This window comes from Microcaecilia unicolor, chromosome 4, assembly GCF_901765095.1.
Source record: "Microcaecilia unicolor chromosome 4, aMicUni1.1, whole genome shotgun sequence".
Taxonomy (NCBI): Eukaryota; Metazoa; Chordata; class Amphibia; order Gymnophiona; family Siphonopidae; genus Microcaecilia; species Microcaecilia unicolor.
The window spans coordinates 140,145,563-140,289,741 of NC_044034.1; the positions used below are offsets into that span (position 1 = coordinate 140,145,563).

At 45.0% G+C, this 144,179-nt stretch overlaps 1 protein-coding gene across 1 annotated transcript; it reads left to right on the forward strand.

Moving 5' to 3' along the window:
- The first annotated feature begins 8,647 nt into the window (after window positions 1–8,647).
- CCDC73 (coiled-coil domain containing 73) lies at window positions 8,648–106,761 on the forward strand. Its single transcript, XM_030202428.1, has 9 exons — window positions 8,648–8,779; window positions 10,136–10,174; window positions 15,241–15,376; window positions 29,278–29,357; window positions 63,501–63,629; window positions 71,184–71,243; window positions 77,242–77,346; window positions 84,709–84,819; window positions 106,534–106,761. Exons 1-9 carry the CDS (start codon window positions 8,648–8,650, stop codon window positions 106,759–106,761), a joined length of 1,020 nt encoding a protein of 339 aa, XP_030058288.1.
- The last annotated feature ends 37,418 nt before the right edge of the window (window positions 106,762–144,179 follow it).

Genomic DNA, 144,179 nt, shown 5'->3' on the forward strand with positions numbered 1-144,179 from the left:
TGCTTTTTACCTGGGGATAACCTATAAGGCCGCTGACGAACCACCCTCCCTTTCTCCGTCTCAATTTCATGTACGATTAAGTGTGTCTCCCCAGGACACGCTGTGAGAACATCCTGAAACTCCAGCAACAGCGCTTGCATCTGTTCCTTCTGGGGACCCTCTAAGCTGTCTCCCACTGTCACTTCCCTAGGAATAAAGATCTCCGATATCTGCGGTCCTAAGTCCTCCTCCAATTCCTCCTCCCCTTTTGCCCAATAGGCTTTCCTTTCCTGCCAAGGCTGGAGTAAGTTCGCATGATAGGTCTGAGGCTTCCCTCGATCATTCAATACCTCATAAGTGACCGGGCCCAACCGTTTCCTCACCGTACAGGGTCCCTTCCATTTACTTAAAAATTTATGTGGATTATCTGGGACCCTAACCACCACCTTATCCCCTTCCTGAAATACTCTGACCTGCGCTCCCTGATCACAATGCGTCTTCTGATAACTTTGGGTTTTCTCTAGATTACCCCGGGAATAAGTGCCTAACCTCCATAACCGCCCTTTCAAATCATGAAGATATTCTACTACTGTCTTATCCTCCCGTTCCGGCGGTACCCACTGTTCCCGGAGAATATCCAACACTCCCCTTGGGGCCCTCCCATATAATAATTCAAAGGGGGATACTCCTAGGGAAGCCTGCACACATTCCCTAGATACATACAATGCAAAAGGCAAAAGTTGATCCCAGTTCTCATAGTGTGATCCTAACCCCTTCCTTAACAACATCTTCAAAGTTTTGTTGAACCTCTCCACTAGGCCGTTGGTTTGAGGGTGATAGGCTGAAGTACAAATGTGTTTAATGCCAAAAGCCTCCCAAACCTGTACCAGGGTGCGAGAAAGAAAATTGGTGCCTCTATCAGTTAACACCTCCCTAGGAAAACCAACCTCACAAAACAGCCGAATCAGCTCCGCAGCAATCACCTTTGCCGAGATATTTCGCAAGGGTATGGCCCAGGGGAAATGGGTAGCCATATCAACAATCACCAGAATATAAGAAAACCCTCTCCTGGATTTAAGTAGGGGACCGATAATATCCATTGCCAACCTCCCACACGGATTCTCAATTCGGGGAAGAGGGTGCAATGGAGCAGGCCTTGGCCCTTTCTCTGTCAGCTTCTGACATACCACACAGGATTTACAGTATTCCTCTACCTCTTTATATACCCCAGGCCAGTAAAACCGCCCTAGTAACTGTTTCACTGTATTCTGGATCCCTTTATGTCCTCCCAGAGGATGGTCATGCGCTAACTGTAACACCAACTTCCGGAATCCCCTAGGTACAATAAGTTGTTTAATCTCCTCCTCACTGCCCTCAGCTGGCATCACCCTAAACAGTAAACCCTTCTCTATCACAAACTTGGGTCCCTGTGTGCCCCCCACCGGCTCCCTCGCCCGTTCCCAGGCATATTTCAATGTGAGATCTGACTCCTGTTCCCTGCTAAAATAAGGGAACCTGCTCAACAACTCCTCAGGATCCTCCGGAAACTCCCCTCCCTGCTCAATCCCTTTCATTGTCTGAGTCCTGTGCCTCTGCGTTAATTTTTTTACTTGCCCTGACTCCCGCGTCTTCCCAGGTGCCCCTAGTACCTCCAAATGAAAGGGAAAAATATGTGACAAGTTTTGCTCTACTCCTTCTTGCTCTTTCCTCTGCCCCCGAGTAACGACCAACCCTTCCTTTTCTCTTAAACAGTGCACAAATGGGGGCCAATCCCTCCCCAAAATTAGTTCCTGAGGTAGCCGGGGTAATATTGCCACCCATACCCAGTGTGACCCTGAAGGACCTTTTATACTAACCCGCTTAAGGGGATATGTAGTGGTAGCCCCGTGAACACACTGAATGCTAACCTCCCGGCCCCTATTATCATTACATACTCCCCTCTTTCCCTTTATTCTTTCCCACAGGGCCCGAGACAGCATGGTCTGATCCGCCCCTGAATCTAGCAGAGCATTGACCCAGACCCCACATATCTCCACTGCTTGCCTCAATTGCTTCACCACTGGCCCTTGGGAGTACGAGGTGAACCCTAGTTTAGCAAAACAGTCCCTCCTCAGATGTCCTTTCCTTCCACACCGGTAACACATTCTCTCCTCATTCACTGAAGGTCTGGCCCCTGTTACTCTTGCCACTTTCTCCCCCATTCGTCCCCTCCCCCTTCACACCGCTGAGCCTCCAGGAAGCATTCCATGCTTTTAATGGCCTCCTCAAGTGACGTACACCCCTTCTTTATCAAATCCACCCGAAACTTTTCAGGTAGTGCCTCCAAAAATTGTTCCAGCACAAGCTCTTGCATTACCTGATTCATAGTTCTCTTTTCAGGCTCTAACCACTTTCCTGCTAAATCCAAAAGCTTTTGAGCCAACGCCCGGGGTGTTTCACTCTCCACCCAGCGTAATTCTCTGAATCGCCTTCTATATGTGTGTCGGCTCACTCCATACCTGTCCAGAATAGCTTCTTTCAATTTGGTATAGTCCGCCACCTCCAGTGTAGGCAAAGCCCTAAAGGCGGCCAAGGCCTCACCAGACAGCGCAGGGGCTAATCGAATTGTCCATTGTTCCCGGGGCCACCCTGCAGCCACCGCCACCCTTTCAAATGCCCCTAAGTAATCTTCAATATTGTCCGACTCAGTCAGCTTACCCCACGGCAGCCAGTTCACTCCGGGAAGTCCTCCTACTCCCACCGCTCCTTCTGCTCGGTCCACTCTTCCATCCGGCCCCCTGTCAGACAACCGTCCTCCACCTCGAAGCAACTCCTGAAATAAGTCCAAGAGAGGTTGCTGCTGCGCCCGGGAAGCCGCCAACGATTCCTCCAACAGCTGATGAGCCATCTCTTGCTGTTTCTGAAATTGATGCGTCAAACGCAAACAGCTCTTTGGGATCCATATCCTTCACCGGATTCCCCGCACCTGCAAAAAGACAGAAAAACAACCACCCAAGTGCGGTATCTCACAAACTCTTTTCCACTGCACAGAAACTGTGCTTCCCCAATTACTGTATCCTCCCTCGCCTCCTCCCTAGGTATCCTTTACCTGGGTAGGCGAGTAATACGCCTTTGTCAGCGTTGGCCCACACGACGGGCTTCCGAAACCTCCAGGACTCCTTCACCTCGCGCCGACTGCTCGACTGGTCTGGTCCGGAACTCACTCCACTCCTTCCAGGACACTACTCCTTCCCGTGGAGGTTCACTGTGATCCCACCACTGCCACCATAATATGTCATGCTCAGCCGCCAGATCCGCACCACTCTTTCTCAGTCTCTTCCTTTCTTTACGAAGCACGCCCTTCACTCACGAGTCGACAGTCTGCAATCAGGGTCTCCGGACAACAGGCAAATCACCAGAAGTGCTTTATTATCTCCAGAGTACATTTACTCTGCTTTAAGGCTTCACAGGCCTTTCCCTCTCCTCAGTGTAGCTCCACTTTTAAACACAGTTCATTGGAGCCCTCCTTGCAATATAGTTCAGCTCGGGCCTGCTTTCCACACAGTTCACTTTGGCCCTGCTTTCAATATGGTTTTCCCCAGCACTGCTTCTAATCCAGTACTTAGTAGCACTGCTCTTTCCCACAGTTAATGAGCACTGCTCACAATTCAGTTCAGTTAGCAATATTTTCCTCCTCAATTCAGTTTTAGCACTGCTTTCAAACACAGTTTAGTTTAGCATTGCCTTCAAACACAGTTCATCTTAGAAATGAAATTAAACAGTTCAATTCAATGGCAATATGGTGTAAGTCACTTTCTCACTCTTAGACCTAATGACCCACCTCCCTCATTTGTCAGCACAAAACCACCTGACATCCACCCACCGGGTCAATTCACCAAGGCTTCATTCACTCTCTCCAGTTCAGTTCATAACTCACTTTAAGAGCCCTCCACCAGCACTTCCATTTCCTCCTCATTCTCCCCTCCTTTCTCCTCCTCCAGTTCCATTCTCTCCTCCCCTTCCTCCCGGTCTAGGGGCTCCTCCCTTCCCCCATCTGATTCCATCTCCCAATCACACCCCGGCTCCTCCCTCCCTTCCATAGATTCTTCTCCCTTCACCTGATCTGTCTGCTGGTGCTGCACTGCCTTCTGGGGCTTGTAGTTTCTTAGCTCCTGGCTTCTCTGCCGTTGCCCTGCCTTCTGGGCTTTGTAGCTCCTTGGTTCTGAATCTCTCTGGTGCTGCACTGCCTTCTGGGGCTTATAGTTTCGTTGCTCTTCACAACATGTATACCCTGGAGGAAAGGAGGAACAGGGGTGTTATGATACAGACGTTCAAATATTTGAAAGGTATTAATCCGCAAACAAATCTTTTCCGGAGATGGGAAGGCGGTAGAACGAGAGGACATGACATGAGATTGAAGGGGGGCAGCCTCAGGAAAGATGTCAGGAAGTATTTTTTCACAGAGAGGGTGGTGGATGCTTGGAATGCCCTCCCGCGGGAGGTGGTGGAGATGAAAACGGTAACAGAATTCAAACATGCATGGGATATGGCATAAAGGAATCCATAAAGGAATCTTGTGCAGAAGGAATGGATCCTCAGAAGCCTAGCCGAAATTGGTTGGCGGAGCAGGTGGGGGGAAGAGGGGTTGGTGGTTGGGAGGCGAGGATAGTGGAGAGCAGACTTATACGGTCTGTGCCAAAGCCGGTGATGGGAGGTGGGACTGGTGGTTGGGAGGCGGGAAGTACTGCTGCGCAGACTTGTACGGTCTGTGCCCTGAATAAGGCAGGTACAAATCAAGGTACAAATCAAGGTAAGGTTTACACATATGTTGTCTTGTTGGGCAGACTGGATGGACCATGCAGGTCTTTTTCTGCCGTCATCTACTATGTTACTATGTTACCTGTTTAGATCATATCCATGCTTGGCTTTGTTCCTGAGTGTTTTACTCCTGAAGGTCTGTGCTGTGTTTCTCTGAGTCTTGTGTTTCAATGCTTTCCTTTGCTTCTGTGAGTTTGCTTTTGAATCTTGTTTCCTGAAAGCCTGGCTATAGAGCCACACCTGCCCTTGGTGTCTGTATCTGTTTGATTCTACCCTTGGTTCCCGCTTTTAGTCTAGCCCTGCTTTTGACTCTTCTGTAATTAAACTCTGTGTTTAAGCCAACCTCTGTGTTTAGCCAAGCTCTGTTTCTGTATTCCCTGTTCTGTTTCCTGTGTGTGTGGTTCTTGTCTGTTTATTCTGAGTCTGTAGAAGCCTGCATCATACCTGATTACTTCATTGCTATCCAGCTGTGGGTGCTGGTAAGCACATTGCTTCTTTGTTTGTTTGTCTTCCCAAGTACCTGAATATATGTAAACTGCTTTGAATGTAGTTGCAAAAACCTCAGAAAGGCGGTATATCAAGTCCCATTTCCCTTTCCCTCTTAGTCTGCTTAATTCTTTGCCTGCCATGTTTGCTTCCTGGCTCCTGAGCTCTGTTTCTGCCAAGTTCTGTTCCTGTGTGTGTTTGAGCCAGGTTCTGCTCCTGCTCTATGTTTGAGCTAGTTCTGTCCCAGTTCCCTGCTAAGCCAAGTCCCTTTCAGTATCCTGTTCCAGCCAAGCCAAGTCCCTTTCAGTATCCTGTTCCAGCCAAGACAAGTCCCTTTCAGTATCCTGCTCCAGCCAAGCCAAGTCCCTTTCAGTATCCAGTTCCAGCTAAGCCAAGTCCCTTTCAGTATCCGATTCCAGCCAAGCCCAGTCCAGAATCCGGTTCCAGCCAAGCCCGTTCCAGAGTCCAGTTCCAGTCAACTCAAGCTTGTTCCAGAATCCAGTTCCAGTCAAGCTACGCCAAGCCCGTTTCAGAATGCGGTTACAGTCAAGCCAAGCCCATTCCAGAATCTTGTTCCAGCCAAGCCTGTTTGAGAATCCTGAATCCTGTTTGAGAATCCTCAAGCCTGTTCCAGCCAAGCAGGGGCGTAGCCACGGGTGGGCCTGGGTGGGCCCAGGCCCACCCAGTTTTGGTTCAGGCCCACCCAGCAGTGGAGGCAGCGGAGCGGCGGGAGCAGGCTGAGCTCCGATCCCGCATCTGCCTCCCCAGCCCGCCAATGCCCCGCCGCCGCCGCCCGCCGTACCTTTAAATATTACAGTTTTGCTGGAGTCGCGGGCAGCCGGCATTGAAGACATCGGCAGGCTTACGCCGGTTCCAGCAGCCTTCCCTTCCCTCGTTGCAAGTCGGATGATGGCTCCGCCCTCTTCTGACGTATTTCCTGTTTCTACGAGGGCGGAGCCATCATCCGACTTGCAACGAGGGAAGGGAAGGCTGCTGGAACCGGCGTAAGCCTGCTGATGTCTTCAATGCCGGCTGCCCGCGACTCCAGCAAAACTATAATATTTAAAGGTACGGCGGGGGGGGGGACCGGAAGGAAACAGGGCAGACAGGAGAGGAGGGTTGCTGGACATGGTGGAAGAAGGGGAGAGGAGGGTTGCTGGATGGAGGGAAGGGGAGAGGAGGGTTGCTGGACATGGTGGAAGAAGAGGAGAGGGCAGGGGAGAGGAGGGTTGCTGGATGAAGGGAAGGGGAGAGGAGGGTTGCTGGACATGGTGGAAGAAGGGGAGAGGAGGGTTGCTGGATGGAGGGAAGGGGAGAGGAGGGTTGCTGGACATGGATGGAAGAGGGAAGGGAGAGAGAAGAAATGCTGGACATGGATGGAGGGGATGGAAGAATGAGGAAGGAGATGAGATGAGGGAAAAGGAAGAGAGGAGAAAAACTGCACATGGATGAAGAAAATAGGCAGAAGCTGGATCCACTAGACAGTCAAGTCTGCAGAGGACCCAGCTTTTACTTATGGATATAGAGCAAGAAATGAAGAAGAAAGGAGGAAAGTAAAGAAATAAATGGAAAGGAAGCCCTGGAAACGGAGTTAAGAGGACAGATAGCAGCAGAATCGGATACTGGGCCAGCATGATCAGAAAAACAGTCACCAGACAACAAAGGTAGAAAAAAATCATTTTATTTTCATTATAGTGTTTGGAATATGTCCACTTTGAGAATCAGGTGCTCAACATTAAAAGTTTATATTTATTTACTTATTTATGGCATTTTATCCCACATTAAACATGAATTAAATTGGAACCTGGGATCATTTAATTTTTTTTCCTGGAGACAGTAATGCATTGCCCTCCCCCCCCCCCCCAGGCTCTCTCCCCGGCTATAGCCAGCTCTGCAATTTTGAGGGGAGGTGGACAGGGGGGGGGGGCGCAGAGGTGGACCGGGGAGAGAGCCTGTTGTTAAACATTTACCAGCATACCACTGTCTAGTGCCCACCCATCCAACCTGTTGGCCCACCCAAAAATTGACTTCTGGCTACGCCACTGCAGCCAAGCCTGTTCGAGAATCCTCAAACTTGTTCCTGCCTTGTTTATTGTCTTGCTTTTGTTATTCTTGTTGCCTAGCTCCTACCCTGTCTTGCCTGTCTAGGTGTGCTTTGTCTTGTCTCTTTCAGTCTAGTCCTGTCTGGATCCAGTCCTTGCCTTGTCCTTGTCTTGCGCTTTTCTGGACCCAGTTTTAATCTACTTCCGTGTTTTGCCTTGTCTTACATTTCTGGGTCCCAGTCCCAGTTTTAATCCAGTTCCGAGTCATGCCTTGTCCTGTCTGGGTTCCAGTTCTGGCGCTTTGCCTTCTTTTCCTTGCCTCGTCTGGATCCGGTTCTTGTGTTGTCCATTGTGTTTGGTTACCTCTGTCCTGCCTTGTTGAGTCTGTATATCCTATTACAGTCTGTTCTGATTCCTGCCTTTGCCAGCCCCGGTGATTTGTCTGCCAAAGCTCCGGCTTTGGTCCAAGGGCTCATCATTCTTGACAGTTGTGACATCATGTCAGGAGGAGTTGCTGGTCATGTCAGCAGTGGGGGGGGGGGGGGGGGGGGAGGATGCTAGACACCAGGGAAAGTTTTTTGAAATATTTGAAGCGGGTGAGCGTGGGGTTGAGTTGGTCTGATGTAGACTGTTGGAAATTTTTTTTTAATATCACCTTTCCTATCAGTGCCTAAGCCAATTGCTGCCCAGGCATTGACAGGAAGGGTGACATTTCACAATCAGTTGCTGATTACTGCTGCATTTTTAAGCAGCAGTAATTTGCATGCTCATCACTTATTCCATAGCTAGGTATTTTTGTCTTTCTAACTTTGTGGCTAATTGTTCTGTTTTAAATGGACTAGCAAGTCCATTGCAGGCTCAATGTGGCTTACATAGTACCGTAAAGGTGTTCGCCAATTCCGGTATGAACAAATACAGTAATGTTGTGGTAGAATAAGGTTTGTGTGTACAGACACATTAGGAAATCGTACAGAGGAAGAGTTATTATATGTCCATTATATGACCTTCATAAGGAGAGTATTGTGGCTCCCTATAGATGAAATACTTCAAGACCTGTACATATCTATTTAGTCAACTCCTAATTCAGTTAGACCAACTAAATGAAATTCAGATAATAAATATTGAATGTAGGAAGTTTTAGGACATGGCAAGCAACAATTGTCTCATGTTTCTTTGATAGTCAAATCTGCAATGAGGAAGAACAAAACATCTAAAGACTATATGCCTTATTCTCCAAACAAGGACCTTAAATCTATAGACTTAATGGGTAAAAGAATGTACCAAAATTCCATGCTCACATTGCAGTGCATAATTATCATTATGTACAATATTTACATACTATTATGGATAACTTGAATCAGTTAGTGGAAGGATTATCAGAAGCTAACAAACCTTCTTTCCAGTTGATTTTAGCACATTTTGAAGATTGTTCTAAGCAGATGATTTGTGCTGCAAATGACAGCTATGATTTGGCTGTTAGAGGCTCCGTGATAGCAATATCTATCAGCTGACTCTCATGGCTCAGAGCTTCAGCATTGAAGGAAGATATTTTTGAGAGAGTAGCAGATGCCCCATTATTCTGATCCTAATCCATTTCCAAAAACAGGATAAATACTTTAACATTATCATTTGGATGTTAGTTCTACTGTTGTCTCTTTACTGTCTGGGTTGTGAGTTGTGTACCCTGAGGTGCTTCATATATAGATTTGTTTGCTATCTCTGGCCTATATTGAGTACAATTGCTAATATGAGCTGTGGTTGAAAAGTGTCAGGAAGTGTTCCCTACAGATGGGAAAATGATGTTCAGATGATCTTAGGTAGTTACCATTACCTGTGGAGATGTTTGAATGTCACCCTAGTGTTGAACTAGGGGCACAACAAGCTTATGATATCTTACTAGACCATTTGTGGAACCAACATCTTGTCTTGTACTGTGAAAGTGTCTAACCCAGAGCTGTAGATTATTACCTCTGTGGCTGTTCATATTGTTTTATATATCTCATGTGTGTTAGGATTCTAAAATAGTGTACATTTTGAAATGAAAATAAATTTCTTCAGGTGACTGTCTTCTGTGCAAGTGCTTTAGAGGTTTGTCTTGCCTTGTTCAGCCTGTGTTATAGCACAGGTGATCTATGGCATACCTCATGGTCTGCTGCACATAATACATGGGCAGAATAGAGTAGTAAAGGTTCCTCCTCTGCCCTTTCCTGAGTAACATAATGGCATTTTTGCACTAAATAATATTATGACCTATACAGAAACCACTGTATGATACTTATGGTGTCAGCTGTACAAACCTCATGAGTCCATATACTGATTTCTCTGCTGTTTTTGAGAAACAAATACGGAATTCCAGCATTAAATGACATAATCTCAGAAAGACATACACCAAGGCGATTCAGAACAAAGGTTTATTACATAGTATATAGGTTAATAAAGATTTTTGATGATGTGGAACTACAGTATATATCTGTACACAGATATAAATTATGTTTTCACCAATGTCATCTAATGAACATTTTACTGTTAATTGTGTTTCAGTGTTTGAGAACTAGATATTTGATTCATGATCTATAAATGATTTTTAAATAAATGCATTCAAAATTGGGGGTTATATCATTTTAGGGCAAAGAACTTTCTCAAGAAATATTTACTTAGCCTTTGTGTTTATAAGAATTTTGTAGATCTATTTAGCTCTGTTAATATTCAAACTAATTGATTTATCGAATTCTTGGCACATTTCTCTCTTCCATAAATATGTTCAGGTTATTTAATTTCAATTTTATTTTACAATTTTAGCTATGGTTCATATCATTTTTATTGTCTTCTAGATAGTTAAGTACAACTTAGAGAAGAAGTTATTGGAAATGGTAAGGAAATGTTCTTGAAGTCCAGCATCCAGCAAACAATGCCCTTAAGTGGTTTAACACAAGACGTGGTGTTTTTATACCGCTCAAAATGTGAGGAAATATCCGATTGCCCCTTACTCCACATTTTTTGTTAAACGTGTGGCATTATTTATTATTCTAAATTTGGTGCCATTAAGAGATTTTTTCCATTTACCCTAGATTCTATAAAGGTCACCCAAATTTAGGTGCGGATCCCAGATCTGTGTGCAAACTAATTAGTTAACAAGATGTTAATCAATTATTAACATTAATTGGCACTAATTAGTATTTACATAGGGATCTACCTATGTGCTGTTTTATAACACTGCACCTAAATTGTCTCGCATGCAACTCAAAAGGGGGCATGGCTAGGTGAAGGGCTAGAGCAGGTTAGGGGTGTCCCCAAAATTTAGGCACAGTGTTTTAGAACAGGGTTATTTACGCGCCCAACTGCCATTGGTTGCATGCCAGGTTTGGGAAATTAGTGCGTGGCCATTAATTGAGGAAATTAAAAATCAACCATTTTACAGCTGCGCATGGGGAAACCCACATGCTTGTTATTGCGCAGGTCATCTTTTAGCACAGCTTAGTAACAGGGCCCCTTAATATATAATAATATGGGGAATGTTATAGTTACTGTGTTAGCTTGGCCTACTACGGAGTATTAATATAAGTATTTCCACTTATATTAAAAATAAACTTTTTACTGTAATTTTTAGAAGCACAAGAGAGCTGTAAAAAGACTGCTAATCTTGATTGACTTTAAATGGTGAAATACTGCTGCAGCTGAACTGGAAAGAGTAAAGATAATATTGTGAGACTGTTCTAAACTGTGACTTTAATTAAGCAACTCAGAAAGTAGAGTCCGGTTTAGCTTTAAGTACCATGACATTTGTACTGAAAGTCATCTTTCACGCTACACTGGTTTTACACAAAATATGATGAAATTGAATGATGTGTCCCTTGACCTCTGAGATAAGGATACAAGTTAAAGATCAAAGGCAACATAAATAGATTTTGCTTTATTTTCACTCTTATTCTATGTTTGTTAAATATTTTTCATTTTCAGAAACGTCACATTTACAGTAAGGTTAAAATATGTTTGTTTATATCCCTATTGCTTCCCATTAGGCGTTGCTCTCCAGCAAACTCGCTGCTGGAGGCCACTTGAAATGTATGTCTGTGTGTCAGACATTTTATCCTTTTATAAATATGCATATATGTCTATAGTGAAGTAAAATAAATTGATCTCTGTATATATAATTAACAGTATTTATGTGGAGCGGAATTACAAAGGATGTTCAAGTCTTATATACATATATAAATAAATGTAAGGATCTGCTGACATTTATTTATTTGTTGCATTTGTATCCCACATTTTCCCACCAATTTGCAGGCTCAGTGTGGCTTACATTGTTCCGTTATGGCAATCACCATTTCAAAGTAAAAGATACAATTAGTATTACATAAAGAACATGGGTGACATAATAGAATTAATCAATCAGTATGAAGAGGTCACATTTGGAATAACAGATAAAGCGTATGTGTTATAGTTCTTATGATGGATTGTTGTAGTATGCTTTGTTGAAGAGATAAGTCTTCAGTGATTTACGAAAGTTGATTAGGTCGCGTATTGTTTTCACATCAAATGGTAGTGCATTCCACAACTGCAAACTCGTGTAGGAAAAGCTGGACGCATGTGTTAATTTGTACTTTAGTCCTTTGCAGCTGGGGAAGTGGAGATTCAGGAATGTGCGTACTGATCTTTTAGTATTCCTGGGTGGTAGGTCTATGAGGTCTGACATGTAGGCCGGGGCATCTCCATGAATGATTTTATGAACCAGGGTGTAGACCTTGAACATAATACGTTTTTTGAGTGGAAGCCAATGCAATTTTTCTCTTAGGAGTTTGGCACTTTCGTATTTTGTTTTACCAAATATGAGTCTGGCTGCAGTGTTTTGGGCTGTTTGAAGTTTTTTGATGATTTGTTCTTTACAACCAGCAAAGAGTGCATTGCAGTAGTCTAGGTGACTTAGTACCATTGATTGAATCAGGCTGCAAAAGATATCCCTTGGGAAGAAAAGTTTTACTCTTTTCAGTTTCCACATTGAATAGAACATTTTTTGTTGTATTCTTCACATGGCTTTCAAGTGTGAGATTTTGGTCAATGGTAACTCCCAGAATTTTCAGGCTGGCTGAAACGGGAAGGGTAAAATGCATGATAAATGGAAGTTCATGTGCTGGCTATGTTCAGCAGGAACATCTATTTTACAAACTGGAACATCTATTTTACAAACTGAAACATCCAAACTAAGAATGGGGCAAAACAAAGGACATGGATGACTGTGTGGTAGCATAAGAATGGCCCTTAGACATACTACTACTATTACTACTACTTATCATTTCTAAAGTGCTACTAGACGTACGCAGCGCTGTACACTTGAACATAAAGAGACAGTCCCTGCTCGACAGAGCTTACAATCTAATTAGGACAGACAAACAGGACAAACAAGAGATAAGGGAATATTAAAGTGAGGATGATACACATGGAAGAGTAGCCTAAGAGCAGCCAATAAAGAACCAGAGATTGCAGGTTCAAATCCCACTGTAGCTCTTTTACATTTCTTTTTTTTTAATTGTTAAAATTATCAGCCCTCCAGGGACAAAATAAATACCTTCTGTGACTTTTCTCCCTCCAGTGGAGAACTGCTCAATCAAAGCACCTTTCTGTAATCTGCACATGCCAAGTACCAGGACTAAATATGGACATCCATCTTTATGAACATGGACGTCCCTTCCCCTTCTGCAATCAGAGTTGGACATCCATCTTTTGGCCCCTCCCTAGCTCACTCCAAACACGCTTTTAGCTGCTTGACCCCCTCCCTCTGCAATTCCTTGCCTATTCACCTCAATTTGGAGATCTCCTTTGTAAAGTTTAAAGCATCCCTTAAAAGATGGATTTTTGCCCAGGCCTTCCCACGCCTGACATAATTGACATACTGCTTTTTCCCATAACCTACTTTCTTTTTGAGACATCACCCTGAATTGCCTTAACCATCTGTTATAACACTGTGTTCTTCCAGGACATCCAGGCTTGATTTACCTCCCCCTGTTTACTAAGCTGCAGTAGTGGCTGCCATGTGCTAATGCTGTACGTTTTACTAAACAGGGGGGATTCATTAGCAAATTGTGTTTATCCTGTTTCTTTCCACCTTCTGAGCTCCACATTTTTCCTTTTGGATTTGTCTTGGTAGTTATTATTGTACTATTTACTTCTCCCCTCTTTATGTCTTCTGAATGAGAATTTCTGTATTTATTTGGATACTGTAAACTACTTTGATAATTATGTTTGAAAGGCTGTCTATCAAATAAAGAGTGAATAAATTAAAATCAATATGTAGCAGCATTCTGCATATTATTAATTATGTTTTGTGTTAAACAGTAGTTTAACATTAGTATTAGAATCAGCAGGGAATGTGCATTACCTGATGATTTTATCACCTGTTAAAATATGTGATCACTGTTCCATGAATAGACCACAGCACGTTCAAAAATAAAATAACTTTGTCAATTTAACATAACAACACCAAAAAGTAAAATACACATAACCCCACCAGGGGCGTAGCCAGACAACAGATTTTGGGTGGGCCTAGGCAAGAAATGGGTGGGCACCAAGTGTTCTTCCCAACCCCCACCAGAAAAATATGTGAGCTGGTGGGAAAATGCTTCTTTCTACCTTGGCAGTCTGCAGTAGGCATGCGCTGAAAACTGAGCATGCACAGGTGCCAGTATCGTGGAGAGCAGCTTTTTAATTACTATCAGGGGGATATCTTCAGCTGGCGGAACTTGCGATCCCCACCAGCTACTGCTAAACGTGTGCTATTGTTGGGTGGGCCTGAGCCCTAAGTGGGCCCCACTGTTACCTATCTCTCACCACTAACCAAAGGCCTGAAGAAAAAGACAGGTCTTAAGAGTCTTCCTGGTGAATTTCCTTTGGCACAGTATTCCATAGGACTGGTGTACAGAAACTAACATAGATCAGTTAGTCATGGGTCTAGTTAGTTCAGTAGTATTTTTTTTTTATAACTTTTATTTAGAAAATATAACATAGCACATCATATTATAGTCCACTTTACACATATAACCATAAAAACAATTTAACGTGCAGTCATATTGGACTAGCCAACTGTAACTATCATTATTCCATTGAATACCCAAACCCTACCCAAAACCCATCCCCTACCCCCCAGAAAGAATAATCCCCACCCATTCTCCCTATATGCTCACTCAAGAAGAAGGGAGGAGTCCGGACTAGAAGACCATCTCACATAACTGTCCCAATGTTACCAAATGTCCAGTTCGCATGGCTGTCAATTTACACATCAGGTGTAACGAGTCCAAGTTCAGTAGTATTTTAATTGGATTTTGGATTTGGATTTAGCTCACAACTTCTCAGTCGTTCAAGGCAAGTTACATCCCAGTAAAGCACACCTTTTTTTTACCCCCATGCTTGGGGCCTGACTGCAGCATTCAGATATAGTAGGTATTTTCCTGTCTGTTAAGGGCTTACAATCTAAAAGATCCTTTTACTAAGGTGCGCTAATGATTAGCATGCTATAAATGCTAAGAAGCCCATAGGAATAAAATGACCTCCTTAGTATTTAGCATGCGCTAACCGTTAGTGCACCTTTGTAAAAGGAGCCCTAAGTTTGTACCTGAGGCAATGGAGGGTTAAGTGACTTTCCCAAGATCCAAGAAATTGCAGTGGGTTTTGAACTTGGCTTTCCAGGTTTTCAGTCCACTGCTCTAACAATTAGAGAACTTTAACTGCAGATCTTGGCTTTTGGGAACAGTATATCACTACATATCTTCCAAAATAAAACTACTGTTTCTCTGTTCTTTCCATTACTTGGTGGAAAAAGTAAAATCTGCTGATTTTTAATACGTAAATTTTTTTGTTACCATTTTCATGTGTCAATTAAAATTGAATTTGACTGTAGTTGCTTTTTTCATTTTGATAATTATTTCGTATTATTTTTATATAATAGGAGCAAAAGTTACAGTTACATATTCTGGCTAAAGAGGATCATCTTAAGCAACTGAATGAAGTAGAAAAATCCTATGTTTCCATAGCATATCAATTTGGACTGGTAAAAGAGGTTCATGAGAAATTAGAACAAAATGGTAACTATAATCTGAAAAGGTTATGCCTTATTTATGAGACATTTATTATATCTGTCAGGCTCATATTTTAAAAAATTGTGTCTGGGTAAGTATATAAGTACATAAGTAATGCCACACTGGGAAAAGACCAAGGGTCCATCGAGACCAGCATCCTGTCCACGACAGTGGCCAATCCAGGCCAAGGGCACCTGGCAAGCTTCCCAAACGTACAAACATTCTATACATGTTATTCCTGGAATTGTGGATTTTTCCCAAGTCCATTTAGTAGTGGTTTATGGATTTGTCCTTTAGGAAACTGTCTATCCCCTTTTTAAACTCTGGTAAGCTAACCGCCTTCACCACGTTCTCCGTCAACGAATTACAGATTTTAATTATGCGTTGGGTGAAGAAAATTTTCTCCGATTTGTTTTAAATTTACTACACTGTAGTTTCATCGCATGCCCCCTAGTCCTAGTATTTTTGGAAAGCGTGAACAGACGCTTCACATCCACCTGTTCCACTCCACTCATTATTTTATATACCTCTATCATGTCTCCACTCAGCTGTCTCTTCTCCAAGCTGAAAAGCCCTAGCCTCCTTAGTCTTTCTTCATAGGGAAGTCGTCCCATCCCCGCTATCATTTTAGTCGCCCTTCGCTGCACCTTTTCCAATTCTAATATATATCTTTCTTGAGATGCGGCGACCAGAATTGAACACAATACTGAAGTTTCGGTCGCACCATGGAGCTATACAATGGCATTATAACATCCTCACACCTGTTTTCTATACCTTTCCTAATAATACCCAACATTCTATTCGCTTTCCTAGCCGCAGCAGCACACTGAGCAGAAGGTTTCAGTGTATTATCGACGACGACACCCAGATCCCTTTCTTGGTCCGTAACTCCTAACGTGGAACCTTGCATGACGTAGCTATAATTTGGGTTCTTTTTTCCCACATGCAACACCTTGCACTTGCTCACATTAAACATCATCTGCCATTTAGCCGCCCAGTCTCCCAGTCTCGTAAGGTCCTTCTGTAATTTTTCACAATCCTGTCGCGAGTTAACGACTTTGAATAACTTTGTGTCATCAGCAAATTTAATTACCTCGCTAGTTACTCCCATCTCTAAATCATTTATAAATATATTAAAAAGCAGCGGTCCTAGCACAGACCCCTGAGGAACCCCACTAACTACCCTTCTCCATTGTGAAAACTGCCCATTTAACCCCACTCTCTGTTTCCTATCCTTCAACCAGTTTTTAATCCACAGTAGGACATTTCCTCCTATCCCATGACCCTCCAATTTCCTCTGTAGCCTTTCATGAGGTACCTTGTCAAACGCCTTTTGGAAATCAAGATACACAATATCAATCGGCTCCCCTTTGTCCACAGGTTTGTTTACTCCTTCAAAGAATTGAAGTAAATTGGTCAGGCAAGATTTCCCCACACAAAAGCCGTGCTGACTTGGCCTCAGTAATCCATGTCCTTGGATGTGCTCTGTAATTTTGTTTTTGATAATAGCCTCTACCATTTTGCCCGGCACCGACGTCAGACTCACCGGTCTATAATTTCCCGGATCTCCCATGGAACCTTTTTTAAAAATCTGCGTTACATTGGCCACCCTCCAATCTTCCGGTACCATGCTCGATTTTAAGGATAAATTGCATATCACTAACAGTAGCTCTGCCCCAACTTGTCATTTCATCCATTAGATTGTAAGCTCCTTTGAGCTGGGACTGTCCTTTTTTGTTAAACTGTACAGCGCTGCATAACCCTAGTAGTGCTCTAGAAATGTCAAGTAGTAGTAGTAGTAGTTCTATCAGTACTCTGGGATGAATACCATCCGGTTCAGGAGATTTGCTACTCTTCAGTTTGCTGAACTGCCCCATTACGTTCTCCAGGTTTACCGTGAAGTCAGTAAGTTTCTCCGACTCGTCCGCTTGAAATACAATTTCCGAATCCGGTATCCCACCCAAATCTTCCTCGGTGAAGACCGAAGCAAAGAATTCATTCAATCTCTCTGCTACGTCTTTATCTTCCTTGATTGCCCCTTTTACCCCTCGGTCATCCAGCGGCCCAACCGATTCTTTTGTCGGATTCCTGCTTTTAATATATCGAAAAAATTTTTTGCTATGTTTTTTTGCCTCTAATGCTATCTTTTTTTCGTAATCCCTTTTGGCCTTCTTTATCTGCACCTTGCATTTGCTTTGACACTCCTTATGCTGCTGCTTGTTATTTTCAGACGGTTCCTTCTTCCATTTTCTGAAGGCATTTCTTTTAGCCCTAATAGCTTCCTTCACCTCACTTTTCAACCACGCCGGCTGTCTTTTGGAGTTTCGTCTTTCTTTTCTAATTCGCGGAATATGTTTGGCCTGGGCCTCCAGGATGGTATTTTTGAACAGAGTCCATGCCTGTTGTACAATTTTTACCCTCTCAGTTGCGCCCCTAAGTTTTTTTTAAACTGTTCTTCTCATTTTATCATAGTCTCCTTTTTTAAAGTTAAACGCTAATGTATTTGACTAGAGTTACTTAGGCAGATCTTTGAAAACACCCCTTACCCCCTGCTGCTTGGATTAGCTTTTGACCAAACATTATTTAGATGCTGCTAAAGAGTTTGAGGTGGTGACATGTATAGCTGCAGTTTAGCTGAACATTGCAAATATGTGCTGTATGTTTATTTATTATGTTGAAAATTAACTTTGAGTTTGCATTTTAGGTGGTCAGCAGGTCCCTGGAGCAGTTTTAGTGGATGCAGTGCACTTCAGCCAGGCGGACCCAGGCCCATCCCCCCCACCTGTTACACTTGTGGTGGTAAATGGGAGCCCTCCAAACCCCTCCCCAAAACCCACTGTACCCACATGTAGTTGCCCCTCTTCACCCATAAGGGCTATGGTAATGGTGTAGAGTTGTGGGGTGTGGGTTTTGTGAATGATTTGGGGGGCTCAGCACATAAGGTAAGGGATGGATGCACCTGGGAGCAATTTTTGAAGTCCACTGCAGTGCCCCCTAGGGTGCCCGGTTGGTGTCCTGGCATGTCATGGGGACCAGTGCACTACAAATGCTGGCCCCTCCCACGACCAAATGCCTTGGATGTGGCCGGGTTTGAGATGGCTGGCATCGGTTTCCATTATCGGCAAAAACCGATGCTGGCCATCTCTGACATTTGGCCGGCCCGAACCGTATTATCAAAACGAAAGATGGCCGGCCATCTTTTTCGATAATACGGTTCGGGACTGGTCTTTGTGGCGCCAGCCATATAGATGGCTGGCGCCGTTTGATTATGCCCCTCCAAATAACCTTACCCCTTCTCAACCCCCATTCTACCTGAAACACATGTACCTTATCCGACCACAATATCACGTTGAATTTGTTTCTCTTCTGGACTTGGCGAATGCCTTTACGGTATTATGTAAGCCACATTGAGCCTGCAAATAGGTGGGAAAATGTGGGATACAAATGTAACAAATAAATAAATAAATTTGGCTTCCAGAACCTCTCTCCCACATTTTCCTGTGTCACTCGTACCCACATGTACCAGGACAGCCGACTCCTCCCCATCACTATCTAAAATCCTATCTAGGTGACGCGTGAGGTCCACCACCTTCGCACCAGGCAGGCAAGTCACCAGGTGATCCTCACATCCACCAGCCACCCAGCCATCTATATGCCTAATGATCGAGTCACCAACTACAATAGCTGTCCTAACCCTTTCCTCCCGGGCAGCAGTTGGAGACATATCCTCGGTGCGAGAGGATAGTACATCCCCTGGTGGGCAGGTCCTGGCTACAGGAGTACTTCCTGCTTCACCAGGGTGATGCTTTCCTTCCTCGCAGGCCTCTTCGGATGTGGTCAATTTGGAGCTGGGTACTGCCTTTCTGGCGGATGCCTTGTATGACTTGGTCCTCGCTTCTGCAAAGAACCTTGCCCTGGTGGTAGCGGAGCAAAGATTTTTGTGGCTCCAGAATTGGGCAGTGGATGTAGCTTCCAAGGTCTGTTTGAGTCAGCTCCCATTTAAAGGCAAGTTGATCTTTGAAGAGAAGTTGGTTAAGAGCCTGGGAGAGTCTAAAGGGCCTAAGCTTCCAGAGGATAGGTCAAGATCGGCTGCATGGTCGGCAGATTGAGGTCGTCTTTGGGAATTTTGGTGGTATCGACCTGGTAGAGGTACCGGATCACAGCGGGCTCATTTTTCGAATAGAGGCCAGTCTTTTCAATCCTTTCCTTACTTTCGAGGCAGTAGAAGAGGGGGCCATGAGGCCTCTTCAGGAGGTGCCGGGGGTGCCCAGTCCTCCCAGTGATATAATGGGGACCCAGCTTTCGTTGGTGCCCATAGGTGGCAGGTTGCAGCAGTTTTACCAGAGGTAGGTCCTTATCATGTCGGATGTGGGTCCTTGATATTATCTGAAACGGTTATGCCCTGGAATTTCGTTGTCCTTTTTCGGGTGCCTTCCTTCTTTCTCCTTGCAAGTCGCTGGTCAAAGCAGGAGCCATCCATCTCACCTTGCAGTGTCTTTTGACTCTTCGGGCAGAGAGAGGTCTGAAAGATTCAGTTTATTTTGTGGTGCCCAAAAAGGAGGGTTCTTGGTGCCCGATTTTGAATCTCAAGCGAGTGAATCGAGCTTTGCTTATTTCTGCTTTTCGGTTATCATGGTGGTTCAGCCAGGGGAATTTCTCACATCCCTGGATCTGTCCAAGGCGTACCTGCATATTCCGATGCTCCTGGAGCATCAGAAATATCTTCACTTTGCGGTGCTGGGGGAGCATTACCAGTTTCGGGCAATGCCCTTCGACCTAGCCACGGCACCCAGAACCTTCTCCAAGGTAATGGTGGTGGTGGCTGCTCATCTTCACCAAGAGGGCATTCTGGTGCATCCGTACTTGGATGACTGGCTGATTTGAGCAAGATCGCTTGAGGAGAGCAGGCCAGCTACAGCTCGGGTAGTGCTGCTGCTCCAGCATCTGGGCTGGATTCCCAGCCAGACGCTGGATTACCTAGGTATGAGTTTCAACACCTGGAATGGGATGGTGTCTTTTCCAGAGGCCAGGAAGCAGAAGCTTATAGCTCTGATTCTTCGTCTCCTCACCTTTTAGGCTCCGACAGCCTGGGATGATCTGCAGGTGCTAGGTTCCATGGCGGCAACCATAGAAGTGGTGCCTTGGGCATGTTCGATGCTGGCACAATGGTTGCCTTAAGCAGACCCTCTCTCTTCCCGAGTATGGCTCTGCTGAGTGGTGTTTCTCAGTCTTCGGTGGTGGATGCACCCCGGTCATCTGAGTCGGGGCATGCATCTGGATCCACCGGATTGGGTACTGGTGACAACGGATGCGAGCCTCTCTGGATGGGGAGCTCATTGTCTTGGCCAAGTGGCTCAGGGAAGCTGGTCAGAGACTGAGGTTTGATGGTCCATCAGTCTACTGGAGACTTGGGTGATATATCTCTTCCTGATGGCCTTTCACTCGCTGATATGCTTCAGAGATGTGTGAGTCCTCTTGGACAATGTAACGGCAGTAGCATACGTCAGTCAGCAGTGGGGGACAAAGAGCCCTTTTCTGGAACAAGAGTTGGCCCTTCTTATGGCCTAGGTGGAACAGAACCTTCGGTTACTGTCAGCAGTGCATGTTGCTGGGGTCGACAATTTGGACACGGATTTCCTCAGACGTCATTATCTGGATCTGGAGGAGTGGAGTTTGGTTATTCCTTGGGGGTGATTTATACCCTTTTGATCTCACACAAGAATTCCACCTCTCTGGCCTTTGTTAGGGCTTGGCGTATTTTTGAGAACTGGTGCAAGAGCATGCAGGTGCCACTCCTTTGAGCGTTGGTTGCTCAGATTTTGGAATTTCTTCAGAGTGGTTTGGAGAAGGGGTTGTCATTGTCTTCTCTTCAGGTGCAGTTGGCAGCACTTTCTTCTTTTTGGGTTCCAGTGCAGGGTGTAATGGGGGTCCGCTTCCTCCTGTTGGGTGGAGCTGGCAAGCCTGCAGGCTCCCAAGGTTCCAGGACAGAATACTGCTGATACTGGGACTCGTGCCAAAGTATTTTATTATCAAGGCAATTTCATACCAAAAATCATAATATATTCCTCAAAACAAAAGGTACAGTTCTCCTGAGATAATCCTCAAAAGAAAAAGGTACAGTCTTCATAAGATAATGTTCAAAAGAAAAAGGTACAGTCCAGGTCCCAAATCCCTCCGCAAATGTTCAGCTCCTCCCGAGTTCAGGCCCTCTACTAGGCCTTAGTTTCCCTTCTCCCCCCCCCCCCCTCCTTCAGAAGGGTTCAGTAAGAGTCCGGCCCACTTCCCATAGGGCACCATAGTTCAGAAAAACTCTTCATTGACAGTCTTTGCACCTCAAATCAATTCCCTAAATCACCTGCTTTTTTACACAGCACAGAGGGAACCCTGTCAGAAGCAGGGTTGGCAGTTTCTCCCACCTCTCAGCACCATGCCCGGTGTGGCCTCCTCCATTGCCTTCATGTGCTGGGCAGGGCAACCTATGAATTCTCCCACTCCATGGTAGCTGGCTTCTCTCCCTTGGGCAGCTCTGGTGGCAGGCTATTTCCTTCCTCCACATACTCCATGGAATCTCTCTTTCCCTTTGTCTCTCCTCCTCCCTGGTGACCGAGAGCCTCCAGGAAATCTGCTCTCCCCTTCTCACAGCTGGGGGGAATTATATACTGATGGTGAAGCCAAGGAAACTGAGCTTCATCCTTCCCTCGCCTTCTAGTGGGGAAGGGAGTAACAGGCTCACCCTGCCTCGAGCCATTGCTCCCCCTGCTGGGACTGGGAATCCATTCCATCTTTTAGGACTACTGTCCTCACTCATTCTTGCAAGGACTTCTGGGCTCAACTGCTTCACTGGGGAGTCTCTGGTGCTTGCCTTGTCAAACACCCCCTCCCTCAAGAAATTGCGACGCTCGGAAGCCCACAGCGGCTTTTCCGTCTAGTCTGCATTCACGATAGGGCATCAGCATTCCCATGGAGCCTCCCTGCCCAGTGCTGTACGGTAAATGAAAAGGCCTGTAGGGCTAGATACCACCTAGTAAGGTGGCTGTTGTGCCCCCGCATCTGCTGCAGCCATTTTAGAGGGGCATGATCTGTAATAAGGGTAAATGGACGGCCCTGCAAATAATACTTCAATGCTTCCACTGCTCATTTAACAGCTAGGCACTCCTTCTCTATTACTGCATAGTGTTGTTCTGCGGGTGTTAATTTTTTACTTAAAAACAAGACCGGGTGTTCCTCTTGCCCAAACTCCTGGGATAAGACCGCCTCCAGCCCCCTTTCAGACGCATCCGTCTGTAGGAGAAAGGTTTTCCCAAAATCTACCCCTTTCAAAACGGGTTCCTTACATAAGATATTTTGAAGAGTGTTAAAGTCCTGTTTCCCTTTCGCTCCCCATACTAAGGTAATGGGGTGGCCCTTCTTGAGCATGCCTGTCAAGGAGCTCAAAATCTCTGCAAATCTAGGGGTGGATCACCTATAATACCCTACGAGCCCTAAAAAGCTACACAATTCTTTTTGTTGGCGGGTAGGGGGAACTCCATGATACCCTGCACTTTATCGGTCAGGGGTTTGATGACCCCACCCCCCACCCGATACCCCAAGTATTTCACTTCCCTACTGGCAAATACACACTTCTTCGGGTTTAAGGTCAGCCCTGCTTTCCTCAGGGATTCTAACACCGCCCCCACCCGGGGCAAATGGGATTCCCAATCAGTGCTAAAAATCACTATGTCATCCATGTAGGCAGCGTCATAATCCTGATGCCACCGCAGAATATGGTCCACTAATCGTTGGCAGCATGCAGCCGCCCCATTCAAGCCAAAAGGCATCCTTTTGAATTGGAACAAACCCAAAGGTGTAGCAAAGGCCGTTTTCGGTTTTGCTTCTTCTGCCAAAGGAATTTGCTGGTACCCTTTAGTAAGATCAAGGGTGGTCAGATATTGGGCTCGCCCTAACTTATCCAGTAATTTGTCGATGCGGGGCATGGGTTACGCATCAAATCTAGAGATAGCATTAACCTTCCTAAAGTCAATGCAGAATCTTTGGGATCCATCTGATTTGGGCACAAGAACTACTGGGCTGGACCAGGGGCTGTTAGATTCCTCTATTACTCCTATATCCAGCATCTCCTGTACCTGTCTAATAATTTCCTGTTGCCTGGACTCAGGCACCCTGTAGGGCCTCTGACGAACAATCCTTCCTGGCTCGGTATGAATGGAGTGTGTAGTTACATGAGTTTCCCCTGGAAGGGGATTAAGGACGTCCTGAAATTCCTCCAACAGGGTCTCTACAGCTCGCCTCTGTTGGAGATTTAGGGAAGACCCAATGACTGGTGCCTCCCTCTCCTGGAGGTCACTAAGCTGGGGTCCCAGGTCCTCTTCCAAGGCAGCCACCAGTCCTTCCCGCTCTATCCACGGACACAACACATTTATATGATACGTCTGGGTTTTCCCTTTCTCATTCTTAACTCGATATGACCAGGGACCTACCTTCCCTTTTATCACAGAAGGACCCTTCCATAGAGAGGTGAACTTATGGGGGTCCGAGGGAATCATTAGTAGGATTTTATCCCCTGCCTGAAAATTCCAAACCTTTGTACCCTGGTCGTAGTATCCCTTCTGTGTCTCCTGGCACTTCCCTAGATTACTCTGTGCATAATCCAAGAGGCGGTGTAACCTAGCCTGCAACTCCTTTAAATATGTGTTTACAGTCCGGGAGTCATCTACTTTTTCCACCCACTGCGCTTGTATAATATCAAGAATTCCCCAGGGCAATCGCCCATACACTAATTCGAATGGGGACACCCCCAACGAAGCCTGAATGTTCTCCCTGCTGGCATATAGAGCGAACGGGAGTAACTGATCCCAATCCTCATATTGACGGTTCAGTCCCCTCCTTAACATGCCCTTGAGGGTCTTGTTAAACCGCTACATCATGCCATTAGACTGAGGGTGGTAAGCTGAGGTGGTAATGTGTCGAATGCCAAAGGCCTTTTTAACTGGTATGATTTCAAATTAGAACTCTGGTCTGTGAGGACCTCCCTTGGGAAGCTCATCTCACAGAATAGTTTCACTAACTCACTGGCAATCCCATTAGCTTTTGTATTATGAAGGGGCATGGCCCAGGGGAACCGCGTAGCCCTATCCATAATGACCAAAATGTATAGGAATCCTCTTGGGGTTCTAATAAGGGGACCAATGATGTCCATGGCCATGCTAGACATGGGTTCCTTTATGATGGGCAAGGTTAACAGCAGGGCCTTTGGGGGAAAACGGTCTGCAAGCTTCTGGCATTGGGGACAGCTCTGACAATAGTCCTGCACGTCCCGATGTACCCCTGGCCAATAAAAATGTTCCCGCACTTGCTTCAATGTATTTTGGGAGCCCTTACGGCCTGCTAAGGGATGATCATGGGCCCCCCTAAGGATGAGTCTCCGGAACATCTTGGGGATTACAAGCTGTTGCCTAACAGCCCCTCCCACAGGCTCCCGGACCTCTCTATACAATATCTCATTTTCCAGCCTAAAGCGTGGAAACCCCCCAGAAAGGCCTCCCACCGTTTGCTCAAAAGCCCTTTTTAGAACAGGATCCTCTCTTTGCTCTTGAGCAAAAGCGGGGAATCTTTTTAATACTTCCTCGGGGATCCAAGGCATGACTTCCCCCTTACCTATTTCCCTCATGGCCCTCGCTCGGTCCTGTCTCTCTGAAAGCCGGGTTTCTTTCGTTTTCCTCCCCCTCCCCGGTGCTCCTAACAACTCTTCATGAAAGGGAAATATTTGCCCCAGGGAGTCACCGCCTATGGGGTCGGCTTCTGCCTTGGCCTCCTGAGCCCGAGTGGTCACCCACCCATGTAATTCCTTCAGACATCGGGTAAAAGGGCCCCAGTCTCTTCCCAATATCAGGAATACCTCCCCTCACCCTCTTTAATGTTACTCCTTATCCTATTCCACAAAGACCTGGATAACATGGATTGGTTAGCCCCAGAGTGCAAAAGTGCCTTTACTGAGATTCCCTCCAGCTGGACTTCGTGGAAGAAAAAGGATTCCTGGTCCCTTCCTCTTTGACCCATGAATCCTGCTTTTTCTGTACACTCCCGAAGGAAAGACCCCCCCCCCCCCCCTTCCCACACTGGAAACACCTTCCCCCTCTTGGCTGGGGCTCCAGGGTCCTTCTTCCCTGCTGTCGCTCCTTTTCCCAGGCTGGGGAGGCTATCTGGCCCAAAGGCCCCTTGTTGCGAGTGGAAAAGGGATTAAGGGGGAGTTTCTTTGCTTCATAATACAACTCTGCCCCCCTAGTCATGTCCTCTAGGGAGCGAGTTCCTTGCCTAATAAGCAACTGTTGCGCAGAACTGGGAATAAGCGAGTTCCTTGCCTAATAAGCAACTGTTGCGCAGAACTGGGAATAGCGAAGAGGAATTGTTCCACCACTATCTCCTCTACCACCTGTTCTGCCATTTTCTTATCTGGCTCCAACCACTTGCAAGACAGATCTTTGAGTTTTTGTGCTAAGGTCCGGGGTCTCTCTTCCCCCCTTAGGGCTGTCTCCCGGAAGAGTCTCCGGTAATAATCCTTGGTTAACCCCAGCCTACTTTTAATGGCATCAAGAACCTGTCCATAGTCCAAGGTTTGGGCTGGGGACATGGCCCTATAGGCCGCTAGAGCCTCCCCAGTTAAACAGCCGGCCAGCCTCACAGCCCACTGCTCTGGCGGCCATTTTACGGCCCTTGCAATAAGCTCAAAAGTCACTATAAAGTCCTCCACAGCATCCTTTTCTCCCATCTTGCCCAAAATCATAGGTAGCAGGTCCTACCGCCATAGGAGAATACTCAGGAGTGACGGGTGCTGTGACTTTCTGTATCAAGTCCTCCATCACCTGCATCTGGGCTTGCAGGGCTTTTAAGAGGGGTCCCTGCTACTCCCTCATAGCCTCCACCACCTGGTGTAAAGCCTGCTGCGAGCCTTCCTGTTGCTTCTGAAATTGGGTTGCCATCCAATGCAGCAACTCCTTCTGCTCCATCTTCGGTGGCGAAGATCCTATAAAGCAGACAACCCCCCCCCCCCCCCCAAAGCGCAGTACTTTTTTTTTCCGCAGGGCCTCTTTAAGAATACAGCCTGGGTCCTATACCTCCTGGATTTTGCTCCCTTAGCTGCTCTCCTTATCCAGCCGTGACCCTCCCTAGGTACTGCTTACCTTGGGTGACCGCTGGTCTGCGCCTTGATAAGGGAAGCCAGGGTCCACTGCAAACGACTCTTCACCATGGTTCATGGTCTCGGTCCCATCTGGGGTGCCATTGTAATGGGGGTCCGCTTCCTCCTCTTGGGTGGAGCCGGCAAGTCTGTGGGCTCCCAGGGTTCCAGGACAGAATACTGCTGAAACTGGGAATCGGGCCAAAGTATTTTATTATCAAGGCAATTTCATACTAAAAATCATAATATATTCGTCAAAACAAAAGGTACAGTCTTCCTGAGATAATCCTCAAATGAAAAAGGTACAGTCCTCATAAGGTAATCCTCAAAAGAAAAGGTACAGTCCTCGTAAGATAATCTTCAAAAGAAAAAGGTACAGACCAGGTCCCAAATCCCTCCGCAAATGTTCAGCTCCTCCCGAGTTCAGGTCCTCTACTAGGCCTTAGTTTCCCTTCTCCCCCTCCCTCCTTCAGAAGGGTTCAGTAAGAGTCCGGCCCACTTCCCATAGGGCACCATAGTTCAGAAAAACTCTTCATTGACAGTGTTTGCACCTCAAATCAATACCCTAAATCACCTGTTTTTTTACACAGCACAGAGGGAACCCTGTCAGAAGCAGGGTTGGCAGTTTCTCCCACCTCTCAGCACCATGCCCGGTGTGGCCTCCTCCACTGCCTTCATGTGCTGGGCAGGGCAACCTTTGAATTCTCCCACTCCATGGTAGCTGGCTCCTCTCCCTTGGGCAGCTCTAGTGGCAGGCTATTTCCTTCCTCCTCATACTCCATGGAATCTCTCTCTCCCTTCGTCTCTCCTCCTCCCTGGTGACTGAGAGCCTCCAGGAAATCTGCTCTCCCCTTCTCACAGCTGGGGGGAATTATGTACTGATGGTGAAGTCAGGGAAACTGAGCTTCATCCTTCCCTCGCCCTCTAGTGGTGAAGGGAGTAACAGGCTCACCCTGCCTTGAGCCATTGCTCCCCCTGCTGGGACTGGGAATCCATTCCATCTTTTTAGGACTACTGTCCTCACTCATTCTTGCAAGGACTTCTGGGACCCATAGTTCTGGGCTCAACTGCTTCACTGGGGAGACTCTGGGGCTTGCCTTGTCACAAGGGATGTTCCCTGGCCTTGCATGCAGATGTTGCTCGTTTTTTCCAGGGGATCAAGAGATTGCAGCCTCTTATATGACCGGTGGTTCCCCCTTGGGATTTGAATTTGATATTGTCTACATTGTGTAAGGCGCCTTTTGAGCCGCTTCAGCAAGCCACTTTTAAGGATCTTTCTCTCAAAGTGGTGTTTTTAGTGGCTATGAACTCGGCATGGCGTATTTTGGAGTTGCATGGAAGTCTCATCCTTTTTACCAAACGTGCTTTCTCCTTTTCATGTCAATCAGTCAATTTCTTTGCCTTCCTGTTCATGGGAGAAGGCTTCTGCTTCTCCCTCTATACATAGGTTGGACATAGCTAGAGCTCTCAAGTGCTATGTGTGACGAACTGAGGAGTTTTGGGTCACAGATCGGCATGTTGTTTGCGGGACCAAGAAAAGGCCAGGCAGCTTCTAAGACCTCCATCACTAGATGGATTAAGGAGGCAGTTTCGTATGCTTACTTACTGAGTGGTAAGACGATGCCAGCAGTTTTGTGGGTCCATTCTACGAGGGCACAGGTCACCTCGTGGGTGGTGTACTCGCGTATTCCTCTGCAGGATATTTGCAGGGCGGCTATGTTGTCTTCTTTGCACTCTTTTGTCTGACATTACTGGTTGGATGTTCAGTCTTGGCAGGATGCTTCTTTTGGTGCTTCCATTTTGCTTTACGGACTTTCCCACCCACAGTGAGTACTGCTTTGGTACTTTCCACTCATTAGGAATGGTCTGGAGTAGACGATAAGGAAGGAGAAATGAGGGCTTAGCTGCTAATTTGCTTTCCTTGAGTCTCTCCTGACCATTCCCCAAACCCCATCCTGGAAGAATGTGTGGGTTCGCGGCTATCATGGGGGGGGGGGTCTGGGAACTGCATCGTGATTTTTAATTCTGGTGCTTATTTCCTTTCCAGATACCTATTTGATGTTCCACTATTTGTTCTTCCTCTGTTCCTGTTTCTAGTTTTTTGTTAGTCTATTTTTACTGCCTGGCTATGTGAAATACTGAGCAGGTCAGGGTTGCACAGTCCTTTATACAGGTGTCACTAGTCAGTAGTTCTCAGTCACCTTCTGTTGGTAGGAGAGCATATTACCCACTCATTGGGAGTGGTCTGGAGAGACTCAAGGAAAGCAAATTAGCAGGTAAGACCTAATTTCTCCTTTCTACTCACATTAAAACTTAAATATCTTTCAAACTTTAAAGAACAGCAATAACAACAACAACAACAAAAGAGGCATAGAAGGGTAGGCTGTACTAGACATCACTTATAATCCTAAAGACAAGGGGAGTGTGTGTGTATGTGCTGGGGGGGGGGGGGGGGGGGGTATGGTTCTTATGGAGCTGTATGTACAACCTTGGCTGCCTTTCTGGGCAGACTGGAGGAACGATGCTGATCTTTATCTGTTGTCATTTATTATATAACTATGGTATGATGTTATAATTAATAGTTAATAACTATGATGCAAATCTTGGAAGAATAGTTAGTTAATAACTATGATGCAAATCTTGGGGATGAAATAAATGTCATTGTCACATAGTTAAATGCAGATTCCATAAATGTGGCTATTTTTGTTGACAAATGTCATGTTTCTGTCAATAGTACAGGCAGTAATCCAGCTAAACCAGAAACTAACTTCTGTAGATAAAAAAAAGGAGCATGAAATAGATCATCTGAAGCAGGTATGTAGTGTTTATCAGGTATGTTTAATAGCAACTAAAAAGACTGATTTTTCATAGGTTGTCTAGGTAGGAAAAGAAAAGTCAGGATGTTCAGTTTCCATAGTTTTTGAGAAAAAGCTCACTGCACGTAGAGGCTTTTGTAAAATATCTTTAAAGCTCTGGGAGATACACATGTATTTGGTAAAATGTACAGTAGTAGCAGTTATTTTTAAAAAGGAACGTGTTGAAAAGGAGTGGAATCACTTGGGGCTTTGAACGTATAAGTGGTGACCCATGCACATGTAGGTTGCAAGTCAATTACAGAGCCAGCTACGAAATGCAAATTTTAGGATTTATGAGGTGATTTTTAATGCAAAAAAGATTAGCACAGTTGCCCCTAGTCATTCCTGCAAACTCAGGTCCAGAAGAGCAGGTAAAAATACCAGGCCTGCCCAAACGCATCACTATGAAAACTGTGCACATTGCAGACATACACATATAAGTAATAGCTTTCATTTGTATGTGTAAACGTGCTATTTACATGTGCAAATGCCATAAAACCTTTAAAATGAGTTCCATAATCTAATTACGAAGAGATCTATATATAGATAATGTAGGAATAAAGGTAATATGATTACTGTTATTAAGTCACTTAGGTGTAGAAATAAAGGACTGCAAATAAATTGTAGTAATGACTTGATTAAGCAAATATATTTTGACTATCTTTCAAGTTATGCTACCTTCTTTAGTTCCATACAACATGAGATAAGAATATTCTTAATAACAGAAGTAATTAATTAATGAAAAATATGTTGTTTGAAACAGATTTGTTAACCTTTCTGCATGCAGGAGCAAATTTGAAATGTAAAATTTAAATATGAGGAGCTTGGTACCGGTCATTATTCCATTTATTTTATGGTACTTAAGAAAGAAAAAACTTTTCAACCCATTCTGGATGTGAAGAGGGTGAATTGGGCCCTCAGGGTTCCAAGTGCTTGAATGAAGATTCTCCTCTCTGCAATTGTGGCTGTCAGACAAGGAGAGTTTTTTACCTCCCTGGATTTCACAGAGGCTTATCTGTGTATACTGATTCATCAGGGACACCAGAGATTTCTTTGCTTCGCCATTTTGGTGCAGCATTATTGGTTTTGTACATTCCCTTTTGGGTTAGCAACAGCTCCCTGCACATTTTCCAAGGTTATGGTGGGTAGTGGTCATGGCCATATGAGGGGAGGGAATCCTGGTAAACTCATATTTGGATGATTGGTTGATTCAGGCAAAATATTTGCAAGAGAGCTTCTGGATCACCATTTGGGTGGTGCAAGTGTTGGAGTCCTTGTGATGGTTGACCAATACAGCCAAGAGTCAGATGATGTTGAGCTTTTCTGCTGATAGGGCTCAGAAGTTGCAGATTCAGGTGCAGTCTCTTCTCAAGGTGAGGTGTCCTCAATCTGGGACTATCTACATGCATTAGGGTTGATGCCTGAGTCATTAGAGATGGTTCAGTGGGCTAGGGCACATATGAGACCTCTGCAGCACTCACTCTTGTCTTGTTGGCCTTCCCAGATACAGGACTAGGATGTGAGGCTACGATTAGGGGGCAGGATGTTCCACAGTTTGAGGTGGTGGCTCCACACTGTGAACCTGGACAAGGCGGTGAGTTTAGAGCCACTGGAGTGGACAATTGTGACCACAGATGGCACTCAAAGGTTGGGGCGCTCCCTGCCTCGGTCAGGTGATGCAGGGTTGCTAGTCTATAGAGGAAGCTCGATCAACAGATTGGGGACCAGGACAATTCAACTGATATTACAGTCATTTCATTGTCTGCTCAAGGGCAAGTTGGTGCATTTGCTATCCAACAATGCCACAGCAGTTGTGTATGTGAGTTGCCAAGAAGGAACAAAGAGTCAGCAGATAGCAAAAGAGATGGGCCTTCTCGTGGTCTGGATAGAGCAGCACCTGGAGGATCTGTCAGCCACCCATGTGGCAGGGGTGGACAACGTGGAATATGTATGCATGCATGTATAAAAATATCTATCTATCTATCTATCTTTAGATATAGAAACCCTTCCAAGTCAGTTATATTTTCTTGTTGATTCTTGCTATGAGAAGCCTCCTTTACCATCAGTGACACATCCTTAAGATTGCAACCCACTGTATCAATTAATCTGGCAATATAGTATAATAAATAGAAGGACACTTATCAACAATTTAGTAACCCTCCTTCTTACTCAAATGCACAGCTGCTCTACCTCTCTTAGCAGGTTATTGCATGAACAACAGCTCTCCTATAAATAAAGGTATAGCAATGGTTGAGATAGTACAGTAAGCAATAAATAACAAATTCATGGACATAAATTCCTCCATTTACCCTTCTGTAAAAGAAAGTGGCTAGTTAGTACACAGTATGCTGGAACAACAATCAGTCATGAAGGGTAAGGGTCATGTAATTCCTGCTCAGACTGGACCATTTGGGTCCATTCAACTAGAGCATTGCCTTGATCACAGCAGCATTTAGCTGACACTTTGGGACTTATATTCCCACCCTCCCACCCCACAACCCACCCACCCCAGGGTTTGCCACTCATTTATAGACAAACCAGTCCTCATTAACTTTACCCAATCATACACAGGCAGTCTTGCAGGCTATTACTCTAACATAGTACACGTGTTCATACCCATTTCAACCAATCAGGATGACTTTTATTCTCTGCAATAATTGTGATGCTTTACTTTCAAGGCCAATCATCTGGAGACTTAAAGCTTGTCCTATCTGTCTTCAGCTATCTACTTTAAGACAAGAGCTCTTTAAAGTAATGCAAGAATTAAATGCAATTAAAGCAACTTATAGGACTCTGCAGAATCATAACTTCTCACCACTGCCTCAAAGAATAAAACCACATAACAGATGGTTCACAGTAGGCTCGGGCAGACTTCATCATGTGACACAGAAGCATCCACCCGCACAAGTGTTGTCACTACAAAATTCTTTTGCTCCACTACAGCACTCTGATGTTCCTGAAAATAAAACTGAAGCGGAAAAAGAAGAAAAAGCAAGGAAGGGGGAACAAAAATATGAGAAGGTACCCAAAGAGAAAACACCCTCACAAATCACTAAAACCATAACACATACTAGGAAATGTACATGGAAAGCGATGACCACAAATGCTCGCAGTCTAAGCAATAAAATTCCTGACCTTCAAGCCCTGATTTTGGAGTCTGACTTGGACATAGTTGCAGTCACAGAGACATGGCTCAATGGTTCCCATGAATGGGATGTAAACATACCAGGCTATAATCTTTTTAGGAAGGATAGAGAGGGACGTATAGGTGGAGGAGTAGCCCTGTATGTGAGAAATGATATCCCAGCGACTGAAATGACAGGGAACTGGGGAAAGGAAGAAGCGATATGGATCACCTTAAAAAGAGAGGATAGAACATTGGTCCACGTGGGTGTTGTCTATAGACCCCCGACACAATTGGAAGAACTAGATAAAGATCTGATCGCTGATATTCAAAAGTTGGGGAAGAAAAGAGAGGTCCTGTTGTTGGGAGATTTTAATCTGCCGGATGTAGATTGGAAGGTTCCGTCTGCAAAATCGGAAAGAAGTAGAGAGATTATGGATGCTTTCCAAAGTGCTCTGCTCAGACAAATGGTGAACAAACCCACAAGGGAGGGAGCCATGTTGGATCTTGTGCTCACGAATGGGGATAGTGTGTCAAATGTCCAAGTGGCTGCGCACCTGGGAAACAGTGACCATCAAACGGTTTGTTTTGATGTAACGGCTCATGTGGACGGCGGCCACTCTAAACTTAAAGTCCTGGATTTCAAGCGAGCTGACTTTAACAAAATGGGAGAATACCTGAGGAAGGAGCTGATGGGCTGGGAGGACGTACGAGAAGTGGAAGGACAGTGGTCCAGACTAAAAGAAATAATAAACAGGGCCACAGACCTTTATGTAAGGAGAGTAAATAAAAGCAAGAGAAAAAGGAAACCAATATGGTTCTCAAAGCAAGTGGCTGAGAAAATAAAGATTAAAGAGTTAGCGTTCCAAAAATATAGAAAATCTCAAGAGGAGGAACACAGGGAGGAATACCGGATGAAACTGAAAGAAGCCAAGAGAGAGGTACGACTGGCGAAGGCGCAAGCGGAAGAACACATGGCTAGAAATGTAAGGAGGGGAGACAAAAACTTCTTCAGGTATATTAGTGAAAGGAGAAAGACTATAAAGGGAATTGTGAGACTAAAAGATACAACGAAACGCTATGTAGAAAATGATGAAGAAAAAGCCAATTTGCTAAATAGATACTTTTGTTCTGTTTTCACTGAAGAAAACCCTGGGGAAGGACCGAGAGGGACTAGCAAAAGTACACCTGAGAATGAGGTGGATAGAGCGCCGTTCACGGAAGAGAGTGTGTATCAACAACTTGGAAAGCTGAAGGTGGACAAAGCCATGGGGCCGGACGGGATCCATCCCAGAATACTGAGGGAGCTCAGAGAGGTTCTGGCAGGTCCTCTTAAAGACTTGTTTAATAAATCCTTAGAGACGGGAGAGGTTCCGAGGGATTGGAGAACGGCGGAGGTGGTCCCTCTTCACAAAAGTGGGGATAGGGAAGAAGCTGGAAACTACAGGCCGGTAAGCCTCACTTCGGTTATTGGAAAAGTAATGGAAGCGATGCTGAAGGAAAGGATAGTGAATTTCCTGGAAGCCAATAAGTTGCAAGATCCGAGACAACATGGTTTCACCAAAGGGAAATCGTGCCAAACGAATCTCATTGAATTCTTTGACTGGGTGACGGGAGAATTAAATCAAGGACGTGCTATGGACGTCATCTATTTAGATTTCAGCAAGGCTTTTGACACGGTTCCCCACAGGAGGCTCTTGAATAAACTAGACGGCCTGAAGATAGGACCCGAAGTGGTGAACTGGATTAGGAACTGGTTGACGGACAGACGCCAGAGGGTGGTGGTGAATGGAGTTCGCTCGCAGGAGGGAAAGGTGAGTAGTGGAGTGCCTCAGGGATCAGTGCTGGGGCCCCTTCTGTTCAATATATTTGTGAGTGACATTGCCGAGGGGTTACAAGGTAAGGTTTGCCTTTTTGCCGATGACACCAAGATTTCCAACAGAGTGGACACCCCGGAGGGTGTGGAAAACATGAAAAAAGATTTGAAGAAGCTAGAAGAATGGTCTAACGTTTGGCAATTAAAATTCAATGCGAAGAAATGCAAAGTGATGCACTTGGGGAGTAGCAATCCAAGGGAGACATATGTGTTAGGCGGGGAGAGTCTGATAGGCACGGACGGGGAGAGGGATCTTGGGGTGATAGTATCTGAGGACCTGAAGGCGACGAAACAGTGCGACAAGGCGGTGGCAGTAGCTAGAAGATTGCTAGGCTGTATAGAGAGAGGAGTGACCAGCAGAAGAAAGGAGGTTTTAATGCCCCTGTATAAGACGTTGGTGAGGCCCCACCTGGAGTATTGTGTTCAGTTTTGGAGGCCGCATCTTGCGAAGGATGTTAAAAAAATGGAAGCGGTGCAAAGAAAAGCTACGAGAATGGTATGGGATTTACGTTCCAAGAAGTATGAGGAGAGGCTTGCTGACCTGAACATGTACACCCTGGAGGAAAGGAGGAACAGGGGTGATATGATACAGACGTTCAAATATTTGAAAGGTATTAATCCGCAAACGAATCTTTTCCGGAGATGGGAAGGCGGTAGAACGAGAGGACATGAAATGAGATTGAAGGGGGGCAGACTCAGAAAAGATGTCAGGAAGTATTTCTTCACAGAGAGGGTGGTGGACGCTTGGAATGCCCTCCCGCGGGAGGTGGTGGAGATGAAAACGGTAACGGAGTTCAAACATGCATGGGATATGCATAGAGGAATACTGTGCAGAAGGAATGGATCCTCAGTAGCTTAGCTGAAATTGGGTGGCAGAGCAGTTGGGGGGAAGAGGGGGAGGTGGTTGGGAGGCGAGGATAGGGGAGGGCAGACTTATACGGTCTGTACCAGAGCCGCTGATGGGAGGCGGGACTGGTGGTTGGGCTGGGCAGACTTGTATGGTCTGTGCCCTGAAGGGGACAGGTACAAATTCAAGGTAAGGTATACACTTATAGGTTTCTCGTTGGGCAGACTGGATGGACCGTGCAGGTCTTTTTCTGCCGTCATCTACTATGTTACTATGTTACTTCCTTTCTGTGGTACAACCAAAACAGTTTTGATATTATGTACAGGTACTTTCTCTGTCCTTAATAGGTTCACCATCTCAATTTTGTACCTAGGGTAAAGAAGGATTAAGTGATTTGCTTAGGGTCACAAGGAACCAGAAGTGGGCATTGAACCTCATTCATTTGGTTTTCAGCGCACTGCTGTGATGTTATGGTCAGGGGTAGTGAGCTCTTGGACCACAGTCGTAGGCCTGGCTGCAGCAGACAGGTCACCTGTAAGTCCAAGGCAATGGCGAAAAAGCAGGGACTCAAAAGCTAGGTGAGACGAACACAGGACATGGAAGGCAGGTACACAGGAATTAGCAAGTCTGGAACTCTGGACAAAGCGAGGCTGGAAGTCAGGAACTAGTGAGGCTGGAAATTAGGAACTAGCAAGTTTGTAACTCTGGAACGAACAAGGCTGGAACTCAGGAACGAGCAAGGCTGGAAGTCTGGAATGAGCAAGGCTGGAACTCTGGAACAAGCAGGGTTGGAACTCAGGAACTAGCAAGATTAGAACTCTGTAAAGAGCAAGGCTAGCACTCAGGAACTAGAAAGGCTGGAACTCTGGAATGAGTAAGGCTGGAACTCAGGAATGAGCAAGAATGGAACTCAGGAACTGGCACAACTGGGACACAGGAGCTAGTGAGCCTGGAACTCAGGAAAAAGCAAGGCTGGAACTACGAGTTGCAAAGGCACTGGAAGAGGGTCTGGACTTCAGTGAAATATACCCAGACCCTTGATGTCATCATGGACATGCCTCTGGAGGTTCTCACCACTAGCTCGATAAACTAAGGGCTACAGCACATGCACACATCCTAGGAGGGCAGCAGTCAGCTGACGGTGGGGGGAGGTGTGAGCTGGTGTCCCATAGTAGCCCTGCATGGAGCAGAAGTCTCAGACAGTGGAAATCATGATAAGACTGTGACATGTACTCATTAGGCTACTTCTCCATTCCAACTTTATTGAACATTTCAAACCATCATACTACACCCTAGTATCTCAGGGTTATCCCATGGGACTATATATAATGATGACCCCACTAGCCAAGTCCTTATCCAATCTAGGCCTTAACCCTTTCATTTACTGTGGAAAGCTTAACGCAGTTGCAGACATCAGATTTCAATATCCACATTAACCCTTTTCCTTCTTCAGTGCAGCCACTGGGATCACTACTGCCATATTCTGTGGCTGGGTGATATTATTGCTGCACCTTAAAAGAAGCACAAACAGGCAAACAATATTTAAACATAGATACAGATAAGTTCTTTCTTCTCTCGGCCATCTCTGGATTCTCCTACAGTGTACCAGTTCAAATTAGGTTTCTTTACACTTTGTCCACTGGTGAGAATCCGGATCACAGAGTGATATTTCACTCTCTGTCGTGAATCAACCATCTGGACAGAGTGCTTCCTGATGATCTCTGCATTTGACAGTTTGACTCATGCTGTTATGCTGTGTGAGAAACACCATCAGCTTTACATGGGCACACATACACTCCTCTTGTTTTGAAGACACATTTAATCTTTATTCCTGATTATTGTATGTATATCGGACTGATAACATCAATATTTAAGATGGACTCCTGATGCAGACGTTTGTGCCGAAACATAGCTGTGTCAATTCCTGTGTTATGATACTGATTACTCCTTTATTTACAGAGTAGTAATGTTGCAGCTGATGTTGATGGTGCTTGATCTGTTATGTTATTTTCTTGGCGTTGTTTATCATTTAATAAAAAGATCTTTAAATAAATAAATTGATGTGACTTTTACATCTTGGACTCTTCTTTTTGTTGCTGAACTTACCTGTTAGGCTTTTGCTTCTCTTTGCTTTTGTTTTTAAATTGTCAGTTCTTAAATTGGTGTTCAGTAGTTCCGTTTATCACTAGGTTTTCTGGACTAAATACAGTGAACATAAGAGTGGCCTAGTGGTTAGGGTGGTGGACTCTAGTCTTGAGGGACTGAGTTTGATTCCCACTTCAGGCACAGGCAGCTCCTTGTGACTCTGGGCAAGTCACTTAACCCTCCATTGCCCCAGGTACAAATAAGTACCTGTATATAATATGTAAGCCACATTGAGCCTGCCATGAGTGGGAAAGTGTGGGGTACAAATGTAACAAAAAACAAAACATAAGAATCTACACACTGGGTCAGACTGAAGGTCCATCTAGCTTAGTATTTTGCTTCCAACAGTGGCCAATCCAGGACACAAGTACCTGGTAGAACCCAATCATTAGCAAGATTCCATTCTGCCAGCCCCAGAGATTAGTAATAGTTTTCTCCATGTCTACCTGAATAGCAGTTCATGGAAATTTCCTCCAGGAACTTGTCCAAACCCTTGTATAAACCCAGATATTCAAACTGCTTTTACCACATCCTCCAGCAACGAGTTCCAGAGCTTAGCTGTTCATTGAGTAAAAAATATTTTCTCCTATTTGTTTTAAAGGTATTACCATGTAACTTTATTGAGTGTCCCCTAGTCATTGTATTTTGAAAGGGTAAACAATTGAGCCTGCGATGAGCGGGAAATTGCGGGGTACAAATGTAATAAATAATAATAATTTATGTTTACCCATTCCACTCCACTCAGGATTTTGTAGATCTCTATTATTTCTCCCCTTAGCTGTCTTTTCTCCAAGATGAAGAGCCCTAACCTCTTAAGCCTTTCTCCATACGGGAGAAGTTCTGTTCCCTTAATTGTTTTGGTTGCCCTTCTTTAAACCTTTTTGAATTCCACTATCCACCTTATAATTGTAAGAGAAAAACGCCTAGATTTCGACCCAAATCGGGAGATAGACGTTTATCTCACAAAAACGAATAAATCGATATAATGGAAAGCCGATTTTGGACGTTTTCAACTGCACTCCATCGCGGAAGCGTACAAAGTTGACGGGGGCGTGTCGGAGGCGTGGCGAAGGTGGAACTGGGGCGTGGTTATCGGCCGAGGAGAGATGGGCGCCTTTCGCCGATAATGGAAAAAAAGTATGCGTTTGTAGCTAGAATTTAGGGCACTTTTCCTAAGGCCCCAAAAAGTGCCCTAAATGACCAGATTACCACCATAGGGAATCGGGGATGACCTCCCCTGACTCCCCCAGTGGTCACTAACCCCCTCCCACCACAAAAAAATGATGTTTCACAACTTTTTATTTTCACCCTCAAATGTCATACCCACCTCCCTGGCAGCAGTATGCAGGTCCCTGGAGCAGTTGTTAGGGGGTGCAGTGGACTTCAGGCAGGTGGACCCAGGCCCATCCCCCCCCTACCTGTTACAATTGTGCTGCTTAATGCTTAGTCGTCCAACCCCCCCAAACCCACTGTACCCACATGTAGGTGCCCCCCTTCACCCCTTAGGGCTATAGTAATGGTGTAGACTTGTGGGCAGTGGGTCTTGAGGGGGATTTAGGGGGCTCAACACCCAAGGGAAGGGTGCTATGCACCTGGGAGCTCTTTTACCTTTTTTTTTGTTTTTGTAAAAGTGCCCCCTAGGGTGCCCGGTTGGTGTCCTGGCATGTGAGGGGGACCAGTGCACTACGACTCCTGGCCCCTCCCACGAACAAATGCCTTGGATTTATTCGTTTTTGAGCTGGGCGCTTTCATTTTCCATTATCACTGAAAAACAAAAACGCCCAGCTCACAAATTGTCGAATAAAACATGGACGTCTATTTTTTACGAAAATACGGTTCGGTCCGTCCCTTCACGGACCCGTTCTCGGAGATAAACGCCCATGGAGATAGACGTTTTCGTTCAATTATGCCCCTCCACATCTTTTTTGAGATACAGTGAACAGAATACACACAGTATTTAGGCCTGGAAGGCAGCCTGAAATAAATAAGCTTTAAGCAATCACTTGAATACCTGAAATGATTCCTCAAGCCATAAGTTTCATTTTTTGGGGGGTTTTTTCAGTACCCTGGGGTATATATCATCTAGTCCAGGTGATTTACTGCACTTTAACATGTCAGTTTTGCTTATTAAGTCTTCTAGCTTGACTGAGATTTTTTTCAGTTGCTCCATATCGTCACCCTTAAATACCATTTCTGGCATAGATAGATCTCTTACGTCTACCTCAGAACAAAGAATTCATGTGGAGTGGCATTTTAGAAAGGACGTCCAAGTCAGTACATCACAAATGGACATCCATCGTTCTAAAATACATCTGAGATAGACATCCATATGCTGGATTTTACAAACTGAAATGTCAAAATTATGAATGGGGGAAACATGAGACATGGATGTCTGTGTGGCAGCATAGGAACAACCATCTTATAAAATGGCCACATAGCCATGCAGAGCGGGGGGGGGGGGGGGGGGGGGTAGCCCAATGGCCAGAACAGTGGACTGATAACCAGGGGACCAAGGTTCATATCACAGTTCAGCTCTTGTGGTATATTTTTTAAATTGTGAGCCCTTCAGGAACAGAGAAATACCTTCCTTACCTGAATGTATATCTGTGCAATAGCCTTCAGGCTTACATGTATCTTATATATTCAGGTACAGTAGTTATTTTTTTGCCCTGGGTGGCTCACAATTGAAAAAAAAAAGCCAAAATGGGATTTGAACCTGGATCCTCTGGTTCACACTCCACTGTGCTAACCATTAGGTTATTCCTCAGATCTGCATACTATCTTAAGAATGTCTATAATACCTGAAGCTGTCATACAGCCTGATATCAAGTGGCATAGCCAGACAAACAATTTTGGATGGGCCTGAGCCCAAAGTGGGTGGGCACAAATCTTCTCTGCCCCACCCTGTCCCCACTTCAAATTATAAATACATTAGCTAATGATCCTTAAGCTCTGAAAATGACCAGAACTCCCTTTTACCAAGCTTGGCAGGCAGCAGCAAAATCCCTAAACCACTGATGCTTGCACCCCACACATGTTTGGTTGTCAGTGGCTCAAGGATGCTGTTGCCAACTGCATAGCTTGGTAGAAGGGAGGTCTGTGTCTTTGGAGGAGGTTCTCAGCTGGGAATGTTTGGGGATCCCTACCAGCTATACAGCAAGGATCAGGACTACTACTACTACTACTATTTAGTATTTCTATAGCGATACAAGGCGTACGCAGCGCTGCACAAACATAGAAGAAAGATAGTCCCTGCTCAAAGAGCTTACAATCTAATAGGACAGGTGTTAGACATGCTAGGACCCAGATCAGAAAATAAAGGAGGGCCCCAATCCCCTCTCCTCCCTGTCTCCCCTATGATTTCCCCACCTGCCATCAGGGCCGGTCAAACCCGGTAAGCAAGGTAAGCACTGCAGGAGGGCGCCTGCCTTCAAAGGCGTCACTTTGCAAGCAATCAAGCTCTGAGGCTTTTGTTTTTATCTAATCTCTGCTGCTCATCTCAGTCTGGCTCCAAAGCTGTCAGCTCTCTGTTCTGTCCCGTCCCCTCCCCTCTCCCAAGCAGAGAAATATCCTCCTTGTGTTTGTCAGAGGACTGCTCCAACTGAATCTGGCTCTGAAATGGCTTGTGGGAGCTCAGCTAACCTCTGCCCAGAGAGGGCTCAGACAGAGACAGCACAGCAGAGCCTGGACCCTTGTTTTGGCAGAGACTGCTGTTTAGTGCTGCACCTGACCCACCCTTTTCCACCCCCACCCCCACCCCCAACACATCAACTCACAGGACAGGAGGGCTAGATGCCTGCTTTCAATTCCTAACCATCACCTATCTCTCATTCCCACTTCAGTAACTCCTGTTAGTCTGTCCAACTCAGATTGTAGAATATGTTAGTTTATGCTGATTAAGTCTGTCCTAGCTAGATCCTAAGCTGTGCTGGATGGGAAGGCTATTGTGCTGCATGCAGAGTCTAACTTCTTAGGATTTCAGGTTAATTTTTGAAGAATTTGAAGAGGGGCTATCTCTGTTCTACATGTGTGACTGCAAGGCCAAGTGTCTGAATAGGGATCTGTGTGTTAGATTCTGAAATTTTGATAACACATTGTTTTTCAGAGTTGGCAAGACTGTCTCCTAATTCCTGGTCTGTGTGCTAAGTTATTTTTCTTCTATACTGGCGTAATATTTTCAATGATGCCATGGCTGGTAAAAGGGGTGTGTCTACTGTGGGGGTGGAGCTATAGTGATCCCGCCTCTGGATGGGTAGGGGCGCCGACTAATAGACTGCAGGAGGGCGCTAGAAACCCTAGGGCCGGCCCTGCCTGCCATTACTATCACACTGACCACAAGTCAGTGAACAAGGGATCACAAATTAGAACTAAAAATATTTAGACAAAAATTGAACTGGGAACCACAAGAAGTTAAACTTAGCATGTATTTGCAACACTGGAGAAATAAAACCAGAAGTGCATTCCCTTTTCTACTGAACACAGTACAAAGATATTTGCTGTGCACATTTCCCAAAGCTAACATACTCCATTTAAAACATTAAAAATAAAATGCTTTTTTCTACCTTTGTTGTCTGAACATTTTATTTTTCCATCATGTTGGTTCCAGTTTCTCTTTTCTGCTTTCCTGACTGTCATCTGCTAATTCTCCTTCAAACAGCTGCTGTCCATTTGTTTTTTCTCCTCTCTCCTGTCTATTCCCTGACTACATGTGCCTCAGACATATAATTCCTTTTTAGCTCTTTCCTCTCTTTTCTTTTTCTTTTCTGTCAACTCAAATTTCACCCTCTCTCACCATTCTCCTCCTTTTTACTTTTCAGCTGCCTATCAAATTTCCATCTTCTCTCACACACTAGCTCTCCTATTTCCCATTTCACTCCTTCCCCAGCCCTCAATTCCCCTTCATCTTTAATCTACTCCCCATTACCATATTCTACCCTCTGTAATCACTATGCTCTCATTCATTTCCTTGATACCCCCTCCTGACCTCTCCCACACATGGTTCCACCATTCTAAGCCATTCTCTCCACCCTTCTAGCCCAGATTCTGCGCCCTCTTTCTCCCCTCCCAACTCCAGTAGCCTAACATCTCCCTGTCCCTCTCTCTTCCCTCACTCCCATTGTCCGGCATCGCTTCATCCAATCACTCCCTTCTGTTCATGGATCCAACATCTCTCTCTTTCTCCATCTTCACCTCCTGTGTATCTCTCCCTCCCTCTCATCTACCCCCATGTCCAACATCTCTCCCTCTCTCCCATTGTCCACCATTTCTCTCTCCCTCCTTTGTGCCCTGGGTCCAACATCTCTCTTCCCCTCCCTGCATGCTGCATTCTCTCCCTTCCTCCCTTTCACTGCCATGCCCAACATTTCTGCCTCTCTCCCACTGTCCATTTCTCTCTCTCCCTCTCTTTTTCCTTGGGTCCAACATTTCTCTCCCCCTCCCATGCAGCACCTTCCCCCTCCTGAGGAAAGGGGGAGTAGGAGGAGTAGGCTCTTGAACAACACTAGTAGGCGACGTAGATTAGGAACAATCTCTTTATTTAAATATACACTCGACTCAACACAGCCGTGTTTCGGCGCTACAGACGCCTTCTTCAGGAGTCTATGAAATAAAACCAAACAATGGTAATATAACAAACATGCAGAACAAAAGTAAAATAAATGTAGAATGTTAAATGTGTGATAAACATAAATTCCATGTAGAATTAAAAAATTAATAAAAACATTTTTTATAAAAAAAATTTTTTTGTAAAAAAATTATTATTAGTATTGCAGAAATGCTATAATATATATATACATACATACATATATATACAGTGGGGGAAATAAGTATTTGATCCCTTGCTGATTTTGTAAGTTTGCCCACTGACAAAGACATGAGCAGCCCATAATTGAAGGGTAGGTTATTGGTAACAGTGAGAGATAGCACATCACAAATTAAATCCGGAAAATCACATTGTGGAAAGTATATGAATTTATTTGCATTCTGCAGAGGGAAATAAGTATTTAATCCCTCTGGCAAACAAGACCTAATACTTGGTGGCAAAACCCTTGTTGGCAAGCACAGCGGTCAGACGTCTTCTGTAGTTGATGATGAGGTTTGCACACATGTCAGGAGGAATTTTGGTCCACTCCTCTTTGCAGATCATCTCTAAATCATTAAGAGTTCTGGGCTGTCGCTTGGCAACTCGCAGCTTCAGCTCCCTCCATAAGTTTTCAATGGGATTAAGGTCTGGTGACTGGCTAGGCCACTCCATGACCCTAATGTGCTTCTTCCTGAGCCACTCCTTTGTTGCCTTGGCTGTATGTTTTGGGTCATTGTCGTGCTGGAAGACCCAGCCACGACCCATTTTTAAGGCCCTGGCGGAGGGAAGGAGGTTGTCACTCAGAATTGTACGGTACATGGCCCCATCCATTCTCCCATTGATGCGGTGAAGTAGTCCTGTGCCCTTAGCAGAGAAACACCCCCAAAACATAACATTTCCACCTCCATGCTTGACAGTGGGGACGGTGTTCTTTGGGTCATAGGCAGCATTTCTCTTCCTCCAAACACGGCGAGTTGAGTTCATGCCAAAGAGCTCAATTTTTGTCTCATCTGACCACAGCACCTTCTCCCAATCACTCTCGGCATCATCCAGGTGTTCACTGGCAAACTTCAGACGGGCCGTCACATGTGCCTTCCGGAGCAGGGGGACCTTGCGGGCACTGCAGGATTGCAATCCGTTATGTCGTAATGTGTTACCAATGGTTTTCGTGGTGACAGTGGTCCCAGCTGCCTTGAGATCATTGACAAGTTCCCCCCTTGTAGTTGTAGGCTGATTTCTAACCTTCCTCATGATCAAGGATACCCCACGAGGTGAGATTTTGCGTGGAGCCCCAGATCTTTGTCGATTGACAGTCATTTTGTACTTCTTCCATTTTCTTACTATGGCACCAACAGTTGTCTCCTTCTCGCCCAGCGTCTTACTGATGGTTTTGTAGCCCATTCCAGCCTTGTGCAGGTGTATGATCTTGTCCCTGACATCCTTAGACAGCTCCTTGCTCTTGGCCATTTTGTAGAGGTTAGAGTCTGACTGATTCACTGAGTCTGTGGACAGGTGTCTTTCATACAGGTGACCATTGCCGACAGCTGTCTGTCATGCAGGTAACGAGTTGATTTGGAGCATCTACCTGGTCTGTAGGGGCCAGATCTCTTACTGGTTGGTGGGGGATCAAATACTTATTTCCCTCTGCAGAATGCAAATAAATTCATAAACTTTCCACAATGTGATTTTCCGGATTTAATTTGTGATGTGCTATCTCTCACTGTTACCAATAACCTACCCTTCAATTATGGGCTGCTCATGTCTTTGTCAGTGGGCAAACTTACAAAATCAGCAAGGGATCAAATACTTATTTCCCCCACTGTATATACATACACATATACATACACATACATATAAAATCCATACATGTAAAAATACATATACTCAAACATACATGCATATATAGTTTTCAAATATATAATAAATACTTAAATTATTAAATTATTAAAAAATATTAGATTATATATAACATACGATAAAGGTGTTGTATATTACCAATCAAAGAAGGATGACATCTAAAAATTAGCAGAAAAAACATCAAAATGAAGTATAACGAAAAAACTCAAAATACAGTGAAATAAATAAATAAAACACACTTACAACCAATTAGTAAATAATATATGATATATATGATGTAACCATATAAGTTAAGTATCATAGATAAACTGACCTTGTGATATATAAGTATATGAATATTAAGCTCAAAGAGAATGAAAGCAAGGCTTCTGCTACAATTGTAATCCTATAGATAAAGCAGAATCCTATAGATAAAGCAGAAAACGCTCCCCATGCCCCATTTCTCCCTCCCCTCCACCCTTATGTCCAACATTTCTCCCTATCTCACCCCTCTCTCCTCTCCATGCAGCATCTCTTCCTCCTCTGCACCCCATAGCAAGATTTCTCCTTTTATGGGTCCGCTCCACCCCTTTGCTGCATCTCTCCCTTCCTCCTACTCCACCCCATGTCCAACAATTCTCCCTCTCTCACCCCTTTCCAATCCCACTTGCAGCATCTCTCCTTCCCTCCTCCACCCCACCCATAACTCTCCTTATTGCTGCTCTCATTTCAATGGGTCCTTTCAGTGGCAGCGATTCCCACACACTACCTGCCACTAACCCAGAATCTTACCCTCTGCTGCGTCCCACCTAGATAGAAACCAGAAATTGTGACAGGGGGGCAGCATGTAGCAGATTGGAGGCTTCTGGATTAGCAGCAGGCAGTATGTGGGAATCACTGCCACTGCTGGGTCCTGTTGAAGTGAGAGCAACTTTAAGGGAGGGAGGCACAGGAAAGCAGGAGTCCATCTGCTCCCTCAATGCTGACGGTGGCAAGGGAATGCTGGGTGAGCCTGAGCTCAAACTGGCCCACCCATGGCTACACCCCTGCTGGTTTCACATTCAGGGGAGAGGAAGGGGGAATGCAACCACTGTGGGGATTAAGGAGGTGGTGTGCCTTAATCTCGTCAGTGGGTAGCTGCTCAATCAGATCACCTTTGTGTAACCTGGATATGCCAAGTACCAGATCTAACTACAAACACCCATCTTTTTAGACGCAAATGTCCCTTCCCCTTCTGTTGTTGAAATTGGATGTCTAAATTTTGGCCCTTCCCTAGTTCCATCCAAAACATGCCCCTTGCCATATGGATGTACTGTAGTATTAGATGTGGATGTCTATATTTTGGCCCTTCCCTAGTTCCATCCAAAACATGCCCCTTGCCATATGAATGTACTGTAGTATTAGATGTCCCTATCTTGGCTTTATATATTTGGAATTTAGACATCCTAAACAAGAATATTTATTTATTTATGGCATTTATACCCCGCTCTTTCCCGCTCGATAGCAGGCTCAGTGCGGCTTCTAAATTAACTACCATAGTCTCTGCTATGGCCTTGTCCTCCCTGAGTGCCCCTTCTATCCCTTGATTATCTATAAGTATTATAAAAACTGTTACATATCTAAATATGTACCTTTTCATTATTGTTTCTTAAGTAAGCCACATTGAGCCTGAGTCTTCCTCAGGCTAATAAATAAATAAATGTTGGTCCCACTGAATCTCTTACAGTCTCTTTAGTTCTAATAGACCTGAAAAAGATTTTACTATGAGTTTTTGACTCTACATCATGCTTCTTTTCAAATTCTCTTTTAGCCTTCCTTATCAGTGCTATGCATCTAACTTGCCAGTGCTTGTTCTGCTTCCTGTTTTCTTTGCTTAAATCCTTTTCCATTGTTTGAAAGATGTTCTTTTGGCTCTAGAAGCCTCTTTCACCTCACCTTTTAACCATGCTGACTGTAGTTTTCATTTCTTTCCACATTTTTTAATATGTGGAATACATCTGGTCTGGGCTTCCAAGATGGTATTTTTAAACAATGTCTGTGCCTAATTTGTAATTGTTAATTGTGGGGTTTTTTGTAATGACCTTGTTATTGTATATTTTACAGTTAAAAATATTATAGTATTGATAAAAGTTGTACACCATTTTGATTGACTAGACCAGAAATGACAGTATATTAGATTTAATAAATAAATAAACTCTTAACCATCGCAGCTACTTCTTTTATTTAAAATCATTTTTCTCATTTTATCATAGTCATCTTTTTGAAAGTTAAATTGTGTTGCAGTAGATTTCCTAAGTGTCTTCACTCCTGTTATTATCTGAAATTTGATCATGTTATTGTCACTGTTTCCTAGTGGACCCAACACCTCACCTTGAGTATTGTGTTCAATTCTGGTCGTCTTATCTCAAAAAAGATGCAGAATTAGAAAAGGTTCAAAGAAGAGCAACCAAAATGATAAAGGGGATGGAATTCCTCAATGAGGAAAGGCTAAGCCGCATTGAGCCTGCCTTGAGTGGGAAAGTGCGGGATACAAATGTAACAAAAAAAAAAAAATAAAGAGGTTAGGGCTCTTCAGCTTGGAAAATAAACGGCTGAGTGAGGAAAGGGTATGATTGAGGTCTATAAAATTCTGAGTGATGTAGTATAGGTAGAGATGAATTGATTTTCCACGCTTTCAAAAAGTACAAAGACCAGGGGACATTCAATGAAATTACATGGAAATACTTTTAAAACAAATAGGAGGAAATATTTTTTCACTCAAATAATAGTTAAGTTCTGGAACTCGCTGCTGGAGGATGTGGTAACAGGAGTTAGCGTATCTTGGTTTTAAAAAAAGGCTTGGACACGTTTCTGGAGGAAAAGTCTATAGTCTGATATTGAGATGGACATGGGGAAGTCACTGCCCTGGGATTGGTAGCATGGAATGTTGCCACATTTTGGGTTTCTGACAGGTACTTGTGACTTGGATTGGCCACTGTTGGAAGCAGATGCTGGGCTAGATGGACCATTGGTCTGACCCAGTATGGCTATTCTTATGTTCTTATGTTACCTCTCCCACCAAGTCCTGCATTCCACTAAGGACTAGATCTAAAATAACTCTGTCTCTTGTCAGTTCCTGGACCAGTTGCTCCATGAAGCAGTCATTTATTTCATCTAGGAATTTTACCTCTCTAGTATTTTCTGATGTGACATTTATCCAGTCAATACTGAGGTAATTGAAATAAACAAGAAGCTAACAACAAAGAACAGAGTTAATCAAGCCACAAGACATGGGTATTTTAATCCCCAGGAGTCCTTGTTGAAGTATGATTATGGATGTCAAGATCAAAATTGGTCCACATTGTAATTAAGTTTACCGCACAGACTGAGCAAATACCCCAGGATTCTACATTGGTTGCCCAAACTTGGGTGCCCAGGGTAGGTGCATGTGCAAATTAACTAGTGAACAATCTGTTAACAATCATTTATTTACATTAATTGGCACTAATTTGGACTTATGCGTTCACCTGCTTATGCGCAATTCTGTAACGCTGCTTGCCCAAGTGTCTCGCAAACAACCCAAAACATGGTGTGGCCATGGAAGGGGTATGGAGGGTCGGGCATTCCAGAAATTTAGGTGTAGCATTATATGCCAGGATTTACACAAAGTCGGGTGCAGGAATCTGTGCTAAGTGCAGCCAAGAGTGCCCTTTACAGAATAGTGCTTGGCATAGATTTTTCCCAGTGCCTACTTTTGAGCATCATTTACTGAGTATGGCCCATAGCACACTTTGTTAAACGTGATTTGCAGATATGCCATATATTATATGGCAATTACTCTTCCTCTTTTTAAAATTTGGACTGCCTTACCCTTTTCATTTTGAACTGTTTGGCCAGTTAGAACATGTTATTTACGATGGGAGATTTGCAGTGGAAGAACTAAGGACTTCATTGATACCTCTAATCATTTTCTGTATTTAGGTCTCATTCTTATCCCTCTATAATCCAGCCATTATACCTATAGTCAGGGGCAGACTGACAGTGTTCTGGACCCTTGGGCAATAAGGGCCATGGGCCCCTAACCACCTGTCAAAAGTGGTTAAATTCGATGTACTAAATTAAATGGGCCCCCTACTGCTGTGGGCCCTATTATTCCAATAGTCAGTCCGCCCCTGCCTACGGTCCTCAAAAGAAGTCCACAGACCTCAGCTTCTTTCAAAGTCTATTAGATGTGCATCTTTCATCCTGCCCATAGGTATTGCATAGTGGCTGGGATTCCCCTGCTGGGACTGTGAACACCATCTTTGCAGCATCTCTAGCTCCTGTTTAATCTCATGAGCAGAATCCAACTCAGAGAACTTAACCAATAGACAGCATTGCAACAGGGCAACCAGTTCATTCTGAATGTTCCTTTCCTTCTAATGCTTTACTGTAAGATTCCTCTGTTCAAAGAAAACATATTTAGAAGAAAAATGGCATAGCATAGTACTTCAAAAACATTTAAAATGTATTTTTAAATTATAGAATACTGTATTGTATGTTATTTTAACATGCTAAATAATATTTGTTTATGAATTTAAATTTTGAAGTTAGATATGTTGTTTCATTATGAAGTTGTTTATAATCTGAACATTAGGGTCCTTTTACTAAGGTGCGCCGAAAAGTGGCCTGCGCTGGTGTAGACGTGTGGATTGGATGCGCGCAGGTCCATTTTTCAGCACACTTGCAAAAGCCTTTTTTTTGGCCGAAAATGGATGTATGGCAAAATGAAAATTGGCGCGTGTCCATTTTGGGCCTGAGACCTTACCGCCACCCATTCACTTAGAGGTAAGGTCTTACACGTTAACCAGGTGGTAATCATCAGTGCACGTACAATGCTGATTACTGCCCAGTTGGTGCCGCGTGGTGGAAAATAAAATATATTTTTCGGCGCGTGTAGTGGGCACATGTAAAAAATGAAATTACTGCCCAGGCCACGCGGTAGCCGGGTGGTCGTTCTGAATTGGCGAGCATTGGGTGCGCATAGGCACCTACTCAGCTTAGTAAAAGGGCCCCTAATTGAAACAAATAGTTTTATTCATATTGTGGTATAGTAGTTTAAAAAAAATAAATTCCAGCCTTCACATAATTGTTAGTGTTGTTTAATACCGCTGTTTGATTTTTTTCCAGACCAGCCGAACCGCTGGTTTGTGATAAGCTGGAATTTCAGTTTTGTGGAGAAAAGTTAAACAGACCAAACTATTACTAGATAAAACTATTACTATAGTTGAATGCTTGGTTTACCACTTTGGCATCATGAAGAATTCTTGATACTGTCTGTGAGCAGCATTCATAACCTCTGCTATTTGTCTGAGTAAACGTCAGAGCACTCAAGGAGAAAGAGACATTAAACAGACTACTCTATACTAAAAAGGGAGGGGTAGGGGAGAAAAGGGCAGAATATTTATGACTGTAGGAATGTAATAAGATCAAAGAATATGCTCTTTATTTGCTTTACTAAGAGTTTGAATGAACAATTAACAATAGAAAAGAGTTTGTTATCTGGGTAGATAACTAGTGCACACTGGGCACAGTCAGTAACATCCATACCTGAATATCATACCTGACTGTCTCAGTATTATCTAGGTATTGCAAGGGCGGACTTGGAGCAGAGTTAAGGTGGGATAGGCTAGAGTGGATTCAGTGGCAACTCCAGTACTTAGAACATAAGGACAGTGCTGGGCAGACTTCAGGAAAAGTCCATAGACCATTATTAAATGGACTTGAGGAAAATCCACTATTTCTGGGATAAGCAGTATAAAATGTTTTGTACATTTTGGGGATCTTGCCGGGTATTTGTGACCTGGATTGGCCACTGTTGGAAACAGGATGCTGGGCTCGATGGACCTTTGGTCTTTCCCAGTATGGCAATACTTATGTACTTATGTCTCAGAAATGGCAAATAAAATCCAGGATCAAGTATTTTATACCTGTTTTTACATTCATTGTTGGTTTAATCATGAATTGATACTGAGTGTGACTGTTGAGCAGACTGGATGGATCATTCAGGTCTTTATCTGCCGTTATCAGCTTTGTTACTATCAGCTGAAAGTTATCAGGGTATCATCACCATGGGTTAAATATTACCCCTTCGATGTATATTTTACATAGAGATATGTCATGGAATTAGTTAAATTTGATTAAGAGATTGCTCAGTAGTACTTGAGATGGTAACTTTAAAAGGTATTTCTGTAGGTAACAAAATAATCCAAATAAGGAATAGAGTATTGGATGTAACCAAAACAATTCAAAAAATACTCCACTAAATATGAGTCAGGGAACCTTTTGGGTTACTTAAAAAAGAAACCTCACAATTGTCAATCATTGGCATTAAAAAACCTTCCTTTTAAAAATTCTTCATTATTTATTTATTGTGCATTGAAGATGAATAAATGTGACACTTAGCTTCACTTCAAAAAACTGCTTGTTTCTTCTCTGATGGTGGCCAGTGTTTCGTGGTCTCCAATTTCACCACTACTTCAGGAAGATAGCCAGACTTCTAGGTGCGGAATAGAAAAGTGTCAATGAATCTATATGAACTTATATCTATTTTTTATTTTTTTTTATTTATTGTTAAAATGAAGCACAATTTTATTGAGGTGGAGGAGTAGCCTAGTGGTTAGTGCAGTGGGCATTGATCCTGGGGAACTGGGTTCAATTCCCACAGCAACTCCTTGTGACTGTGGGCAAGTCACTTAACCCTCCATTGCCACAGGTACAAAATAAGTACCTGTATATATGTAAACCACTTTGAATGTAGTTGCAAATTCTCCACAGACAAACAGGCTGCTTGTTCTCACAATTGGGTTGTCATCCATAGGAGACCAGGAAAGTTTTCCAAGCAAAAATTTAAAAAAAAGTCTCTGAAGAATGCTCCATTGCAAGGGCAGAGCGCACAGCACATGCACGAACAGCTTCCCGCCTGTGGCATGAGTGTGACTCCCTCAGTTTCATTTTTTCCGCGACTGAGGTGACACGCAGTTTTTTCTTCACTGTTACCTTTGGCCCAGGAGATTTTTTGACAAGACCACTTTTTCAATTTTTTTTGAAAAATATTATTTTTCTTTTGAGTATTTTGTATTTACCTTTATTTTCCTTAGTTTTTAGTCACTGAGTTTAAGTTTTCTTTCTTTTTGTTGCAGCACTCTTTTAGGTTGCGCGGTCGGGATTTGTATTCCCTTTTTGTGCCTTTCTTTTTTGGCAAAATCGAGTCATTTAATTTCGCAGCCGCTGTTTTCCCATCCATGTCATCGAGGACACCCAGCGGCTTCAAGCATTGTACTCGGTGCAACCGGACCATCTCGGGTACCGACCCCTATGCGTGGTGTCTCCAGTGCCTTGGGCCCGATCATCTACCAGCTGCTTGTAAGCTGTGTCCTTTAATGAAAAAACGGACCCAAGTGTCTCGGGAGGCTCAACGGGAAAAACCTTTTGCGGATCGGTCCGGTCCTTCGACGTCGGCATCGACATCAGTACTGAGGTCGGCGGCATCGACGTCGAGGGAAGCATGGACTTCGAGAGCGCAGGTAATGGCTGCTGAATGACCACATCGCGCTGGGAGCAGCGAAGCATCAAGTGGGTCTCCACCTGTCTTGAGGCCTACTGCTGTGCAGGCCCCCCAGGACCGACCTTCGTCGGACCCGATCCAAGGAGGCGTGAGGATTCCACGTCCTCCTCTTTGGTACCGAGGAGTCTTGATGACGGGCATCGAGCGAAGGCTATGAAGCAGCGTCATCGGTCTTCCATGCGCGGTACCCAGAGCTCCAGGGAGCCGAGGGATTCGGCACCCGAGAAGCGTAAGCGCTGAGAGGACCGCTCACCCTCTATACAGGAGGTGCCGATGTGTCGGTCTTCTGGCAGCCTGGTACCGGCTCTCGAGCCCTCAGAGATTCTGCCTCCGGCCCCGCAGCCTTTTCCAATGGTGGCTGTCCTTCGACGTCGGCAGAGGAAGCTTCGCTGCAGTCCAGGCAGTTGTCAACTTCTCGACATCGCCCTCGAGGTCGTCGTTCCTCGACGTCGAGACAGGCTCAGGTTCGGGCTGCTCTTAGAGAGCTTTTGTCCGATACCGAGGATGAGCGTTCGTGGGAGGAAGAGGAAGATCCCAGGTACTCTTCTGAATAAGTCATATGGGGTCCCCTCTGATCCTACTCCGCCCATTGAAAGAAGGATGCCTCCGCCTGAGAGTCTATCTATTTCCTCCTTTGTTCGGGAAATGTCTGAGGGTATTCACTTCCCTTTGGAGGTTGTGGATGAGCCCAGGGCCGAGATGCTCGAGATCTTGGATTATCCTTCTCCACCTACAGAGGTTGCAATGGCTCCCTTGCATAACACACTCAGGGAAGTACTTATGCGAAATTGGTCGTTCCCTCTCTCTAATCCAGTGGTCCCCAGAAAAGCTGAGTCCCAGTACAGAGTCCATGGAGAGCTGATAATGGTGAAGTCTCAACTACCTCACGATTCCATGGTGGTGGATTCTGCTCTCAGGAGAGCCAAGAGTACTAGGGACTATACCTCGGCACCCCCAGGCAGAGAGTCTAGGACCTTGGATTCTTTTGGGAGAAAAACATATCAGGCCGCTATGCTCGCAGCCAAGATTCAAACATACCAGCTCTACACGGGCATCCACTTGCGGAACTCGGTGAGGCAACTGTCCAGTTTGGTCAAAGCACTCCCTCCGGAGCTCGCCGAACCATTTCACCAGGTGGTCAGGCAGCAGAAGGAGTGTCGAAAATTCCTGGCCAGGGGTACTTAAGACAATTTTGATGTGGCATTCCGTGTAGCTGCTCAAGGTATAGTGATGTGCAGACTCTCATGGCTGCGTGTCTCTGACCTGGATGATAAGACCCAGCAGCGAATGGCAGATGTTCCTTTCTGGGGGGATAACCTTTTTGGTCAATCAGATCAAGAAGCACCATGATGCTATGGATTCTCTCTCCTGCCGGGCGTCTTCTGCTACCACTTCCTCATCTAGGAGGTTTTTTGGAGGGAAGAGGAGTGCTCCCTATTCCTACAATAGGCGTAGGTACACTCCTGCTTTTCGGCAGCCTGTCCGGGCTCAGTCCCAGCGCGCTCGTTCCCGTCAACGGCGTGCACCTAAGGCCTCTTCGGCTCCCCAGCAAAAGCAAGGGACGGGCTTTTGACTGGCTCCAGTGCAGCATAGCCTCAGAAAAAGTGTCTGTACCGGACAACTTGACGTTCGGAGGGAGGTTGATATTTTTTCACGAAAGGTGGCCTCTCATAACTTCTGACCGGTTGGGATACACCCTCAATCTGATATCCAAACCTCCAAATTGCCCACCGGGAGCTCATTCTTATAGCTCCCAGCACAGGCAGGTACTTGCAGAGGAACTCTCCACCCTTCTAAAGGCCAATGCGGTCAAACCCGTTCTACCAGGGGAAGAAGGGCTGGGATTCTGTTCCAGGTACTTCCTTGTGCAAAACAAAAACAGGGGGGATGCATCCCATCCTAGACCTAAGGGCCCTGAACAAATTCCTAGTGTGAGAAAAGCTCAGGATGGTTTCCCTGGGAACCCTTCTTCCCATGATTCAGGAAAACGATTGGCTATGCTCTCTGGACTTAAAGGACGCCTATACCCACATCTCAATACTCCCAGCTCACAGGAAGTATTGAGCTTATCTTCCCCAGGCAAAGGCAGACAATCTCCTAGCCCTCGTGTCCATGGCTCGAGCGTCTCAACAGATCACAGCTCGGCAGATGTTGAGACTCTTAGGACACATGGCCTCTACAGTTCATGTAACTCCCATGGCATGCCTACATATGAGATCAGCTCAATGGACCCTAGCATCCCAGTGGTGCCAGGCCACAGGGGATCTAGAGGATGTGATCCATCTCTCCACCGACTTTTGCAGTTCCCTTCAGTGGTGGACCATTCGATCCAATTTGACCTTGGGACGTCCATTCCAAGTTCCTCAGACACAAAAAGTACTGACGACGGATGCATCCTTCCTGGGGTGGGGAGCTCATGTAGATGGACTTCACACTCAAGGAGCTTGGTCCTTTCAGGAAAAGGATCTTCAGATCAACCTCCTGGAATTATGAGCAAACTGGAACGCTCTCAAGGCTTTCAGAGATCAGCTGTCCAACCAAATCATTCTCATTCAGACAGACAATCAGGTTGCTATGTATTACACCAACAAGCAGGGGGGCACCGGATGTCACCCTCTGTGTCAGGAAGCCATCCGGATGTGGCTTTGGGCGTGCTGTCACGGCATGTTTCTCCAAGCCACGTATCTGGCAGGCATAAACAACAGTCTGGCCGACAGATTGAGCAGGGCCATGCAATCTCACGAGTGGTCGCTCAACATGGACATTGTCATCAAGATCTTCTGAGCGTGGGGCACCCCCTCGGTGGATCTTTTTGCCACTCAGATCAATCACAAAGTCCCTCAATTCTGTCCCAGACTTCAGGCCCACGACAGTCAGATGCTTCTCCCCTCCATTGGGGGACAGGTCTTCTGTATACATATCCTCCCATACCTCTAGTAGGGAAGACTTTGCTGAAACTCAAGCAAGACCGCGGAACAATGATCCTGATTGCTCCCTTCTGGCCTTGTCAGATCTGGTTTCCTGTTCTTCTGGAGTTGTCCTGCAAAGAACCGTGGAGATTGGAGTGTTTTCTGACCCTCATCACCCAGAACGAGGGGTCGCTCCTACATCCCAACCTCCAGTCTCTGGCTCTCACGGCCTGGATGTTGAGAGCTTAGAGGTTGCCTCCTTGGGTATTTCAGAGGGTGTCTCCCGAGTCTTGCTTCCAGAAAAGATTCCACGAAAAAGTGTTATTCTTTTAAATGGAGGAGGTTTGCCATCTGGTGTGACAGCAAGGCCCTAGATCCTTTTTCTTGTCCTACACGGACCCTGCTTGAATACCTTCTACACTTATCAGAGTCTGGTCTCAAGACCAACTCTGTAAGAGTTCACCTTAGTGCAATTAGTGCTTATCATCAACGTGTAGAGGGTAAGCCTATCTCTGGACAGCCTTTAGTTGTTCGCTTCATGAGAGGTTTGCTCTTGTCAAAGCCCCCTGTCAGACCTCCACCAGTGTCATGGGATCTCAACGTCGTTCTCACCCAGCTGATGAAAGCTCCTTTTGAGCCACTGAATTCCTGCCATCTGAAGTACTTGACCTGGAAGGTCATTTTCTTAGTGGCTGTTACTTCAGCTCGTAGAGTCAGTGAGCTCCAAGCCCTGGTAGTGCATGCACCTTATATGAAGTTTCATCATAACAGAGTAGTCCTCCGCACTGAAGGTGGTGTCAGAGTTCCATCTGAACCAGTCAATTGTCTTGCCAACATTTTTTCCCCATCCACATACCCGCCCTGGTGAAGACAAGTTCTACACCTTGGACTGTAAGAGAGCATTGGCCTTTTACGTGGAGCGGACAAAGCCCTACAGACAGTCCACCCAATTGTTTGTTTCTGTCGATCCCAACAGGAGGGGAGTTTCCATCGGAAAATGCACAATCTCCAGTTGGCTAGCAGTTTGCATATCCTTCACTTATGCCCAAGCTGGGCTTACTCTAGAGGGCCATGTCAGGGCTCATAGTGTTAGAGCCATGGCTGCGTCAGTGGCTCACTTAAAGTCAGGCTCCATTGGAGAGATTTGCAAGGCTGCAACGTGGTCATCGGTCCACTCATTCAGCAGGATACCCGACGCGACAGTCGGTTTTGGCAGTCGGTGCTGCAGAATCTGTTCGGGGTTTAGAATCCAACTCCACCCTCCTAGGCCCATTTTTGTTCTGTTCCAGGCTGCACTCTCACTTAGTTGTGTTTCTTTTCAGGTCAATCTTTGTTATGTTCTCGTCGTTGTGAGGCCCAATTGGCCAGTGTTCATTGTTTTGAGTGAGCCTGGGTGCTAGGGATACCCCAGTCGTGAGAACAAGCAGCCTGCTTGTCCTTGGAGAAAGTGAAGATACATACCTGTAGCAGGTATTCTCCGAGGCCAGCAGGCTGATTGTTCTCACAAACCCTCCCTCCTCCCCTTTGGAATTGTTGTAGTCTCTGGTTTGCTTTTTATTAAACTGAGGGAGTCACGCTCGTGCCTCGGGCGGGAAGCTGTTCGCGCATGCATGGTGCGCTCTGCCCGCGCGATGGAGCGTTTGTCAGAGACTTTTTTTAAATTTTTGGTTGGAAAAATTTTTATGGTGTTCTGGGCTGCCGCAGGCGACAACCCAATCGTGAGAACAATCAGCCTGCTGTCCTAGGAGAATATCTGCTACAGGTATGTATCTTCACTATACCACAGAAAGGCGGTTTATCAAGTCTCATTTCCCCTTTCCCTTATTTGTGACAAATAACTAAACAAAATGGTGTTCCAGTTTACAAAGACACTTTCAGCCTATAGCCAATCACTGTCTTGCTGTTAACTGATAGGCTTAAAGGAAATTTACCAATTTGAGTCACAGGAGAACAGTCAATTACTACATAATACATGGCTGTCTCTTTACTATTGGCTAGAAAAAATAAACTCAGTCAATAGTGGTATTTAAACCCCGGGTTCTGATGTTTTTGACTTAAATATCCAGATTGTAAATGTTGCTGTAATTCTCTCCTATGATCTCCCTCTCCCCCCACCCCTGCACATTAGAATGGACATGATCAATCACAAAACATTTCAAGTCTTTATTGAATTGATGGAGTCATTCTACACAATGTTGAACTATAGGGGCTTCAAACTGCTAATTTAACAGACAGCTCCGATGCTCATTAATTCTCAACTGCAGCTTCCTTGATGTCTGCCGTATATAAAACAAATTACATGGACACTTAAATACAATCGTCAAGATTTGGGTCCTCAGGTGAATTGGGTTTGGAAGCAGGTGCTTTCACACCTGATAATTTAAATCTTTCTGCTATTCTTGAAGGCAGTCAGGAGGAGATTTCATACAGGACTACTCTTTTGATACAATTTATGTTTACCCAAGATAAATAGGCCCTTTTTTTACTTTATTTGAGATCAACTAGATTTCTTGGTATTTCCTGATGTTTCTCAATTACCCAGGATTGAAGGAAGACATTTCTTGTAATGAAACAATAAGTGCTTGCATTGGGACCTAGTTTTTGCTTAAGGTTTCACTGTAAATGCATAATTAATTTGGATAATGTGGTTTATATTTTTTTTTAGCTTAATCAATTATGTTTGTTTTTGGATGCTTGAAGTCATTCATGACTATCCATTTCTAAGCAGGGATATAATGATGTTAGGCACAGGTTCCTACTAATTTTTTTTGTTTTTTTTATTTCTGTATTATTTTGTTTCTCATGATTTGGGATTGCTGTTGCCCTGCCCCTCCCCCCAGTTTGTTGACCACTGTGCAAAGATTTATTTTTACATAGTAACATAGTAAATGACGGCAGATAAAGACCTGAACAGTCTATCCAGTCTGGCCAACAAGATAAACTCATTTTACATGATATGTGATACTTTATATGTATACCCAAGTTTGATTTGTCCTTGCCATTCTCAGGACACAGACCGTAGTCTGCCCATCACTGTTCTTGTACTAAAAGTTCTGAAGCTATTGTCGAAGCCCCTTAAAATTTACACTCCAGCCCATCCATATCTATTTAGTTACGATCAGGGCGTAGACCATAGAAGTCTGACCAGCACTGGTTTTGCTTCCCAATTACCGGCATTGCCACCCAATCTCTGCTAAGATTCCATAGATCCATTCCTTCTAAACAGGATTCCTTTGTGTTTATCCCACGCATGTTTGAATTCCATTAACGTTTTCATCTCCACCACCTCCCGCGGAAGGGCATTTCACGTATCTACTACCCTTTCCGTGAAAACATACTTCCTGACATTACTCCTGAGTCTGCCCCCCTTCAACCTCATATCCTGTAGTTCTACCACCTTCCCATTTCCGGAAAAGGTTCATTTGTGGATTAATACTTTTCAAATATTTGAACATCTGTATCATGTCACCCCTGTTTCTCCTTTCCTCCAAAGTATACATGTTCAGGTCGGCAAGTCTCTCCTTGTACGGTTTGCAATGCAAATCCCATACAGAATACTCCAAAAGGATAGTGTATATTTAATTGTATTTATGTGTTGCAATTTTTCTGTGCAAAGATATTTTCTTTGGGTTATTTGTTTAAAAAAAAAAAAAGAACAAAAAGATACTCTCCACCAGAAAGACCAACTTCTCATCTGTCATGATGGATGTCATGGTGAGGGAAATCATGAACCAGAGGACTCTGTTTGACCCTGCAGGCCATAGAGCCAGGGCCCACACCAAGCAGAAACGTTTGGGGAAGGGGGGTCTACCACAAACTAAATGCCATAATAACAGAGCTCACAAATATCTCTAGAAAATATAGAGAGAGCTGAGGCAATACATGAAGGACAGAGTTGGTGACAGATCCCACCCTGACCAGGTGGAAGCACTGACAGAGACAGAGAAGATGGTCCTGAACATAGTCGATGAGGACACCTTGCAGGGAGTGAGCCAGCTTGATATATCGTGCCCTACAGAGACATCCAATGAGTAGTGATGACACAACTCTACTGTAATATGCCTCATTCTCATTCCTTTATGTCTATCTTAATCCATCCTGCTTTTCTTCGTGGACCACTGTGCCAAACTGTCAGATGAGCCTCACATGGACTGTAGCCTTTCTACATCTCGAGAACAAGTTTCAGACATAAGTGCAGGTGAGATGTGCTGTCATAATATTTCTTGAACTCTGTGCTTATCCTTTTGTTCCCCTTGTCCAGGGTCTGTGACCTTCCAATATCCTGCTAGAAATATGAGATTATGGTCTGTCAGGTCCCACGGAAAGGTTGTCTCTCAGTGAGGCTCATGCCCTTTATTCAAAGGATGCCATTGCTTCTGCCTCAGGGGCTATTTGGTCTGCCCAGGCACAATAAGGATTACAGGTATCATGTATGGGTGATTCTGCAAACAAGATATTTATCAATGCATTGAGCCTTGTGGTACGTGGTACACTTGGAACTTTTAATTCATGAGGAACAGTCCGATCCTTGACAAACTGACTCGTACCTAGATAATACACAACCTGCACATTAAGCAAGATGGTCTAATTAATGGTATCAAATGGATCTGGAATATCAAGAGTAATCATTATGAGACCCTTCTACTAAGTTTTCCACATGCTGAGGCCACATTTAGCATGGCTGTAAAATGGCCTCATTTTCCATTTGTGCAATAAGGGCCATGCACTAATTGGCCCATTAACATGTGGCCATTAGTGTGTGTGCCCTTAATTACACCTATTATCTAGGCAGTGAGGGCTCACTTACTAATCACATGCTAATTGATTAGCACGCAGCAATGTAGCTGCACTAGCTTAGTAGCGCTGGGCATGCCTACTCTCCATTCCCAAACTTGCCCCCAGTCCTAAAAAATAAAATTTATTTTGTAGCACGTGAGAAGTACAAACAGATGCCAGAATTACTGCAGGACACCTGAGCTCACCCCATGGTAGCGGTTTTTAACCTGTAGTAAGCACAAGTTAGTGCTTACCATAGCTTAGTAAAAGGGCCTCTAAATGATGAAGTCCATGATCAAATCCTTCCTTAACTGAGATAAAGTAGAAAGTAAAAGTGTTTCTGTCTCATATTTAGGGTGAAAACTAAATTGATAATGATCAAGAACCTTCTTTCAGTCTACAAAATCTTGCAATTGTATTAATGCAAACTTTTCAATCACTTTTGACAAAAAGGGAAGGAAAAAATCAAATTGCTTGCTATACTTGATTCCTTTGAGCAATGGGCAAACAAGATTGTTTTAATGAGTAAGGATCTGTTCACTCTCCAAAAGATGTATTAACTGGAACTCTATACCAAAGGCAACGAGAAGCATCACAAACTATCTTTAATTTAGAAAAGAACTGAAGACCTACTTCAAAACATTCTATAGCTAACCACATAAGCTACCGAATTCCAACCACTTTAAATCACATCTCGTCTAAAATGACATGGTCAAACACATAAGCTTGACTGCTAAAATCAATTGTAACTACGCTAAAGTGTAATCTGCAAAATGTAAGCCACTTTGAACTGAAACTTGTTTTTGGATAACAGTAGATACAAGTATAAATAAATAAACTATAATCAACAATGGGGTAGTAAGCTCATCAATGTAAAGATTTCATGAAGAGATGTAGAGCACAAATGTAAAAGACCAGAAGTGCTATTCAATGAAGAAATCGCTTCTAATACTTGTTGAGATGATACAAGAGGAAAAGTATCCCACAACACAATAACAGAGGAATGTGATCCATCAACCTTTGGTAAAGTAATAGAATTAAAATAATCAAATTGTGAAAATTTATTTTGAAATACATTAGCAAATTGCTGGCATGAAACCACAGTTGTTCATAACATTGAAGAGGATGACTTATCAGATCTCAAGATTCTAGCCAAGGTAAAAATATCTTTGATGACTTAGACAATCAGCATTTTGACATCATATGGTTACTACAGGTAGAGATTGTCTATTACACTTTAAAGAAATATAATAAGTGAGAATAACATGATCTGACAAATGTACTACTTCCTTAGTGATTTTTGGGTCCCCACTATGAAGAAATGATTCACCCATAAAAATCAATTCAAGGGTATGGCTTAATAAATGAGTGGGGTCTGATACTAATTGATGTCAGCTTATCAAAGACAGAGCATTAATAAACTCTGCACCATCAGAATTGCTCTCACCAAATCGACATGTAGATTAAAAACTCCCACAATGATTGTATTCTCAGCTAACAATCCTAGAGATAATAGAACTTTTATAATAATTATTTACAAAATATATTATTTACAAAATTTATGTCCTACAGTATCTAAAAGTCTAAGCGGCTTATAACAGACATTGAGAGGCATTTTTGATATGATTTCTAAATCTGACTTTGGATGTTTTGCGGAGTAAACAAAAATCTAGTAGCGAACATGACCATTTTTGAGCCTGAAAAACATCTTATCTTTTTTTTTTTAAATGGCCATTTGCTAGATGTTGTGCTCAGTGTGCATACTTTTTTGGATCATTTTTGAAAAATAATGTCCAAATGAAAAACACACAAAATCAAGTCATTGGGATGTAGGAGGAACCAGCATTACTGGTCACACAGACATCCCAACAAAGCAGTGGGGCACCCTAGGAGGCACTGCAGTGGACTTCACATAAAAGCTCCCAGGTAACCATCTCACTGCTACCCCCTTATATTATATGGTGAGCCCTCCAAAGCCCACAAAAAACCTACTGTACCCAACTGTACATGTCTTCAATAGCCCTTATGACTGTAAATGTTACCTATATAGCATAGCATTTATTCTTATATTCCATATATACCAAAAACTAGTTCAACATGGATCACGATTACAAGAATAGCCAGGCATAGCACAATTTGTGACATAGCATAATAATCTCCCCTCATGTGGGTACAATAGACTTTTGGTGTGCTTTGGAGGGCTCACACTTTCTACCACAAGTGTAACAGTTAGAGTGGGCTATGTGTCTGTGTGCCCTTTTCTATAGTGCACTGCACTGACCACTAGGCTACTCCAGGGACCTAGTTTCTCTAATAGGACTAGCCATTACATATGAAGCAGTCATAGAGCCTGGTATGTACTGGAAACAGAGCAGGGATGTAAGAAATAGCCAGATACACAGACAACAATCAGGCAATTGAACAGTTCTCAGATCTCCTCCAGCAACCACCAAGACAAGCACCATGCAAGGTCCAATCGAAAAGCGAGGTTGCTGGTTGTGTCAGATGATGACATTTAGATTTCTGTTCTTGATGTGCGGGGCTTTGTGGAATATGTCATAGTCATGTATACTTCAGTGCTACTTATATCCCAACATGCCTCTTTTCTAAATGTGGATATTTTGATGTGTCCATTGCATCCATATGTAAATTGTGACCATTCTAAAATTACTGTTTACACATGGATGTTGTTTCCATGTGAAAGCGCCATCAATCACTTTTGTTTTTTTGTTTGCTGTGTGTAAGAGTTAGCAAAGAATTACATTTTCTAAAATGACAAAATTCTCTTTTTTAAATGTTTGTTGCTTCACTATCAGGGAGAAGCAGCGCTATATCCAAGGAGGTTTAATTGACAACAAATGGCAGGAGCATGCTTGGCCCATTATCTGGCCAGAAGCCAGTAGGCAGAGCTTGTTGCCATATTAAATAACCCAAAACAATAGCAAATGCTTTCTAGAAATAAGGGCTGCTTATGTATGGCTTGGCGTGGACCAATATTTTGCTTTGGGTTGAGTGTATCAAAATGGAAGCTACAGCTTCAGCGTTATCATGTGATGCCATCTCCTGTCAATTAAATCTCCTTAGCTATAACAGTATCACTACTTAGACATTTTTTCTCCAATAGCACTGTAGCACCACCTCAGCTGAATAATATAACAAATTATTTGCTTAAAATCAGCATAACTAATGAGGGTGATATATATGGAAGATTAAAACATATGAACACCTTTGAAAAGGAAATTGAAAATAAGCAATGGAGAGACCAACAGGCTTACAGTTTTAATTTCAGCTGACATTTTCTGGTGCTTTCATAAATATTTCTGCAAGAACACAAGTCATTTTGGTCTATTATGAGATTAGTCTGTTTTGAATTGCAATGGTGACACTCGATTAATTATAAAATTAATGTTTTCCTGTATCAAGGAATTGAAAAAACTAACTGTAGACTTGTTAAAGTCCAAGGTCATATGTCAACAAAGGGCAGAGGCAGAAAACATCAATCTTATAGAAAAAGAACAGCAGCTGCAAGAGCTACAACAAAAACTCCAAATGGTATTCAACTAAATGCTTATTTTCTGCACACTAGCATGTTCTTGTTTTTCTTGTTTATTATGAGAAAAAAACTACAAAAATATACATATTCACAGACAAAAATTCATGTAATGTTCATTTATTTATTATGTTTACAGTTTTTTTTGACATACTGTCTATTGCACAAGGTGCTGCTAGATTGTTTACAATTATACAAAAAAAAAGGCGAGGAAATATAAATATAGTGAAAAAGTAGGACAAGTAAGGTAGAAAAATACAGAACACTTGCAATAAGGGAAATCAGGACTGATAGAAGTAGAAATAAGGAGTTAGAAAGGGAGGAGAGGGGGTATCAGGAAAGACAAAGTGCTGTGGGCGAAGACACTGCTGTTTGGGTCATCAACTAAAGGCCTCTTGAAATAGTCAAGTCTTGGGTAGGAGTTTGAATTTTTTGAAGGATGGTTCATCATGGCTATGAGCAGGGAGGGAGTTCCATAAATGAGGTACCTGATAACAGAATGAGGTTTTGTGTGTTATGGCAAGAGAGAGGTGGAAGGGCAAGGAAACTAGCCTGAGAGGAAACCAGCCTTTCTGGAGGGCTTTTCCCATTTGTGTGTAATAAAAATCTTAGAAACAGTGAAGAACCAGATGCGAGCTAATAATTTATGATTTTTAAATTTTGCATAGTAAACTGTTGTGGTAGCCGTGTTAGTCCACTTTTAAAGGTAATAAATAGAAATAAATCAAAACAGAAAAGAAAATAAGATGATACCTTTATTATTGGTCCAATAAAAAAAGTCCAACCCCCCTGTTTACAAAGCTGTGCTAGTGGATGCTGCACCGGCAGCCTCTAGTGTGGCTTTGTAAATGGGCCCAATAAAAAAGATATCATCTAATTTTCTATGTTTTGATTTATTTCTATTTATTAAATTTTCCATATAATAATATGATTGCCCTGTATAAGATGTTGAAACAGTATATGGTAGATTTCTTGTCCTTTGACCCCCTCATCCCTCCTAATTGTTTAAAAAAGTTATTATATTCCAGTTTTTGTTAAGAATATTTCTGGGGGACAGATTGAGGAAGTATTGAAAGTAAATCTGACCGCAATGCTGGAAAAGATTTGCTCATTTTCATGTTTATGTTTATCCCGATGTTTCTCGAAAGACACAGTTGATCAAGTGAGAATTTCTTAAATTATGATCAAGAGCTTTGGCTCTTGGTATGACTTTTTTCTTGAAGTTTCCTAGGCATTGCCAGGTGAAATTTCAAGGGAAGTAATATATGTTCTTAGATCCCCTGCAGCTAGATAATCTTTTGCAGACTCAAGAAGCTAAGGAGTTTTTACAATGCAGCGCTAGCATTTTTAACTCGTGCTAAAAATCAGTTGGCGCTAAACGCTGAGGCGCCCATAGGAATATAATGGATGTCTCAGCATTTAGCGCCAGCTGATTTGTAGCACAAGCTAAAATAGCTAGCACTGCTTTATAAAAGATCCCCTACAAGAGTTAATGCAACTTCTGTTTAGAATTTGTAATATATTTTTTATTGGGTGAAAGACTGGGCTTAGATTTGCCTCCCCTTTTACAAAGTAGCACCGTAATGCTGACATAGCCCATTCATTTTAAATGGGCTGTATCAACTTTACCGCACTGGCAGCCGTTACCGTGGCTTTGTAAAAGGGGGGAAGGGGTTAGTTAGGGTACATATGTGAATAGTTCATGACTATTATTGGATTTCTTTTTTTATTTATTGCTTTTTGTCCTACCTTTTGACAGGATTAAGTGTTATATCTCTCTTTCCATTTTTCTTTTTTTTTTTCAATGATTGAATAGTGTTGTATTACATTTTTCTTCTTTTCCTTTTTTATATTGCCAGTTGTATTTCTCTCAGAACATTGTCTTTAATGTAAATATGCAATTCTCTATAAAAATAAAATTAAAAAATCTTAGAAAAGGAGGCTCCACTCACCTAAATTTAAGGTTCAAATTATATTAGGTTGGTATGCTGTTTTCCTTGAACCAGTGGCGTAGCCAGACCTGATATTTTGGCTGGGCCCAGAGCTAATATGGGTGGGCACTATATATATATATTACCCACCCATATTACCTAGGGCAATGAGGAGCCCATCCCAACCCAGAAATTCCCCAACAATAAATTTTAATAGTGACCACCAGCTCCAGGCAGGCAGCAGGCCCCAGCTAGCTCAATTTAATAAAAATTACACAGCACACATCACACAATGTTAAAAATCATGATGAAAAAAAAGTATTTAAATTTTTATTACCGGCTCGCCTCAAAATAATGTCGAATCATGAAGAAGAACCTTCCAGGGCCAGGCTCATGCTCCTCACCTCCGCTCCGCAACCCTCCTGTAAAATGTGCACTGCATGGCGTGCACTTGGTGGTGGTGGTGGGCTGGACTGGAGTCCTGGACAGGCAGTTGAGCGGGAGCCGCCATTCATTCCAGGCAGCTCCGCGCTCCGGAACTTTCATCCGATCTTACTATCCATTTTAATTTCCCTCTTTTTACTTCATCTACCTATCCCTTTTCATTTTTTCCTCACTTTTGTTCTCCTTCCTGTTATTCTGCAGTCTTTCATTAACTCTATCCTCTCCCCCTTTCTCTCCCCATCCTTTCAGTGTCTCTCCCTCTCTCTGAATCCAGCGTCTCCTCTTTCTCTCTCTAACCTTCCATCCAGCATCTTCCCTCTTTCTCTCCTACCCTTCCATCCAGTGTCATCCCTCATTCTCTCTCCATCCTTCCACCTATTACCCTCTCCCAATCCTTCCATCCATTGTCTCCATCTATCTTCCCTTCCTTCTAGACAGTTATCTCTCTACCCTTTTCCATTCAGCATGTCCTTTCTCTCCCCACCATCCTACCAGTGGCTTTCCTCTTTCTCTTCCTACCCTTCCATCCAGCGTCTTCCCTCTTTCTGCTCCCTCCTTCCAGCATTTCCCTCTTTCTCTCTCCTTTCATCCAGCATTTCTCCATTTGACCAGCTAAGGTCTCCCCCAGTTTATCTCCAGCAGCTTCTCTTTCTCCTGCCATTTTCCATGTCCCCTTCTTCTCTCCCCCATCTTTCTACTCATCTGTCTCTCTCTCTGTACCCCTCTTCCATCTAGCATCTTCCCTCTTTCTGCCCCTCCTTCTAGCATTTTTCCTCTTTCACCCTCCTTTCATCCAGCATTTCTCCTCTTTGTCTCTCCATCTGACCAGTCAGGGTATCCCCCTTGTTCCCCTTCCTTCTCCCCAGCAGCCTGTCTCTCCCCTGCTCTTTTCCATGTCCCCTCTTTCTTTCTCTCCCTATCTCTCTCTGGCTCTCCCCTGCTCTTTTCCATGTCCCCTCTTTCTCTCCCCATCTCTCTCTCTGGCTCTCCCCTCTTTCTCTCCCCTGCTCTTTTCCATGTTCTCTCCCCATCTCTCTCTCTCTTGCTCCCCCCTGTTCTTTTCCACGCCCCCTCTCTCCCCATCTCTCGCTCTCTCTGTACTTTCCAGCGTCCTCTTCTTTTTTTCTCTCCCCTCTGCTCTCTCGGACACCCTTCCCCTACCAGCCACGTTTCCTCTCTCACTCTGGCCCTCTGCAGCAGCAGCAGCAGTGTCAAGACAAGAAGAAAAACAAGTGCGGGGCCGCCCGCAGCAGCCTTCAGTCATGCACTGTCAGCTCTCCCCTCCTCTGCCCCCGCTGACGTCAATTTCTCGTTCCGGGAGCAGAGGACAGGCAGAGCCGACAGCGCATACCTGCAGCGGCGCGGCCCCGCGCTTGTTTTTCTTCTTTTGCTGGCTGAACTGAAGTGGCGGCTCAGCGAAGCGCATCTGACGCGCAGCGGCGTGACTATGACCAGCGTCGTCGAACGAGGCATGCGGAGCGCAGCGCTGCTTCAAATTTCAGCGCTCCGGAACGGTGGGGATGTGGGATCATGGATGGGCAGGCCTGGAGGGAAAGTGGCTGGGCCCAGGCCCGTCCAGGCCCGCCCGTGGCTACGCCCCTGCCTTGAACAAAGTTCAACAGTTTATAGCAATGTTATCACCAATGATACAATTTTTGTTAGCATATTTTGAGATTATTTCCCTGACCACCTTTGAGAATTCAGAGGAACTGAGAGAAGGAGTTTTTAAACAAAACTTTATGGGACTCTTTTACAAAGTGTCGGCAAGCCCAATGTGGTCTTACTGAACGCTAAATTGGGACTACCACTGGCTCAATGCAGCTGCTGGTGGTAGTTCCACCCCAAGTGCGTGCCATTTCCAGGGGAAAAAGAAAAGCCCCAGAAATGGCATCTGTAGCAGTAACTCAGTAGTAATCGGGCATCGCCATGCCCTGCCCGGTTACAGCCAGGTTACCACAGGAGCCCTTATCGTCACCTCAGTAGGTGGCGGTAAGGGCTTCCCATCGCATGGCCACATGGTAAGAGTTCTCTTACTTCACTACCATGTTTGTCTGGAGGCTTTTTACCTGCTGCGGTAAAAAGGGCCCTGGCATGTGAGAAAAACGGACCCCGCTGCTAGCGCAAGTCCCTTTTTCCTGCAGCTTGGTAAAAGGACCCCTATCCTGTTTATAATCGAACGAGAAAAACGCCCAAGTTCCGACCTAAATCGGGAGATGGATGTTTATCTCACAAAAACGAATAACGCGGTATAATCGAAAGCCGAACTTGGACGTTTTCAACTGCACTCCATCGCGGAAGCGTACAAAGTTGATGGGGGCGTGTCGGAGGCGTGGTGAAGGCGGGACTGGAGCATGGTTATCACCCGAACAGAGATGGGCGCCTTTCGCCGATAATGGAAAAAAAGTATGCGTTTGTAGGTAGAATTTAGGGCACTTTTCCTGGACCCTGTTTTTTCACGAATAAGGCCCCAAAAAGTGCCCTAAATGACCAGATTACCCCCAGATGGAATCGGGGATGACCTCCCCTGACTCCCCCAGTGGTCACTAACCCCCTCCCACCACAAAAAAATGATGTTTCACAACTTTTTATTTTCACCATCAAATGTCATACCCACCTCCCTGGCAGCAGTATGCAGGTCCCTGGAGCAGTTGTTAGGGGGTGCAGTGGACTTCAGGCAGGTGGACCCAGGCCCATCCCCCCCTACCTGTTACAAATGTGTTGCTTAATGCTTATTAGTCGTCCAACCCCCCCAAACCCACTGTACCCACATGTAGGTGCCCCCCTTCACCCCTTAGGGCTATAGTAATGGTGTAGACTTGTGGGCAGTGGGTTTTGAGGGGGATTTGGGGGGCTCAACACAAGGGAAGGGTGCTATGCACCTGGGAGCTCTTTTACCTTTTTTTTTGTTTTTGTAAAAGTGCCCCCTAGGGTGCCCTGGCATGTGAGGGGGACCAGTGCACTACGAATCCTGGCCCCTCCCACGAACAAATGCCTTGGATTTATTCGTTTTTGAGCTGGGCGCTTTCATTTTCCATTATCGCTGAAAAACAAAAACGCCCAGCTCACAAATTGTCGAATAAAACATGCATGTCTGTTTTTTGCGAAAATACGGTTCGGTCAGCCCCTTCACGGACCCGTTCTCGGAGATAAACGCCCATGGAGATAGACGTTTTCGTTCGATTATGCCCCTCCATGTATCTTGGGAAAATCAAATAAACTTCTTTTACACAGCCTCTGTTATAATCACATATACATGAATTTCAGGATGCATAACTAGCATTGTCTTTTCTCCAAATCATAGTAGTTGCATAGACTTAAATAAAGCTCAAACAGTAGAAAATATATAGGTGTCTGAAGGGTAATGGAAGCAAATTAAAGGTGTGCATGTGTTTAGGTAAATTTTTTATTTGCAGGCATGTCCGTGAGTGGAATGGAAAGCAGTAATGGAATGTGTATTTACTTATTTTAGAAGCTATACCCCTAGGACTGCCTATATGCAATACACATACACGTAACTACATACTATCTTCTTGCTGTACATATTTATACACGCCTATACCACTGTATGGTTTTATAGAAGGTCTTTTCTGCATGCACAGCATGTATAACTAGCTTTATTTGCAGAAGAACATTTACAAAATTAACCCTAAATGTCACTGTCTATAAATTTCAAATGATGCATTTTACATTTTGTACTACAGCATAGCACTATATTAAACCAAGAAATACTGCAGTGCTGCCCCACCAGTAGAAGACCATACACACAACAATCAGTAGCAAACTGTACAGTTCAGTCTTTAGGGGACCAATATTCAGATCGCGGGAGGCAGCCTGGTTGTGAAGGTCACATGCTGGAGCTGCTAGAACTTCTCTAGGTTCCCTTAACTACCTAATAAAATCATATTTACAGAACAACATAAGGGGCCCTTTTTTTTAAGCCACGGGAGGCTCTACACATGTGCAGCACACGCCCAAATGAGACTACCGCCAGGCCAGCATGCCCTTCTGGTGGTAATTTCAGATTTGGTGTGCGCCCATAATACATGGATGATTTATTTATTTATTTCCTCCTACGTGCTCCAATTCCGGCAGTAATCTGCAGTTGGCATGCACCAACCGGTCACCACGCTTGTAGCATGTGAGCCTTTACCGCTAGATTAATGGGTGGTGGTAAGGGCTCAGGCCGGTTTTTGGCACATGCTGGTTTCATTTTAACCACAGGTCCTTTTCCTGTCCCATTAAAAAAAGCTGTTTTTTGTAGATGTGGTAAAAACTGGCCCGGCATGCGCCCAATACACACGCCTACACTACCGCAGGCCACTTTTTACCGCTGCTTAGTAAGAGGGCCCCTTAGTGTTGCCATATTGAGACAGACTGAAGGTCCATCAAGCTCAGTATCCTGATTCCAACAGTGGCCAATCCCAGAAGAGTAAAACACATTATGTGCTGCTTATTCTAGAAATAAATAGTGGATTTTCCCAAGTCCATCTTAATAATGGCTTATGGATTTTTTTTCCAGAAAATTAGCCAGACCTTTTTAAACCCTGCTAAGCTAACTGCTTCTACCACATTTTCTGTTAACGAATTCCAAAGTTTAATTACACGTTGAATGAAGAAATATTTTCTCCAGTTTGTTTTAAATTTACTACTTAGTAGTTTCATTGAATGCCTCCTAGTCCTACTATTTTTGGAAAGAGTAAACAAGCAATTTGCATTTACCTATTCCACTCCACTCAGTATTTTATAGACCTCTATCATATCTCCCCTCAGCTGTCTCTTCTCTAAGCTAAAGAGCCCTAGTCACTTTGGCCTTTCCTCATATGAAATCATTCCATCCCCCATTTTCGTTGCCCTTCTCTGTGCCTTTTCTAATTCTGCTATGTATTTTTTTGAGATGCAGTGACCAGAATTGCACACAGCATTTGAGGAGCGGTCGCACCATGGAGTGATACAGAGGCATTATAACATGCTCATTTTTGTTTTCCAGTCCTTTTCTGTTAATTCCTAACATTTTTTGTACCAAGTTGCCCATCTCATTTAGAGATACATAACTAATGTACAATTTTAAAATTCAGTTGCAGGTTGCAGATATTACAAAATGGTTTATAGAATGATAGCAATTCAATAATGCATCAATACAGCATAGTGATTTTGTTTCTCATTATTTAAACTTTTGTCCAGGAGAATGAAATAAATAAAATGCTTAATGAAGAAAACATACATATTAAAGGAGAAAAACAGGTAAAAGCTACCTTATAATGTATTCACTAAGGGCCTCTTTTGTCATTCTGTGCTAGTGGTTCCCGCGTGGCAATGCAGACGAAGCCCTTCAAAGTGAATGGGTTTTGTTGGCATTACCGTGCCAGGATTTGAACTATGCAAATATTATGCCACAGATAACTGTTTCTGCCAGCCATGTAAGCATGATCCACAGTGTTGAAGGCTGGTGAGATATAGGGATGGGTTGTCTTTTAGTGGATGAAAATGAGCAGAAATACATGATATTTTGTGTTTTGTTGTTCGCTGATAATAATGTGGATTTTGTGGAAAGAGGGCACATTGGAGACCACACCTTCAAAAAGATATAAACAGGGTAGAGTCTGTCCAGAGCGCGGCTACTAAAATGGTCAGTGGTCTTCATCATAAAGCATATGGGGACAGACTTAAAGATCTCAATTTGTATACTTTGGAAGAAAGGCAGACAATGGGAGATATGATAGAGACATTTAAATACCTATATGGCATAAATGCACAGGAGATGATTCTCTTTCAGTTGAAAGGAAGATCTGGAACAAGGGGGCTTAGGATGAAGGTGAATGGGGATAGACTCAGAAGTAACCTAAGGAAATACTTCTTCACAGAAAGGGTGGTGAATTTGTGGAATGGTTGTCTGGTGGAAGTGGTGGAGATAAAAACAGTATCTGAATTCAAGAGAGCTTGGGACAAGTACACAGGATTTCTAAGGGAGTGATACGGAGAGTAGATGGCAAGGATGGGCAGATTAGATAGGTCATATGGAGGGGCATTTTCAAAAGAAACGTCCAAGTTGCGATTTGGACATCTTTGCAAAACATCAAAATCCAGGAGTGGGGAAACCCGTATTTTCGAAACAAGATGGACATCCATCTTTCGTTTCGAAAATATTGTCAGAGACGTCCAAATCCTTAAATTTGGACTTCCCTAGATTGGACATCCTTGGATCTAGACGTTTCTGACTTTCGGCAATTTTCGAAACCAAAGACATCCATGTCAACAACGTCCAAATGCAAGCAATTTGGACGTGGGAGGAGCCAGCATTTGTAGTGCACTGGTCCGCCTGACATTCCAGGACACCAACCGGGCACCCTAGGGGGCACTGCAATGGACTTCATAATGCTCTCAGGAACATAGCTCTCTTATCTTGTGTGCTGAGCCCCCCAAAACCTACTACCCACAACTGTACACCACTACCATAGCCCTTACGGGTGAAGGGGGGCATCTATATATGGGTACAGTGGGCTTGTGGTGGGCTTTGTAGAGCTCACTGTTTCCTCCACAAATGTAACAGGTAGGGGGGTATGAGTCTGGGTCCGCCTGTCTGAAGTGCACTGCAGTACCCACTAAAACTGCTAATGGGACCTTCATGCGCTGTCATGGACCTGAGTATGACACCTGAGGCTGGCATGAAATATTTTTAAAGATGTTTTTTGAGGGTGGGAGGGGGTTAGTGACCACTGGGGGAGTATTGGGAGGTCATCCTCGATTCCCTTCAGTGGTCATTTCAGGCAACTTTTTGTGCCTTATTCGTAATAAAAACATGTCCGGGTGAAAACGTCCAAGTGTTTGTCAGGGACGTCCTTGTTTTTTTCGATTATGGGTCAAAGAAGTCCAAGTGTTAGGCACACCGAAGTCCCACCTTCACTATGCCTCCGACATGCCCCCTTGAAATTTGGATGTCCTTGCGATGGACTGCCGATTTGGACGTCTCTGTGAGAAGGACGTCCATCTTCCATTTTATGTCGAAAGATGGATGTCCATCTCTTTCGAAAATGAGCCCAATGGTCTTTATCTGCCTGCACTTTTCTCTGTTTCTATATTTAGAAAGAAATTCCTGTAAATGAAACATGAATTGGCACAAAATAAACATTTTCTATCTGTCCATCTCTACTGAAAAAACATATCCTCCGGCAGCGAGTTCCAAGAGCTTAACTATTTGACTGAAAAAATATTTTTTCCTGTTTGTTTTAAAAGTATTTCCATGTAACTTCATTGAGTGTCCCCTAGTCTTTGTACTTTTTGAAAGAGTAAAAAATCAATTCATTTCTACTTGTTCAATACCACTCAGGATTTTGTAGACCTGAATGATGTCTTCCCTCAGTCATCTCTTTTCCAAGCTGAAGAGCCCTAACCTCTTTAGCCTTTCCTTATACTGGTGGAGTTCCATCCTCTTTATCATTTTGGTCACCATTTTTCTGGGCACCCTTCTTATGATTCAAGAAAATGATTGGTTATGCTCTCTGGACTTAAAGGATGCCTATACCCACATTTTGATACTTCCCAGTCACAGGAAGTATCTCAGATTTTGAATAGAAATATCCATTACCAGTATCATCTACTGCCATTTGGCTTTGCGTCAGCTCCCAGGGTCTTCACCAAATGTCTAGCGGTAATAGCAGTGTATCTATGCAGGCTGGGAATGTATGTGCTTTCCTATCTGGACAATTGGCTGGTCAAGAACACATCATAGAATACAGAAGTAAAATTTTCTACATTGCTGGATCAGCTTATTGGAATAAACTGCCTTTGCGAATGCGGAATATTATATACTTTAAGGAATTAAAAAAAGCTTAAAACATTATTTTTCATGAAAGCCTACAGCTGGGGTAGTGCATGACATTGTAATATTTGCTTCAGGACTTTGTTAAATATTTTGAAGAGTCTTTTGTTGTTATTTTATTTGTTTTATATTGTGTATGTAATTATGTAATTCACTGGAACGATGGGTGAAGCAGAATAAAAAGTTAATAAATAAATAAATCATAGGACGGGGATCAGAGTAAATGTGCCTAACTATTTGGGTGTTGGAGTTACTAGGGTTCATCATAAACTACCCCAAGTCTCACCTTCTTCCTGTACAGCAATTGGAATATATAGGAGCCCTGCTAGATACATTGCAGGCTCAGGCTTTTCTTCCACAGCAAGAGCAGAGACTTTATTAGTGCTTGCCTCACAAGTCCGAAGCAGCAAACAAGTCACAGCTCGGCAAATGTTGAGATTGATGGGCCATATGGCCTCAAAAGTGCATGTCACGCCCATTGAATGTCTCCACTGTGGGACTATCATTCCAAATTCCACCTCCTCGGAAGGTGGCAACAATGAATGCATTCGTCCTAGGATGGGGAGCTCATGTAGATGGGCTTCACACCCAGGGGACTTGGTCTGCTCAGGAAACAGATCTCCATATCAGTCTCCTTGAGATCAGGGCCATTTGGAACACTCTAAAGGCTTTCAGAGATTGACTGCAAAACCAAATAATTCTTGTCCAAACGGACAACCAGGTTGCAATATTTTATGTAAACAAACAAGGGGATACAGAATCCTACCCCTTGTGTCAGGAAGCAGTGGGGATGTGGCAGTAGGCCCTCTTTCACAGGATCGACCTCCGAGCCACATACCTCCCAGGAAAGGATAACTGCCTGGCGGACAGACTGAGCGGGATTTTGCAACTGTATGAGTGGACTCTCAATATGGGTGCAACCTGCAAGATCTTCCGAGAGTGGGGCACCTCTTTGGTGGATCTGTTTGCCACTTATCTGAACAACAAGGTCCCTCAGTTCTGCTCCAGGCTCTGATTGCACAACAGACTAGCATCAGATGGAGTGGAGGAGTAGCCTAATAGTTAGTGCAGTGGACTTTGAGCTTGGGGAACTGGGTTCAGTTCTCACTGCAGCTCCTTGTGATTCTAGGCAAGTTACTTAACCCTCCATTATCCCAGGTACAAATAAGTACCTCTATATAATAGTTGCAAAGACCACAGAAAAGTGGTATATCAAGTCCCATTTCCATTCCCTTTCTCCTACATTGGGAGGAGGGTCTTCTGTATGCATATCTTCCATTGGCTCTCATAGAGAAGACTTTGCTGAAACTCAAGCAAGACCAGGGAACTATGATCTTTGTGTCTTACTGCTGAGGCAGATCTGGTTCTCACTTCTTCTGGAGTTATCCTCCAAAGAACCATAGAGATTGGACTGTTTTCTAACTTTCATCATGCAGAACAAGGGGCTCCGTAACTCTGTAAGGGTTCATCTTAGTGCAATTAGTGCTTATCATCACTGTATGGGAGGTAAGCCCATCTCTGTACAGCCTCTAGTTGTTCACTTCATGCAAGGTTTGTTATTGACAAAATCCCCTATCAAACCTCCAACTATGTCATGGGATCTTAATATTGTCCTCACCCAGCTGATGAAAGCTGTTTTGAGTCACTTGATTCCTGCTTGCCCTAGGATTGGAAGCATGGAGTGTTGCTACTAATTGGGTTTTTGCCAGGTACTTGTGATTTGGATTGGCCACTGTTGCAAGCAGGATACTGGGCTAGATGGATCATTGGTCTAACCCAGTATGGCTATTCTTATGACCTGGAAAGTTGTATTTCTGGTGGTGGTCACTTCAGCTCGCAGGGTCAGTGAGTTTCATGTCCTAGTAACTGACCCACCTTACATTAAGTTTCACTACAAAAGAGTAGTTCTCTGCACACATCCTATGTTCCTTCCTAAGGTAGTGTCGGAATTCCATCTTAATTAGTCAATCATTCTACCAACATTTTTCCCAAAATCACATGCCCATCCGGACAAGAGTGTACTGCATACTTTGGATTGCAAGTGAGCCTTTACCTTCTATCTGGAGCAGACTGAAGCTCCTAGACAGTCCACCCAGATTTTTGTTTCTTTTGACCCAAACAGGATGGGGCAGTGTCTTGACTCAGGCCCACCCTGTCTGGCCCTCCCAACACACTTCTAAGGTGGTCACTTCCTCTCTTCCTTCCCTGGATCCGTCCGCAGCCCAGCAACTCCCTCCCTATCTACTTCACCACAACAGCAACGCACATCTGCATTGCCTATGCTGGTCTCTGCAGGCTTCCCTCTGCCGCGTCCTGCCAGAGGAAACAGGAAGTGATATTAGTGAGTGCAGGACGAGGCAGAAGGAAGACACTTGAGACCAGCACAGGCAGCGGATGTGTGTTGCTACTGCCGCTTGCAAACATGGTGAGGTACACCAGGGAAGGGGGTTGCTGGGTCACAGCTGGGGGCAAAAATCAAATCCATGGATGGAGGAGAGGGAAAGAGATGCAGGATAAAGGTGGGGTGGTTTGGAAGGCCCACCCAAAATAACTGTGGGCCCACTTAAAATAACCGATCTTGCTATGCTACTGGGATGAGGGATAACCATCAGCAAACACACAATTTCCACTTGGCTAGCAGATTGCAATTCCTTTACATATGCCCAGGCTGGGCCAACTCTAGATGGACATGTCTAGGTTCATAATGTCAGAGCCATGGCTACGTCAGTAGCCCAATTGAGGTCAGCTTCCATAGAGGAGATTTGCAATGCTGCGACATGGTCATCTGTCCACACATTCACATCTCATTAGTGCCTTGAGCATGATACCTGAAGAGAGTGCCGGTTCAGGAAAGCAGTCCTACAATTTGTTTGGTGTCTAGAATTCAACTCCATGCCCCTAAGCCCAGATTTCTTCTGTTCTAGGCTGCACCTCCACATCTAGTATACAAATTGTTTGAGGTTGATTGAAAACAGGCCTCGACGTTTTGAGTTCCTATTCTCCTAGCATTGTTGTTTTCGATGAGCCTGGTAGCTATGGATTCCCACTTGTGACAATATGACAGCCTGCTTGTCCTCAGAGAAAGCGCAGGTGTTCTCCGAGAACAGCAGGCCAAGTATTCTAACATACCCTCCCATCTCTCCTTGGAGTTGAATTCTTTTTTTATGACTGAGGGACAAACACTTGCATATCAGATAGGAAGGCACCAGCGCATGCGCAGTGGGATACTACTAGAAAGCTCTTGATCTCCCTAGTCAGCATCTGCACTGGGCTCCGTCAGATGACATCACTGAGTTGTGAGAATACTTGGCCTGCTGTCCTTGGAGAACACCTGCTACAGGTGAGTAACTTTAGTAACTTTGCTTCACTGCAACAAAGTTCACTATGTGTAGTTACATTTTTCTTTGCTTTTTTTTTTTAAAGGAAATCATTTGTTCTCTGCAAAATGTGCAAGAGTTGCTTCAGCGCCAGACCCAAGTAACAGTCAGTGTAGAAGCTCAGTTGAATGCCCTTAAAGAAGATTATCAGGTCAGATATTTTAAATTAGATTTTCTTGTTATCTAATTCAGAAAAGAAAAATATAATTAATGATCAGAAAATGAGATTTGTATAGCATTATTAAACTGCAAAGTACGACGAAAAGGACTATTTTAGTTTGTGGCCAACTCTGTGAAATTCACTTCCATATGAAATAGGGGAGAACAACTCTTTAAGGGGGGTCTTTTACAAAGGCATGGTAGCATTTTTAGCGCACGCTAATGATTAGCATGTGCTAAATGCTATAGACGCCCACAGGAATATATGGTTGTCTCTAGTGTTTATGCTTATTTTTAGTGCGCGATAAAAACAATAGCGTGTCTTTGTAAAAGGCCCACACAGTGAATTTAAAAGGGTTTTAAAACCATGGATTTTTTGTCTATATTTTTAAAATTAATTATCCTTTTTAGAGTTTTTAACTTTAATAGGCTGGATTACCCTATTATAGATGTTATAATTATGACAGATATATGCTATAATTGTGAGACCTCTGTAATTAGATTTTATTGTGTTTTTAAACTGAATCAGAAAGTCAGGAATCTCTACCAAAGATTGTTTTAATTAAATCTTTTTTACCTTCTCCTGAGCAATATGGGGTATAACTTCTTGTTTAAAACTGAGAGTACAATCAATAAAATAATAGTCTGACCAAGAAACAGGATATACTGATTGTGCAGCCAGAAAATAATATAAAGAATGAGAAATAAAAATCAAATCCAAATGGCTACCATGAACATGAGAAGGAACATCTAACTATCTGCTTAAATTCAGAGTTATCCATAGAACCCCAAAATAGCTTACAAACACCACTCCTCCACCAGGTAATATATACAATAGTAACATAGTAGATGATGACAGATAACAACCTGTACGGTCCATCTAGTCTGCTGAACAAAAACTCATTACATAAGGTATGATGTGATACTTCATATGTATACCTGATCTTGATTTGTCCTTGCCATTTTCGGGGCATAGACCATAGAAGTCTGCTCGGCACTGTCCTTGTTCTAAAATTCTGAAGTCATCGAATTACAGCTACGTAATGCAAGGTTCCACGTTAGCAGTCACCGACCAAGAAAGGGATCTAAGCGTCGTCTTTGATGATACGTTCAAACCCTCTGCTCAGTGTGCTGCGGTGGCTAAGAAAGTAAATAGAATGTTAGGTATTATTAGGAAAGGAATGGAAAACAAAAATGAGGATGTTATAATGCCTTTATATCGATCCATGGTGCGACTGCACCTCGAATATTGTGTTCAATTCTGGTCACTGCATCTAAAAAAAGATAAACTACGTCCTGCAGTGTCTGCTACAGGCTATCTGTTAATGCTGTGGTACAAAATTCAAGTTTTAAAACTAGGGGGAAAAGAGTATGGAGATTAGTTGATAAAGTTTGTTTTTTTATATATATTTTTATTCTGCCTACCACTAACCTACAGTTCCTCCTTTAAACCCCAATCTTTATTTTCCCAAAGCACAGAGCAAAATAATGTTCACTTACCAGAGAAATGATCTCTTCTCTCAGAACTTCTCATACAGAAAGTTCAGTGGGACCTTTCCCCTTTACATAGTTTTGAATCTAAGGGGAGTGCTTCAAACAGGCCCTTTCAAGCTAACTCAGTAAACAGGTTGCCCATAGTAACCTCTGCAAATATTCTACTTCCTCACACCTTAATTAACACCTAATTGAAGTCAGTAGCAGTGCTACTTATCCAGCAACCAAAGTACAGAAAATAACAGTCTTTTAGAACAAGATTTGAGCCTTCATTCTATCCTTTTAAAGTTCTTTGACTGTTTTGTCTATAATTAAGTTTTATTTCAGGTATACTGCACTATTTAACTTATTTCAGGTATACTGCACTATTTCCCATCCCCCAAAACTCTCTTTTTCCTATCAGCCACATGAAGGAATTTCTGGCTGGTCACATGCTCTGATGGGGTCTCATGTTGCTAAGGCAATTCAGATACCTGGTATATCCTGTTACAAAAGTGAGTTAGAGGTGTGGCAAGGACACAAATTGCAAAACTTTGAGCACATATGAAAGTCCCAATTACAAGTCTCCAGCCCATATGCAGCACCTATGATTGGTCCAGGGTAGAGGACAGGTGGATGCTCACAACAGCCTATAAAACCCTGCTGCAGACAAAGGAACTCTGAAAAAACCAGGCATGTTGGGAGAGAGAGTGTTTCAGATCCATCCAATGGCCTTTGGTTTTTCCCAACGGGTTTTACTCCCCCCCCCCTTACTAGAAACTAATTCTCTATAACTATGAATCTTTCTTTCATTTATTCTTTCTTTCTCTGCTTTCTTTCTGTTCTGTGACCTTCGTATGAGGAACAAACTTTTCTTCCTTCTTTATCTAATTAGTCTAATTACTTATAATTACCAGAGGTACTGATGTTAGATTTTGTAAGTTTGTTATAACTTGAAACTGATGTCTGATGCTGTGCTGGTGGGTGAGTAATTAAAAAGACTTTTAATTCTCTCTAATTTCTGTATATTCCTTAATCTGCACTTCCCCAACTGCAAAGGTCTAAAATACAAACTAATGCATGCGTCAAACTTTACCTACTTGAGTACACAGTTATGGAATGCATTGCCGCGCAACTTAAAAACGATCTATGACTTCAGAATTTTCAGACACTCCTTTGGAGACGACTCTAACTCAAGGAATACATTTCAGTTACCTACTGCATATGGGAGGGGGACAAGCCTCCCAAGTCTTGAAACAATCAGCACAAGCAGTATGGAGGTGGGTCAGCAGGTATCACCATTTTAAGAGTAAGGTCACCCCCTTTTTGGCTATCTGTGATAATCCGAATTTTCCACCAGGTACCATATATGGAGCCTTTCGCAGATGGCGACGTAATGGCCTTGTGTACCTATATCATGCTTTAACTGCAGAGGGGCAACCGAGGTCATTTGAGGATCTATGGGCACAATTTTCCCTTCATTCGACAGACAGCTTCCATTATTGGCAGCTGAGGCACTATATTAAAAGTCAGCCCTGGGAATGTTTTACGGAAGATGTGCAGGAAGAATTATCGTCAGCCTACTCCTTACAATCCCAGGGCAGAGTGTCTTTGACAATGCACCATCGACACCTCAGAGATATGACAGAAGAGCCCAACTATGAGACTCTATCTCAGAAGTGGAACAAAGATTTGGGCACAAATTTGACACCACGAGACTTGCAAGAGTTTATATACAAGATACACAACTCCTCCAAGATGGTCATGTACAGTGAAATGGAATACAGACTTGTAATGCGAACTCATATCTCCCCAACGAGGGCATTTCACATGGGAGTTTCCCCAGATGGCGCTTGCCCCAAATGTGGAGCACAGGGAGCGACACTCGGCCACATGTTCTGGTTGTGTCCCGGTATCTAAAGATTCTGGAACTCTCTCACACAGTCGACATCCAAGATGTGGGGGGCAACTTGGAAGAAGGGTCTTCAGATGCTGTTCGGGCGGCCGATGCTGGTGCGTCCCATCCCTACAGGCTTTAAAAGTTTTACTCATAGGGCAACATTAACAGCCAAAAAGCTAATACTCACTGAATGGATTACAAACAAAGTGCCAACCTTGCAGCAGTGGCGTGGCCTGATGATAGAGTATATGAGATTTGAAAAGAAAATGGCAGATTGCAAAGGGGACCAGAGATTTACGGAGAAAGATTTCTATAAGATCTGGACACCGTTCTGGCAGACTATTCCCTCAGGAGGCAGAGGGCGCATCCTGAACATGTAGATTGGACATTTGGACATGGGAAGGGAATTTCTATGAGAGACTTTCCCTGGGAGTGGGCGGGTAGGGGTGGGTGTAGGGGTGGGAGGGGGGGAGGGGATAGGGAGGGGGGCTTTATAGGTTAGTAGGAAGGATAATAAGCGGCCATGGCGAGAATAATTCATTGCAGAAGCATGGAAGAACGGACAATAGTAGCTTAAGACATAGCTTCCTTTTATAGTTAGTCAGTTCTGTGATTATAGGCAGTGGTAGATGGGTTCCCTGATAGGATCAAGATGTCTAGGGGTGAATGTATTCATTGCTATGTTTATTTGAAACTCAATAAACAAATTGCAAAATAAAAAAAAACGATCTACGAACTAACTAACTTCCGCAAACCAGGGGCGTATCTGGAATCCGGCGGTAGGGGGGGGCCACAGCCAGAGAGGGGGGGCACATTTTTGCCTCCCTCCCCCCCCCCCGCCGCCGCCGCCGCCGCCTCTCTCCACCCCCTCCCCGCCGTCAACCCTCCCCCGCTGCTTACTTTTGCTGGCGCCGAGGTCCGACCCGCAATCTCCGTTTTTCGTCTTCCTCCGTGGCCATGCTTCCAGGAAGTAACGCTGCAGTGCTGATTCGTTGAATCCAGTTCGACGTCTGACGTCAGACGCCGAACTGGATTCAACGAATCAGCACTGCAGCGTTACTTCCTGGAAGCATGGCCACGGAGGAAGACGAAAAACGGAGATTGCGGGTCGGACCTCGGCGCCAGCAAAAGTAAGCAGCGGGGGAGGGTTGACGGCGGGGAGGGGGGCCAGGGCGAAATCTGCGGGGGCCCAGGCCCCTGTGGCCCCACGCAGATACGCCCCTGCCGCAAACTACTGAAGACCCATCTCTTTAATAAGGTATACCACAAAGATTAACAAATATGAACTCCACAACTACTCCACATACATTCAGAACTGTCTTACAATACTTGCTTGTTATACTAACATGTTTTTTCATTATCATGTTACCTAAGATCCTTCTGTTACACTAAATGTATATTTTCTAATTATATTTCCTGTAACAAAAGAGAGGGAACAAAGTACAAACTAAAGTCCAAACAAAAAAAACAGCACCACGGGCCTTTAAAAATGGAACACAGTTCTTTAATGAATGAGCCTTGACAAAAAGACCCGACACGGGCCGTGTTTCGGTGACTAGCACCTGCGTCAGGGGTCACAGTGATGACTTGATACAGAAAGTGAAAGTGCCTTGGTGCTTTGTAGCTTTTACTACATGAGACGTGGGGTAAGGAATAATATATTGTAGAGGAATATATTCGAGTTATTCCCCAAGTTTTCCACGTCATCACTGTGACCCCGTGTCGGGTCTTTTTGTCAAGGCTCATTCATTAAAGAACTGTGTTCCATTTTTAAAGGCCCGTGGTGCTGTTTTTTTTGTTCTAATTATATTTCCACCATTCATGATGTATTGTAAGCCACATTGAGCCAGCAAAGAGGTGGGAAAATGTGGGATACAAATGCAACAAATAAAAATAATCTACTATAATAAAACGCAGCCTCAACGTTCTGAGGACATTGACGTCACTGAAGTCACTCACACACCGGTTCGTGGTTTCATGGTGGTGAAGCCACCACAACATCTTCATGCCCGCCCTCGCGTCACACGAAAACAAATTTACGCACGGGGAGCAGTAGGGAAACACGCGGAGCGTGTTTCCCTACTCCTCCCCTTCCAACAAATCCCAGCCGCCGCTGACGTGCACATGAACCACGCCCCTTTTGCCACATAGCCCCGCCCACAGTAGCACACGCTTAATCTCACCAACCTCCCTCCCTCCCTGTCACCTCCCCTCCCCTTACGCGTGTCTCCCTGGTGGTCTAGAGGTACCTGTTCCGTCGGCCCAGGAAAGAAAGAGCCCCCTCTTTCCTCCCATAGCGGTGGCTTCCTTGCTGCATGGTGTGGGAGTCTGGCTCTCGGCGTTTCAAAATGGCCGCCGAGAGTTCAAGCTGCCTCGCGAGACTTCAACTCTTGGCGGCCATTTTGAAATGCCGAGAGCCAGACTCCCACACCATGCAGCAAGGAAGCCACCGCTACGGGAGGAAAGAGGGGGCTCTTTCTTTCCTGGGCTGACGGAACAGGTACCGGAAGGGGAGGGGAAGGGAGTCCCGTGCCCGCTAGCGCCCGTGTCATCGGCGCCAGAAACGGGCCATTTTTACTAGTAAATAATAAAATAATAGAATTCGTGTTTTAGCAAATAGCAAACCAAACGCAGCCTAGTACAGTTTCTACCTCTAGAAAAAGTTTCAGTTTAAAACTATGGGAAAAGTGTCTACTTCTAGAGAAAATTTCAGCTTAAGACTATGGGAAAAGGGTTATACACTATAGAAAATAGTTAATAATGCTTGCGTAAGTAGGTGTATTATATAAATATTAGAAGGCACCTATTTGTGATCAGAAAACACCAGCTTCATATCATGGCTTTTGCTTCTTGTTCATTACTAATAATGCTGAAATATTTGAACTTCTCTATTGTATTCATATTCCGTCTCCTCTTTGGTATACATGATATAAATATTTAGGTCTTTAAATTTCATCTCATAGGTCCTTTGATAAGCAACATGCAGCTAATTTTCAAAGGCATACTTCAAGACACTGAGGAGGACAATTTTCAGTCTGGACAAGCTACCTGGCCACATGTTTTTGAATATTGTTGTATTGAACACCAGTCAGTCCAAGAAACATTTTTTTCACCCCCTCCCCCCTTTGGGTTTCCTGTTTAATTCGAATGAAGGCTGAGATTTGGGCGCATAGACCTTCATTTGCAACTAGACAGGGATTTTTCCTTTATGTCCCCTCCCAACATATTTTCAGCCCAGCAACTGCAGCACAAATCCTTGACTGAGTGCCATACACCAGGCTGCTTTTGGAGGATCTGCATTCATGGCCACTAAATCTGGCTCCTAGTTGTCATTGTTGCATGACCATTATGATCTTCCCTCGTCCCAGGGGTAGTGAACACTGCTTCTGTGGCCTCTCCAACCAATCTGGGCTGGGAGAAACGTGTATCTAGGAACCAAATCCAGGTCTCTCCACATGGCATTGCACAGCACTACCACTGAGGCACCAGATAGTTCCTGTCTCCTAACAAATATTTTTAATTGGAACTGGCTTCACCTATTGATTTAAACAATACAAATGATGAGTTTGTATACTGAGGAATAGATAAACCTAAGACATTTTAAAATATTTAGATCTCTTATTGTAATTTTTTCTATGCCTTGAGTGATCTGGGTTTGAATTATGCCACATTTCATATTTCTTAGCTCTGCAGGTTATATTACTTTTCAGCACATTAAAACTTATGCAGTGAAACTGAATAATGGCAAGTGTTTTTATACCCTTTTATAGCCACTTCTTTTCTATAACCTCCCCCTCTTTCCTGCTAGCTAAACTATAAGCACCTTTCTGTTAATTTATGAAAATTATTGTTGAGAGTACATTATCACTGATCTGCATGGCACTTCCAGCATGTTAGATGCAAAGGTCCAAGCAACATAAAACACATCAAAATTCATTAATGTGGTATTGATTATTTTTTGGATAATTAATTTTATTGCAGATCCTTGAAAGAGATAATGAGCTGCAAAGGGAGAAGGCAAAAGAAAATGAGCAAAAGTTCCTTAATCTTCAGAATGAACATGAGAAATCATTGGGAACTTGGAAAAAAGATGTAAGTTTATTTAGATTAAATAGAAGACTGGTTTTAAAGTTTTTATAAGGTAGTCATTGGAGATTGATTGGATGTATAGCACCTTGCAATAATACCAATTTAAAACATCAAGGGTGCAACTGTGAGATCAGGCAATAGGAATCCTATGCACACACCAATCTTAACTCTTCCTGTTTTTATATTTCATTCTTGTAAATAAACCTTTCTTTGCTACTATTGTCAGTAATATGTGATTTTGGAATTTATTAGTGTATGTCATGAGGGTTAGAGAGTAAGGTCAGCTGAATAGGAGACATGGGTACTGATATTCACACTGCAGGAGATAGACCAGCTAACTTCCACGGTTGGTGCTAAGCCCGGATATTCAAAGCTGGTCCATTTCCGGTGACCGGCTTTAAATATCCTGTTTATTTTTGGCCAGTTTAAAGATAACCGGCTAAGTCGATATTCAGACTTAGCCACCAAATATGGCTGCTAAACCGGCTTTAAAAATCGGCGGATAGCTGGTTATATTGGGTGACATAACGGTCTACCTGCTAGCCGCTAACTGTGGATATTCAGGGGGGGATAGCCAGTTATCCCCTGCTGAATATTGGCGGATAGCTGGTTAAGCACTGCTTAACTGGTCAGCAGCCACTCTAGCTGGTTAAATAGTGCTGAATATTGGGGGGGGGATTGTATCATTATTCTCTGAGGACAAGCAGGCTGAATAATCCTCACAAGTGGGTCAGCAATCTGCGCCGGCATGGGAACCGGTATTCCAAATAGCAAACGTTTACTAGAGCCTTCTGAGCGTGCTGTGTGTCTGACTGCGCATATGCTGAGTGCCTTCCTACCCGCCATGTGGCCGCACTCAGTTCTTTTTCTTCCGCGCAAGGAGCAGCAGAGTATTTCTGTGGCTCCTCTGTGTGCCCGGGAAAGAGCCTCACCCTATTTTTTGAAGTGCCTCTCGGTTTTTCTTCTTTTTTCCCCTCGTTTTTTCTTCATTTTGTTTATTGCGGCTGCTTTTAGGCCTGCTCGGCCGGGCCCCTTTTCCTTTTTGTGCCCTTTTTTGTTGGCATAATTGAGTCTTTTGATTTAGCTAGTGCTGTCTTCCCTTCCATGTCATCAATGACTCCCAGTGGCTTCAAATGCTGTACTCGGTGCAACCGGACCATCTCAGGCACAGATACCCATTCATGGTGTATACAGTGCCTTGGGCTCGACCATAGCCCAGCTCGTTGTGCCCTTTCTCTTCATATGAAGAAAAGGACTCAACTGGCTTGAGAAATCCAGCAAGAGAAACTTTTTGGAGCTCAGTCCGGTCCTTCGACATTCGCATCAACATTAGCACTGAGGTCAGCAGTGTCAACGTCGGCATTGAGGAAGCACTGACGTCAGGAGTGGAGGTAGGCATGGCTGCTGAGATACCAAGAGGGGCATAATCGAACGGGATGCCCAAGTTTTCCTGCGAAGAGGCGGGGAAACCCGTATTCTCTGAGGACAAGCAGGCTGCTTGTTCTCACGACTGGGTTGACGTCCACGGCAGCCCCCACCGACCGGAAGGAAAACTTCGCGGGCAGTCCCACACGCAGGGCACGCCCACCGCGCATGCGCGGCCGTCTTCCCGCCCGTGTGCGACCGTTCCTGTTCAGTTTTTTTCTATTCCGCGCTGGAGAGAGACGTGTTATCGTCTCTCTCTGTCAGCCCCGGAAACCGGATTGTGGCTTAGCTGCGGCTTTTTTCTGCTTCGCATACGCGTTCGCGTATTTTTTCTATCGAATTTAAAAAAAAAAAGAAAAGAGTGTCCTCGTCATTCTTAGCCGCGAGGGCACTTCGTTGCGGCCTTGTGGCCGCGTGGTCGTTTTCTTTTCGGGTGTGCTTTTCACCGCCACCATCGACGACTTTGACTTCGCCGACGCGATTTTTCCATCGATGTCCTCGAAGGTCCCGAGTGGATTCAAAAAGTGTGGTTGGTGCGGCCGGCAGATCTCGCAAACCGATACCCACGCTTGGTGCCTCCAGTGCCTTGGCCCGTAGCATAATACCAAGACGTGCACTTTGTGTCGCGGCTTAAGGAAGCGGACACAGGTGGCGAGGCAAGTTCTTCGGGACTGTCTTTTCGGAACTTGTGCCGGCCCTTCGACGTCGACATCGACGGCATTGGTGTCGACGGCCGGGTCTTCGGTACCGGTACCGATGTCGACGAAATCGGCGCTGACCCTGGCACCGACCCCAGGAGTACAGGTACCGTTGGCCCGCCGGCCTGCCGGCCTGCCGGAGACAGCGGGGGTGAGCGGCCGCGCGGGCAGTAGGCCCCCCGGCCACTCCCTCTACCCAGGGCCATTGGGACCGAACCCTGTCGGATCCGATTCCTCGAGGCCGGGGGGGTTCTACCTCCTCTTCGTCTCTTCCACCGAGCGCCAATGACGGGCATCGAAAGAAAGCAAAGAAACACCGTCATCGGTCGCCCACGGCGTACGGGACTGCCAGCTCCGGTACCTCGAGGGATGACTCGACGCCCAGGAAGCGGCAGTGCCGAGAGGAGCGTTCCCCCTCGGTTGAAGAGGTGTCGCTGCGTCAGTCCGCGGGTACTTCGGTACCGTCTCCTGGACCCGAGCAGCTTCCGGCACCGATACCCACACCGGCCCCCCTGCCTTTCCCGACAGCGGGCCTTGACGAGTGCCTCTGAGCCATCCTTCCAGGGATTCTGGAAGGGCTGATGCGCCAGGCTGTGCCGTTACTGGGGGTGCTTGCGCCTCCGGCGCCGTTGATGGAGGCGCCGATGTGCTCTAGCCTGATGCCGAAGCCTCCGACGCCGACGCCGCTTGCAGCACCGGTGTCGACCGCCACGCAGGTGGAGTCCCCATCGACGTCGATGGAGGGAGCTTCGTCCCCGCCGGCGCGGGAGTCCACCGCTCAACGCCATCATCGAGGACGCGGTTCCTCGCAGTCAAGACGGGCCCGGTTGAGGTCTGAGCTGAAAGAGCTCATGTCCGACACCGAGGAAGAGGAGGCCTCGTGAGGGGAGGAGGAGGACCCCAGATATTTCTCCTCTGAGGAGTCTGTGGGCCTTCCCTCCGACCCCACTCCTTCACCGGAGAGGAAGCTCTCGCCCTCTGAGAGCCTCTCCTTTGCCTCCTTTGTCAGGGATATGTCTGTTTGCATTCCCTTTCTCATGGTTACTGTGGATGAGCCGAGGGCGGAGATGCTCGAAGTCCTCGACTATCCATCACCACCTAGAGAGTCTTCCACGGTGCCGTTGCACAATGTCCTCAAGGAGACACTGCTTCGGAACTGGCTGAAGCCACTATCTAATCCCACCATCCCCAAGAAAGCAGAGTCCCAATACAGGATCCACTCTGACCCAGAGTTGATGCGGCCTCAATTGCCTCATGACTCGGCGGTCGTGGACTCTGCTCTCAAGAGAGCACGGAGTTCGAGGGATACCGCCTCGGCGCCCCCGGGGCGGGAGTCTCGCACTCTGGACTCGTTTGGGAGGAAGGCCTACCAATCTTCCATGCTCGTGACCCGCATCCAGTCATACCAGCTGTACACGAGCATCCACATGCGGAACAATGTGAGGCAACTGGCGGACCTGGTCAACAAGCTCCCCCCGGAGCAGTCCAGGCCTTTTCAGGAGGTGGTCAGGCAGCTGAAGGCGTGCAGAAAGTTCCTGTCCAGGCGTATCTATGACACCTGTGATGTGGCATCTCGAGCTGCGGCCCAAGGTATAGTGATGCGCAGACTCTCATGGCTGCACGCCTCTGACCTGGACAACCGCACCCAGCAGCGACTGGCGGATGTCCCTTGCCGGGGGGATAACATTTTCGGCAAGAAGGTCGAGCAGTTAGTGGACCAACTACACCAGCGGGAAACCGCTCTCGACAAGCTCTCCCACCGGGCACCTTCAGCATCCACCTCTGCAGGAGGACGTTTTTCCCGGGCCCGGCAGGCTGCACCCTACGCCTACAGCAAGCGTAGGTACACCCAGCCGGCCCGAAGGCCTCCTAAGGCACAGGGACAGTCCCAGCGCACTCGTTCCCGTCAACAGCGTGCGCCTAAGCAGCCCCCTGCGCCTCCACAGCAAAAGCAGGGGACGGGCTTTTGACTGGATCCATGGGAACATAGCCGCCATCAAAGTGTCCGTACCGGACGACCTCCCGGTCGGAGGGAGGTTGAAAGCTTTTCACCAAAGGTGGCCTCTTATAACCTCCGACCAGTGGGTTCTCCAAATAGTGCGGTGCGGATACACCCTGAATTTGGTCTCCACTCCGCCAAATTGCCCACCGGGAGCCCAATCCTTCAGCTCCCATCACAAGCAGGTACTTGCAGAGGAACTCTCTGCCCTTCTCAGCGCCAATGCGGTCGAGCACGTGCCACCCGGGCAGGAAGGGCAGGGATTCTATTCCAGGTATTCCTTGTGGAAAAGAAAACAGGGGAGATGCGCCCCATCCTAGACCTGAGAGGCCTGAACAAATATCTGGTCAAAGAGAAGTTCAGGATGCTTTCCTTGGGCACCCTTTTACCAATGATTCAGAAAGACGATTGGCTATGTTCCCTGGATTTAAAGAACGCTTACACTCACATCCCGATACTGCCAGCTCACAGACAGTATCTCAGATTCCGTCTGGGGACACGGCACTTTCAGTATTGTGTGCTGCCCTTTGGGCTCACCTCTGCACCACGGGTCTTCACGAAGTGTCTCGTGGTGGTTGCAGCATATCTACACAAGCTGGGGGTGCACGTGTTCCCGTATCTCAACGATTGGCTGGTCAAGAGCACCTCAGAGGCAGGAGCTCTTCGGTTCATGCAGTGCACTATTCACCTTCTGGAGCTGCTGGGGTTTGTGATAAATTACCTGAAGTCCCATCTCCAGCCAGTCCAATCTCTGGAATTCATAGGAGCGCTGCTGAATTCTCAGACGGCTCAGGCCTTTCTTCCCGAAGCAAGGGCGCAGAACCTTCTATCCCTTGCCTCACTGACCAGAGCGTCTCAGCAGGTCACAGCTCGGCAGATGTTGAGACTCCTGGGTCATATGGCCTCCACGGTTCATGTGACTCCCATGGCTCGCCTTCACATGAGATCTGCTCAATGGACCCTAGCTTCCCAGTGGTGCCAAGCTACCGGGAATCTAGAAGATGTCATCCGCCTGTCTGCCAGTTGCCGCAATTCGCTGCACTGGTGGACCATTTGGACCAATTTGACCCTGGGACGCCCATTCCAAATTCCGCAGCCCACGAAAGTGCTGATGACGGATGCATCTAGCCTGGGGTGGGGAGCTCATGTCGATGGGCTCCACACCCAGGGATTGTGGTCCCTCCAGGAACAAGATCTTCAGATCAACCTCCTGGAGCTCCGAGCGGTCTGGAACGCGCTGAAGGCCTTCAGAGATCGGCTGTCCTACCAAATCATCCAAAATCGGACAGACAATCAGGTTGCAATGTATTATATCAACAAGCAGGGGGGCACCGGATCTCGCCCCCTGTGTCAGGAAGCCATCGGGATGTGGCGTTGGGCTTGCCAGTTCGGTATGCTTCTCCAAGCCACATACCTAGCAGGCGTAAACAACAGTCTGGCCGACAGACTGAGCAGAGTCATGCAACCGCACGAGTGGTTGCTCCATTCCAGATTGGTACGCAAGATCTTCCGAGAGTGGGGCACCCCCTCGGTGGACCTTTTCGCCTCTCAGACCAACCTCAAGCTGCCTCTGTTCTGTTCCAGACTTCAGGCGCATGGCAGACTGGCGTCGGATGCCTTTCTCCTCCATTGGGGGAACGGCCTCCTGTATGCTTATCCTCCCATACCTTTGGTGGGGAAGACCTTGCTGAAGCTCAAGCAAGACCACAGCACCATGATTCTGATAGCGCCTTTTTGGCCCCGTCAGATCTGGTTCCCTCTACTTCTGGAGTTGTCCTCCGAAGAACAGTGGAAATTGGAGTGTTTTCCGACTCTCATTTCGCAGAACGACGGAGCGCTTCTGCACCCAACCTTCAGTCTCTGGCTCTCATGGCCTGGATGTTGAGGGCGTAGACTTTGCTTCGTTGGGTCTGTCTGAGGGTGTCTCCCATGTCTTGCTTGCCTCTAGAAAGGATTCCACTAAAAAGAGTTACTTTTTCAAGTGGAGGAGGTTTGTCGTTTGGTGTGAGAGCAAGGCCCTAGAACCTCATTTTTGTCTTGCACAGAACCTGCTTGAATACCTTCTGCACTTATCAGAGTCTGGCCTCAAGACCAACTCAGTAAGGAATCACCTTAGTGCAATTAGTGCTTACCATCACCGTGTAGAGGGTAATGCCATCTCTGGAGAGCCTTTAGTCGTTCGATTTATGAGAGGCTTGCTTTTGTCAAGGCCCCCTATCAAGCCTCCTGCAGTGTCATGGGATCTCAACGTCGTCCTCACCCAGCTGATGAAACCTCCTTTTGAGCCACTGCATTCATGCCATCTAAAGTACTTGACCTGGAAGGTCATTTTCTTGGTGGCAGTTACTTCAGCTCGTAGAGTCAGTGAGCTTCAAGCCCTGGTAGCTCATGCTCCTTATACCAAATTTCATCATAACAGAGTAGTGCTCCGCACTCACCCTAAGTTCCTGCCAAAGCTGGTGTCAGAATTCCATCTTAACCAGTCAATTGTCTTGCCAACATTCTTTCCCAGATCACATACCCGCCCTGCTGAACGTCAGTTGCACACATTGGACTGCAAGCGAGTGTTGGCCTTCTATCTGGAGCGGACACAGCCCCACAGACAGTCCGCCCAATTGTTTATTTCTTTCGACCCCAATAGGAAGGGGGTCGCTGTCGGGAAATGCACCATCTCCAATTGGCTAGCAGATTGCATTTCCTTTACTTACACCCAGGCTGGGCTGACTCTTGAGGGTCATGTCACGGCTCATAGTGTTAGAGCCATGGCAGCGTCAGTGGCCCACTTGAAGTCAGCCACTATTGAAGAGATTTGCAAGGCTGCGACATGGTCATCTGTCCACACATTCACATCACATTACTGCCTCCAGCAGGATACCCGACGCGACAGTCGGTTCGGGCAGTCGGTGCTGCAGAATCTGTTTGGGGTTTGAATCCAACTCCACCCTCCAGGACCCGATTTATTCTGTTCAGGCTGCACTCTCAGTTAGTTGGTCTTCGTAGGTCAATTTCTGTTATGCCCTCGCCGTTGCGAGGTTCAATTGACCTGGGTTCTTGTTTTGAGTGAGCCTGAGAGCTAGGGATGTCCAGTCGTGAGAACAAGCAGCCTGCTTGTCCTCGGAGAAAGCGAATGATACATACCTGTAGCAGGTGTTCTCCGAGGACAGCAGGCTGATTGTTCTCACCTATCCTCCCTCCTCCCCTTTGGAGTTGCGTTTTTCCTCATTCCTTTGCTTGTCATTCAACTGAGCGGGAACGGTCGCGCACGGGCGGGAAGATGGCCGCACATGCGTGGTGGGCGTGCCCTGCGTGCGGGACCACCCGCAAAGTTTTTCTTCCGGTTGGTGGGGGCTGCTGTGGACGTCAACCCAGTCGTGAGAACAATCAGCCTGCTGTCCTCCGAGAACACCTGCTACAGGTATGTATCATTCGCTTTATCGAAAAAAGATGGGCGTCCATCTTTCGTTTCGATAATACGGTCGGGGGTGCCCAAATCTCAACATTTAGGTCGACCTTAGAGATGGTCGACCTAAATGTTGAGATGGTCGAACTTAGAGATGGTCGTCCCCGGTTTTCGGCCATAATGGAAATCGAGGACGCCCATCTCAAAAACGACCAAATCCAACTCATTTGGTCATGGGAGGAGCCAGCATTCATAGTGCACTGGTCCCCCTGACATGCCAGGACACCAACCGGGCACCCTAGGGGGCACTGCAGTGGACTAACTGATGCACTAACTGAACGGAAAAAGCCCTTCCCTTACCTATCCCTTATCGATTCGGAAAGGAATGGGCATGCATGAAGGAAATCACATGCAAATGAGCTGCTTGCTGTTAGCTCATTTGCACACAATTTCCTTCCTAAGGAGGAGAAGCCAGTGCAGAGCAGCCAAGCGTTATGCGTGGCCGCTCTGCGCATGCCAAAGACGGCTTCATATAATAGCCATCTACAACCTTAAAAAAATACAAGTCCAGGTGAAAACGTCCAAGTGCTCGTCAGGGACGTCTTTTTAAAAAATATTTTGAGTATGAGTGAAGGACGTCCAGGTGTTAGGGGTGCCTTGGACGTCCAAAATGTGGATGTTTTTGTGAGAAGGACGTCCATGCCTTTGCTATGCCTCTGACACCCCTTTTTTGTGCCCTTTTTTTGTTGGCATAATTGAGTCTTTTGATTTATGGAAAACAGGTGTGAGGATGTTATAATGCCGTTATATCACTCCATGGTGCGACCGCACCTTGAGTATTGTGTTCAATTCTGGTCGCCGCATCTCAAGAAAGATGTAGTGGAACTGGAAAAGGTGCAGCGAAGAGCGACTAAAATGATAGCGGGGATGGGACGACTTTCCTATGAAGAAAGACTAAGGAGGCTAGGGCTTTTCAGCTTGGAGAAGAGACGGCTGAGGGGAGACATGATAGAGGTATATAAAATAATGAGTGGAGTGGAACAGGTGGATGTGAAGCGTTTGTTCATGCTTTCCAAAAATACTAGGACTAGGGGGCATGCAATGAAACTTCAGTGTAGTAAATTTAAAACAAATCGGAGAAAAGTTTTCTTCACCCAATGCGTAATTAAACTCTGGAATTCGTTGCCGGAGAACGTGGTGAAGGCAGTTAGCTTGGCAGAGTTTAAAAAGGGGTTAGAACCGCTACTAAATGGACTTGGGAAAAATCCACAATTCCAGGAATAACATGTATAGAATGTTTGTACGTTTGGGAAGCTTGCCAGGTGCCCTTGGCCTGGATTGGCCGCTGTCATGGATAGGATGCTGGGCTCGATGGACCCTTGGTCTTTTCCCAGTGTGGCATTACTTATGTACTTATTTATTTGGATTTTGGATCACAAGTAGCAGCAGTGGGATCTGAACTGACCACCTCTGAATTACAAGACCAGTGCTCTAACCACTTGGCCACTCCACTCCACTCCCTTGAAATTTGGCCATCCCTGGGGGGGGGGGGGGGGGGCAGTTCAGGACATCCAAAATGTTTGAAAGAAGGACATCCACGCCTTTGCTATGCCTCTGCTGACACACACACACACACCTCCCCCCCAAGGGACCTGCATACTGATGCGATGGACCTCTGATATTTGAGGCTGGCAAAAAAAGTTGTTTTTTTCAGGGTGGGAGGGGGTTAGTCACCAATGGGGGAGTCATCCCCGATTCCCTCCGGTGGTCATCTGGTTAATTCGGGCACCTTTTTGAGGCTTGGTCGTAAGAAAAAATGGACCAAGTAAAGTCGGCCAAGTGCTTGTCAGGGACGCCCTTTTTTTCCATTATGGGTCGAGGACACCCATGTGTTAGGCACGCCTAAATCCCGCCTTCGCTACGCCTCCGACACTCTCCTGGGAACTTTGGTCGTCCCCACAACGGGAAGCAGTTGGGGACGCCCAAAATTGGCTTTTGATTATGCCGATTTGGGCGACCCTGAGAGAAGGATGCCCATCTCCCGATTTGTGTCAAAAGATGAGCGCCCTTCTCTTTTGAAAATAAGCCTGCAAGACACGCTGGGAGCAGTGAGGCATTGAGTGGGTCTCCGGCTGCCTCGAGGCCTCCCGGGACTGACCATCATCGGACACAACCCCGAGGAGACATGGTGATTCAACGTTGTCCTCGTCGGCACCGAAGAGCCTCGGTGAGGTGCATCGAGCAAAGGCTAAGAAGCACTGACACCGTTCTCCCTCGACGCATGGTGTCGGGGGCTCCGGGGCACTGAGGGCAGAATCATCAACGCTGGGAGGACCGCAACTCCTCCATACAAGAGGTGTTAATGCGTCAGTCTCCCAGCAGTCCAGTTCCTGCTCCCAAGCCCCAGGTGACTCTGTCACTGACTGCTCCACCGGCCCCACAGCTTTTTCCAATGGCGGCTCTTGACGAGCAGATTCGGGCCATGCTTCCAGAGCTTCTGGAAGGACTGCATTGGCATCAGGGGTGCTTGCGCCTACCTTGCTGCCTGCTGCAGCTGCGTCTGGCTCTCCATCTGAGGTGCGGTCTCCGAGCTCGGAGGCAGGCTCTTAAATAAACTGGATGGGCTGAAGATAGGACCCAAAGTGGTGAACTGGATTAGGAACTGGTTGACGGACAGGCGCCAGAGGGTGGTGGTGAATGGAGTTCGCTCGGAGGAGGGAAAGGTGAGTAGTGGAGTGTCTCAGGGATCGGTGCTGGGGCCGATTCTGTTCAATATATTTGTGAGAGACATTGCCGAAGGGTTAGAAGGTAAAGTTTGCCTATTTGCGGATGATACTAAGATTTGTAACAGAGTGGACACCCCGGAGGGAGTGGAAAACATGAAAAAGGATCTGAAAAAGCTAGACGAATGGTCTAAGGTTTGGCAATTAAAATTCAATGCGAAGAAATGCAAAGTGATGCACTTAGGGAGTAGAAATCCAAGAGAGGCGTATGTGTTAGGCGGTGAGAGTCTGCTAGGTACGGATGGGGAGAGGGATCTTGGGGTTATAGTATCTGAGGATCTGAAGGCGATGAAACAGTGTGACAAGGCGGTGGCCGTAGCTAGAAGGTTACTAGGCTGTATAGAGAGAGGTGTGACCAGCAGGTGTTGATGCCCCTGTACAAGTCGTTGGTGAGGCCCCACCTGGAGTATTGTGTTCAGTTTTGGAGGCCGTATCTTGCTAAGGATGTAAAAAGAATTGAAGCGGTGCAAAGAAAAGCTACGAGGATGGTATGGGATTTGCGTTACAAGACGTATGAGGAGAGACTTTGCTGACCTGAACATGTATACCCTGGAGGAAAGAAGAAACAGGGGTGATATGATACAGGCGTTCAAATATTTGAAAGGTATTAATCCGCAAATGAACCTTTTCTGTAGATGGGAAGGCGGTAGAACTAGAGGACATGAAATGAGATTGAAGGGGGGCAGACTCAAGAAAAATGTCAGGAAGTATTTTTTCACGGAGAGGGTGGTGGATGCTTGGAATGCCCTCCCGCGGGAGGTGGTGGAAATGAAAACGGTAACGGAATTCAAACATGCGTGGGATAAACATAAAGGAATCCTGTGCAGAAGGAAGGGATCCTCAGGAGCTTAGCCTAGAATGGGTGGCAGAGCTGGTGGTTGGGAGGTGGCGCTAGTGCTGGGCAGACTTATACGGTCTGTGCTGGGGCTGGTGGTTGGGAGGCGGGACTAGTGCTGGGCAGACTTATACGGTCTATGCCGGGGCTGGTGGTTGGGCGGCGGGGATAGTGCTGGGCAGACTTATGCGGTCTGTGCCAGAGCCGGTGGTGGGAGGCAGGGATAGTGCTGGGCAGACTTATAGGGTCTGTGCCAGAGCTGGTGGTTGGGAGGCGGGGTTGGTGGTTGGGAGGCGGGAAGACAGTACAAATAAAAAAGTAGCACATATGAGTTTGTCTTCTTGGGCAGACTGGATGGACCGTGCAGGTCTTTTTCTGCCGTCATCTACTATGTTTACTATGATTGGCTGGTGAAGAGCACCTCAGAGGATGGTGCTCGGGAGTCCATGCGGATGACTATTCAGGTGCTGGAAACTACTAGGGTTCATAATAAATTACCCCATCTCACTCCTGTCCAGAAATTGGAGTTCATTGGAGCATTGCTCGACACAAGAACAGTTCAAGCCTATCTTCCCGAGCAGACAACCTTCTGTCCTTGGTGTCCAAGGTTTGAGCATCTCAGCAAGTTACAGCTCAGCAGATTTTGAGATTCTTGGGGCACATGGCCTCCACAGTTCATGTTACGCCCATGGTATGTCTGCATATGAGATCTGCTTAATGGACCCTAGCATATCATTGGTATCAGGCCATGGGGGATCTAGATGTCATCCATGTGTCCACCAACTTTGCACATTCTCTTCAATGTGGACGATTCGATTCAGTTTGACCATGGGATGTCCATTCCAAATTCCTCGGCCGAAGAAAGTGCTGATGACGGATGCATCTCTCCTGGGGTGGGGGGCCTATGTAGATGGGCTTCACACTCAGGGAGCCTGGTCCCCCCAGGAAATGGATCTTCAGATCAACCTCCTGGAGCTCCGAGCGATCTGGAACACTCTAAAGGCTTTCAGAGATCACCTTTCCAACCAAATTATCTTAATTCAAACAGACAATCAGGTTGTGATGTACTACACTAACAAGCAGGGGGTCACTGGATCTTGCCCTCTGTGTCAGCAAGCCATCCAGATGTGGCTTTGGGCGCACCGTCATGGCATGGTTCTCCAAGCCACTTATCTGGCAGGCGTAAACAACAGTCTGGCCGACAGCTGAGCAGGATAATGCAACCTTATGAGTGGGTGCTGAATATGGGCGTAGCCTGCGAGATCTTCCGTGTGTGGAGCACCCCCTTGGTGGATCTCTTTGCCACTCAACTAAACCACAAGGTCCCTCAGTTCTGTTTCAGGCTTCAGGCCCACAGCAGACTAGCTTCAGATGCTTTTCTCCTTCATTGGAAAACAGGCCTTCTGTATGCGTATCCTCCTATACCTCTGGTGGGGAAGACTTTGCTGAAACTCAAGCAAGACCGCTGAACCATGATCCTGATTTGCACCGTACTGGCCACATCAGATTTGGTTCCTTCTTCTTCTGGAGATTGGAGTGTTTTCTGACCCTTATCGCTCAGATCGAGGAGTCGTTTCTACATCCAAACCTCCAATCTCTGGCTCTCACAGCCTGGATGTTGAGAGCCTAGAATTTGCTTCCTTATGTCTTTCGGAGGATGTCTCCCGGGTCTTGCTGGCTTCCAGAAAAGATTCCACTAAGAGGTGTTATTCTTTTAAATGGAGGAGGTTTGCCGTCTGGTGTCCCACACAGACCCTGCTTGAATACCTTCTACACTTATCAGAGTCTGGTCTAAAGACCAACTCCGTAAGGGTTCACCTCAGCGCAATTAGTGCTTATGATCAGCATGTAGAAGGTAAGCCTATCTGTGGACAGCCTTTAGTTGTTCGCTTCATGAGATGTTTGCTCTTGTCAAAGCCCCCAGTCAAATCTCCGCCAGTGTCATGGGATCTGACCGTCGTTCTCACCCAGCTGATGAAAGCTCCTTTTGAGCCACTGAATTCCTGCCATCTGAAGTACTTGACTTGGATGGTCACTTTCTTGGTGGCTGTTACTTCAGCTCTTAGGGTCAGTGAGCTTCAGGCCTTAGTAGTGGATGCACTTTATACTAAGTTTCATCACAACAGAGTAGTCCTCCGCATGCACCCTAAGTTCCTGTCGAAGGTGGTGTCGGAGTTCCATCGAACCAGTCGATTGTCATGCCAACATTTTTTCCCCGTCCTCATGCCAACCCTGGCGAAAGCAGTTTGCAATCCTTGGACTGCAAGAGAGCGTTGGCCTTTTACATGACACGGACGAAGCCCTTCAGACAGTCTGCCCAGTTGTTTGTTGCTTTTGATCTCAATAGGAGGGGAGTCGCCATCGGTAAACACACCATTTCAAATTGGCTAGCAGATTGCATTTCCTTCGCTTATGCCCAGGCTGGTCTGACTCTGGAGGGTCATGTTATGGCTCACAATGTCAGAGCCATGGCAGCATCGGTAGCCCACTTGAAATCCGCCTCCATTGAAGAGATTTGCAAAGCTGCGACTTGGTCTTCAGTCCACATTTTCACATCTCATTACTGCCTTGAGCAGGATACCTGATGTGACAGTCGATTTGGACAGTCGGTGTTGCAGAATCTGTTTGGGGTTTAGAATCCAACTCCACCCCCCTAGGCCCATTTTGTTCTGTTCCAGGCTGCACTCTCAGCTAGTTTGTATATAGTTTCAGGTTAATCTATGCTATGTCCTTACCGTTGCGAGGCCCAATTGACCCATGTTTATTATTTTGAGTGAGCCTGGATGCTAGGGATACCCCACTTGTGAGGATTATTCAGCCTGTTTGTCCCCAGAGAAAGTAAAGATACTTTAGCAGGTATTCTGTGAGGACAGCAGGCTGATAATCCTCACAAACCTGCTCACCTCCCCTTGGAGTTTTCTCCTCTATCTCTCTTCTTTACTCTTCACTGTTCTTATGTTCTTAAATGGTACTTAGACGCTAACTACAAGGGGGGCATGTATATGGGTGGGGCATGGGCAGGGCATGGGTGAGTCACATACTTAGGCACCAAACTTATAGAATACTGTGGGGTCTGTTTACTAAGCCACACTAGCGGCTTCTGTGTGGCATTCTGTGTTGGCACTAGCGCACAGCCAGCCATGCTACCGGCTTAGTAAACCCCAGCATGTAAGTTGTGCACTTAGGTGCTAACATTTAGGTGCTGGAACAGCTGAAGAAGTAGGGAAGGCATATGGGTAAGTTATTTATTTATTTACAATATTTATAGTCCGCACTGTCTGCAAACTTTTAGGCAGAGTACAAATCAAAAATACATAATATCAAAATCAAACATTTAACAAAACATAGAACATTGAATAAAAATACATAAAACACGATAAAACTAAAATATAAAAAGCAATAAAATTCTAAAGCAATCCAAAAACAATCATCATTGACTGTAAGCTTCATTAACCAGCATAGTTTTAAGGGCCACCTTGGGGTTCTTCAAATCTCTCATTGCTTAAATATTAACAGGTGAACTGACTGAAAGCTTCATTAAACAACATAGTTTTAAGGGCCTTTTCAAAATCGTTCAAATCTCTCATTGGTTGCATATTAGCAGGTAAAGTATTCCATAAAGTTGGTGCAGCACTATTGACTCAAATGTTTCTAAGTGTTTTATTGGTTTGGCTACCCTTATCATTGATTACAACTACAGATATTTTACAGATACTTTAATTCTAAGGCAGGCATTTATTGCCGAAACATGGACCATGTCGAGTCTGTAATATCTGGTTTCAATAAATTTATCTATGATCAACCTCTGGAGAACAAGTTGTTTTGGTTTGGCCTACATCCCTTCCCTACTCCTTCAGCTGTGCAAACATTCCCGTAGGGAACTACTCCTTGTTTAGTCAGGCATTAATATTTAGGTACTAACATTTACACTTGCCTTTTACATGACATAAATGTTTGTGCCCAAATTTCAGCTTAGGCTGTATTCTATAATAGAACATGGGCTCCCTGGTGCCATTATAGAATACTCTCTTAGTGGACAGATTTTTTAGAATTGCTCTCTTACTGCTTAGCACACTTCGTCCCAATATCCATTAACATACTAATATAGTAGTGCATTTTAATAACTGTAGCTGGGAATTGGTTAAGCTGTAACGTGGAGGGGCATTTTCAATATGAAGTCTAAGTCCAACTTTGGATGTTTTGCAAAAAACATCCAAAATCCGAATAGGAAAGAAGGTCATTTTTAAAAAAGAAAAACGTCTATCTTTTGTTTTCGAAAATAAAAGGTTTTGTGATTTGGATGTTTTGTTTTTTGGTTCATTTTCGAAAACAAAAAAATTCCAAGTGCAAAACACACAATATCAAACCATTGGGATGTAGGAGGAGCCAGCATTTTTAGTACACTGATCCCCCCTGACATCCCAGGAAAGCAATAGGGCACCCTAGGGGGCACTGCAGTGGACTTCATAAAATGCTCCCAGGTACACATCTGACCATTGCTCCCTTTCCTTGTCTGCTGAGCATCCCAAAACCCACCCAAAACCCACTACCCCTAACTGTACAGCAGTACCATAGGCCTTACGGGTGGAGGGGACACCTATATGTGGGTACAGTGGAAATCTGATGAGTTTTGGAGGGCTCACAGTTTCCTCCACAACTGTAACAGGTAGGGGGAGGTAGAAGCCTGGTTCCACCTGTCTGCAGTGCACTTCACCCACCAGTGAACTACTCTATGGACCTGTATACTGTTCTAATGGACCTGAGTATAACATCTGAGGCTGGCACAGAGGCTGGCAAGTAATGTTTTTCATCACATTTTTTAGGGGTGGGAGGAGGATAGTGACCACTGGGGAAATAAGCAGAGGTCATCCCTGATTCCCTCCAGTGGTCATCTGGTTATTTAGGGCACCTTTTTGTGCCTTATTTGTTATAAAAACAGGTCTAGCTCAAAACATCTTAGTTTTAGTTCTGGGCGTTTTTTTTTCCATTATGGCTGAAAAATGTCTAAGTCTCAGGAACGCCCAAGTCCCACCCTGAACACACCCCCGATACGTCCCCTTGAGATTTGGATGCACTTCTGACAGACTTCAATGAAAAACGTCTAAAAATAGGTTTTGAAAATACTGATTTGGACGTTTTGTGAGAAAAACATAGAAATGCTGCTTTATGCCATTTTTTAGATGTTTTTCTGTTTTGAAAATGAGCCCAATAGTAACATAGTAAATATTGGCAGATAAAGACCTGCACGGTCCATCCAGTCTTCCCATCAAGGTGGCCAGAGTTGAATCTGGCGCTCTGCACAGGTTCCACTTCATGATTAAATACTGGGGGGATCCTTTGTCTCTCTCTTCTAATTTTGGGGTACAGACCGTAACAGTCTGTCCAGCACCTACTTCCCAACTAATATACTATTTTAAAATTTGAAAAAAAATTGTTCTTCATATTTTATTTTATTTTCACAAATTTTTAGTGAAATGTTATATTTCTAACTCTGTGCTTTTTCTGCAGGAAAAAAGTTTCCAAGTACAAATTGTACTAATTAAAAAAGAGCTGGCATCTGTTAGAGAATCTTATAATCACCTCCAGGAATGTCGCAGCAAGTTATCTGGTCAGAAAGTTGTAGATATTGAACAAGCTGTAAACTCACAGGTAAAATTAATAATGGAAAGAGATGCAGTCTTAAAAAAGGAGAATATAAATTTTTTTTGCATAATATGCTTTTTATGTACTTCATGTGTATATGAAAACAATTATTTTTCTTGTAGCTACTACTACTACTACAAATCATTTCTATAGCGCTACCAGTCGTACACAGCGCTTCACAATGGTCCTAATTTATATATAGCAACAAAATGAAATGCCCTTTAAGCAGTCCCAATGATTTTCAATAGCAGAGGCATCAAAAAAGTTGCAATATGTACCCAACGCTACTTTAATTTAATACATGTCGGGAGCAGATTGTCATGGACCTCAGTGGTGACTCGTTTCACACAGGAACACAGTCCTGTCTCTCACCTTACTCATCACAAGTGCAAGTGAACAATCACTTTTATAACCCAATATTTTAATTATTTCTACTAATACTTTGTTGATACTTTATTGCACTTATCTTAATATTAGGACCCACAACCAACGTAGGCCATGTTTCGCTGTGGGCTGTATCAGGGTATGGTCCTTTCAGATTAACTCAACCAACTTCATTAGCTACTATAATAATTCTCACCTGGAACATTCTGAAGCTCACTCTGTGGGAGGGAAACACTGAAGTCTAGGCTGTCAGCAACACTCACTCTCACTCATGCACCACTGACTGTCACTCATAGACCCGCCCTCAGCCACGCCCCTTCCGGACATAATTTGCAACCCCAACGTTCTAAATGAAGCCTCAACCGCAAGTGTGAGGCGCCCGAGATATCTGTTTGGCCCATTACTGTGTGCCCTGCCCTCGCGTCACAACATGATGACGAATGAGGCCGGAGATCTCCACGAGTTCCGACCGCCCCCGGGGTTCCGCCCCTGCCAACACACCCCCTCCCCACGAGGTCGCAGCCGCACAACACTCCACCCACCTCAAGGTCCCCAATGCAACCACCCCACCCACAACGTCACAACAGCCATTGCCACTCCCCCCTCTCTGTCTGCCCACCCACCCAAAACACCTCCACAAGTCTCTCCCCCCCTCCACCCACCCAGCGATTCCCCACTCTCTCTCCGCCCCTGCCGCCACGCTCCCCAAAGGCCATCACCGTTCCACCCCCCCCCCCCACATTGTCTCCGCACCCACTGCACCACCCTTTCACCCCCACCCAGGTCGTCCATACCGCCGCTCTCCCCTCTCCGTCCGCCCACCCACACAACGTACTTGCCCAAACACAAACAGATGATTTAAAGAAGCAAGACGTAAACGCAGGCAGCAAGCAGGCATTGGCTGAACACTCAGAAGCCGCGCCTCCTCTACCCTGACGTCAATGCCCCTGGTGGACGAACCCGGAGGAGTGCAGCGACGTCAGAGGAGAGGAGCACCTTCAGAGACAACAGCCAATGGCTACTGGCTGCATGCGGTGCCGTCTTGCTTCTCAAAAACAGCTGATCGTGTTTGGACAGGTATGTTGGGTGGGTGGGCGAACGGAGAGGGGGGAGTGGCGGTATCGATGACCTGGGTGGGGGTGGAAGGTGGGTGCAGTGGGTGCGGAGAATAGAAATGTTTGTGTGCAATCCATACAAGCTTTGCATTTTGTAAACAATACACGAGCTGAGGTCCCCAGCAACAGTTTTTAACATTCACGCCCCATTACCCCATCGCTCATACAATTAGCAATCTCCAAAAACCAGCTCCAAACCCCCTCCAGCCTCCCCTACCTTCTTTCTGCCGGCTACCCTGTCTGTGACCCTGAGTGTCCCGGGACGGGTGAGACAGAAGAGGGAGGGAGCAGAGGAGTGAGGAAGGGGTGGCTGGCTGGGGTGGTTCACCATGTGGAGGAACAGGGTTTGGGGAGGAGCAGTTGCTGCTGATGGTAGGGGTGAAGGATCTGGGCAGCAGGTGAGGAAAGGTCTGAACTGGTGGCAAACCATAGATGCACAGTCAATCTGTCTCTCTCTCTCTCTCTCACTCTATATCACTCTCTCAGTCACACACACACACTAGCTCATTCACTCTCTCTCTCACACACAGTCACTCTCACACACTCTGTCAAACATACACACTCCGAGGAATACCTTGCTAGCGCCCGTTTCATTTCTGCCAGAAACGGGCCTGTTTTACTAGTATTTTTCTAAAGTATTGGGTTATAAAAGTGGTTGTTCACTTACACATACGATGAGTAAAGTGAGACACAGGACTGTGATCACATTTGCTCCCAACATATATTAAATTAAAGTAGCATTTTGTGCATTCTTAACAAAATGAAATGTTGCACATCAAAGTGATCAGGACCGTAGACCCCCACACTTTGCAATCTTCCTTATTTGAATAGTAAATACCTAAGATTTAAAGAAGGAATTAAAATTATGTTGCTAGTACGAGCAAGCCTTTGTGACAAATATTACTTTATTTTTACTTTATATCAGTTAACAGTGGACTGCCAGGTCATTTTCAAAGAGAAAAGCCTTGTAGTTTGGTATTATTTTTGCTGTTTCTCTGTACAGAATAAATATCTGGAACATGCTTTTAGCTTGGATACTGTTTTTCACACTGTTTCACCCTTTTATGTGATTGATTTTTTATTTATTCATGCTTGTATCCCACAATTATCCAAAAATAAGTTTTATTTCAATGTGGCTTACATTTAACAGTTGTTAGAGATTACATTGATTCAATTAAATTTACAAGGTTTTATGATGCTGTGTTTTATAGTGGTTGGCAAGATAAGTATTAGTGCATATGCATATGAAAAGATATATCTTGATAATTATATATTACCACAAAAAGGACTATCAGCAGTATCACTGTGCACTGTTTATGGTCACAAAATTAGTATCATAAGGTTTTAGCTTTTTCATTCTTTTAGAATTCGGTACAAAGATATTTGAGCTAATCTTTCAAATACATTTATAACCACAACCTACATGGTGGGTTGTGATGTTTTCTTCCTCTGATATTTTGAAAAGTTGGTTCATTGTCTCTAACACATGGTTCTGGCGCAGCAGCATCTCCCTTCCAGCCTGTAGCTATAGGGTAACTGGAGCATTGGCTGTAGTATTTCGTCACTCCTTCCCTGCATCTGCTGGCAGTCTGCTGCACTGCCGACTTTATATTCCTGCCACCAGTGTGGCAATTGCATTGCTGGCAGAAATAGGAGACCTGGAGGAAGAAATCAATGTATACTATCCATCTTATTCTAGAACCTTAGCACTAAATGTAAGCATCATTTGTATGCTATGATTAGAGAATTCTAGCACTTATGCACGTGAATGTTACATTCATGGGCATAACTGCCAGTTGTGCACTAAGTGATTTTTAGAAGCTTCGCACACAACCCGCATAGTGCACAGCTGCAAGTGGGGGGGTGGGGGGGGGGGGGTTACATGTTGGTGTGGCATGGTTGAGTCCCACACATATGTGAGTAACTTATACAATACTGTAAGTTACATGCTAAAGTGCAACATCTACATCTTTCTTTTACATGGTATAAGTAATAGTGCCTAAATGTTGGCATGGAAATGCAGACTTATACTCTCTTCTGTTACGGAATCTGGGCACATATAAAAGGCCTCTTGTAAAATTAGCACGTGTCATGCACACCCTATATAAACTAACTATTGTGCTGGATTGAACAATCTATTTACTGTTTGTACTATGGACATGTCATCTGACTAAACACTACCAGGTCAGTATTTAAACCTTGCGGTCAGTGTTTTTTTAAAAGAAAAAAAATATATTTGCTTTTAAAATAAGTTACTTTTTATTCTTTCTTACTGTATATTTCAATTTCTGAGTTACAATCTAAGCAAAACTAGAGTACACTATAGAAGAAATAAATGAAATGAATTAAAACTATTAAAGTTATCTTGTTTGTTGGGGAGGGAACAAATGGGGAGTAGCATATGGTCAATAACATTAGCAATATGTTGGACGTGGCAGCCGCACTTGTGGCCTTCTGGTTGACAGTGGGCTTCGGCAGAGAACGAGGCTGCGGATGCCTGGGAACCCTAAGAGACCCTGGCACCCGGGGACCACTGAGTTTTGGCTCTGGAAGACCAATATAAGAAGACGGCACTTCTGGTGGGGAGGGCAGGGGATAGGTTAAGAAATACTTTTGATGATGGTTGTTACAGTTGGAGTGTATTCTAAACATTATGGCTTTGCTGTAATGGATGTCTCTATTTCAGGAACATTATATTTGATGGTCATTTATTATATTGTTGTTACATAACAGGGTTCGGGGTGGTTTAGAGTGCGGTTATAGTAAGTTAGTTAAGATTTGGTGGGAGTGCTACTATTGATGAGGGGGGGAGGGGGGTTGTTGGGGGATAGGGGAGAAACTGTTTAAAACTTACTTCGCATGTTGATTGTATTGCGCTGTACATGTGTAACATGATTGGTTGCTGAAGTTCTACAGTGCACTACATGGATGTATGTTGTTGGTGATTTAATAAAAATCATTTAAACATAAAGTTATCTTGTTATTGGTGCTAATTCATGATCCAGATGTTAGAACAGGGTGGGCAACCTCAGTCCTCAAGGGCCACAATCCAGTTGGGTTTTCATTTCCACAAAGAATATGAATCAGATCTATCTGCATACAATAGAATCAGAACATGCTAATCTATCTCATGCATAGTCATTGTGGAAATCTTGAAAATCTGACTGGGTTGTGGTCCTCGAGGACTGTGGTTGGCGGCCCATGTTTGAAGGAACTTGTTTATGCTCTATTTTATAACACACCCAGAATTTGAGTTGCTTTATCTCTAACGTCTGAGAACTTCTGGTATGGCAACCTGTGATCAGTTGTATTGATATTGGGGATTAATTTTGGATTGCCATGGCCAAACTATAGCCAAACCACAGGACAGCGTGAATTAGCAATATGTTCTATTTCCTTTAGTGCACTTATCCTGCATCTTCTTTGTTATACCAGAATGTTTTACTATCAGAACAGCTAAATGAAGTGCCAAAGAAGCAACTAGAAAATGGATGTACAGAAGTCAAGATTGGAGATTTCAACCAATGTGGAGAAAAATACATGGATAAACAAAGTATGGAAGGATGCATTTTAGAATTTAAAGAAAACCAGGGAGAGCATAGAAATGAAGTATTTAAAGAACACAACAATGGACTAGTTACCAAAGGTACAGTAAATACTTAATACACTTTAAAAATCCAAAAATATCTGGTTAGCAACATAGTACAGGACAGCATTAAAAGACCAATTTACTCAACTAGTCTGCCCAGTTATTCATGTCCAGGTTACTAAGCAGCTGCCAGGCATAAAATAAACATCACTCTCTATCCAGCACACTTTTTTGTCATCTCCCTCAATGGTTATCTACAGTCTCAGGCAGATGAGCATGACTGTCTCCCAAACACATGTATTTTTATTTATTTATTGGGATTTATCAACCACCTTTATGAAGAGATTCATCCAAAGTGGTGTACAGCAGGTACAGTTTAATATAAACCTTACAATTTTGTTAACAGCATAAGAATAGTTAAAATAACCAAATATAAACATCCTATATAATAATTTGCACCTCCAACGTTCCATCGCTGTCTGGCTGCCTGGGTTCGTAACATCTGATGACGTCAGCCAGCCTCCAGCGTTCCATTCCCCCTCACTGCCCCGCCCTCACATCAAAACGTAATGACATCAGAGGGCAGAACAGTGAGAGGGAAGGGAATGTTGGAGGCGAGCTGACGTCAGGATGTTACCAACGGAAGGGAAGCCAGCCAGGCCAGCCAGAAGACGATGAATTACAAAGGAAGAGAGAATCGCGGCACATAGAGGGGAGGGCAGGGCAGAGCACAGCAGAGCAGAATCGATGGATATGGATGGGATGGGATGGGAGGACAGGACAGGAGAGAAGAGAATCAGGGGACATGGATGGGAGGGCAGGGAAGAGGAGAATCGCTGGACATAGAGGGGAGGGGATGGGAGGGGAGAGACAAAAAATCGCTTACAAGAGAGCCTTTCTAGGGCCCGTTTCATTGTTGAGGAAACAGGCTGGGTTCCACTAGTAAATACAATAAACGAGTAAACTTGAAAATAGCAAATTGAAACCTGCTGTAGGCACGCAAGCCTTTTAGCACGCACTAAAAATTAGTGTGCGCTAATGCTAGAGACACCCATAGAAATATAATAGGTGTCTCTATCATTAGCATATGCTAAGTTTTAGCGCAAGCTTAAAAGTTAGCGCGCCTACAGCGCAGCTTAGTAAACAGGTCCCTGAAATTCAAATAACAGAGATATAATATGATGTCAGCATAATACTAATGAAATAACTAATAAGCACGTATTAGAACATTCAAATAACATACTGTAGATATGATGCTAATGCTTTTCTACAATATAGCTTACCATGTAGCTCAGGGGCCAAGTGCAGATATGGTTTCCTAGGTTCCTGTGAACTTTCTGGATGTTATTCTGCCACAATCAACCTGTTCCAGTGACCCAGCTAATCTCCTGGGTGTTGAATCTTTACTCTATTCTATTCTATTCTATTCTATTCTATTCACTACACTTATATACCACTTCTTCCCTAAAAATAGGTCCCAAAGTGTTTTATCTAATTGGATAATAAGATAAGTCCCAAAGAGAAAGCATTACAAAATAAATTCTAAAAAGATCAAAAACTAACCCCCCTGTGTACACGCGGCAATGCCGACACAGGTCATTGAAAGTACCGCACCACCAGTCGCTAGTGTGGCTTTGTAAACAGGGGCCTTAGGGTCCTGTTTACAAAGGCGTGCTAGCCTTTTTAGCATGCACTAAAAATTAGTGCACGCGAACTGTATAGATGCTCACAGGATGGGCATCTACATGGTTAGCACACACTAATTTTTAGGGCGCCTTTGTAAACAGGGCCCTTAGTATCTAATAGAGATTTTTTAAAATAAAAAGGTTTTAAGATTTTTATGAAATAAAAAATAGGAAGCACAATTTCTAAGAAAGCCCAGGAGATAGCCTTATAAGAAACAGATTATGCCATTATCATTTTAAAATGAATAGCTTTAAAGGAAAGAAACTGCAGCATATATACTCTAACCTTTCTAAGAGACAACTTCCTAGTAAAAAAAAACACACCAATGTAAGGAAATCGTCTGGAATGTCACCTTAAAAAATCTTTAAAACAAAACAAGAAACTTTATATTTCAACTGTTTTTTATTGATGATTCAACATTATAAACATTTTAACATTGCCAGTACATCTATCATTGGGCATTATAAGTAATACAGCATATTAACTTGTATACATCAATAAATTCCATCATCAATAGTTTTATGCATCTTCCCCTGGTCCCTTTGCCTACCCTCCCAAACATGCTCATTAACAGCCAAACGTACATTTAAGGGGGGGTGTTTTGTTAAATATACCTCACAGTCATCTTTTATATTCCCCCCTCCTTCTCCCCTTCCTTCTTCCCCCCCCCCCACCCTCTCCCCCCTGATAGTCATTAATAGTTATATTGTGTTTATGAGTTCAGGTATGTGTACCATTATTCTATAATATTATCAAAGCTTATTGAGTACAAGACTCCGGCCTCTCTGCGTTAAGGTATCCAACATAGGCCCCCAAACTTTAAGGAAGCATTTTTTCCCCCGACATGAGCCTTTTGCATTTCTTGCTTCCCATGTCATTAAAAGATGCACCTGATTTCGCCATTGCCAGTAATCTGGGGGTTTATCCGAAGTCCAACATTGCAAAATACACTTTTTGGCTACCAAACATAATTTGCGACTTAACAATATTTCATCTGCCGTAAGGCCACGGAATGCTCCTGGGCAATCCAATAGTAATTGCACCGGAGTGCCCACTATAGTACGTGAAATGATTGAATTCATAAATGCCAGTATCTTTTCCCCAAAAAACTGTATTTTTGTGCATTCCCAAAATGCATGATAGAACGAGTTTTCCTCCAGTGTGCATTTCATACAGGTTGGTGTGTCAATCCCTCCTACTTTATAGAACTGGCGTTGTGTGAAGTATGCTCTATGTATTATTCTAAATGCACATTCTCTATAATTTGCTCCATTAATCAGTTTAGGGATGTTCCGAATGTATGCTGCTATGTCCCAATTAGATAAATCTACTTTTGTATCTGCTTCCCACCTACGGCGAAGTTGTGACCAATCTCTATCTGACCTCAAAGTCCACAATTGTTTGTGGAGCTGCGAAATTGTGGGGGCTTCCTCTGATATTTCATCATAAAACTGTTTAATTTTCTCCCCCAATTGAAACTTAAGCTCTTCTGCATCAAGTGTTTGTATATAGTGTTTTATCTGACCATACCCAAACACATCCTCCCAGTTTGCAGCGTCAGTGGGTATTAGTTGACTTAGAGGTTTAATTTTCCCTTCTAAATCTATTATCGTTTTTAGACATGTGAGCCCTCTCCTTGCCCACCTCCGAAACACCTGATTTTCCAATCCTGGCATAAACAACGGGTTCCCCCTTATGGTCAACAGTTCTGTCATATTCGGTTGTCCCCCCAGTTTTGCCCCCAAGTATTTCCATGCCTCTTGTAGAGGAGTCAGTATTATACTACCCTTAAATTTCTTTGGCACCGATTTATTATTGAGATGCAGCAAGGTCACCATATTATAGGGACTAAAGTATATCTTTTCTAATTCTAGCGGGGTGTGTGTGTTTGCAGAAACAATCCAATCTCTCACTAACCGCAACAGGCTTGCCAGATTATAGTATTGTAGATTAGGCAATCCCAATCCACTCTGCTGCCAGTTCCCCAGCATCAACTGCAACTTCAGTTTAGCCTTTCTCTTTGCCCAACAGAACTGTCCTACCATTCGATAGAATCGTTTGATATCTTTCTGTAATAATCTCAATGGCAGGACTTGTAATACATATAGCCATCTGGGTAATATTACCATTCGTATGAGACAAACTCGACCTATTAGTGGCACCGGTAACATCTTCCAGGTTGCCAGCTGTTGTTCTGTTTGACTGAACAATCTATTGACATTTAGGCTGTATATGTCTCCTGTCTGAGAAGCAAGCAAAATTCCCAGGTACCTAAAAGAACCCTCTACCCATCTCAGTGGGAATTCTGCTCTCCAAAGAGATTTGGTATTAACTGGTATCGCCAGGGCTTCTGACTTATCCAGATTTAATTTGAATCCTGAATGATCTCCAAATTCCTTAATTATTTCTAGAAGATCTGCAAGTGATGTCTTTGGGTTAGTAAGTGCTACCAGCAAATCATCCGCAAATGCTGCAATTTTAAATTTCAACGATCCAATCTCCACTCCCCTAATGGATCTTACTGAAATTATGTCTCGTATCAACGGGTCTAAGTATAATGCAAATAGTAACGGGGAGAGTGGACATCCCTGGCGTGTCCCTCTCGTGATCTCAAAATTTGCCGATACCATTCCATTTACCATGATCCGTGCTCTAGGGGTGGTATATAGTGCTTTAATTGCTTGTACAAACCATCCCGAAAACCCATATCTACTTAAAACTGAAAATAAAAAAGGCCATTCCACACGATCAAATGCCTTTTCGGCATCAAAACTGACCAATAAAGCACTTTCTGCAGACCCTTTAAGATGTTCTAAAGATAGTAAAATACTTCGCAAGTTTTTAGTTACAGATCGACCCTGCACAAACCCCACCTGTGCTTCATGTGTCAAATTTGGTAATACCGCCCCTAGTCTCTTGGCTAATATTTTTGCAAATAATTTGACTTCACAATTCAGTAGTGAAATAGGTCTGTAGGAGGATACATGCTGCGCATCGCGCTTAGGCTTTGGCAGCACTATAATTTGAGCCAAATTAAGATTTTCCGGTAATTTCCCCTTCATCACCCATTCATTAAATACCTCAGTTAATATGGGGGCTATGTTTTCTCCCAACAGTTTATAAAATTCAGATTTTAAGCCATCAGGTCCGGGTGCCTTTCCCAATTTGCTTTGGCCAATTGCCCAAACAATTTCATCACAACTTATGGGTTCGTTCAATTGTTGGAGTTCTGTCTGTCTCAGCAAAGGGGTTTCAATATTTTGCAAGTAAAGATCATTCTGTAAACCCTGATTCTCCCCAGCACTATAGAGCTGTTGGTAGTAAACCTGAAAAATTTTATTGATTTCTTCATCCTTGTTTATTAGTTTTCCGTCTTTGCCTTTAATAGCACCTATGTGTCTTGCTGTTTGTGATGCAATCAGTTTAGCCAGGAATTTACCACTTTTGTTCCCATGTTTATAAAGTTGGAAACGATAATAACTTTGGGACTTTATTGCCCTCTCATGCAGCAGTGCATTTATCTCTGTTTGGACTGAGATTATTTCTTTATGTATCTTTGGAGCCGGGTTCTGCCCATATCGAGTATTCAAGCGTAAAAGTTGTTTTTCTAATCTCAATAATTCTCTATCACGTTGTTTTTTGTAATTGCTAACATAGCTGATAATTTCCCCTCGGATGACTGCCTTTGCTGCCTCCCAATACGTGGGCGCCTCTAGTACTGATCCTTCATTGAAGTGTTTGTACTCCTCCCATTTAGCTATTAAATATTCTCTAAATTTCCCGCTTTTATAAAGGTAATTGGAAATGACCAATTTCCCCCTCTTTGGGAATTATTATCTCCCAATTGCCAAGTCATCCAAACTGTGGCATGATCTGAAATCACACAAGGGCCAATTTCTACTTCATGTATATCGGTAAAAATCTTGCGTGACACTAACAGGTAATCAATTCTAGAATGGGTTTGATGAGCCCTTGATTGGTGTGTATATTCTCTCTCCGTTGGATGCAACGTGCGCCATACATCTAAAAGGTCTAATGTATTGCACATGTCAGGTAAACCTCTAGTGTTCCTTTCCCCTCGTGCCATTGATGGGTGAGATTTATCAATTTGTGGATTCCATGGCATATTAAAGTCCCCACCTATTATCACCGGTAGGGCCTCCATGTTGGCAATGGTTGTAGTTACTTTTTTATAAAATTTAAGGTCCAATGTATTTGGGGCGTACACACTACCTAAAATTATTTTTTTCCTGGCAATAGTAACCTTACAAAACACAAAGCGACCCATTGTATCTTTATGCTGATTATGAATTTGGGTCACCACTCCTTTCCTGATAAGGATGGCCACACCCCCCTTATTGCCCACCGCTGGTGAAGCAATGCAGTCTCCCACCCACCACTTAACCAACTTTGCGTGTTCTTCATCAGATAAATGGGTTTCCTGCAGTATCGCTATGTCTACCCTTAGTCTTTGCAAATGCTGTAAGATTTTAGATCTTTTAATAGGGGAGTGTATTCCACCTATATTCCAAGTGACAATTTTAATCATCTTGTGTAATATAATTTCACATTATCCTTAATTGACAAACTCATATTTAAATTCATGAGGAGCCATCCCAGCCTATGGCTCCCCATCTCGTCACATATTAGCTGTTCTCTTAGTCTGATGTTAATGCATTTTATGGTACACCGTGTCTTTTCTTCCATTTCTTTGACATATTTAACCCTCCGCATCAATTCTCTCCGCTTCCAATTCCCCGCTAGCCCATCCCCCCCTCCCATATCCCTCCCTCTCCCTCCCCGTCTCCCTTTGCCATGTGCTTCCTATATGAAGCCGTCACTTTTTAACGCTAACCCACCTTCTCCCCTTATTACTGTTAATTCTTAGTTCTTCTAGAACCTTATTATTTCGTTTTTTACATTTTAACATTTCCCAACCTTTAAACTTCTAAGTATACTCCCCTTCTTAAACTCCCCCCTTTATATTGAGCATAACCATCATAACAGTATTAACATAAAGAATTAAATACCAACAAAACCGAATAGCAGTTTTACCACCATCTGTGCCAGAGTCTCTCAATGGTATCTGCCCCTTAAGAATTCTCCTGCTTCAAATTTGTTGATTATAGTTAATCGCATCCAGAGCTAGATTTCGCCCAGCCTCATAGCTGCCGTTCTTTTCGGGCTCACGCAGGTTCTGTATCCTCAGGAACAGCCTTATCCGAGTGTTCTATCTGCGCAATAAAGTCTTTTGCCTCCCTTTCAGATGTGAATGAACGTAGTTTGCCCCCATGTGTTATTTTCAATGTAGCCGGATATTGCAGGCTAAAACGGATCTTCAAAGCAAATAATTTTGAACACACGGTAGAAAACGCTTTTCTCTTGGCTGTAACACCTGCTGAGTAGTCTTGAAAGCAGAGTATTTTTGCTTTTTCATAGGTCAGGGAGTTATTTGATCTTGCTGCCTGCAAAATATATTGCTTGTGCATAAAATTGAGTACTTTGCAGATAATTACTCGTGGCTTAACAGCGTTCATCTGGCGAACTCCCAGCCGATGTGCACGTTCAATTCTTAAAGGACCAAGCTCTGCTGGAAATTCAATACTTTTGGTCAGCCATTGTTCTAGAATCCTCTCCAGCTGCTTTCCCCCGAGCGCTTCAGGTAAGCCAACCAATCGGATGTTATTCCGTCTGGAACGGTTTTCCAGATCCTCAATTTTAGATTCCAAATCGGATATCGTTTTCTGCACAGTTTTTTGAGAGTCCTCCACTCCCGTCAGCCTGTTTTCCACTTCGCTGACTGTAGTTTGGAACGCTATGCATTCCTTAGTCAAATCCTCTATTTTCGTGTTCAACTGTTCCAATTTAGTATCCAATTTTTGGTCAAGTGGAATCAGCCGTCGATCTAATAGATCTTCCATCACCCCCGTTAATTCGGAGGTGATCTCAGCCACCCACGCCGAAGACACCGATGGATTTGTTTCGGGGAAGGCCGTCGCCATTTTGTCTTCGGCCGTCCTTCCCCTCTGTCTTTCTTTTTGGGCTGCTTTCGTCGCCATATCTAGTTTTTCTCTCGTTTTGCTCGACCAGATTGTTGCCCTGGGTCCTTTTCTAGCGATTATTGCAAATTAGAAGGGTTTAATTCTCCTTTAAATGCGGGGATTCTCAGGCAGGCTTCGGAGAGAGATTCACCTGCAACCTCTCTTCACCATAGCGTCACGTGACCCCTCCAAAACAAGAAACTTTAAAAACACTCCGCTCCTGTATTGAGAGCCAATGAAGTTTTCTAAAAAGAGGTGAAACATGCTCAAATTTAGATTTCTTATATATCATACGAGGTGCCGTGTTTTGAACTAATTGCAGTTTCTTCAAAATACCTGCTGCAATGCCTATATAAAGCAAGTTGCACTAATCAAGATATGGTAACACTACAAACTGAACTAGTATGACAAACTGAGTTGTGTCAAATAACGAATGGACTGACCTTAACTGTCTTAATTAAAAAAACAAACAACAAACTTTTACTATGCTGTTCACCCGAGGCTAAAAAGAGAGCATTGAATCCAAAGTGACAACCAAAATTTTGAAGTATGTTATGTACAAAGAGAATCAGAGGTATTTAAAATAACAGTATTAGGAAAGGACAGGTTTTGACTTAGTCTTCGAAGGATTAAGCTTCAATCAATAACTATCAGCCCAGGATTGAATTTGGGATAATTGTACATCTGAATCCACTTCTTGAAGGATAAAAGTATCATTGACATAAGAGTAAAGAAACTCACACCTGTCCAATGTGACTGAGTTCAAAAAACACATAAAAATATTGAACACAATCTACGACACGGGTGAGCCCTGAGGAACTCCACAGCTAGGGATCCAATAATTAACAACTCAATAATGTCATATTTCATGATCATAGATTTGATATACTGCCCTTTTATGCTAGAACCAAAGCAGTTTACACATATATGCAGGCACTTTCTCTGTACCTAGTGGGTTCACAATCTAAGTTTGGACTTGGGGCAATGAAGGTAAAATGACTTGCTCAGGGTCACAAGGAGCTGTAATGGGAATCAACTCAGTTCATACCAAAAAATGAAGCAGTGAATCAAAATCCAAATATAACACTCAATAGATCCACAAAAATTGAAAAGAAAAATCTGTAAATACAATTATAATATTTCACACTTCACTAGATGAAAACAATATAATATAGGAGATTAAAAACCTCAGAACACTGTCAGAGACCAAATGTTAAGTTTCAAGACTAGATATGGTAAGTTACTTCATAAGCTGAAAACAATCTTCTTACACAAGCCTCTTAATCAAAAACAAAAAGTATTCATGAATGTTTTAACTTATCTTTAGCAAATCTTCAAGCAAAAAGATAGTGTTATGGTCCAACCGATGATGGCCAGCACGTTTTGCTTCATAGCTTCATCAGGGCATACAGGACCATAGTGACATTTGGCAGCAATCCTCCTCATTCTGGGGCCCTTTTACAAAGTGAAATAAGCTAAGTGAAAAATTCTTTTTAAGAAGTTTATAAAGTTTACAAAGTTTAAGAAAAGAAATAGAGCACTGTACAATTAACAAAGAAGGATAGTCCCTGCTCAAAGGAGCTTACAATCTAAAGGACAAAAAGTGCAGTCAATCAAGATTGAGGCAGTCTAGATTTCCTGGATAGAGGTACAATGGTTAGGTGCCGAAAGCGACATTGAAGAGGTGGGCTTTGAGCAAGGATTTGAAGATGGGTAGGGAGGGGGCTTGGCATATGGGCTCAGGGAGTTTATTCCAAGCATAGGGTGAGGTGAGGCAGAAAGGGCGGAGTCTGGAGTTGGCGGTGGTGGAGAAGGGTACTGAGAGGAGGGATTTGTCCTGTGAGCGGAGGTTACGGGTAGGAGCGTAAGGGGAGATGAGGGTAGAGAGGTAGGGAGGGGCTGCAGATTGAGTGCATTTGTAGGTTAGTAGGAGAAGCATGAACTGTATGCGGTACCTGATCGGAAGCCAGGGAAGTGACTTGAGGAGAGGGGTGATATGAGCATTTCGGTCTAGGTGGAAGATAAGACACGCAGCAGAGTTCTGAATGGATTGAAGGGGGGATAGATGGTTAAGTGGGAGGCCACTTAGGAGTAGGTTGCAGTAGTCAAGGCGGGAGGTAATGAGAGAGTGGATGAGAGTTCAGGTGGTGTGCTCAGAGAGGAAAGGGCGAATTTTGCTGATGTTATAGAGAAAGAAGCGACAGGTCTTGGCTGTCTGCTGGATATGGGCCGAGAAGGAGAGGGAGGAGTCGAAGATGACTCCGAGGTTGCGGGCAGATGAGACGGGGAGGATGAGGGTGTTATCGACTGAAACAGAGAGTGGAGGGAGAGGGGAAGTGGGTTTGGGTGGAAAGACAATGAGCTTGGTCTTGGCCATGTTCAGTTTCAGGTGGCGGTTGGACATCCAGGCAGCAATGTCGGATAAGCAGGCCGATACTTTGGCTTGGGTTTCCGCAGTGATGTCTGGTGTGGAGAGATAAAGCTGGGTGTCGTTAGCATAAAGATGATTCTCCGAGGACAAGTAGGCTGCTTGTTCTCACAAATGGGTGATGTCCACGGCAGCCCCTCCGATCGGAGATCTTCCTAGCAACAGAGTTTGCTAGTTCTCGCGTGCGCCCGCGATGCGCGCATGTGTGGCCGTCTTCCCGCCCGAAATCACTCGTGTTCGCTAGTCTCCTTTTTTCCACGGCTCGGGACGGCTGTTTTTTCGGTCGCTCCACACCCCTAGGAGATCCCTCGCGATTCGCGGTCTTTTTTCTCTTAAAAGTTTTACCTTTATTTCTAGTGTTGGCCCGTGAGTTTTCTTTCGTGGTCGAGTGCGGCTTTTTTCGCTGCCTGTTCGCTTTTTGGTGAGTTTTTGTAGCCCCTTTTTTCACCATCACGGATTTCGATTTTGCTGGCGTGATTTTTCCGCCCATGTCATCGAAGCCTTCCAGCGGCTTCAAACCGTGCACCCAGTGCGGCCGGATAATCTCTCTCACTGATAGGCACGCTTCTTGCCTTCAGTGTCTGGGGGCTGGGCACCGTCCCCAGGCCTGTAATCTCTGTCTTCTTTTGAAGAGGAGAACTCAGGCGGCGAGATTAGCCCAGTGGAACAGTTTGTTCGGGACTTCATCCGGCGCGTCAACATCCTCCGTTCCGCGGTCCTCGGCATCGGAGCCTTCGGTACTGCGCCCATCATCGACTTCGGTACCGCGTTCATCGGTACCGGCATCGACATCGAGGCCTTCGGTATCGAAGTCATCGTCTGGTGCAGCTGCGAGGCCGGGATCGTTCCTCGTGAGGATGTCGTCGGAGGGTGCTTCGATGTCTGGAGTGCAGGTGAGGGCTGTCCATTCCCCTGATGGTGGCGGTGAGCCCATGAGCAGGTCTTCGCCTGTCTCGAGGGCTCCCGCGGTACAGCCCCCCTGGGATCGACCCTCTTCGGACCCGGACCCGAGGAAACGTTTGGAATTGACGTCTTCCTCCGGTACTGGGGGGTACCGAGGCCGTGCGTCGTGCTAAGGCAAAGAAGCACCGGCATCGGTCACCCTCCAAGCGCGGTACCGAGAGCTCTGGGTCGCCGGTACCACCGGCACCCAAGCATCAACATCGGGAGGACCGCTCACCCTCCATTCAGGAGGTGTCGACGCGTTCCCCTGTGGACAGCCCGGTACCGCCTCCATCCCCGGAACAGATTCGCAGCTCGTCGCCGATACCGGCCCCACCACCTTTCTCCACAGCCTCTCTGAACGAGAGCTTCAGGGCCGTCCTTCCGGGGATCCTGGAGGAGCTGTTTCGCCCTTCTCCTCCGGTACTGGGGGTGCTTGCGCCGCCGGTGCCGTCGAGTGAGGCGACGGCTGGGTCCTCGTCTGTGGTGAGGACGCCCGCCCCGGTACCGCTTGCGGTGCCGGTGCCGGCCGCCTCCCAGGAGGGCTCCCCGACAACGTCGATGGAGGGAGCTCCATTGTCTCCGCTACGGGAGTCCTTTTCTCGACGCTCCCACCGTGGCTGTGTTTCCACGGAGTCGAGGTGGGCGCAGCTTCGGACCGAAGTCCACCAGCTGGTGTCCGACACTGATGAGGAGGCCTCGTGGGAAGCAGAGGAAGGCGTCGGATATTTCTCTGACGAGGAGTCTGACGGTCTTCCTTCTGATCCTGCTCCCTCGCCTGAAAGACAGCTTTCTCCTCCGGAGAGTCTCTCTTTCGCAGCCTTTGTCCGGGAAATGTCTACGGCAATTCCCTTCCCTGTGGTCACGGAGGATGAGCCGCGAGCTGAGATGCTGGAGCTCTTGGACTATCCTTCGCCACCTAAGGAATCGTCCACAGTACCCATGCATCATGTCTTCAAGAAGACATTGCTGGCGAACTGGGCGAAACCCTTAACTATGCCCCACATCCCCAAGAAGATCGAATCTCAATATCAGATCCATGAGGACCCGGAGTTGATGCGGACTCAGTTGCCACACGACTCTGGTGTGGTGGATCTGGCCCTTAAGAAGGCCAAGAGTTCTAGAGAGTATGCTTCAGCGCCCCCGGGCAAAGACTCTAGAACCTTGGACTCCTTTGGGAGGAAGGCCTACCATTCTGCAATGCTCATCGCCAAAATCCAGTCCTACCAGCTCTACACGAGCATACACATGTGGAACAATGTGCGGCAGTTGGCGGACTTCCTGGACAAGCTCCCTTCTGAGCAGGCCAAGCCCTTTCAGCAGGTGGTCAGGCAGCTGAAGGCATGTAGGAAATTCCTGGCCAGGGGGGTCTTTGACACTTTTGATGTTGCATCCAGGGCCGCTGCGCAGGGTGTGGTGATGCGCAGGCTCTCATGGCTGTGCGCCTCCGACCTGGAAAATCGAATCCAGCAGCGGATTGCGGATGCCCCTTGCCGGGGGGACAATGTTTTTGGGGACAAGGTCGAACAGGTGGTTGAACAGCTCCACCAGCGGGATACCGCTTTCGACAAGTTCTCCCGCCGGCCGCCTTCAGCATCTACCTCTTCGGGTAGACGTTTTTACGGGGGAAGGAGGACGGTCCCCTATTCTTCTGGCAAGCGTAGGTACAATCCTCCTTCTCGCCAGCCTGCTGCTCAGGCAGCAGCGCGCGCCTCAGGCCCCTGCGGCTCCCCAGCAAAAGTCGGGGGCGGGCTTTTGACTGGCTCCTCCAGAGCATAGCCGATGCCCCAGTATCTGTGCCGGACGACCTCCCAGTCAGAGGGAGGTTAAAATTTTTTCACCAAAGGTGGCCTCTTGTAACCTCCGATCAGTGGGTTCTCCAAATAGTCCGGCTAGGATACTCTCTCAATTTGGCCTCCAAACCTCCAAATTGCCCACCGGGAGCTCAGTCCTTCAGCTTCCAGCACAGGCAGGTACTTGCAGAGGAACTCTCCGGCCTTCTCAGCGCCAATGCGGTCGAGCCCGTGCCACCAGGGCTAGAAGGGCTGGGATTCTGTTCCAGGTACTTCCTTGTGGAAAAGAAAACAGGGGGGATGCGTCCCATCCTAGACCTAAGGGCCCTGAACAAATATCTGGTCTGAGAAAAGTTCAAGATGCTTTCCCTGGGCACCCTTCTTCCCATGATTCAACAGGACGATTGGCTATGCTCTCTGGACTTAAAGGATGCCTATACGCACATCCCGATTCTGCCAGCTCACAGGCAGTGTGTTCAATTTTGTCTGGGAACACGGCATTTTCAGTACTGTGTGCTACCCTTTGGGCTCGCCTCCGCGCCCAGGGTGTTCACCAAATGCCTGGCCGTAGTAGCGGCTTCTCTACGCAGGCTGGGAGTGCATGTGTTCCCGTACCTCGACGATTGGCTGGTGAAGAACACCTCCAAGGCAGGAGCTCAGCAGTCCATGCAGGTGACTATTCAACTCCTGGAGCTGCTAGGGTTTGTGATAAATTATCCAAAGTCCCATCTTCTTCCAGTTCAGAAACTTGAATTCATAGGAGCTCTGCTGGATTCTCAGACGGCCCGTGCCTACCTTTCAGAGACCAGGACCGACAATCTGCTGGCCCTTGTCTCTTCGGTGCAGGCGTCTCAGCAGATCACAGCTCGGCAGATGTTGAGATTGCTCTGCCACCTGGCCTCCACGGTTCTCGTGACTCCCATGGCCCACCTTTTTATGAGATCAGCTCAATGGACCCTAGCCTCCCAGTGGTGCCAGGCTGCTGGGGGCTTAGAGGACGTGGTCCGCTTGTCCACGAGGTTTCTCCTCTCCCTCCATTGGTGGACAATTCGATCCAATTTGACCCTGGGACATCCCTTCCAGATTCCTCAGCCACAAAAGGTGCTGACCACGGACGCGTCACTCCTGGGGTGGGGAGCGTATGTCGATGGGCTCCACACACAGGGGAGTTGGTCCGTCCAAGAACAAGGTCTACAGATCAACCTCCTGGAGTTGCGAGCGGTCTGGAACGCTCTGAAGGCCTTCAGGGATCGGCTGTCCCATCAAATTATCCAAATTCAGACAGATAACCAGGTTGCGATGTATTACATCAACAAGCAGGGGGGCACCGGATCTCGCCCCCTGTGTCTGGAAGCTGTCAGCATGTGGCATTGGGCACGCCGGTTCGGCATGTGGCTCCAGGCCACGTATCTGGCAGGCGTAAACAACAGTCTGGCCGACAGATTGAGCAGGATCATGCAACCGCACGAGTGGTTGCTCAATGCCAGAGTGGTTCGCGAGATCTTCCAAGTGTGGGGCTCCCCCTTGGTGGACCTCTTTGCCACTCAAACCAATCACAAGGTCCCTCAGTTCTGTTCCAGGCTGCAGGCCCATGGCAGACTGGCGTCGGATGCCTTCCTTCTGTTTTGGGGGGAAGGCCTCCTGTACGCGTATCCTCCCATTCCTCTGATAGGGAGGACTTTGCTGAAACTCAAGCAAGACAGGGGAACCATGATTTTGATTGCTCCTTTTTGGCCTCGTCAGATCTGGTTCCCTCTTCTTCTGGAATTGTCTTCCGAAGAACCGTGGAGATTGGACTGCTTTCCAACCCTCATCATGCAGAACGAGGGGGCGCTTCTCCATCCCAACCTCCGGTCTCTAGCCCTCACGGCCTGGATGTTGAGAGCATAGACTTCGCCTCCTTGGGTCTGTCAGAGGGTGTCTCCCGTGTCTTGCTTGCTTCCAGAAAAGATTCTACCAAGAGGAGTTACTTCTTCCTCTGGCGACGGTTTGCTGTGTGGTGTGATGGCAAGGCCCTAGATCCTCGCTCTTGTCCTACACAGACCCTGCTTGAATACCTTCTACATTTATATGAGTCTGGTCTTAAAACCAACTCTGTAAGGGTTCATCTTAGTGCGATTAGTGCATACCATTACCATGTGGAAGGTAAGCCGATCTCTGGACAGCCTTTAGTAGTTCGCGTCATGAGAGGTTTGCTTTTGTCAAAGCCCCCACTCAAACCTCCTACAGTGTCATGGGATCTCAATGTCGTTCTCACCCAGCTGATGAAACCTCCTTTTGAGCCACTGGATTCCTGTCATATGAAGTACTTGACCTGGAAGGTAATTTTCTTGGTGGCAGTTACTTCAGCTCGCAGGGTCAGTGAGCTTCAAGCCTTGGTGGCTCATGCTCCTTATACCAAATTTCATCATAACAGGGTAGTCCTCCGCACTCACCCTAAGTTCTTGCCGAAGGTGGTGTCGGAGTTCCATCTGAACCAGTCAATTGTCTTGCCAACATTCTTTCCCCGTCCTCATACCCGCCCTGCTGAACGTCAACTGCACACATTGGACTGCAAGTGAGCACTGGCCTTCTATCTGGAGCGGACAAGCCCACACAGACAGTCCGCCCAACTTTTTGTTTCTTTTGATCCCAACAGGAGGGGAGTGGCTGTGGGGAAACGCACCATATCCAATTGGCTAGCAGATTGCATTTCCTTCACTTACGCCCAGGCTGGGCTGACTCTTGAGGGTCATGTCACGGCTCATAGTGTTAGAGCCATGGCGGCGTCAGTGGCCCACTTGAAGTCAGCCACTATTGAAGAGATTTGCAAGGCTGCGACGTGGTCATCTGTCCACACATTCACATCTCACTACTGCCTTCAGCAGGATTCACGACGCGACAGTCGGTTCGGGCAGTCGGTGCTGCAGAATCTTTGGGGTTTAGAATCCAACTCCACCCCCCTCGGCCCATTTTTATTCTGTTCCAGGCTGCACTCTCAGTTAGTTGGAAAAGTTTAGGTCAATCTCAGTTATGTCCTCGCCGTTGCGAGGCCCAATTGACCACGTTTGTTGTTTTCAGTGAGCCTGGGGGCTAGGGATACCCCATTTGTGAGAACAAGCAGCCTGCTTGTCCTCGGAGAAAGCGAATGCTACATACCTGTAGAAGGTATTCTCCGAGGACAGCAGGCTGATTGTTCTCATCTACCTGCCCGCCTCCCCTTTGCAGTTGTGTCTTCCCTTGTCTTGTTTTTGCTTGGTACTGGACTAGCGAACATGAGCGATTTCGGGCGGGAAGACGGCCGCGCATGTGCGCATCGCGGGCGCGCGCGAGAACTAGCAAACTCTGTTGCTAGGAAGATCTCCGATCGGAGGTGCTGCCGTGGACGTCACCCATTTGTGAGAACAATCAGCCTGCTGTCCTCGGAGAATACCTTCTACAGGTATGTAGCATTCGCTTATTGGAAACCATGAGATGAGATCAGAGAGCCCAGGGAAGAGGTGTAGATTGAAAAAAAGAAGAGGTCCAAGGACAGATCCCTGAGGAACTCCAACAGAGAGCGGGATGGGGGTGGAGGAAGATCCATGAGAATGTACTCTGAAGGTGCAGTGGGAGAGATAGGAGGAAAACCAGGAGAGGACAGAGCCCTGGAACCCAAATGAGGATAGTGTAGCAAGAAGTAAATTATGATTGACAGTGTCAAAAGCGGCGGATAGGTCGAGGAGGTTGGAGTAGTGACCTTTGGATTTGGCAAGGAACAGGTCATTACAGACTTTAGCGAGTGCCGTTTCTGTCGTGTGTAGAGGGTGAAAACCGGATTGAAGCGGATCAAGGATGGCATGAGAGGAGAGAAAATCAAGGCAGCGGCTGTGAACAGCATGTTCAAGTATCTTGGAGAGGAAGGGTAGGAGGGAGATGGGGCAGTAGTTGGAAGGACAGGTAGGGTCTAGTGATGGTTTTTTGAGGAGTGGTGTGACTACAGAATGCTTGAAGGAGTCAGGGACAGTTGCAGTGGAGAGAGAGACGTTGAGGATATGACAGATGGGGGGGTGACAGTAGGAGAGATGGTGTTTAGTAAGTTAGTGGGGATAGGATCAGAGGAACAGGTGGTGCATTTCAAGGAGGAAAGAAGGTGGGTGGTTTCCTCCTCGGTGATATCAGGAAAAGAGGAGAAGGAGGCCTGGGTTGGTTGGTTGAGGGAGTGGGTTAAAGGGTGAAGAGGAAGAGGTGGCTTGGTAGTGAATTCGAGGTTGATCTTCTGCACCTTGTCGTGGAAGCAGTCAGCCAGTGATTGAGGAGATAGTGAGGGGGTGGGGGTGGGAGCTGAGGGCACTTTGAGGAAGGAGTTAAGGGTGGCAAAGAGACGACGAGGGTTGGAGCCAAGTGAATTAGTCAATTGGGTGTAATAGTCCTGTTTGGCAAGGAATAAGGAGGACTGGAAGGAGGATAGCATGAATTTGTAATGAATGAAATCGCTATGGGTGCGAGATTTCCTCCAGAGGCGTTCAGCAGATCGGGCGCAGGAGCGAAGGTATCGGATGCAAGGGGTCATCCAGGGCTGGGGATTAGTACGCCGTGTGGGACGGGAGATGGATGGTGCAAGGGTGTCCAGAGCAGAGGAGAGAGTGGCATTGTAAGTAGAGACAGCCTTGTCGACAGACTTGGAGGACATGATGGACGGGAGGAGATTAGAAATACTAGAGGATAAGGTGGGAGGGTCGACAGCCTGGAGATTCCTGAAAGTATTGGTTAGTGTTGGGCGGGACTGAGGGGGAGGGTGATGAAGTGTGAAGGTGATCAGGTGATGATATGAGAGAGGAAGAGCAGAGGCGCAGAAATTGGAGGATGAGCAGGTAGAGGAGAGGGCGAGGTCAAGACAATGGCCAGTTTGGTGAGTAGGGGTGGTGGAGCTCAGCTGGAGGTTGAAGGAGGATGTCAGAGTGAGGAACTGAGAAGCGTAAGAGTCGGATGGGTCGTCAGCATGTATGTTAAAGTCTCCAAGATAGCTCAAAAGGGCAATCTCATTCCTGATTCTATTGATGTGTCAATAATTTGACCCTGAAATTTGAATCTTCTTTGAAGATTTTGGGAAGTACTTTAGACTCTTCTCTTTCATTAGAACCTCAAATAAATCACCTTACTCGTATTTTGCTTTTTAAGCCATGACAATTATTCCACATTAGATGATACTTTGACAGATCTCATTTTGCCATTTTGGTACAATCATATATCTTAAGTCACTTAGATTAGTGCAACGCTTTGTATGTACTTGTTTCTGTTAAACTGCATTCTAAACTTCAGCTATTGCAGAATATAGGGGCTAAGCTGATCTTAGGTCTTAAGAGACACAATAGTGCTACTTCTGCATTGGCATCCCTAGATTGGCTTCCTATCTATTTTAGAGCACTTTTTAAAGTGGCATGTCTGATATAAAAGATATTTGATGGTTTCTTTCCAGAATTTGATCTCTTCTCCTCACCATTTAGAGATCTGTTTCACTTAATTTTACCATCTTTTGTTGGTATTAAGTAAAAGAAAATATTGGAATCATCATTCTGTTTTTATGCTCCTCAATTCTGGCTTGCCCTACCTATGATCCTTAGAAATTCTTCTGGTTATCTTCAATTACGTAAAAACCTTAAGACCCATTTGTTTAAGCATTTTCTGTCTTAAAAATTTTATTTTATATTAATTAATTTTATATTTTACTTTGTTTTTTATTAATTTGTTGTAAACCGCTTTGAACTACTTTTTAAGTGGGAGTTAGTGGGATAGAAGTATCATATTACTTAGTTACTAATATACAGAAGAGGATAGCCGTAAGTAGAGTTCAATCTTAAGAAAGAAAGATGACAAGTGACATGCCTCTGGGATTAGTCTTGGGCTGTTTCTGTTCAATATTTATGTGAGAGATAATGTGGAGGAGTTAGGAGGAAAACTATCTATTTTTAAAGGATGACACAAAGATCCCCAGCAAAGTGGCCTCACCTGAGAGAACAGACAGAATGAGAAGTAATCTAAAAAGAGATTTGAGGAGTGCTCAAATATCCAGCAGCTATGTTTTAGTATTGAAAATAATGCAGAGTACCATAGATGGGATGTGTGTGTGTGTGTGTGTGTGTGTGGGGGGGGGGGGGGGGTGTGGTTAAGGAAGGATTGGAAAGGCCGAAGTCAATCACTCGCCATCTGATGTCATTCCAAGTATGACTATGATCCATCCAGTGTTGAACTAATGGAGGCATCATCACCTTTTTCACAATCCTTGATTTATGTTCTGCTAGACACGTTCTAATAGGTCTTGAAGTGCGTCCTACATAAATGAAGTTACATGGACATAAAATGATATAAACTACATTACTCGAATTGCATGTTGTACATGATAATGATGAAATCATCTGACCTGTTTGAGGGTCAGACCAGTCAAGCCCAGTGAGTGAAGTTTCACTTCATTGACAGGCATTACACTTAAAATATCCTACAGGGGCACTAGGGTCTTGATCCTAATCCAATCTCTCGTAAGATAATTGTTCGCCAATATTTTTTCCACATCGATAGGCACAAATAGGGTGTTCTAAGAAAACAATTATGCACTTGCAGAATCTGCCAATGAGAGTGGATAACTGAGAAATTCTTGAAGCAAGCACTGTAAAGGGTAAAACAGCCACTAATTTATCTTCTTCAGAGGATGTCTGATACTGTAGTAGTAGCTCTCGCTGAGCATATCGAACTCTAAGATATGCCTTCCAAACAATACTGACTGGATAACTTCTTGATGTGAATTTAGAATAAAGTAACCTTGCATGAATTTTGAAATCTTCCAAAGATGAGCATATACAATGAATAACTACCATATGCCTAACCATATAACTGCCAATAGCTGTACCAACTGCTGGTACATCTATTGGTAGTTATATGGTTAGGTATGCAAAGGGACAAGTGTTAGCTATAAACTAAATAGGTGCTCATCTATTTAAGACTGAGAGTATAAAAGAGAGAGAGGTCTAGATAAGTGATGTAAGTACTCTTTCACAAGGTTTCCCACTCTCTTCAAATTCAAAGCACATCTATATTAACAGTCTAAGCAATAAAGTTCATGACGTTCAAGCCCTGATGTTGGAGGCAGACTTAGACATTGTTGCAATCACGGAGACGTGGCTCAATGGTTCCCATGAATGGGATGCAAACATACCAGGCTATAATCTATTTAGGAAGGATAGAGATGGTCGTAAAGGTGGAGAAGTAGCTCTGTATTTGAGAAATGATATCGCAGGGACTGAAATGACAGGGACCTGGGGAAAGGAAGAAGCGATATGGATCACCTTAAAAAGAGATGATAGAACCTCTGTCCACGTGGGTGTTCTCTACAGACCCCCAACATAATTGGAGGAACTAGATAAAGATCTGATAGCAGATATTCAAACGTTGGGAAAGAAGAGAGAGGTGCTGTTGCTGGGAGATTTCAATCTGCCGGATGTAGATTGGAAGGTTCCATCTGCGGAATTGGAAAGAAGTAGAGAGATCGTGGATGCTTTTCACAGTGCTCTGCTCAGACAAATGGTGATGGAACCTACGAGGGAGGGAGCGACGCTGGATCTGGTGCTTATAAATGGGGATAGTGTGCCAAATGTCCGAGTGGGTGCCCACCTGGGCAGCAGTGACCATCAAACAGTTTGGTTTGATATGACAGCTGAAGTGGAGGGCGGCCACTCAAAACTCAAAGTCTTGGATTTCAAGCATGCTGACTTTAGTAAAATGAGGGAATACCTGAGGAAGGAGCTGATGGGCTGGGAGGGCGAACACGAAGTGGAAAGACAGTGGTCCAGGCTGAAAGAAGCTATAAATAGGGCAACAAACCTTTATGTAAGGAGAGTAAATAAAAGCAAGAGAAAACGGAAACCGATATGGTTCTCCAAGCAAGTGGCTGAGAAAATAAAGGCTAAAGAGTTGGCGTTCCTGAAATACAGAAAAACTCAAAAAGAGGAACATGGAGAGGAATACCGGATGAAACTGAAAGAAGCCAAGAAAGAGATACGTCTGGCGAAAGTGCAAGCGGAAGAACAAATGGCTAGAAATGTAAGGAGGGGTGACAAAAATTTCTTCAGGTATATTAGTGAAAGGAGGAAGACTACAAAGAGAATTGTGAGACTGAAAGATGCTGCGAACCACTATATAGATAATGATGAAGAAAAAGCAAATTTGCTAAATAGATACTTTTGTTCTGTTTTCACAGAAGAAAATCCTGGAGAAGGACCACGATTGACTGGCAAAAGCACGAATGAGAATGGAGTGGATAGAGCACCATTCACTGAAGAGAGTGTGTATGAACAACTTGAAAATCTAAAGGTGGACAAAGCTGTGGGACCAGATGGGATCCACCCCAGGATATTGAGGGAGCTCAGAGAGGTTCTGGCGGATCCTCTTAAAGATTTGTTTAATAAATCCTTGGAGACGGGAGAGGTTCCGTGGGATTGAAGAACGACGGACGTAGTCCCTTTTCACAAAAGTAGTGATAGGGAATAAACTGGAAACTACAGGCCGGTAAGCCTCACTTCGGTTATTGGAAAAGTAATGGAAGCGATGCTGAAGGAAAGGATAATGAATTTCCTGGAAGCCAATAAGTTGCAAGATCCGAGACAACATGGTTTTACCAAAGGTAAATCGTGCCAAACGAATCTCATTGAATTCTTTGACTGGGTGACCGGAAAATTGAATCAGGGACGTGCTACAGATGTAATCTACTTAGATTTCAGCAAAGCTTTTGACACGGTTCCCCACAGGCGGCTCTTGAATAAACTTGGCAGGCTGAAGATAGGACCTGACGTGGTGAACTGGATTAGGAACTGGTTGACGGACAGACGCCAGAAGGTGGTGGTTAATGGAATTCGCTTGGATGAGGGAAAGGTGAGTAGTGGAGTGCCTCAAGGATCGGTGCTGGGACCGATTCTATTCAATATATTTGTGACTGACATTGCCAAAGGGTTAGAAGGTAAAGTTTGCCTTTTTGCGGATGATACTAAGATTTGTAACAGAGTGGACACCCGGGAGGGAGTGGAAAACATGGAAAAGGATCTGCGGAAGCTAGAAGAATGGTCTAAGGTTTGGCAATTAAAATTCAATGCAAAGAAATGCAAAGTGATGCACTTAGGGAGTAGAAATCCACGGGAGACGTATGTGTTAGGCGGTGAGAGTCTGCTATGTACGGACGGGGAGAGGGATCTTGGGGTGATAGTATCTGAGGATCTGAAGGCGACGAAACAGTGTGACAAGGTGGTGGCCGTAGCTAGAAGGTTGCTAGGCTGTATAGAGAGAGGTGTGACCAGCAGAAGAAAAGAGGTTTTAATGCTCCTGTATAAGTCGTTGGTGAGGCCCCACCTGGAGTATTGTGTCCAGTTTTGGAGGCCGTATCTTGCTAAGGATGTAAAAAGAATTGAAGCAGTGCAAAGAAAAGCTACGAGAATGGTATGGGATTTGCATTACAAGACGTATGAGGAGAGACTTTGCTGACCTGAACATGTATACCCTGGAGGAAAGGAGAAACAGGGGTGATATGATACAGGCGTTCAAATATTTGAAAGGTATTAATCCGCAAATGAACCTTTTCTGTAGATGGGAAGGTGGTAGAACTAGAGGACATGAAATGAGATTGAAGGGGGGCAGACTCAAGAAAAATGTCAGGAAGTATTTTTTCAGGGACAGAGTGGTATATACTTGGAATGCCGTCCCACGGGAGGTGGTGGAGATGAAAACAGTAACTGAATTCAAACATGCGTGGGATAAACATAAAGGAATCCTGTTCAGAAGGAATGGTTCCTCAGAAGCTTAGCCGAGATTGGGTGGCAGAGCCGGTGGTGGGAGGCAGGGCTGGTGTTTAGGAGGCGGGGCTAGTGCCAAGTCTCAATGCAAACTAGACATCTGCCCTAACAACCTTATAAGATCCGCCCCTCAACAACTCAAAACAGACCTCATGACCCACCTGAACTACATGCTACAAAATGGCCTCTTCCCAAAGGACAAAGGAAGCATTCTACTCACTCCCCTACCGAAACTGTAACTAATCAAGCTGACTGCCTGCATCACACTCTTCTCCCTTCTGCGCACTTCTAAAAATGTTTAAAAAATACACAAATATCTCCCAGGTGTATAGCTCCCTTACCTTGGGTGCTGAGCCCCCCAAATCCCCCCCCAAACCCACTCCCCACAACTCTACACCATTACCATAGCCCTTATGGGTGAAGGGGGGCACCTACATCACCTACATGTGGGTACAGTGGGTTTTGGGGGGGTTTGGAGGGCTCAACACTTAGCACACATGTGTAACAGGTAGGGGGGGGGGGGATGGACCTGGGCCTGCCTGCCTGAAGTGCACTGCACCCATTAAAAACTGCTCCAGGGACTTGCATACTACTGTCAGGGAGCTGGGTTTGACATTTGAGGCTGGCATAAAGGCTGGCAAAAAAGTGTTTTATTTTAATTTTCTTTTGTCTGGGAGGGGGTTGGTGACCACTGGGGGAGTATGGGGAGGTCATCCCCCATTCCCTCCGGTGGTCATCTGGTCAATTGGGGCACCTTTTTGAGGTTTGGAAGTGAAAATAAAAGGACCAAGTAAACCCGGCGAAATACTGCTTAACGCCGCTTTTTTTTCCATTATCCATAAAAGCCGGCCATCTGGTAGCCACGCCCATGCCCACCCATGTCCCGCCTTCGATAAGCCACTGACACGCCCCCTTGAACTTTCGCTGGCGAGGCAACGGGAAAGCGGCGATGCTGCCAAAAAAGCCGCTTTCGATTATACCGATTTCGCCGCTTTTGAGAAATCGCCGGCCATCTCCCGATTTATGTCGGAAGATGGCCGGCGATCACTTTCGAAAATAAGCCTGTAGATTTTGGTCTTTTTCTGCTGTCATGTACTGTTACTGTGTCAACAGGATTGCCAAATATTTTAAACTATGGTTCTTAAATGCTAACATATTTTTCAAAATATTTAACAGTTTTACAAAGAGATTTTGTGGTCATTCCAGTTATATACAGTTTTAAAAATATGAAGAGATTTTTAATTTCAGAGAAAAATTGCTTTAGTAATTTGTAATTAATTAGAAAATGTCCTTATGATGCAGATTTTCAAGCACTTGACAATGCATTTGAAGATCAAAGAAAAGTGACCATACTTAATACAAAGCAACAAACAGAGACATTTCAAAGCAAAGCCCTCTGCATGGATAGGCATAGAAACACACACAAACAGCCAACGGAAGTATGTACATTTCAGTGCAACGAACCAGCCATCACAGATTTAAGAAAAAACACTGATAGTGCAGAACTTGAATCTCAGTGCAATCCTTGTTTGTTGGCAAAACTCCCAGTGGAGAAAGAGAAAATGCTCTTAGAGAGTACTGAAGCATTAGGTGTCTGCAGTTCAGATGCAAGTCAGCAGACAGACTCCAACCAGCATACATTTGGCACTACTACAAATAAAGTAGTTTATAATATAAATGATAAGACTGACACACAAGATGACAGTGAACCACCCAAAAAAGAATTCAGATTGCTTCTTGGTACTGGGAAAAGCTCCATGGATGAGGAAATTATGGATAGTAGAACAAGTGAATATAATTCTTCAAAACCTAATGAAACACATAGTTACCAGAGCAGTTCACAGGATCCTAATTGCAATTGTTTAATTAATAAGCTAGATAAAACAGAACAAACACAGCAGTTAAATGAAAGGGCTAGTGGTCTAGCCGCTGATCCACTATCATTTGAACAGGGTTTTACAGATCAGGAAGAAATAAATTGCAGTAATAATGCTGACAAAATGGATGGATGCTCTAGTCTCAACAGTACTTCAGAGCCCATCAAAAAAGCTCCAGTTCTGCTTGCAAATGATTTACCTTTAATCAATTCCAGTCAGAATGAAGAATTCAAAATGGAAGCAAACTGGAAAGATGTGCAGAGCAGCCAACCTGACCAAGGGAGCTCAGAACAGACAGAAGGCGACACAAATTTGACTGTCCCTGGTATTAGTGTAGTGAGAAACAAAACAAACATGTATGTATCACAGGATAGAAATGCTGAAAGTATCAGTAATGTCACAAATAAAATGACCACAGATATACTCTTTTCATCTGAAACAGGACAAAATCTAAAGAAAGAGACTGTGAAAAGTGCATTGTTAAACAATAGAAGAGACCCATTAAGTGACACTCTTCCAGAAAGACAGGGTTCTGAAAGTTGGCAGGAAGAATCCTGTTCTACACAGACAAAGCCACCTGGAGATTTAGTACATGAAAGAGTAAAGTCAGCTTTTAATCTTAAAACTTCAGAGAAAAAAATACAGCAAACTTCAGTATACTTAAGTTTTTCAGATCACAGTGTTTTCCCAAGGCTAAATCAAGCTGAAAGTCAAATCATGACCACATCAACTTCCAAGGTGCCCTCCCTTTTTGGTGAAAAAGTAATGTATCCAGTAGAAAACAAGGAGATTTCTTCTAAGGTTCTCTATCAAAATTCTATGGTTGATGCAGTGATGAAAGAAAACATCTCAGGTAAGAAGAGTATAGCTTTGCTTAGTTGTTAATAGGTAAATGAGACATTATTGGGGGAAGGAGTGGTTTTGTAGAAAACATTTAAGTAAGGCACTATACAAATGTGAAACGCATGGTGTTATAAACAGTACAAAATTAAGACATGGTAGGTATGTCAAATTTCATAGCAGATTATACAGATCAAAGCAGTTATTTAAGATCTAGGACATGCTAGTCTAAAAGGACAGATTCAAGATTGGACCAGAAAGCAAGAGAGAAGGCAACTTGGACATCCACAAGAAGCCTGTTCTACAGAGAGGGTGAGCAGAGGATCTGAAACAGGAACTAACTTATTTTTTGTAAGGAGCACAAAATGCAAGTGAGCAGAGGTAGTTGAGAGATTATAAATGCATTTGTAGATGAATGTCAGAAGCTTCCATGTACGATTTTTATTTTTTCAGGGAGACAGCAAAGAGAATAGAGCAGCAAAGTAAAGTGGGAGCAGCATGGGAGAAAACAGGCAGTACAACTTTGTAAGAGTTGGAAGGATTGAAGCAAGGTACCAGGGAGACCAGAATGAAGGATACTGCAGCAATGCAGCTCAGAAATTTAAATTGTGATATTTTTCAGACAGATAATCCTTTCTTAGGTTAAAGACTATTATTTGATTGAGAGAATAGCCTGGAAAAGTATATTTTACTAAATTGGACAGTCTAGCAGAATTACTCAGCTTTAGAAATGTGTTTGGGAATAGGATGAGGATTATGTCAGAATCTGTGGCAATTTATGATAAAAACAAGCTGTGGTATGATGGGCTAGGTCATTGAGTACAGCATCCTGCTTCCAGCAGTGGTCAAATCAAATCACCAGGAAGTACCTGGCAGATCCCAAATGGTAGATCTGCACCTTGCTGTTTACTCCAGGCAACGTGTTTTGGCTTCTCTAGGCCTACCTGGCTAATAATTATTGATATAATATAGTGGAGGAATAACCTAGTGGTTAGTGCAGTGGACTTAGCTCCTTGGGTACTGGGTTTGATTCCTAGTGCATTTCCTTGTAACTCTGGGCAAGTCACTTAATCCTCCATTGCCCCAGGTACAACTAAGTACCTGTATATACTATGTAAACTGCTTTGAATGTAGTTAAAAAACACACAGAAAGAAGGTATATCAAGTCCCATTCCCCTTTGGGAATTGGTCTAAATCCCTTTTAAGCCCAGAGATGTTAGATGTCTTGGCCACATTCTCTGGCAACAAATTCCACAAAGTAATTATGCATTGAGCGTAAAAATACTAGGGGCTTCTCTGTACCTTTACCAGTTATGCTATTTTTATTTTTGAGATCAGACAACTAGAATCACATACAGTACTCACGGTGTGGTTGCATCATAGATCTATTATGGCATTCTTCACTTTATTCTCCATTTCTTTCTTAATAATTCCTAATGTGATTTCTTTTTTTATTGACTGTCACTTTTCATGGAGCTGAAAATTTTAATGTATTGTCTACAACTTCAGAAGTGTTTGTTTATTTTTTGCTACATATGTCAGTTTAAAAACAAGATGGTATTTAGATTTATTATGTTTGATTTGTGTTTCATTATGTATGATTTATTGTTAACCACTGGGAGCAAGTTATTTGGATCAACAAGTAATAACTTTTCTCCGAGGACAAGCAGGCTGCTTGTTCTCACAGATGGGTCGACGTCTGCGTCAGTCCAAGAAACATCAATTTGCAACCAAAAATTAAAAGAGTTTTTGCCTAGAGTCTTTTGGCGCGTGAATCACACCCACTGCGCATGCGCAGACGACTTCTTGCCTGTCGTGCAAGTGTGCCCCTTAGTTCTTTTTTGTCTGCGATGAGGTGACAGGATTATTTCTGCTCTCCTCGTTCTTGGCCCAGGAACAGAGTCTGATGACTATTTCTTTTATTATCTTAGTCATTTTCTTAAAATAAGAAAAAAAAATATTTCCGTAGTTACTTTTAGTATTTTTTCCCTATTTTAAGCTTACTTTCTTTTTGCCGCGCAGTCGGGTTTTCTCCCTTTTTGTGCCTTTCCCTTGTTTGGGACAATCACGTCATTTGATGTCACCAAAGCCGTTTTTCCTTCCATGTCATCGAAGACACCCAGCGGCTTCAAATGTTGTACTCGGTGCAACTGGACCATCTCAGGTACCGATACCCACACCTGGTGTATCCAGTGCCTTGGGCCCGACCATAGCCCAGCCGCTTGTAGTCTGTGTCTTCATATGAAGAAACGGATACAAGTGTCTCGAGAAGCCCAATGTGAAAAGCTTTTTGGGGCGCGGTCCGGTCCTTCGATGTCGATCAACATCGGTACCAAGGTTGGCGGCGTCGACATTGACAGGAGCATTGACGTCGGGAGCAGAGGTAATGGCTGCTGAGAGACCAACCCGCGCTGGGAGCAGTGAGGCATCGAGTAGGTCTCCACCTGTCTCGAGGCCTCCTGTTATGCAGGTCCCCGGGGACCGACCTGCATCGGACCTGGCCCCGAGGAGGTGTGAGGATTCCACGTCCTCATCGGTACCGAAGAGTCTCAATGATGGGCGTCAAGCGAAGGCAAAGAAGCACCGTCATCGATCTCCTTCGACACACGGTGCCGGGAGCTCCGGGACGTTGAGGGAATCGGCACCTGAGAAGTGTCAGCGCCGAGAGGATCACTCCCCCTTGATACAGGAGGTGCTGATGCGTCGGTCTTCTAGCAGCCCGGTACCTGCTCCCGAGCCTCAACAGATTCTGCCACCGGCTGCTCCATCGATCCCGCAGCCTTGTCTGACGGCGGCTCTTGACGAATGCATCAGGGCCCTTTCCAGAGCTTCTGGAAGGATTCCTGCGTCAGTCTGCTTCAGTGTTGGGGGTGCTTGCGCCTTCTGTGCCGTCTGCTGCAGTAGCATCTGGCCCTTCGCCTGTGGTGAGGTCCCCGACCTTGGTGCTATCTGCGGCATCAGTGTCGGCTGCCACCCAGGTCGAATCCCCTTCAGCATCGGTGGAGGAAGCTTCACCGCAGTCCAGGTGGGTGTCGACTTCTCGACATCGCCATCGAGGACGTCTTTCCTCGGCGTCGAGGCAGGCTCAGTCTCGGACTGCCCTGAGAAAGGTCTTTTCTGATACTGAAGAGTAGCGTTTGTGGGAGGAAGAGGAAGGTCCCAGGTACTTTTCTTTTGATGAGTCCTTTGGGATTCCCTCTGATCCTTCCCCTCCACCAGAAAGGAGACTATCTCCACTGGAGAGTCGGACCTTTACCTCCTTTGTCCGGGAAATGGCTATGGCTATTCCTTTCCCTATGGAGGTTGAGGATGAACCCAGGGCTGAGATCCTCAAGGTCCTGGATTATTCTTCTCCACCTAGAGAGGCTGTAACGGCTCCTTTGCATAACGCACTGAAGGAAGTCCTTATGCAAAACTGGTCGTTTCCTCTATCTAACCCTGTGATCCCGAAAAAAGCTGAATCTCAGTATCGTATCCACGGTGAACCTGGATTGATGAAGTCTCAGCTACCTCACAATTCCATGGTGGTGGACTCCGCTCTCAAGAAAGCCAAGAGTACTAGAGACTATGCCTCGGCGCCCCCAGGCAGAGAACCTAGGACCTTGGATTCTTTGGGGAGGAAGACGAATCAGGCTGCTATGCTCGCTAGCAGGATCCAGTCATACCAGCTCTTCACGAGCGTCCACTTGCAGAACTCAGTAAGGCAACTGTCCAGCTTGGTTGAAGCACTCCCTCCGGAGCAGGCTGAGCCTTTTCGTCAGGTGGTCAGGCAGCAGAAGGCGTGTCGAAAGTTCCTGGCCAGGGGTAAATTCAACACTTTTGATGTAGCATCCAGGATCGCTGCTCAAGGTATAGTGATGCGCAGACTCTTATGGCTGCATGTCTCTGACCTGGATCATTCAGTCCAGCAGCGGATGGCGGATGTTCCTTGCCAGGGGGATAACCTTTTTGGTGAGAAAGTAGAGGATCTAGTTGACCAGATCAAGAAGCATAATGATGCTATGGATTCTCTCTCCCGCCGGGCATCTTCTGCTACTACCTCCTCATCTAGGAGGTATTTTGGGGGGGAAGAGAAGTGCTCCCTATTCCTATCCTAGGTGTAGGTACACTCCTGCTTCTCGGCAGCCTGCCCAGGCTCAGTCCCAGCGTGTTTGTTCTCATCAACAGTGTGCAGCTCCCCAGCAAAAGCAAGGGACGGACTTTTGATTGGCTTCAGTTCAGCATAGCCTCAGTAAAAGTGTCTGTACCAGATGACTTGCTGGTTGGGGGGAGGTTGATATTTTTTTCACCAAAGGTGGCCTCTCATAACCTCTGACTGGTGGGTTCTTCAAATAGTCTGGTTAGGATACACCCTCAATCTGGAATCCAAACCTCCATATTGCCCACCAGAAGCTCTCTGCCTTTCTAAAGGCTCAAGTGGTCGAACCCGTTCCACCAGGGGAAGAAGGGCTGGAATTCTATTCCAGGTACTTCCTTGTGCAAAAGAAAACAGGGGGGATGCGTCCCTCCTAGACCTGAGGGCCCTGAACAAATTTCTAGTCCGAGAAAAGTTCAGGATGGTTTCCCTGGGCACCCTTCTTCCCATGATTCAAGAAAACGGTTGGCTATGCTCTCTGGACTTAAAGGATGCTTACACACATATCTCGATACTCCCAGCTCACAGGAAGTATCTTCGATTTCGGCTTGGAACACAGCACTTTCAGTACTGTGTACTGCCCTTTGGTCTGGTGTCTGTGCCCAGAGCTTTTACAAAGTGCCTAGTGGTAGTCGCAGTGTTGCTCCGCAGGCTGGGGGTGCATGTGTTCCCTTATCTCGACGATTGGTTAGTGAAGAGCACCTTGGAGGCAGGCACTCTACAGTCCATGCGAATGACTATTCAGGTGCTAGAGCTACTGGGGTTCGTGATCAATTACTCCAAGTCCCATCTCACCCCAGACCTCCACCACTAACTCCAGACTTCGTTTATTTTATCTTGCGGCACCTTATGCCTGGAACCATCTTCCTGAACCCATACGTCTAGCTCCATCTCTACCCGTTTTTAAATCTATGCTAAGTAGAGGAGTGTGGTAGCCGTGTTAGTCCACTCTTAAGGTTATCGATAGAAATCAAACAAAATAAAACACGGAAAAGAAAATAAGATGATACCTTTTTTATTGGACATAACTTAATACATTTCTTGATTAGCTTTCGAAGGTTGCCCTTCTTCGTCAGATCGGAATCTATGCTGAAAGCTCACCTTTTCACTACTGCCTTTGGCTCGTAACTGCTAATCATTTGCCTTCCTCCTCCCCTGTTCCTGTTTACCCTGTATTTCCCTTGCCCGTAATGTCTTGTCTGTCTGTTTTATCTGGATTGTAAGCTCTTTGAGCAGGGACTGTCTCTCTATGTCAGGTGTTCAGCGCTGTGTGTGTCTGGTAGCGCTGTATAAATGCTATTAGTAGTAGTAGTAGTAGTAGTTCAAAAGTTGGAATTCATTGTAGCTCTGTTGAACACAAAGACAGCTCGAGCTTATCTTCCTGAGGCAAGGGCAGACAACCTCCTGTCCCTAGTGTCCACAGCTCGAGCGTCTCAACAGATCACGCTTAGCAGATGTTGAGACTTCTGGGGCACATGGCTTCCACAGTTCATGTAACTCCCATGGCACGTCTACACATGAGATCAGCTCAATGGACCCTAGCTTCCCAGTGGTGTCAAGCTGCGGGGGTTCTAGAGGATGTGATCCAACTGTCCACTGACTTTTGGAATTCCCTTCAGTGGTGGATGATTCAATCCAATTTGACCTTGGGACGTCCATTCAAAATTACTCAGCCACAAAAAGTGCTGATGACGGATTCATCCCTCCTGGGGTGGGGAGCTCATGTAGATGGACTTCACACTCAAGGAGCTTGGTCCTTTCAGGAAAAAGGTTTTCAGATCAATCCCCTGGAATTGCGCACGATCTGGAACGCTCTAAAGGCTTTCAGAGATCGGCTATCCAACCAATTCATTTTGATTCAGACAGACAATCAGGTTGCCATTTATTACACCAACAAGCAGGGGGGCACTGGATCTCGCCCTCTGTGTCAGGAAGCCGCCCAGATGTGGCTTTGGGCACGCCGTCATGGCATGCTTCTCCAAGCCACTTATCTGGCAGGCGTAAACAACAGTCTGGCCGACAGGTTGAACAGGATAATGCAACCTCTTGAGTGGTCACTGAACATGGGTGTAGCCCGCAAGATCTTCTGAGTGTGGGGCACCTCCTTGGTGGTTCTTTTTGCCACTTAGATCAATCACAAGGTCCCTCAGTTCTGTTCCAGGTTTCAGGCCCACGACAGACTAGTGTCAGATGTGTTTTTCCTTCACTGGGGAACGGGCCTCCTGTATGCGTATCCTCCCATACCTCTTATAGGGAAGACTTTGCTGAAACTCAAACAAGACTGCGGAACCATGATTCTGATTGCTCCCTTCTGGCTGTGTCAGATTTGGTTCCCTCTTCTTCTGGAGTTGTCCTCCGAGGAACCGTGGAGATTGGAATGTTTTCCAACCCTCATCACCCAGAACGCGGTGTCGCTTCTACATCCCAACCTCCAGTCTCTGGCTCTCATGGCCTGGATGTTGAGAGCTTAGAATTTAGCTCCGTGGGTCTGTCAGAGGGTGTCTCCCGAGGCTTGCTTGCTTCCAGAAAAGTTTCCACCAAGAGGTGTTATTCTTTCAAATGGAGGAGATTTGCCGTCTGGTATGACAGCAAGGCCCTAGATCCTCTTTCTTGTCCTACACAGACCCTGCTTGAATACCTTCTACACTTATCAGAGTCTGGTCTCAAGACCAACTCAGTAAGGGTTCATCTTAGTGCGATTAGTGCTTATCATCACCGTGTAGAGGGTAAGCCTATCTCTGGACAGCCTTTAGTTGTTCGCTTCATGAGAGGTTTGCTTTTGTCAAAGCGCCCGGTCAAACCTCCACCGGTGTCATGGGATCTCAATGTCATTCTCACCCAGCTGATGAAAGCTCCTTTTGAGCCACTGAATTCTTGCCATCTGAAGTACTTGACCTGGAAGGTCATTTTCTTGATGGCTGTTACTTCAGCTCGTAGGGTCAGTGAGCTTCAGGCCTTAGTAGTACATGCACCTTATATCAAGTTTCATCACAACAGAGTAGTCCTCTGCACGCACCCTAAGTTCCTGCCGAAGGTGGTGTCGGAGTTCCATCTGAACCAGTCAATTGTCTTGCCAATATTCTTTCCCCGGGTTCATACCCGCCCTGGCGAAAGCAGTTTGCATGCCTTGGACTGCAAGAGAGCATTGGCCTTTTCCATGAAGCCCGTCTCTTTTGATCCCAACAGGAGGGGAGTCGCCATCGGAAAACGCACAATTTCCAATTGGCTAGCAGACTGCATTTCCTTTGCTTATGCCCAAGCTGGGCTGTCTTTAGAGGGCCATTTCACGGCTCACAATGTTAGAGCCATGGCTACGTCAGTGGCTCACTTACATTCAGCCTCTGTTGAAGAGATTTGCAAGGCTGCAACGTGGTCATCAGTCCACACATTCACATCTCACTACTGCCTTCAGCAGGATTCCTGACGTGACAGTCAGTTTGGGCAGTCAGTGCTGCAGAATCTGTTTGGGGTTTAGAATCGAACTCCACCCCCCTAGGCCCTTTTTTCTTCTGTTCCAGGCTGCACTCTCAGTTAGCTGTTTATTGTTTCAGGTCAATCTATGTTACGTTCTCGCCGTTGCGAGGCCCAATTGACCAATGTTTATTGTTTTGAGTGAGCCTGGATGCTAGGGATATCCCATCTGTGAGAACAAGTAGCCTGCCTGTCCTCAGAGAAAGTGAAGATACTTACCTGTAGCAGGTATTTTCTGAGGACAGCAGGCTGATTGTTCTCACCAACCCGCCCACCTCCCCTTTGGAGTTGTTACTGGTTTCCTTTTGCTTTTTGATTTAACTAAGGGGCATGCTCGCGCGACGGGCGGGAAGTCGTCTGCGCATGTGCAGTGCGCGTGATTCAGGGCAAAAATAATAAATTTTGCTTGCAAAATTGCACTTTCCTGGGCCAACATGGACATCGATCCATCTGTGAGAACAATCAGCCTGCTGTCCTCGGAGAATACCTGCTACAGGTAAGTATCTTCACTTCCTGTGAACAAGTCAATAAATAAAGCTTATAGTTAGGATTATTTTTCCCTATCTGTATCACTTTACTCTTATCCACATGCAATTTCATATTCCATTTAGATGCCTGGTTCTCCACAGTCTCCTTGCTATTGTTGTTTTAAAAATTCTACTTTGAATGCTTTTGTGTCACTTGGTTATGGTGGTTGGTTATATTGTTTAGTAGTTTTGTTTGTTCTGTTTATGAAACTCAATAAAAATGTTTGAATTTAAAAAATTCTGCAAATTATGGGGCCCTTGTACTAAGCTGCATTAAGCACTACTGTATGTTTAATGTAAGAAAATGGCCTAATTCAGGATGCATTAAAGCATTGTGCATTAGGTTTGCCAGCTACATATGCTAAGTGTGCAGTATTTATTTTTTATTTGTTTTTTTTTTGGAAAAGACAAAGCAAGGGCAGAGAATGGGCATGAAAGTGCTATATAGCTAGCATGCTGACATCACCGACATGCTAACTGGTTAGTGCGTCCATAATTTGTGAGCCTTTAGTGCCTTCTAAATAGGAGGCAGTGCTCCAACGTTGTTTTTAATGACTGCACGCTAATGCTAACATTAGTGGATGGCCAGAAACTCAACAAATAGAAAAATGTGTCTTTTTCAGCTGTACTGGAAATGAGCTTAGCACATAGGAAAGACCCACGATAGGACGCACTAAGCCCATTTAATAGTGCAGATTAGGGCCACTTTATCACTTCACCCATTTAATCCAGATCATTTATAAATCTGTTTAACACTAGTCCCAGTTTAGAATTTTGAGGCACTATATCATTTACCTTTTTCCATTGGGAAAGCTGACCAGTGTTCTTTGCTTCCTGTCTTTTAAACAGTTTCAATTCAAAGCAAGACAGCCCCATAAGGAGTGTCTTGAGGGGCTTTATGACATGCTTCCTGAAAACTACAGGATGAGTCTTAATTTGGGTTGTAGGCATCACTCCTCTACTTAAAATAACTTTTCTTTTAGCCCCCATCCTCACCTTCTCAGAATCAGCCTTATCCAACCCCCCCTCCTTTTTTCTTTTGCTATTTAAATTCCCTACAGGAGATCATCAAAAAAACTCAGCTAGAATTCTCACTTTTTATTTACCCATCCAGGCATGAGGCGAGAGAACTTTTCTCACAGTGGCGTAGCCAAGGGTGGGCCTGGGTGGGCCCAGGCCCATCCACTTTGGGTTCAGGCCCACCCAGTAGCAACATACCTATGATGTGGCTGGCAGGACCTTATAAGACTGAGCATCCAAATGGCAGATGACATTTAATGTGAGCAAGTGCAAAGCAATGCATGTAGGGAAGAGGAAGACCAAAGAACAGCAGTGGTGGTCCAGAAAAGGAGGAGAAAACCAAGGGTTCACATAAGTTTTTATTGAAGGGTGACCCTACTTGGTCGAGTTCAACAACAGCCTTCCTAAGGGGTCAACTCAAAGAGACATAAGTTCATAAAGAATCTCCTTTAAAAACTGGTGCTGCTTCTACATAGTTGAACCCTTGGTTTTCTCCTCTGCTCCTGGACCACCTCTACTGTTCTTTGGATGTTGACTGTTATTGTGGAGGTTTTCTCCTGTAGGGAAGAAGAACCCAAACTATAGCTATGTGATGCAAGGTTCCACATAAGGAATCACCACCCATGAAAAGGATTTAGGTATCATCTTTAATATGATGTTGAAATCCTACTACTACTACTACTACTACTAATCATTTCTATAGCGCTACTAGATATACGCAGCACTGTACACATTATATGCAGGTACTTTCTCTGTCCATAGAGGGCTCACAATCTAAGTTTTTGTACCTGGGGCAATGGAGGGTTAAGTGACTTGCCCAAGGTCACAAGCAGCTGCAGGACCCTCTGCTCAATATGCAGGAGCAGCTAAGAAAGCAAATAGAATGTTAGGAATTATTAAGAAAGGAATGCAGAACAAAACTGAGAATGTTATAATGCCATTGTATCACTCCATGGTGTGACTGCACCTCAAATGTTGTATGCAATTCTGGTCATCACATCTCCAAAAAAAGACATATTGGAATTAAAAAAGGTACAGAGAAGGGCAAAGAAAATGATAAAGGAGATGAGATGACTTTGCTATAAGGCTAAAGAGACTAGGCATGTTCAGGTTGGAGAAGAGACAGCTGAGGGGAGAGATGATGGTTTATTCTTTCCAAAAATAAAAGTACTAGGAGGGCACACAATGAAACTACTAAATAGTAAATTTAAAACAAATCAGAGAAAATATTTCTTCACTTGTGGTAAAAGCAATTAGCTTAGCAGGGTTTAAAAAAAGTTTGGACAAGTTCCTACAGGAAAAATCCACAAGCCATTACTAAAGTGGGCTTGGGGAAAATTGACTGCTTATCCCTGGGATAAGCAGCATAAAATCTGTTTTTACTCTTTTGGGATCTTGCCAGGATACTGGGTTGATGGATCTTCAGTCTGACCCAGCATGGTAATGCTTATATTCTTTTATTTTAGAACAGAATCTGCCAATGTGGAGCCTGTTCTAAAATACAAGAGAAATGAACATCTTTGCACCAGATATGTGCAGCATAAACATCCACTTTAGAAAAATAAATGTATGCAATATCGAAGTTTTACTGTTTTGGGGTCTTTCCAGTTACTTGTGACCTGGATTGACCACTGTTGGAAACAGGATAATGGGCTTGATGGACCTTCAGTCTGTCCCAGTATAGCAACGTTTATGTTCTTATGTTCTATGGGACTGACTCCTGTGGTTGGTGCTGAGCCCAGATATTCAATGCTGGGCCATTTCCAGTGACCAGCTTTGAAGATCTGGTTTATTGTTGGCCGGTTTCAACTTAACCAGCCAATAAACAGCACTGGCTGGTTAAGTTGAAACTGACCAAAGATGGGCAGTCATAGCTAGTGAAGCACCGAATGCTGGCAGATAGCAATCCACTAAGGTCTGACCAAGAGTATTCAGCAGGAGATAACCGGCTCTCCTCCGCTGAATATTATTATTATTTATTTGGATTTTGATCACATCTTTTTCAGTACAAGCTCAAGGTGAGTTATATTCAGGTATCCTGGATATTTCTCTGACCCAGGTGGGCTCATAATCAAAGCTTGTACCTGAGGGTTAAGTGGGTTGCCCAAGATCACAAGGAGCAGTAGTAGGATTTGAACCGGCCACCTTTGAGTTCAAGACTGGTGCTCTAACCACTAGGCCACTCCTCCAGCTGTAGATAGCCAGTTAAGCGCAATTTAACCAGCAGGACCCATTCCTGGCCAGTTAAATAGCGCTGAATAGCAGGCAGTAAGTGTTCAAAGCCAGCACATAAACAGTTATTTTGTACAATGGCAACACAACCAGTTATCTTTGCCACCGCTGAAACTTACTGGCTGTTATCCTAAGCAGTTAGCTTAGCAAGGTTTAAAAATGGTTTGAACACATTCCTACAGGAAAAGTCCATAAGCCACTACTAAGATGGACTTGGGAAAATCCGCTGCTTAGCATAAAATCTGTTTTACTTGCCTCGGTTGGAAACAGGATACTGGACCTGATGAACCTTCGGTCAGTCACAGAATGGAAATGCTTATGTTCTTATGTACAGTTCATATATAAAATACAAATACAGTAATACAACAGAGAAATTACCATGATTTGATGCAAAAATATGTGGTCCTCAAGATAAGACGTAAAGCAGAAGTTCATTCCCTCTACAGTGAGTATTTAGGGAATAAACTGCAGTGGTTACCATTTCCTCTTTGTCAATCAGATTCTGCTAGTATTAGACTTGCTGACATTTTGAATACCTCATGTATGAATCAAGACCCCAGGAGAGATCACAGTGAAGAATGGAATGCAATTGCAGAGACGTTTTATGATTCTTCTTTTCCCACAGAACATGTAAGTCAATTAAAAATATTGGCATAGTAGACCTTGGGTGAGCCAGATACAAATATATGCAGCACTGTACACATCTGGC

Excerpts from the sequence above, each read along its gene's own strand:
- CCDC73 (XM_030202428.1), top strand. The coding sequence starts at position 8,648 with ATGGATAACTTGAATCAGTTAGTGGAAGGATTATCAGAAGCTAACAAA. Across the intron at positions 29,358-63,500 it reads AAATAGATCATCTGAAGCAG|GAATTGAAAAAACTAACTGT; the intron begins GTATGTAGTGTT and ends TCCTGTATCAAG. Across the intron at positions 71,244-77,241 it reads ATATTAAAGGAGAAAAACAG|GAAATCATTTGTTCTCTGCA; the intron begins GTAAAAGCTACC and ends TTTTTTTTAAAG.